The 136,649-nt window shown below is 42.0% G+C and overlaps 2 protein-coding genes across 2 annotated transcripts in view; both read right to left on the bottom strand.

The window, feature by feature from the left end:
- ADGB (androglobin) overlaps positions 1–29,017 on the bottom strand; it is a 219,879-nt gene extending 190,862 nt beyond the window's left edge. Inside the window, 2 exon segments of the mRNA XM_026649581.1 lie at positions 934–1,093; positions 28,941–29,017. Coding sequence (XP_026505366.1) covers positions 934–1,093; positions 28,941–29,017 — 237 coding nt within the window.
- A 32,191-nt stretch (positions 29,018–61,208) lies between these two features.
- On the bottom strand, positions 61,209–115,941 carry RAB32 (RAB32, member RAS oncogene family). Its single transcript, XM_024219886.3, has 3 exons — positions 115,565–115,941; positions 67,676–67,953; positions 61,209–63,922 (listed from the first exon to the last, which is right to left on the bottom strand). The coding sequence occupies exons 1-3, from the start codon at positions 115,791–115,793 to the stop codon at positions 63,773–63,775; spliced, it is 657 nt and encodes a 218-aa protein (XP_024075654.1). The 5' UTR covers positions 115,794–115,941; the 3' UTR covers positions 61,209–63,772.
- Positions 115,942–136,649: the final 20,708 nt, after the last annotated feature.

The raw sequence follows: 136,649 nt of genomic DNA on the forward strand, positions 1-136,649 counted from the left end.
AGAAAGGTGGGGGGGACTAGGTCCCCAAACTGGTGTCACCCCATAAGTAAACAGTATTGAAGGGGAACTTCCTCCTCCCCATCCTATTATCCACAAAAGGGGCAGTGCTGGACAGCCATAAAGCCATATTTTAAAGCTAATAATTTATGCAACAGTGTTCATAATCCCTGTAAACAAACAATATATTAGTTGACCCATTAGGTATGGGGAATGAGACCAACAAGTAATTATTAACTCAAAGTATGACCACTAACAAATATTTAAGACTATAAGATTTGTGCAATACTCAGGGAATCATGAGCCCCTAGTAAAGCCAATTTTCTGTGTTTTACACAAGCATAATTAATAAGTATTTTCTAGTATTGTTTATACTTTTACAAAGGGCCGTACAGATTGTCTGAAAATGTAAAAGCAATGTGTTTGCTCCCATAAGAAGCGGTAGTTTTAATTATGATCTGAAACATTTCTGCTTTATTTAGTTTGACAACTGTTGCACAAACGACATAGAAAAATTAATGTCTTCCTTTTTAAAATTTGAATGAAAACAGGCAAAATATATTTAGCTTAAGACAGGACTTGATCTAGTGGGAACCCACTTAAACTTAGGCAACAATTTAAAAGATGTGCTGAAGAAATAAACATGTTTATCAGCAACGAATTATTCTGAAGTTAAAGCAAAGCATACTCTATTAAATACACCTCTACCTCGATATAACGCTGTCTTCAGGAGCCAAAAAATCTTACCGCGTTATAGGTTAAACCGCGTTATATCGAACTTGCTTTGATCCACCGGAGCGCGCAGCCCTGCCCCCCCCCGGAGCACTGCTTTACCGCGTTATATCCGAATTCATGTTATATCAGGTTGGGTTATATCGGGGTAAAGGTGTATATGTAGACAAATTAAGCTGAAAAAAAGTGTCATATTCAACTTACTAAAACTGGACTCTTTCCAGCTTTATCTTTCTCTTTTCCAACTTTTCCTGCATCCCACTTTTCTGCATTGATATCTGCTTCGTTCCATTCTGGCCAAATGGGAAATTTCCCTTTCTTTGATTCACTAGCAGCACCGACACTGGGTAACACAGCAGCTGGTCTGGAAAGCAACCAACAGTTTAAATTGAGGAGAAAGAGAAGAATGAAAATCTTTCTATTGTACACATTTTCTAAGGCAATACATTTTCATATCTGATTGTTTTAATTTAACTTATTTAAAAAGTTTAGTGCTACTAATTACAATACCTTTCCTTTGTGAATTCAGAAAAAGTAATATCAAAAGGTCTTTAAAACTACTAGATACAATTTTGGGTAGTAATCCTGCAAAGCATTTAAGCACATGCCATTTTAAAGTACATTAGTAATGCCACTACTAAATGGAGTATGAAATGGAGCCTGCCAGTGGCACAAGGTGTTGAGCTACAGCACGGATGGGATCTCTAACTGTGCTGAACCCAACACAGTGACCCTGCTGTGTGGATCCCTAGTCTTACCTGATATGGAGAGATACATACACCTGGCTGCCAGGTAGCAGAAATAATTCATATGCAGGCAGCTCCACAGGAGTTTGCAGAGTAAAAGGGATGACTCTGGTGATGATGACTGGAACGGGGCATGGCACCTCCTCCCCTATGGCTATGTGATCCAGGAGTGAAGGGGTACATGTGAAAGATGACCGCCACAAATTCCTTTAAACCTACTTGTTGCAAGCATAGGAGCAGCCTATGAGACTGGGACCAGGCAGGAACCTGCTGAAACCTGGCAGCTGCACCACAAGCACCCTGGCCCCAAACATTGAGGACCATGACCCCAAACACAGACAACCTTGATGAAGAAGAGGCACGTCTGAGGTGTGGACAGCCTACCTCAGTCAGCCAGAAAGGTGACCTGAGACAGAATCCGCCTCCTTGCATTGTTCTAGAGTCATGTGCTCCTCTGTGATGAGTTCACTGCATCTCCGTGAGGGCTTGTCTCCTGCACATGGGCAGGCTTGAGATCATGTAACATGCAGGGTGCTCCGCACAGGGCTCCACGTGCTCAGCAGCGCTCTGAGATCTGCACAGCGGCAGAATCAAGATCTCAGAGAAGGGCTTTTATACTTCCAAAAGCTTTCAAATAAAGTATATCTTATTTAAATAATCTTTCTAGTTCATAGGGGTTTTTAATATATAATTTCTCAATATTTTTCTAATTCTGATGATGTGGGTTTAAAAAAAAAAAAAAAAAGACCGGGCCCCTTCCTTACAACACATTCCTTCTATTTCCTATGAGCAGCAGCAGAGGACCTAGAGCTGTATGTCTACAGACTCAGGACAACAACACTGTTTTGGTTTACACTTGGAAAGTTATCTTCATAATCATTATTGTAACTGGTTTTTGTGGGGGGGGGGGAGGGTTTATTTTATTTTACTTTTTTTTTTTTTTTTTTTTAAGATGAAAGCTGACATCCAGCAGAAACTGAAAATTGCAGGGGCCCATATTTGCAAGGGAAATCTTCCCACTTGCTATGGATGAGTGGACTTTTCAAATCCTGGAATGGTTCATATATTATATTGTGTGTGTATTTATATTGCTGTGCAAATAATTGATAATAATATATAAAACAATCAAAATTTGAATTTCAGATCTATAATTTCTTCCTGGGGTTCTGGTGACTATACAAACCACTTAAGCTTTTCCTTTTGTGATTTATTGTATCTCCAGGACCACTCAACAGATATGACATTTTAGATAATCTGATCATAGCCTCATGATTCACAGTTTTGTTTTGCATTTTTAATTCTATGGTATGACTGCCTGAATTTTCAGTATAGTGAGCATCTAATTAATTATGCCCCAACTCTAATCACATAAATACCGACTGCACAAATAGGTATTCTTGGAATATTAGTACGTGACATCCTTTACTGTTAAACTCTTTACTCTTACCTTCTTATTAGCTGCAAGAATAAAGTGGTGTTAAAACTAATGATTCTTCACTGTTTAATCAAATACTACACTGATACGCACTACTAGTAACTCTTCCTGGGAGTTGAATTATAAAAATTCAGTACAATCTGCATGTGTATTCTGCTCTGTATATTATAAGGTATAGCCCAAGCCATCTTCACAAACTGGAAGACAGATGTATTCTCTGGGGTGAATCTTCACTTTTCTCTTCTTTCTCTATCCAGTATAAAAAGCCTCAGGCATCTCCTTTAAGATATTTGATCTTTCATTAACAGAATCATTTTCCCTACCACATCTTCTTAACAGAATGTCAAAAGATATTCCATTCTATATTTAATAATACTTAGAGTGCAAGCACAGACATGCAGATACTTAGCAGAATTTTAGTGAATTACCAGAGAGCTACCCCACTTTCAGTTTCTTTACTGAGTTTGCTGTACATGCATATATGCACAACAGTGAAGAACAGAATGCCAGCTCTATTAGAGGTTTCAGTATTCATGATGTTCATTATTTTTGCTTCTTTCAAAATTGATCTACGCTAGGTCTATGCCTAAAAATGACAATGATCTAGCTATGTAGCTCAAGCCTGTGAAAGATATCAGACTCTGTGTTACATAGCTAAGTCAACCTATACCCCCTGCGTAGACATAGCTAGGTTGACAGAAGAATATTGCTGTTAACTTAGCTGCTGTCTCTGGAAGAGGTGGATTAACTACATCAGCTGATCTCAAACTGTGGGGCAGACCTCTCAAGTGAAGCACAGGAATGTGTTAAGGGAGGTGCAAGCTGTGTGCCTTTTTTATTATTAATTATTATCATTATTATTATTAAAAGAGTTCTAGCTGTCAGCCCCAGGTGGCTGGAACTCATGCAGAAGGGCCATGCACATCCAGGAGGCACGGATAAAGGGGACAGCCAGAGCCCCACCACCCAGGCTCTCCTTCCCCCTGCCCCTCAATCCGTCACGGGAAGGAGCCCAGGCTCAGGCTCTCCACACACACACCCCCCACCCAATCCCTCACCTTGAGGTGGTGGGGCTCCAGCTGTCAGCCCAGGGTGGCAGCAGCAGCGCAGAAGTAAGGGTGGCAATGGGGAGCGAAGTCTACTGTGAAAAGTGATATTCATCAATATTACTTTTCACATTGCCACCCTTACTTCTGTGCTGCTGCTGGCACGGCACTGCCTTCAGAGATAGCATGTGGCCAGCAGCCCCTGCTCTCTGCTCTGCCTTCAGAGCTGGGTGGTGGTATATGTACGGGGGGTGGGGTGGGGAGGGGGAGGGAGAGGGAGGGTAATAAATGACTACACACACACACAAAGAAGGGGTGCCTAGTCAAATAAGTTTGAGAACCGCTACATCAATTGAAAAACCCATTTCTGTCAGCGTAGGAAGCATCTATGCTACAGAGGCAAAGCTGCAGCACCACGGCTGTGCCACTACCATACAAACATACCCCTAAACAACTCCTTTGCATAGCAAAGTGTCACCACAACACATCCCCTTTTAGCTCGAGGTGGCATTTCAGCAGCTGTGCCTCAGTTTCATCCCTCTATCCTTTTGCCTACTGCAGGCATAGGACTGTCCTGGTGCTCCATCCAGACTATTTTACTGAAGTCCTAAAATTACATATACAAAAACCAAACCTTCAGCCTAGTTCAGCTCATCTGACACCCACTCCATCTCAGGCACACTTTGACCACCCCATGATCCCAGGGCTGGCCCACTCTTTCCCTTACTCAGGAGTTCAGGGAGACTCCAGCTAAGCCTCCAGCCCACCCCTGGAGAAGCTTATCTGGCCTTTCTCCTTCTCAGACTTCCTTTAGGCATCTTCCCAGAGAGAATATCTCTATTCAGCCTCCTCCCACAACTGGCCTTACCCAGCTCCTTATGGACCAACAAGCTCTGTCCTGCCGCAGCTGAGCTTTATTTCTAATTAGTCCAGGTGCAAGCAGGCAGCTTAATTGGCCTCTCAGGCCAATATTAACCTTTTCATGGCATGGGTGGGGTAAACTACTGCATCGTGCTTTCACATACACCCAAATTAGCAAATAAATACATAAATAAAAATTGCATGTTCTTATGTTTCCCTCTGGAAATATAAATTAAGTATCTGGCAGTTTAAAAAAAACTTCAAGGACAACTTGATTGTCTTACAAATTTTAATTTATTTATTTATTGGTCTAAATGTGTGTGTTTAGTTTTTTTAAGTATTTATGGACAAGAAAAAGATTAATTCAATAATAAAAAAAAAGATGTTCTGGAGTCATTCCCAAAGACAATTAAAAAATTCACATAATTCAATGTTTAAACATTAAATTATCCACCGCTATTTGGGGTGGAAAGAAAGGAATTTAATTAATATTTTCCTAACCAATTAAAACCAAAATACTAACCAATCCTGTTTTCACTCAATATTTTATATTTCAGCAAATCTTGAGTTATCGCAACCTAGCTAAAGAATTTAACAAGCTTCTCAAAAAAGGAGAATAATACAGTAGTTGAGAGTACTCTCTACACAATAGCTACGGGGGTGGGGGGGGAAGGAGGGAGGAGGCCTACTAAAAGAGCTGATCTTCCATACAGCTTTTTGTAACATAATTTAAAAAATCTATATGAAGATGTCAGATTTTCATTATTTCCTTTTCTGTTTTGCTTTGTCATTTCCAAGTAATTTTTCATCCATACTGTGGTTCCATATGCATTCCCCCACACCATAAAAGATAGGTGTAGATCTTGCACTTCACAAACAGTTTTGGTGGGAATGATGGCTGGGTTGCTTCCCTCCCTTGCAAACATTTTTATTTGGTTCATTTCCTTTCTTTGGCTTTTGCTTAGCGAGCTAAATTTGAGAAAGGCCATACAACCTTTTCCCCACTGTAAAATAAGTCTCCTTTATTTTTGGCCACTTGTAACACACAGAAAGGACAAACTGGTCTAACAGTACATTAGTGGTGCCTACACTATCTCCTTAACGCTTCACATAGGGATCTTGCTAGAGCCTTCAGTGTATACAAGAGCCTTTTCCTCATCCATACTTGGAACCAAATCTTCCCCATGAATCCCATAAATTCCAATAGATCCATTTATTCTTCATTAGTGTTTCTCAGGATTTGTCAGTTTCTGCAAATACCTTGCCACCTTTTTTACTCTTTTCCCTAAATCCCTGTCATTCTTTATGACACAGGTTGCAAAGTGTCTACTTTCTTTGCAGATCTCAACTGTTTAATTTTTTCAGCTTTTCTCTTTAATCCTTCATCACTAACCTGTTATGTAACCATTTTCTAGCAAGCTTGCTACTTTAGTTTCTAAATTTGTTAAGGCTTTCTTCATGTCATCCATTTTATGGCAAGTAAGTGGTAGAAAGGATTTCACGCTTTCCTTATGATATCATGATATTGGCCTGGGAAAAACAATTGAAATGAGCCTGACGACTGGTTGAGCAGTGCAAAGCCTGAGCTCTGGGACCAGACCCCTGCCATTTAAATAAGCCAGTCCTCTTGATTTGGGTATTCTTGTGACTAATGTCTTAGACACACAGAAACAAGAGTCTGGAATTCACTTCCTACTCCTCAGTGACATGCTACATTAGCCATTGCTTATCTTCTCAGTGGCAGTTTACCTACTTAGTGACTGTCATTGCTGACACCTGGCTCCACCCACATACATCTTTTGTGCATTTATTTAAAAGCTTTATCCATTTTACATGAAAATGTACAAAAAGATGAACCATGAACTTAACCATACAATCCCAATGGAAGGTAAGATATGGGCTATATTAGCAGCTTCTCTCATTGTCTCCTGGGCAGCATTTCCAGTTTGGGAACTGACTTGGTAACTGAAAGCCAAAACTTTGTTAACACAGAGTTAAGATTGCCTGGGGGTGTCTTGTGATCTTCCAGAATGTCAAGTTCATCTACATTCAAACCTCTGAAAACCAGAAAATGAACAGATACAAACTTCTGAAGCAAACAAACTTCTGAAAACCAGGAAATACATTAAGGTACAGGCCACACCCATAATGGAGCTTTAAATGTTTCCCTACAGCTGTCAATAGCCACTGAGAATAGTTCAGTGAGAGGGAGTGCCATAAATAAACATGAAGAATGACTAAGAGAATGTGCCATTTGTACAGATTTGATTTGCTGCATTTATCTGCATGCACTTCAGCTGTTAGGTGTAGCTGTACTGAATGGTGAAGTGATTAATTGGAGCAGGTTGGGAGTGCTGTCACTCTGGTATGAGGAAAAGTGCATGCATATGTTGGGGATCAGATATGTCTCATTTCAGTGCTAAATTCTGTAGGCTGTGTCAACAGCGGTGCATAAGGGTCTTCTTGCTATAGGGATTGTCAGCAGTCTGGTGTCATGTATGACAGTGGTCTCTGGAGCATAGTGAAGGGCAAGTGAAGGCAATGTCTCAGACGGAATCCTCAAGGCAAAGGTGACCTACATTCAAGTTTTGCGTAAGCAAACAAAAGGTGTTAGATTTTGTCCTATAGTGCTCATATGCTGTTTCCTGAATTTTCTATAGTATCTGTAAGGGTAGAGCCCACAATCCCTGACATCCCCGCTCCAGCTGAAACCAGGACTGGAGCCCTGGGGAGCCCCAAGCCCTGGCACCCTCCATGGGATAGAAGCTGGGAACTGAGCCGCGGCACTGAAACCCCGAGCCCCAGCACCCCATGTGAGGCTGAAACCAGGAGCAGAGCCGCAGGGCTGAAGCCCTGAGCCCCAGCACTCCCCCCAGATCTAAAGCCCTGAGCCCTGGTGCTCCCGAGGGTCAGAAACCCTGACCCCACCCCACCGGAAGCCCTGACCCTCCCACCCTGCTGCTGAAGCCCCAACGCCCCAGTAGCTGAAGTCCGTAATGTCTTGTTCAGCGTTATGGACAGTTCAGAGTTACGGACAACCTCTATTCCTGAGGAGCCCATAACTTTGAGGTTCTACTGTAATTATCCTGGTCATCCCCTTTAACCCTTTTTAAATATTAGCACAATATTAGCCTTCTTCTAGTTTTCTGGAACTTCCCCAAGATTAATTGAAAAGCAACATTAACTGTCCAGCAAGCAAATTGGTCAGCTCTTTCAAAACTCTTGAGTGCAAGTTTTATGGACTTGCTGATTCAAAAGTGTCCAACTTTAGTATCTGCTGTTTAACATCCTCCCAAGCTACTACTGGACAGTATTTCATGATCATTATATGATATGACTACATCATCTCTTCCCCTCCAAAACTATAGATAAAATATTTATTAAATATTTCTGCCTTTTCAGCATTATTATTCTAACATATCCATCTAGTAATTGACTAATACAGTGGTTTTCAAATAATGTAATCTGCTACATAACCCCATCTGAAATAGGGGACTCATAATATACTTATGAAACAGAAGGGAAAAAAATGGTCTGTAAGGGATACAGGATTTTTCTGGCAGACAAGAGCTCGTGTACCCCTAGAGATATGTGTACCCCAGTTTGAAAACCACTGGATTAATACCATTGTTAGGATTCTTTTTGTTCTTAATATTCTTAAAAAACATCTTTCTTATTGTACTTAATTCTGCTGGCCATATTTCTCCTTGTCCTTTTGCTTCCCTTATCAACTTTCTATGATTCCTTTTACAGGAAAGACTCACTGAGGGAAGATTCAGAATTAAGGGTACTATATCCCTGTTGGTCAAGGACAAGTCTGTTTTTGTAAGTAGTTTGGCCTGCTTGGATGTGTAATGGATTTGGGATTCTGGTACTTGGGTTCCCAGGTAACAGTTGCTTTCCGGACTAAACCAAAAATGTAATAAAGTTATATGCAGAAGTCTTTAGCCATGTTTTGTGTACTCAGTTTACTGGAGATGACTTCAGTGAGAACAAGGGAAGCAATGTAATGGCCTAGAAACAATGTGATGATCATTAACAACTCTGTTTCCTTACCTTCAAGAACGAGGAAAATAACAGTTTCTGCATCCTAACATAGCTGCACTTCACAAAGAATAAAATAACAGGGCACAATGATAATGATAGGCAATCATTCTTACTGCTCAACTTTAAAAAAAAAAAAATCTGAAGTAAAAATGCATTTTATTTGTTCAGTCGTTGACTTTGTTTTTTAGAAGTCATAGAATCTACTTTGTGTCATCAGTCTCTCACTGTCAACACTAATAATTTTCACTAAAGCTATGAAACACTTTGGGGAAAACATGCTTTTTAATATCAGTAGTCAAGTCATGTAAAACTTTTAGATCTGCTGTTTTTCCTTTCAGCAAAATTCCATTAATTAGCTTATCCACATTTATATGTATTTCTACGCTGATCATTTTCAAATGTCAGTTGAATTTAAAAGTAGTGCATACCAACAAGATTTAGGTCCAACTCTCACTCCCTACCAATATAACCAGTGAACTGAAACCAGAAGTGCATGAGTTAAGTCAGTTAAAACATTTTTTGTTAAAAGAAGAATTTGAATTGGCACTAATTCAGCAATGCAAGTACAGAAATATTACAGTTGCAAGAATATTTGACTAGTATAATAATTTAGAGACAATATAGGAAGCTACATTCAAAAAGCTATGGATGAAATTCAGCAGTAAGGAATTATTTAAATCTAAGCACTCTCACTCTGTCATAGTCTACCCTATAAATGACCTCAATGGATTGGCCCATGGGGAATAAGATTCCACACTGAATATTTTATACAGGTCACAATGGATTTAATGATAAACTTGTAAGCTCACACTGTGAATGAACCTAATCAAAGCTAAATCAAAACACATTTGACATATTTTTTGTACAAGGATGCATGTGAGTGAAAGTCTAGTCTTGGTGTTCAAACAGTGCATATGTATTGTTTTAGAGTTTGGGGCCCCTGTTTTATTCCCTTCATTTTTCAGTATGCCATCACCAGCAGTAAGCTCAAAAAAGTAGAGGTAAAAGCAGGAGAAAGCACCTGCTTCCTGGAAAGAGACCATCTGGCTGTTGCTGCTTTGGACAGCAGCAATAGCCAAACATCTGCAGCACAAGGAAGAAGGGACAGGAAAGCTCAGCTGGTCACTTACAGTGAGAATAACTAACTTTACATAGAGTTCCCTACTCCTATCCCCTTCTGTTTATGAATCAAGACATGTCGTAGGAGGCAAAGGAACACACTGGATCCTTCACCTAGAAGGTAAGTTATCAGTATGCCTCACGAAAGGTGAATCAAAGCCAAGTCTAGATGTAAAACACTGCAAGGATTTTGGGTGAGCACTGACTCTCCAAGACATGAGAGTATCTAGTTAATTAAGCCTAAATTCCAGAATGCATGTTATGAATTTGTTTTATATGTAGCTATTCGTTTCCAATACTTCTACTTGCGATTACTTGAATCTCTGCTTTTTAAAATAAACATTCTTGATTTCACTATAAGCATATCTAAGTGCTGTGTGTTCAGTGGAGCGATGATCTGAGTAAGTGGAACTGGTAAGCTGGAGTACACTGTTCCTTTGGAAGCAACAAATTTGTGAATATTGAGAGTGTCCGGTAGACCAGGGGCTGGACACTCCAGGGAGTTGCTTGGAGGGAGTATGGAGTTGGAGTATGACTATTGCTAACCTGTAGAGTAACAGCAGGGTCTGCATAGGCCAAGAGGATAGTGCTTGTGTTGCCCGTGGCCAGGGGAGTTGGGGAGGTGTCCCTCAGCAAGCACAGACAAGCTTCCTCAAACTAAGATCAGGTGGTAGCTTGGTGCCTCGCAGCCTTGAGTGCTCCTGGGAAGTGTCAGAGCCAGGCCCCAGAAGTAAGAGCAGGGAGCCTGTCTATCCTGGGCTCTCAATGAGTCCCCAGCTGGCACCCAGGCAAAGTAGAGGAGGAAGCCATCTGACTCAAATGCAGAAGGCACAAGAGCTGGATTGGAGGACAGGGAGGGAAAAGAGTCGATTGGGACAAGGAACCTAGTGAGATTGAGAGAAGAGGGTGAGAGGGGAGAGACAGATTAGATGAGTTGGAAGGAGGTAACTGGGACTGGCTGGGCAAGGAGACAGGAACTGGAATGAGAAGCCTGAGGAACGGAGACTGGGAAAGAAGCCAGGGGTAGGAAAAATAGAAAAATTGGTGGAGGCAATGAGCAGAAGGAGTCAAGCTTGAGGGTAACTAGTGAAAGGGTCCGTGGCTACTAAAGCACATTTCTCTCCAAAGCTTTGGATGGAACTCAAGATTCTCGAGTCTCACTATTTCTCTTTTGTCAGCAAATGTATGTGAACCCTGCTGGCAAAGTGTGTTACATCTCCCTCTAGTGGCTGGTCTACACAAAGCATGACAAACTACTACTACTAGTGGTTACACCAGGGGTCGGCAACCTTTCAGAAGTGGTGTGCCGAATCTTCATTTATTCACTCTAATTTAAGGTTTCGCATGCCAGTATTACATTTTAAAGTTTTTAGAAGGTCTCCTTCTATAAGTCTATAATATATAACTAAACTATTGTTGTATGTAAAGTAAATAAGATTTTAAAAATGTTTAAGAAGCTTCATTTAAAATTAAATTAAAATGCAGAGCCCCCTGGACCGGTGGCCAGGACCCGGGCAGTATGCGTGCCACTGTAAATCAGCTCGCGTGCCACCTTTGGCACACGTGCCATAGGTTACCTACCCCTGGGTTACACCATCAGCTCTAGTGGCAGATGTCAGCCCTTGCTTCATTCAGTGTACAGGATGAACATGCTCTTAAAATGAATCATGGCTGTGTTGTGAATTAGGCTGTTGTCTGTAAGATCACGGTCTCGTTTACTGCAGAAGTTGGAAGGTCTGTAGTAAAGGAGGTAGGGGACTGCAGAAAAAGAATAAGACTGGAAGGGACCTCAAGAGGTCTTCCAGTCCAATTTCCTGCACTCAGGGCAGGACTATTATCTAGGCCATTCCTGACAGGTGTTTGTCTAACCTACTCTTAAAAACCTCAAATGATAAAAATTCCACAACCTCCCTAGGCAATTTATTCCAGTGTTTAACTACCCTGACAGTTAGGAAATTTTTCCTAATGTCCAACCTAAACCTCCCTTGCTGCACTTTAAGCCCATTGCTTCTTGTCCTATCCTCAGAGGTTAAGAAGAACAATTCTTCTCCCTTCTCTTTGTAGTAACCTTTTATGTACTTGAATACTGTTATGTCCCCCCCTCAGTCTTCTCTTTTCCAGAGACAAACCTATTTTTTTCAATCTTCCCTCACTGGTCATGATTTCTAAACCTTTAATCTTTTTTGTTGCTCTTCTCTGGACTTTTTCCAATTTGTCCACATTTTTCCTGAAATGTGGCACCCAGAACTGGACACAATACTCCAGTTGAGACCTTATCCAAGAACTTGTTGGATAATCTATGCCCTACTGTGTTATTTTCCTAACTGATGTTTGGGTAGTTGAAGTCCCCATCACCACCAACTCCTGTGCTTTGGATGATTTTGTTAGTTGTTTAAAAAAAGCCTCATCCACCTCTTTGTCCTGGTTAGGTGGTCTGTAGCAGACCTCTACCATGACATCACCTTGTTTTTTACCCCTTTTATCCTTACCCAGAAACTTTCAACAAGTCTTTCTCCTATTTCCATCTCAACCTGTCTAAATGTATGTATCTTTGATATATAAGGCAACACCTCTTCCCTTCAGGAAAGAAAGGATGGCCTCATTGTTGAATGCTGCCCTGGAGGATTGGATTCTGTCTCTGCCTCTGCTACAGGGCAACAACATATATGGAGAAATATAAAATGCTACATGCGTGCATTAACTATTGTTAAGGCTACGATTTAGTCATGGAGGTCACGGAAGTCATGGAATCCGTGACTTCCAGTGACCGCCGTGACTTCAGCCTGCGGTGGTCGGGAGCTGAAGGGTCCTTCACCACCCGCGGAGGTAGGGAGCTATGGGGTACCCCCCCGCGTCTCTGGTGGTCCCCATAGCTTCAAGCCACCACAGGCAGCCGACTGCTGTGGGTGGCAAGGAAACCCCCGAGCTCCCGAGCACCACGGCCCCCAGAACTGCAGGTGGCAGGGGTACCCTGCAGCTCCCAGCCCCTGTTGGCAGTGGGGGAACCCCACAGCTCCCAGCCCCCATGGGCAGCGGGGGACCCCCAGAGCTGCAAGCAGCAGAGGTACCCCGGAACTCCCATCTGCTGACAGTGGCTCCTAGTCCCTGCACAGCTGCCACACTTCAGGCGGTGTGGGGACCCGCAGATCCCATTTTGTCAGGGATATTTTTAGTAAAAGTCACAGACAGGTCATGGCTTCCGTTAATTTTTCTTTTTTGCCTGTGACCTGTCTGTAATTTTTACTAAAAATATCTGTGACAAAATCTTAACCTTAACTATTGTAGAAAAAATAAGAGATTGAAAGTAAGAGATAACATAACATTTAGTAGCCAAATATTCATTATATTCAGATCAGTAAAATAATGTCTAAAATGAGAGATTGTAAATGCACATAAGCAAAATCTCTGTCTTGCATCATCAAGGGAATTCAGTCAGTTAGCACACTGATCTGGTTATAAATGGCATTCCCACCATCCGCAACATACTTTGTTTACAAGCAAGTGGCACTCTAAGACGTGTGAAATTCTTTCCTGCCTTTGAAAACATAATCCTTAAAAGCAAATCTCTACTGATCATTGCAAGCAAGGGACAAACACTTCAGCAGCAATAGGATATAAACTGTTTTGGAAGTAAGTTTTTTATCTCTAAAGAACGATACCATATTTCTTGTGTTCCTGGTATATGACAGGATAGAACTCCCCACCTCAAAGATTTTTCACCTTCAGAGAGTAGCTGTTATAGTGATGATGATAGATGCTCCTGCTGGTCTGCACATACTACAAATTCCACTACCGCCTTTTGAACCTAAGGGCTTGTCTACACTAACACTTTACAGCATTGCAACTTTCTTGCTCAGGGGTGTGAAAAAACACACACACACCCTGAGCGCAGCAAGTTTCAGCGCTGTAAAGCGCCAGTATAAACAGTGCACGGCTCTGGTAGCTACGCCCCTCGTGGAGGTCGTTTTTTTAGAGCTCTCCCTGCACTCTGCTGTGACTACACAAGCCATGTTAAAGCGCTGCCATGGCAGCGCTTTAACGTTGTCAGTGTAGACTAGCCCTAAGACTGTAACTCATTTGTGTGTATATGTTTACCTGATTTAACCTTGTAAATAACTCAATTCTTTTTCTTAGTTAATAAATCTTTAGTTAACTACAAGCGCTGTCTTTGGTGTAAGATCTAAAGTCCAATTGATCTGGGGTAAGTGACTGGTCTTTTGGGGCGAGGGGGGTAACCTGGATATTGTTGTGATTTTTGGTGCAAGGGACCATCGGTCACAAAGGCAAGCTTGCCTCGGTAGCAAGATAGATCGGAGTACTCAAGGGGACTGTCTGTGACTCAATGGTTAGAGTGGTAGAGTGCCTGAGGAGTTTACACTTGACTGTGAGTTCTATACTTAGATTTCATCAATCAGTTTGGGGTTTGTGTCCTTTTTCTTACCAGTCTGCCCTAAGGTTGGTACTCATGCTCTTGAGCCACTCAGACAACTTTACAGAGATAATGTAAAATCAAGGGGCATGGGAAGGAAAGATCCTTAAGTGGTCAACTTAAAAATATATATATAGAGAGAGAGAGAGAGAGATACCTATCTCATAGAACTGGAAGGGACCTCGAAAGGTCATTGTGTCCAGCCCCCTGCCTTCACTAGCAGGACCAAGTACTGATTTTGCCCCAGATCCCTAAGTGGCCCCCTCAAGGATTGAACTCACAACCCTGGGTTTAGCAGGCCAATGCTCAAAACCACTGAGCTATCCCTCCCCAGTTTACAAACTGGTGGTCCTTTTCAGATGGTCCTGTTGCTCCACCTGTTCTGTACCTCCTTCCCTCAGGCATAGCAACATATAGCTCCAGTTTTTTAACAAGTGGCAGATCATAATTGGCTAACCAACACCAATTAAGTGTTTGGCAACCTTAACTAAAGGCATCACTATATACTTCTCCAATAATGTCTGCTGTACAGGCAGCATCTATAGCCTTATATGGGCTCAGATATGTTGTGCTGAATCAGACTGGAAAGCTTAGTGAAAGACAAAAAAAATCCTCTTAGGCAATCCAGCAAGAAAAATTAGGGTGATCAAATTATATTTTATGGCTACCTGTATGCATTACCTTTATAGAACCTAAAATAGCCTGGTCATGTATAGAATGTAAATATAAAAGATAGCTCCAGTATTTGTAGAATTAATTCACAATTTTCAGGGCTTCTTTCTCTAAATAACTTTAAAGTCTATTAATCATTGTTCCTTTTTATACTATCAGTACTCCTATGATAAGTCAAAAAAATTCAGGTATGTATTAGATAGCAACAAATACCACTTAACAGTAGGAAAACAATGTAAAACAAAATTTTACTGCAGCAACAGATGCTCATTAGAAAAGTGAGATAATCAGAAATAACCTGCCTTGCAATTACTACAGACTACTAAACTTACAGGATGATATTTTCTCACCCATCTTGTAATCATCCATGTCCTTCTCTGTCATAGGGACATCAGTGCGACCATGCCATCTGGGTTTTGTAGACTAGAGTTACACATCACTTGCATATTGATTGAAACATGGCCAAAATTGTCTTGCAAACATATTGAACAAGAGGGGTAACAGAAGCCCACATGATAAACAAATGTCCAACACTGGCCTCCGAGATCTGAGAGGAAAGAACAGATCAACCTTAACCAGGGGTTCAACAGAGAGATCAACAATACCCAGTGGTCAAAGACAGCAGACAGATCTAAAACAATCACTACGGACACTTGACCTTTGTTTGTCATTAGGAGGAAATCATCATCATCAACATCATCATCAACAAAATAGTGCTATCTTCATGCCACACAGGATGTATGCCAGATTGAAAACAGTCAAGAAAGTCAGAGGACTCTACCTGGTAAAATGACTTTGCTACAAGATTCAATAAGTTTACCCAAAAAGAAAAAGTTAATAATACTGTGATAGCTGACAAAATTTTAAATGTCAAGGGTTGTGGGCTTAATGACTACTACTTTTTGACTAGCTGGCATGGCACAGGGAGGCATTAATAAATTCATCCAACAGCAGACCACTCATAATCCACGCCTAGCCCTGTTGGATTTTACTGGGCATGAGAGGCACAGGTCCAACTTGCAAAATGCAAGTCTTAGCTTCCAGAGAAGAAATGGCATTTGTCTCTTCTTGACATATTTCTGCAAATAAGGACAATCTTTTCTGTAATATCAATAAAAAAAATACACTTTGCATCAAGAAATAGACTATTTCCACCACCCAGATTTCCACTGGTCAAGATTTCACTGGTAGGGAGGAAGAAAAAGTGTTCTTTATTTCTACGACAGAGATAGCGCAGATTTTCAAAAAACATATATTTGGCAAATCAGAGTTAGCAACCCTAACCTCCTCCCTGTGGGCCTGATCTAAAGTCTGTTGAAATCACTGGAAAGATTCTCACTGACTTCAGTAGGCTGTCATTCAGAATCTGAATGTGTAACCTATTGCAGACACTCCTGCACACTAAAATAAATAAACCTGTGTGCGACATCATGGCTGATACACTGAGATGTTTGATTAAAAGCACCTGTTGAAAGGACTAAGATCATTGGAACATTTTGGATATTTAGGGGAGGAATTTAGGGCCCAATTATGTAGTGTGCCAAGTGCTATCAACACCCACTCCAATGGGAGTTAACGCCAATCAGCATCTCACAGAAGGCATTCATCACCTCAGAAGTGAAGTACTGGTCCCACTGAAATCAATGGTAAAACTCCCATTGACTTCAATGGGACCAAGATTTCACTCCAGTTGAAGTCCCAAGGTGTGCTCAACACAATGACGATCCTGTTGAGAGGGTCTACTAGCTCTGGTAATTGGCCTAGAAAGAACGCCATGATTATGGTTTATTTATATTGCTTATGAAAAATGGCATTAACCTATACATGATTTCATAGTCTAGTAAATGCCAAATTCAGTTTTCCATTTTAGTTTTCTAATTCAGTCTTTATCAATTCTGGCAAAGAACAAAGAATTACTCAATCTAAAATAGAATACTGAAAGGAAAATCTGAAAGCATTTGATTTAATAGCTATTTTGTCAATGCAGTATTAACAATAAAAACATATTAAATATTATATTAATAAATTATCTATTTTCTAAACAAATAAAAATTCTCCTAAAAAGTAAACTGAAGTGGCTATTTTTAAAACTAATAAGATAATATATCCTGTGTTCTGTTAAAACTTTCAAAATTATTATAAAGTCCTGCTTCTAGCATTTCTGTTGCAGAAACCAACTACATTCTCCTGTGATTATACATGCATAACTCATTAATAGTAATCAGCATCACATGTGCAGAGGCAGAAACACAGGCCACAAAAGGAGTAGCAAGAAACTGCACTCTGTTTTCTCATGAGAAAAACAAGTTTCCTTGTAAAATGTTTGCTTCAAGATAAAAATATCACTTCTTAATAGATTAGAACAAGCTGTCACCTCTTTCTCTTGATTTAAATTCACTATCTATGGTTCAACAGAACTTCCTCACAGCTTAGACCAGAAAGCTTAACTGATGGTTTGTTGAACTAGAAGAGATATACCGGTATGTTGTCCTGACCTGATGCTTTTTCAACTTACGCTTTAAAAACAGTCTTCATACATCCAAAAGATCTTAATCGTATTAAGAGGCTGACAAAAAGGTAATTAGAGATAGGGTAGTCTGCAAAACAATTCAAGAATTACTGCAACTTCAGGTTGTTTGTCAAATGGATTTTTAGTGTTGCCAGCTTTTATGGCCATCACCGTACACTAGGGTGACCAGACACCAAATGTGAAAAATCGGGATGGGGTGGGGGGTAATAGGAGCCTATATAAGAAAAAGACCCAAAAATCAGGACTGTTCCTATAAAATCGGGACATCTGGTCACCCTACCGTACATTGTCAGTAACAAAAAAAGAGAGCTTGATCCTGCCCTATGCTACAATTTGTGCTGTGAATTAAGTTAAAAAAACAAACAAACAAAAAACACACAGTCTGCTAGTGCATGCCAGAGCAGCAGCCAATTTAAGAAGCTACAATATGTGCACATAAATCACATCATTTAGGCTTTTACCTCTGACCCTAGAGACAATGGGCCTGATTCTCATTTATATTAAGGTCACTCTACATCATGTTGGCAGAAGAGGCTGAAAGTGTGAACAAATGTCTTTCTAAACGACATGCTATAGCTCAAACTGAGGTTCTGGCTTGATGCAGAAATTTCTGGGTGAAGTTCTATGGCATGTGTTATGAAAGAGGTCAGTTTAGATTATCATAATAGTAGGTTTGGGCATTTGACCAGTCCAAAAATAATTGGTCAACTGACCAGTCAAATATTGTCAAATAATGTCAAAAATGGTCAGATATTTTAAAGCACTAATTTAGCAGAACAGTAACAAAAAAAGAGTAAGACGTCATGGTCTCCAATAGGCTTAGATTTAGATAGTTTTTGTAACTAAGCATATGTATTAAGTTATTTAACTGAGTGATTTTTAACTCAGAAGAATGCAAAACACAATGAAATGAAATTTTAAAAACTGAAATAATTATTACTATCTTTTTTAGCAATGTTAGGTTAAAAGTGAATTCAAGACTGAAGTATTACAAAAGAGAAAAATGAAATTAAACAGAAATAAAAACAAACACATAGCAACTATAAAGAGAAAAAGTCATTTTTAAATGCACTTAAGCTAGGTAGGCAACAGGCCAACTCCTCCAGCAGCTTAATGGCTGTGCATCTTTTCTCTTTGTGCTGGGGGAGTTCATTTCTGAGTTATTTTTTGTATATTTGTCTAGTCAGTTTAGATTGTAAACTCTTTGAGGCAAGGACTGCGTCTTTTAACTTGTTTAATGTGCGTTGTAAACTGCCACATACATAGATGGCCTGGTGTACAATAAAGACATACATACATATGTTTATTCTAGAAGATTCCAACCAATCAAGATGCTCAACTTTGAATTAGTTCACCTTTTTCACAAAAGGTGGCCTTAGTATGTGGTACAGTTAGTGATCAAGACATTTAAGTAGACTTGCTAACAGATGGCACCATGATGTAACCAAAAAGACAGGCTGCTGTCTACATCAGGGCATTCTTGCTGAAATATTTTACTGTTGTTAAATAATAGACGGTCAAGTGACATTATTTGACCGGTCAATTTACTGGTATTCCAAGCCTACATATCAATGCCTTCTGGCTTTAAAGTCTATAAATCTACTAATAAAATGAACATGCATTTTAAGACATCTTTACACTATCAAAGTGGTATACGGTGGATGTAAATGAGAATCAGGTCCTGGGGATCTGCTTCTTATCTCAATAACACTGGATTTACATTGGCTTAATCTTTCCATTAGTGCAGTTACACTTAGTTTACAGGTTCCAGTGGTAGCCGTGTTAGTCTGTATCAGCAAAAAAAAAAAAAAAAAAAACGAGGAGTCCTTGTGTCACAAGGACTCCTCATTTTTTTTTTATTTAGTTTACAGTAGCGTGAGAGCTGAGGCATGTCCTATGCCTTCCATTTCTAATTTTAGATCTCAATATAATTAATGTAAACATTTTCTCTCACTCTTTATACATTTTCTCAGCAAAAATACAACACACAGAATCTGTAACTAATTACATATTTGCTAGTCTCAGGTGACACTAGGAATTCATTCTGTATCCTACCCACAGTGGTCTCATCTGATAATGCTTGATGTGAGATCTCAAAGGAAAAATGCTATTCTAGCTAAACACAGTGATAATTCTTTTCACTTGAATTATTTTTTTTAATTGTGTGATAGCAGCTCTTGTGAATTAGTGATTTTACTATGTAAGTTAAGTATTTTCAGTTTCCAAAGAAAAGGCGTAGTTTCTTCAGAGGACCAAGGAGTAACCAAGAAGCATATTGTAAGGCTACCTCTTTAGAGACAACATGACTTGAAATACTGCCTTTGTGGATTTCACTTGAAGTAAATCTGCAGATGATAGCCCACCCTTAAAGAACTTGTACACGGGAAATCAAGGTAATATCTCTTTCCCTTACTGAGGCAACTAAGACTGCACTGGAAAATAAAAAGTTGTTGTCACAGGATGGATGTTGAAAAATTATATTTGATATACTAATTATACATATCAAGAAACATGGAATTACTGAACATATAATAGGGTGATAAGTAATAGCCAACATGGATTTGTCAACAAATCATGCCAAACCAACCTAATTTCCTTTTTGACAGGATAACTGGACTAGTGGATGGGGGAAAGCTGTAGACAGGATATATCTTGATTTTATTTAAGCTTGTGACACAGTTTCACATGATATTCTCATAACCAAACTAGGGAAAGGTGAGCTAGATGAAATTACTATAAAGAGGGTGCCCAACCGGTTGAAAGATCATATTAAAAGAGTAGCTATCAATCTTCTCTATCAAATTAGGACATATCTAGTGAGGTCCTGCAGGGGTCCAGTACTAGTCAATATTTTTTATTAATGACTTAGATAATGGAGTGGAGAATATACTTATAACATTTGTAGATGACTAAGCTGGGAGCGCTTGCCAGCAATTTGGAGGACATGATTAAAATTCCAAATGACCTTGATGAATTGGAGAAGTGGTCCAAAATTTACAAGATGACATTCAACAAAGACAAGCGCAAAGTACTACACTTCAGAGCAACTGGCAGGGTGATGGTACACCTGAAAATGAGTTGGGGATTACAGTGAATCACAAATGAATGAGAGTCAAGAATGTAATACAATTCCAAAAAAGAATAATATTCTGGGGTGTATTAATGGAAATGTTGTATGTAAGACATGAGACGTAACTGTCCCACTCTACTTGGCACTGGTGAGGACTCAGCTGAATTTCTTTGTCCACATCTGGGTGCCACACTTTAAGAAAAATGTGGACAAATTGTAGCGAACCCAAAGGAGAGTTACAAAAATGATAAAAGGTTTAGAAAACCTGACCTTATGAGGAAAGGTGAACAAATCTGGCTGTTTAGTCTTGAGAAAAGATGACAGTGGGGGATCTGATAACATTCTTCAAATATATTAAGGGCTGTTATAAAAAGGATGGTGATCAATTGTTCTCCTTGTCCTATGAAGGCTGGACAAGAAGTAAGGGGCTTAATCTGCAGCAAGGGAGTGTGACGCTGCACTCCATAATGTTCTATGGAAATATGCTTATGAGTGTAAATATAATGTAACTGGAATATGCTTTATGCAAAGGGTCTCTTGTAAGGTATCATTACAAAGATTATAACCTACTGAATATATTCCTTCTATTTGTATGCATGTATCATTCTTGTATCTGAAGCTAGAAATATAAAGTATAACTCTGTGCTCCTATTGAAATTATGCAAAGTGTGAGCCATTAATGGTGGTTTACAATCTTGATGGCTCCCATGACTAGGACAATTGGTTGTAGATGGTTTATTTACCTGTAAGCCTTCTTGTGGACCCGTGGGCCAGCCTGTGGGTAATGAAGAATGAGGTCTTACAGTGACATGTGACCATGTCACCTGATACTGGAATCCATCTTAAACCTGGTGCTTTTCCATTTAGAAGGAGGGGTGGGGACCCAGAGAGACAAAAGATTCCCGCCTTGTGCCAAAGCTATAAAAGGGGGTGGAACAGAACAAACGGGGCTACCAGTCATGAGAAAACCACTAGTTACCACCTGAGCTGGAACTAACAAGGACTATACCAGGGGAAAGGATTGGGCCCAGTCTAGAAAGGAGTCTAGTCTGTGAAAGAAGCTTATTGAAACATCTATGAGGGTGAAATTTTACCTATAATCAGTTTCTTAATGTACTAGGCTTAGACTTGCGTGTTTTTGCTTTATTTTGCTTGGTGACTTACTTTGTTCTGTCTGTTATTACTTGAAACCACTTAAATCCTACTTTTTATATGTAATAAAATCACTTCTGTTTATTAATTAACCGAGAATAAGTGATTAATACCTGGGGGAGCAAACAGCTGTGCATCTCTCTCTATCAGTGTTATAGAAGGCAGACAATTTATGAGTTTACCTTGTAAAAGCTTTATACAGAGTAAAATGGATTTATTTGGGGTTTGGAACCCATTGGGAACTGGTTGTCTGGGCGCTGGAGATAGGTGACCTGCTGAGCAGTTTTTGGTTAAAGTCTGCAGCTTTGGGGGCGTGGATGAGACATGAGTCTCTGTTGCAGCAGGCTAGCACGTCTGGCTCAATAAGGCAGGATTCTGGAGTCCCAAGCTGGCAGGGAAAACAGGCTCAGAGGTAATCTAAGCATGTCAGGTGACAGTCCCAAGGGGTTCTCTGTGACCGAACCTGTCACAGGGAGATTTAGGTTAGATACCGGGAAAACCTTTCTAACTATAAGGTTAGTTAAGCTCTGGAATAGTCTTCCAAGAGAGGTTGTGGAAACCCTGTAATTAGGGATTTTTAAGAACAGGTTAGACAATTACCTGACAGCAACGGTCTATTTATACTTGGCCCGGCCGCAGCGCAGGGTGCTGGACTAGCCGACCTCTTGAGGTCCCTTCCAGCCCTACATTTCTATGATTCTGTGATGTGAGAACTGTAAGTCTATGGCTAAAATAAAAATTATTGATCATCTAACATAACATTAAGTAAGGGAACCCAGAGAAACAAAGGAGGGGAGAGTGACACAGGTGGCAATCCGATGGCAAAGGATCCCTCGTTCTTTGCAAACTCTCATCTCAGATCTGACAAGCTCACTGCACAAAACACATCTTATAGGATATTTTATCCACAGAGTAACACATAAGGTATCTACACAGAAAGCTTGTAACTTATGAAGATTCATAATCACTGCAAGATGTATGTATGGGTAATATTTAAGGAATTTATATTTATATTGAAAGTATGCTTTATGGACTTCAGAGTAGAAAGTAGCCACCAGGAAGTAATGTGTCTCAAGGATGACCCATTTTGGCAAGAGGGAGCTGTCATCCCTCCCTAGTCAGCTGGTGAGGTAACACAAGGTTTCATTTCTACCCTTTCCACATCCCAAAACAGTCAACAGAAAACCATCAAAGAATTACAAATGATCAAAACCACTTGGAGGTAAAAAGGAATATTTTAGCAGGCAAGAGATCACCCTGGCTATGAATAAGGCAAAAGACCGTTTCAATATATCAGAATGTTTGGATCCTGGTTCTTGTGAAACCAGCCAGTTCTGCAACAGCCTCAACCTGGGGGGTGGGGTGGGGGGGAGAGAGGCTACTTTATTGCATAAGACAGTTAACTATTGATAAGTGTAGACCCAGATTCACATTTTAAAAATTTTGTTTTGTTCTGTAACCACTTGTTTCCACCATTTTCTCTCACTTCTAGTTAAATCTTTACTCTTTCTTAAAGAAATCTACTTTTATTTTATAAATGCTCATGAGTGCTGTGTCACAGGGTGCTTCTTCAACTCCCCAGAGAGCAGCAGTTTTGCCTGGCCTATTTTTGTGTTCTCTCAGTCACAAACCCACACAGTGTGTTTCTTTTCCACTATGGCACCTTTAATCCTCTATTTTCAAACAGCACAGGACATAGCACAGATATACAGCAGGAGGAGCCTTTCACATAGCTGCTCTCCTCCATCCAGCTCACCCTCTAGGCTCTCCCCTGCTTTCTGTTCCTCCCAATTATATATCCTCCAAGTTACTGAGCCAATTGTCTCACTAGCCCAGCAATTACCACCCAGTGTCAGTAATCCCCACCAGTAACAGGTTGATTGATTCCAGTTAAGCCTGAAGTCTTCTCTGTGCTACTGCAACCTCAGTGAGCAGGGTGCTACAACTAGCACTCTGTCACAGGTGCTTTAAGGCAGTGGTTCTCAAACTAGGGCCGTCGCTTGTTCAGGGAAAGCCCCTGGCGGGCCGGGCCGGTTTGTTTACCTGCCGCGTCCACAGGTTCAGCCGATCGCGGCTCACCATTCCAGGCCAATGGGGGCTGCAGGAAGCCGCGGCTAGCACATCCCTCAGCCCACGCCGCTTCCTGCAGCCCCCATTGGCCTGGAGTAGCGAATCGCGGCCAGTGGAAGCCATGATCGGCCGAACCTGCGGACGCAGCAGGTAAACAAACCGGCCCAGCCCGCCAGGGGCTTTCCCTGAACAAGCGGCGGCCCTAGTTTGAGAACAACTGCTTTAAGGTAAAACTAGTTAATTAGGATACACTACATTAGTTAATTAGGATACTTTTGAGTGCAGATAATCTAGAATTTCTGTGAGTAGCCAATATTAGGGGCTCAATGTCACAGGAGAATGATTCAAAGGGACTTGGCTATTAGGGTGCATCTACTACTATTAATCAGCAAGGAAAAGTTAGGGCTGGCATAGCCCACAGCAGACTACTTGAGTAGCTAAAAGGCTGGAGCACCTAGGTGGTGTTAGGGAGCTGACACCCTACTACCACAAGAAAGACTCCCTCTCACTGGAAGCAGGCGTTAATAAGGTGACTCCCAGTCCTGGATACCCCAAGAATCATCACACAGAGATAGGTTAAAGATACCAATTTAGGATGGGAAAAAGAGTTATCTAAATATTAATTGGCCAGCTCCAACTGATAAAAAACCATTGTGTGATGAATGCCAGTAATTGCATATGCAATAGATTCAAAGGAGAATTTCAAGAGCACCTTCCAGTAGTGCACTACTGGATGTGACTAACATCTAATGCATATAGTTTATTCTTTTTCTCGTCCTCTCTCCAGGAGCAAAATTGGGCATGCAGTGTAATTTTTGAGGGGCAGGGGGAAGGATTAAATGTACACACAATGTATTTATATTAGAGAAGGCACGGTCAAAGTGTGTCTTGCCCTTAGAGTGGACAGTGGTGAGGTGTATAATTATCCTTCTTTCCTCCATTATGCCCAAGGAGTGGATTTGTAAACATTCTGTATTACTTGAAGCTATCATCAGCTCTTAGGAAACTCCATGTCCAGGTATTCTGCATCACTGTAGTCCCGACAGAAGATGCTGATATGTATAACTGAGGCCAGATCATCGTCCACCAGGATGAGAGTCTCTTAACCAACTGGAGATAGTATAAAGCATTACTTGTGGATGCTACTATATATGAGAGCTTAGCATTTGTGAGGAATGCAGGAGTACTCCTTGTGAGTGTGAGTATTCAAACAAATGAAACTGCAACATGGATGCAAACTCTTCAAAGTGCTTTCCTCTGACTACCAGCATCACCTCTGTCTTGCTTGGGTTCAGCTTCAACCAACTGTTCTTTATCCATGAGTTGATTTCATCCAAGCAATGAGCCATCTTAGTGCTAGTGGTATGACTATATGTGATGTAGGATAAGTAGAACTTTGTGTCATCTGCATATTGCTGGCACTTGAGTCCATGTTGTCTCACTATTTCAGCTAATATCTGCATGTAGATGTTGAACAGGACCAGAGAGAGAATGGTCCTTGTGGGACTCCACAAGTGAGAGTTCTAGTGGTGGAGGTACTGTGACCCAGGGACCCATTACTGCCAACAGGCGGGGGGGGGGGGAACATGGGATTAATAGGGTTTTATAAGGATTTCCTGGGTTGGATATACATAATAGTTCACTGAAGGGAGCCATGAGACCCAGTAGTAGCCCACTGGCTGACATAATCATTGGAAAATGTATTTATGAATAATATTTAAATAATTATGAACCTATATTGAACATTATGTTCTTAAGATCTTGGAGTTAAGGCAGGTCACCAGGAGGTGACATACCTTAGAAATATTCCCTTCAGGCAGGAGGGAACAGATGTGAAATAAGAGATTGTGAAATCTACAAGAAAGAAAATCTACTAGATGAAACAGAGCAGGGAGTGTCCTGTTCATGACTAAAGATAAAAGATTGTTCTGGTATATCTTGGAGCGTAAGGAAACACACTGAATCCTTCACCTGGGACAAGCTGACAGCATACTTGTCTCATGAAAGGAGAATCACAGCCAAGCCTGGCTGTAAAGCACTGCAAGGATTTTGGGTGAGCAATACTCTACAAGAATGTAACTGCCATAATGAGTCAGCCCATGGTCCATCTTGCCCAGTATCATGTCTCTGACAGTAGCCAGTACCAGAGCTTCAGGGACAAAGTACAGAACAAGGCAACAGAACAAAGATCTGCCCCTCTCTTCCATTCCCTGCTTCTGGAAGTCAGAGGTTTAGGGTTGCCCCAAGTATGCCCCTGACCATATTAGCTCATAGCCATTGAAGGACATAATTCAATGTGCAGCACCCTTTGGTTTCAAGTAGTATTAAAAACCCAAATACATGTTTCTACCTTCAGCACCCCCACTATAAAAATTGTTCCAGTACCACTGTGCAAGTGTCCAGTGGGCCTGGGGCTGGACACTCCATGGAGACCCTCAGAGGGCTTACAGCTTAGAGTGCACCAATTGCTAACCTGTAGAGAGACCATGAGGCCTGCAAGGCCTAGAGGGCAGTGCTTTTGTTGCCTGGGGCTGGTGGAATTGGGGAGCTGAACCACAGCAGGCACAGACAAGGCTTCCTCACACTAAGTGCAGGTGGCAGCTATGTGCCTCATGGTCCTGGGTACTCCCAGGAAGTGTCACAGGAACAGTTTCCCATTACTACGTATTGGGTGCATCCCTCTAGGAAGGTCTTCAACCCATTTTTTAGTCCTCTCTCATATGAGAGAACAGTATCTCATGGTCAACAGTTTTGAACAGTGCAGAGAGGTCCAGGAAAATGAGAATGGGAGTTAGCCATCATCCATGCACAGCAAGAGTTCATCCATCAGTTCCTCTAAAGCTGTTTTTGTCCCATTCCCTGGCCTGAATCCTGATAGTGCCAGGACTAAAGACTAGGCATTCCATTCTTAGATAATTAAAAAACAATCTATTTATTTATCTTTGCAGAAATAAACACTTTCACACAGCAAGGTTATTCCCTACAGTATGTGTGGTGGTGCTTTAGGCCTGTCTAGTCTAGTTTTAAATGTCTCAAGAGATGAGGCTTAGTGTTTCTATTCAGTGCATAAATATTTCTAATGTTGTTTATACTTAACTACCAAAGTGCCTTATAACATGCAGCAAATATCTAGCCATTATGCATTGTCTTCCTTTGTGTAAAAATAATACACGTAAGTTTTCAATGCCAGATGGCTCTTGAAACTGATCTCCTTTATAACATCTCCCACTATGGATGGCATCCACAGTCAAATTCTTAAATCAATCCACAGCATTGGGGTCCTTTTAGGTCCAAAAACTATGGCAGCAAACCCCGTTTCTGTTTGCAACTGGCCAGAAGACTGCGTTCTGTACTATTAGAAAAAGAACGGCCCATAACAATCCACACATTTGGAACATATTGACAGTTATATCTAGGAATCAAGCCACAAATCTTAAAAAATCTCCAATTGAAGCAGCCTGTCAAGGTTTAGCAACACAGGGCACCACAAACTTATCATTCCAGTGCTCTGCCTTCTGGTTTGAATACTGTTCAAAGTATCTGTTCTGATATTCAAAGCTCTCCATGTGGCTGATCATAGCTAATGGAGAGATCCTGTTTTCCTCTGTAATCATGACTTCCCTCAACAGCTACAATCCACTGGAACAATTAAACCGTCAACCAGTGTAGGATGCTCCTGATGAAAGAAGCAAAACTTTCATAGGAGCTGGATCTAAACTATGGAACTCAATCCTGCAAGAGAAAAGAATGGGCTTTGGAACAAACCACTTTCTGAACTAAATTCAATATTCATTTAGTCAATTAACACAAAAGCAAACAAAGACCCCCTACAAACAAATCAACCTATTTCTCTGAAATGTTGGGAAAAAAGAAAGAGAGGGAAAGAGAGGTTTTCATTTATATTTTTAAATATTTGAGTGGTACCCAGATACTATGGTGATGGGAGCCATATGTGTCTAGATAGAGAGTTAAGAGGGGCCGAAGTTTCCAGATGACATCATCATAGTTAGAACAAAATTTTTGAACCAGGCTGTTTTGAAAAACAGATTTTTGTTTGAAAAAAAAATATTTCAATTTGTGTCTATTTTGGACAGTCTACAATAGAAACTTTAAATGAAAAATATTCCCTGCTGGTTGTGCAATATTTGTTTTCATTTTCATTGGGTTTTGGTTTTCAATATTTTTATTACCATTTTAATTGGTCGGCTTAGTGACAGAGTGACGTCTTTTCATTTTCAAAATGTGTCGATTTTGAAAACTAACAAAAATTCCAAAGAAAACTCAGAAAATGACAAAAAAACAAACAATTGCAGAAAATAAACTGAACAAAACCACTTCCAAATATTGTTTACATTTCTGAGCTTTCTTTTTTCAAACCCATTCTAACAGCTACAAAGAGAACAAATGATGCCCTAGTGCCAAGCACCCTGCAGCCACAAAGGTCCACATGAACAGCCAAAGGCCACGGGGGTTTGTGAGAGAGAAGGAACCTTCTGATTCCGACTGGTACCCCAGTACCCCTTATTGCCTCTGTCACAGGGGAGAGGGAAGGGCAGAGAAGCTAGAACTAGGCTGGTGACACTCAGGCATTAGGACAAGGAGCCTCATGCAACTTTGAGCCAACCGCAATACAAACCGCACTCATTGGAAGTTGGTCGATTTCTGTACAAAGTAATTAAGCCTCGGGGGAAAAGGGGGGGAAAGCAACAGGTGTATAAAGAGAGAGAAAGAGAGAGATCGATCTCCCGGGTAGGGGGAGGCGCGTCCACCGGCTCAGTGCAGACACTGTTTGTACCGGGGGAGGGGACAAAACAACTTCCCCAACCAGAGCCAGCAGGAGCTGGTCCATTTCCTAATGTTGCCAAACAAGTGACCCACCCCACCGCAAGGACTCGGCTAGGGCGCCCTGCGCTGGGAGGCGGCTGCTGCGCCCCTGGCTCTAGGGAGGAGGCTGGGGCGCTGTCTGGGGCATCCCCGAGGGGCAGGAGATATCCGCGGGCGAGGGGCCCGTGGCGGCGGCGGCGGGTCTCTTACTCTTTGGCGGGGGCGCTGAGGTGCGCGGAGTTGTTGCGAGTGAGCAGCTCCTTCTTCTTGCTTTGCTTGGAGGCCATGGCGCCGCCGCCCCCGGCCCGGTGCTGCAGCCCGGCCGCGCTTCAGCCGCCGGGGGCCGCGTCCGCTCAGCGTTGCTAAGAGACGCGGAACCGCGACGCCGCGGAGCATGCCCGGGAGAGCGGGGCTGGGCACAGGCCCGGGGGCGGGGGCGGGGGTAACAGGGGAAGTAGGAGAGACAGAGGGTAAATCACTAGTAGAGGGGGGTAAAATCGGGGGGACACAGAGGGAGCAAACCTGGGAGGGGGCAGGGGGCAGAGGGGTAAAATCCAGGGAGCAGGAGGAGACAGGGGGGTTGGGGGGGGGGGTTCATGAAGGAGCCACAGCAGGGTTTCCCCTTTGTCCTGGAGGAAAGGTGTAGAATTGTCACAAAGGCAAGGAGTAAGGAGAGAGGGCGGGCAGGCAGGGGAGAGACACCATGTAGTTTGTTAGCTGGAATCATCGCTGCTCAGCTTGAAACATAATTAAGGAAGAAGAGAAGTGAGCAAAAAAGGAGGGCAAAGGGATGTAGGGTGAAAGCAAGGCTAATCTAAGCTCTGCCGGGGGCTGAACTAGACATCTCAGCACCAGGCAGCTGCAAAGGTGGCATAAAGCTCCCTCACCCAGCACTCAGCACAGCTGGGCAAGTCCAAAACTCTGTCTAATGTGTTTAGGCATGAGCCATCTGTGGTTCATTCTGTGCTGTTTGAAACAATAATGATCTCCCATCACTCTCTGAGAGGAATTGCACATGATGCTTGCAAAATCCAAATCAGTTCAGTCGGAGAAGTTGAACGCAGATGCTACCTGGAGAGTTGATCTGCAAGTGTCTTTCCCAACCCTAAAGGGTTAAACACTTTCAGCTGTGGTTTTGGTGTTTAAAATACTATTCTGCCGGTGTAATTATTTTCAAAGAAGAAGAAAAGAAAAAAAAGAGTTGTCTGCTTACTATTTAACCAACAAAAAACTGAAGAGGGAGCTGCTAACTCAAAGTACAGGAGTCCTATGGCAAGCATCCCTCATCTTCATTAGAAAGTTAGGTCATGTTGGAACACAACTTTGACAAGTCATTTTAGCTAGCATGATGCTGAACATGACTTAACTTCTCCTGTCTGCCGTGACTGTAATGTTTAATGTGGCGTCAAAACTGAATACTTTGCTAAGATCAGTCAAAACAATTCTTCAAGAGAAACAATATGTATCCTTTGGAAGGATTTGGCCCAAACTGTTTTTGCTAATCTCAACTGAATACTCTCTGCTGAGGAAGCTAGCCACATATACAGGTGGAATCAGTAAATCTAATATTTTTGGAAGATTGGTGATTCAAAAAAAGTTTGCTTACTTTTAATGTGTCTTTTTTAAAAATTATGTAACTTCATAATGGAGAAACAAGGTGGGTGAGATAATATCTTTTATTGGACCAACTTCTGTTGGTGAGAGAGACAAGCTTGTCTCTCCCACCAACAGAAATTGATCCAATAAAAGATATCACCTCACCCACCTTGTCTCTCTAATATCCTGGGACCGCACGGCTATGACTACACTGCATATAACTTCATAATAGCTTTCAAGAAAATTAGGTTTTCTTTGTGAGAAAAGGCATGTCAAATTTCATTTAAAATAAAAGGAATACATTTTAGAGTCTATTGTTAGCACTTTACGCTTCCCATCAGCATTCATTTCTTTGTAACCCTTCTGCCAGGTGGAGTTGGGAGCAACAAGGGCCGGGTTCAGTATCTAGGGTTTCCATTTGACAATGCAACACAGAATCAGCTCAAATTCCAAAATTACACCTTCCCTCCCCTTCCCTCGTGTGCCTCTAAGAGGCAATACTTCCCCTCTCGCAAGCACTGAGTCTGTGTATATCCTGTGAAATAAAACTTTCTTTAAAAGGGGAAGGGAACCAGGCATTAAATTGAAAAAACACCACAAGCATGATTCAAAAACATATGACCATGAGCAAAACACCCATCCCAAAGTACATTGGGTAATGTCCTTTTGCTCAGTCTCTCACCTCGTGGTGTGAAAGTTTGAGAAACAAATGTCCCTTTAACCTACAACTCCCCTCTCCCTCCACCGCACGCACCCCACTCACATTTGTTGTCCTTCGTCAGCAATGACCCACAGTTCAGAGGTGCATTTGCATGAGTTCACTTCCCACCCTGGGAGGGGCGGGGACGCGGGAGGAATCCAGCAATGTTTCAGCTGCTGCTGCCATGCTCTTCATTCTGCCCGCTGCTGATCTGCTGGAAGCTCCAATGTCACTCACTCCTCCACTGGCTGCTCCACCAGCAGCTTTGCTGTCGCTCATTCTGCTGCTGGCTGCTCTGCCATCATTCACTCTGCCACTGCCCTCTCTACTGCAGCTTCTTGGATGGTTTGAGGTCCTACTACCAGGGGCGGCTCTATATATTTTGCCGCCCCAAGCACGGCAGTCAGGAGGCTTTCGGCGGCACGCCTGTGGGAGGTCCGCCGGTCCCGCGGCTTTGGCGTACCCGCCGCCGAATTGCCGCCAAAGCTGCAGGACCAGCAGACCTCCCGCAGGCATGCCGCTGACGGCTCCCTGACTGCTGCCCCCCGCAGCTTGCCGCCCCAGGCACGCGCTTGGTGCGCTGGTGCCTAGAGCTGCCCCTGCTTACTACTTAACATGGCTCTCAGTGATTTCAGTTATTAGGTGGGGAGCCTCACTACTAATGCAGTTTCTTTCACCACAGCAACTGTCCCATAGCAGGTCTAGTGATTAGAGCTCATTATTAGTTATTTCAGTTCTAGTGATCTACAACAAAAGACTCTCAATTTAGTCTTAATTAGCTCTCTTGTTACACAGGAGAGAGAGAGGGAAAATCAAATAATGTCTATGACCCTTAGATAGAACCACTGTTATAAGAGACACGTATCCCCACTAGCCTTTGGCATCCCTACCCACTGTTTAATGAGAACAGTTCAGTTGAGGGTGAACCCCATAATCAGGGCATGCCAAGCACAGTTCTCCCCTTGATTCACACAAGGATAACCCTTTATTACCCCGAACCCAATAATAAAGTGCCTTGCAATCTAACACCAGCCAAAAATGATCATTTGGGCAAAGCAACTCCTTCATATTGTGCAACAAGGCAGAATGGGTGTGTCTATGCAAACCAGATCAGTTCCTGAAGTCTTCTCCCCACAGCTCATCACTAGATATCAGGGGAGAGCTCATTCAGACCCTGCTTACACATTATTAGAAATAATAGTGTTATGGGTATGAGTTGAGCTTTGTAAAACACATATGTTTGGCCAAATCCTGCTTGCCTTCACTCTGTTCCTCACAGCTGCCATAGTTAGTTTAGTCAAGCCAGTGATTCAGTGCACCCAGGATTTTTATAGTTGACCTACAAAGGGGAAAAAATGGATTTCCACTCCTTACTTTTTTATGATGAATAATGAAATACCTGTCAGGTCTTCTCTTACTTTATTTAATGGCTTTCTCTTCTCTCCCCCCTCAACCCCACCCCCATAGAAATTCCAGTCTCATACAATCTATTTTTCCCCAAAAAGACTTCTTGGACAATTGGAAGACTAGTAGATTTAGGATATCCAAGATAATTAGCAAAAGAAATCTGATTGCCATAGGAATTTATGTTGACTGCCTCGCTCCTCCCATGTAAGACCTCAATCCAGCAAAGGTATACATGCTTAGTTTTGCACACTGTCAGTCAGGGCCGGCTCCAGGCACCAGCAAACCAAGCAGGTGCTTGGGGCAGCACATTTTCAGGGGCGGCATTCCAGCCAGCCTCTTTTTTTTTTTTTTTTTTTTTGGCGCTTGGGTGGCAAAAGCCTAGAGCCGGCCCTGGCAGCAGCAGTGCGTCCTGCACCGGGGGCACCCTGGGGCTGCTGCGGTTCATGTCGGGGAGCAGCGCCCGCACCTTATGGCCGAGTGGGCTCCGAGCATGGGACACTCGGGCTGGGGGCCGCCCCATGGAGCCGCCTGCAGGTGCCGCAGGGCAGCCGCCCCCCAGCGCCACAGCCAGGGCTGGCGAAGTGGCCAGAGCTGCCCAGGGACTGCGGCAGGGCGGCCAGGAGCAGCAGCAGGAGCGGGGCCATAGAGGGCGGGGCGCTGCCGTGCGGGGCCTGCATCCCACTCTCCAGGGCTCCGCTCCCTCTGGGGCTGCCCTGCCCCGGCTCCTCAGCCCCCTGCTGGGGCGGTCCCCTGGCTCTGTCCTCCCCAGTCCTGACTGGTCCTGGAGGCGGGAGCCCTGGCTGGAGGGACCCTGGGCTGAGGCATGACCCGGGAGCCCCGCTGCTTACCCCGACCCTGCCAGAGCTGGACCGGCTGGAGGAGAGGGGGGAAGCGGGTGGAATCAGCGTTGGTGGGGGGAAGCCGAGTGCTGGGGCGGCAGGCGGTGCGGGTGGGGTGGGGGGGAGATCCCAGAGTTGGGGCGGCAGGGGGTGTGGGTGGGGTGGGGGGGAAAGCCCAGGGCTGGGGTAGGGGGCAGCCAAAATATTTTTGGTTGGAGCAGCAAAAAACCTAGAGCCGGCCCTGCTGTCATGTCCCATTGACATGAAAAGATAGGCCTTTGTGGAATTGGGACCTAAGTGCTTTTCTTAGAGGTAATCATTTGATTGGGGAGGAAAAGCTCCTATTATACATGTGAGTCATTCAACCAGATGTGTAGTGCATGCAAGAGCGGGGGGTGGAAGGAGTTATGCAAATCAAGAACTGCGTAATCTGTAGATTCTTTGGACAGGGCCCATGGTTGCTTTCATCCTTGCAATGTTTGAAACCTTGGGACGTATAGCCCTTATGGCATCATTCAGAGTCCTGAAATCTATGGAAGCAGACCTAAGACATCCTCCAGAAGGCTAGGGTTGGGAACGTATGGTTAGAGATTGATATAAGGGAATGGGTATGTATGCTATTCTGTGGAAGGGAGCAAGTGTGATGTGTGTGGAAGTTGTGGATGGATGTAGTGGATATGGGGGAAAGTGTTGATGTGATGTGTGAGTGCACATCATGTGGGGGAGTAGGCATAGATGTGGTGAATTTGATGTGAGAGTGTTGTAAAAGATCAAGTCTGGATGTACACACCATACACAAGGGGTTAGCCACACAACCTACAAACATGCCACACATTATGTTGAGCAAGGGATAGGGTAGCAGGGCGGGGGGAGGGCGGTGAGAGAGAGCAAAACTGAAGTTCCTAAGATTCTAGTGTGTGTTAAGAAGGGTATATGTGTGCTCACTCTTGCAGGACAATTAAAAGTTACAGGCAGCAAAATATCTAGTGATCTTTAGGGAATAATCCTGTAATGACAGGTACTGACCTGTCTTTTCTATTATTCGTTTACATTGTCTGCTTCTTGGTTTGCTACATTACCTGATATTTGTCTTTAACTACGGTCTTTTGATTTTACCTACAGGGAAGAGGATAAAATCCTAAAACTTGGAGAGCAGTATGTTTTTTAAACACTGCTACACAATGAACAAAATTGTCCATTCACAGGTATCTGATATCACATCTCTTAATTACAAGTTTTGCCCATGAGCGAATAGAAATAAAATATGCAATATGAAACTGTGGAATACAAGTTTCCCAAGCACTTCTAATGCAGCATTACATTTTACCTTTTTTGTTTTTATTTATAATGTTTTTCTAGTAGCAATTTATATTGTGCTAATCACTAGTTTTCCTGATGCAGTTCGGATTTTTGGTTTTGTTTTAAAAGACAATCATTAGGTGGCCAGGAGATTGGTCAACAAAAACAAAATGTCCAGCTCAAGACAAAATACTACTTATTTGCAGTGATGGATGTTTTACAATTTTTAAATAGTGGATTTAGTATTTGTGAAAGGTCTTGCACTGATAGCACTTGAAACTAAAGCTCTTTATGTAATAGTATTTACTGGAGTCAATACATGTGACATCCCCCAGGATACAATCTGGACTGTTGAACCGCTGCGTCCCTTTAATTCTCTAGCCCAGGGTGCCTTTTACACTGCTATGCTAGTGACAAACAGCCTCTCCAGGCTCTGCTTATACACCGCCCTTAGCAGATAAAGTCACTCCTAGCAATGTTACGTGAATGCCCACCCAGCCACTTATGAACTACAAACAGGGCAACACCCTTAAATTTCCCAGCCCCAGCCTTGCATCCCAGGAATGTGCGTCTTGCACTGCTCAAGACACCCCTCTCCCCGAACAGTGTAAGCTCATTAAAAGTCCATCATTCCATCAAAGGGAATGTTTACACACCAGCCTTTGTTAACCCGAGTACAGATTCCCCAAACACTTCAACCAAAACACACTAGTTTATATAAAAGAATAAAACAAGTTTATTAATAGAGAACGCTAGATTTTACATGATTATAAGTGGTAAAGGCATAAAAGTCAGACTTGGTTATAAAAGATAAACATGCAAGCTATTTCCTAAACTTTACCAAGCTAAATAAGAAATGAAAGCAAAAGGATTTCTCTCACCCAAAACTTTCAGTAGTCCATACTAACTGGAAAGTCTTTCAGTTAGGACCACTCCCCACAATTCAATAATGGTTCTTTGTCTTTCAAACAATCTTACTGCCATGAGTAAAGATGGGGGATGAGAGTTGGTCACTGTCTCTTATTTTATACCCTCCTCTCTTTGAAGACCGCTCCCCCCCACCGGGGTCCAGACAAAGCTGTCCCCTGTGTACATGACATTCGAAGCATCTTTCAGGTGAATTGTAAATTTCTTGTTCATGTCTTCTGAGTACGTTAAGTTTGAGACATTTTTGGGGATGACATGAAAATCTTTTGTCCCCTCTGATGGCGAATGGTGCTTCAGTAGCTAATAGCTTTCTAACATCTATGGTCAGTCCTTTGTGGGCACTGACGAGCTAGTCTGTGAGCTTTTTCCAGAACGACAATATATTTCAGTAACAATTGAACATAAGAATCTTATAACTCCATGCAGTGTTGCTACACATATTTCAGCAGAACAATAATGTTCAGTAGATTATGTGTTTTCAAATGATACCCCACAAGGAATACTTTGTACAAAATATAACCATATAGAAGTGGTGAACATGGGGTACAGGGTGTCATATGGGATACAGGGTGTCACAGTACATACAGACCCCTTCCATATGAGAGGGGTATAATCTTCTGTACTCTTAACCCATGTCATTTAACAGAGGCCAGGAAATAAAGAACTCTTTTTTCTGCCACCACACTCATCCTGCGCTCTTGAACAGAAGTAGAAGTGAAATTTTCCAAGCTTCTTCATACTGCCCTGCCCATGTACCTGAACAATAACATAGCAATAGTTCAGTTTAGTTACTTGTTTCATCCTTGTTCTCTCCATTAAGATGACCAGTTAAAATGACATTGTCTATTCAAATCTGTGTCAGAATTTACGTTAAAAATTTTTTTTTACAAAATTTAAGACAAAAATGAAGGTTTCTGTGGAAGTTCAATAGTTTCCATTGGATTTTTTTTATTTTTCAACTAGTAAACATTCACTAAGTAGTCTATAACTCATACACTACATCATTGAGACTGTGACAGCGCAATTTACTATAAACAAAAGTGAAACTGACTTCAGGGCTTGAAAGAAAAAATAGATCAACAAGATGTATAAATAATGACCAAATATTTTTAAAATCAAATGTAAATCACTTTTAATCTAAGATGCTATTAGTAACATCAAAAAAGAAATGTGTTTACAACATAGGATTTTTCAGTTGACTGTGTCTCTTTAAATAAGAATTACCTGTATGTATCAGAAATGTGTTTATTATATAGCATTTATGTTAATGGCTGACATTTTTATATTATTACAAATGCTTCAGTACACGAAATAGCTTTTTGCAACTATGGCTTAAGGTTTTAAAAAAGAGGGAAGATAAAATGATGAGAAGCTAAGTATTGAAAACACATCTAAAGACGATCTCCCAAAATTACTTAAGGCCCCGGTCCTGCAATGAACTGCACTTGGAGGGACCTCTTTGGCGCTCCTCCTGAGCTCTGAGTATGCACAAAAAGTTACCTATGTGGAGCTCATTGCTGAATCAGGGCCTAACTTTAAAATCCTGCCCTTATTGAAGTCCATGGTCGTTTTACCACTGACTTCAGTGGGGCCAGGATTTTACCCTAAATCCCTATTAATCTCCTAACTTTGGGAGAGGAGATTATTCCAAAAATTAGTCTATCATATTTTAAAACTTCAGCATTTCGTTATGCAACATTATTGCACTATTTTTTCCACTTTCATTCAGGAAAATACCTTAAAAGGATATAAGATTGGACTTACTGTATTAAGTCAGTATGAAATCAGTCTACAAGTCTAGTAGAATGTCTATTGTCTTTTGTTCAAGAATAGGCTGAGATTTCTAATATTAAAGATGATGAACAACATTATTTTCTGAACTTATTTCACCAAATTTAAAGTTCTTTGTAAAGTGCCAATTTTCACATAGCCAGAGAACATATGGAAAAAATAGTCAATAGTTAGTTTGTATGAATGTAAGAGAGACAGTTCCTCTCAGACCTAAAAGGTCACATGGCCAAATTCTCCACTATCTTTCACATTGTGTATCTATTTGCATCTGTATAAAGTGAGCATAAAATGCTACCAAATCAAAATAGTAGTATTTTATATCAACTTTGCACTGGTGCAAATGATTATAAGGCATAACTCAGTCTCATGGTTTTGAAAGAACTGTGAAATTTTATATTTGGAATTTCTAAATAGTTGTCTTTTCTCATTGGAAAATGGTGGGATAAATTAATTCCTGATATAACTCCAGTGAAGTCAATACTCATTGAAGTGACACCAAGATTAGGAAAATGTAAAGTGTATCAGCAAAGATTAAGTACTTTTGATTTCAGTGGTTATGAAAAATACTTATATAAATATTTGACATTGATTGATATAATCATTTTTCAGATGTGTGCTAGAGAGACTGGATTTCCATCATGTCCTGTTTTCTGAATTACTTAGGCTATGTGCTGTTCCCAAATTTTCAGTACTGAATGCAAGAGCCCTGATGAAATAAACATACATATTCACTCAATTTTAGATCATTATCTCATTCAAGCTATATCTTTTGGAAACATGGAAATCAGTGGAAATTGTTTTGTCACGTCTTAAAAGACATGAGTAGATTATCAGATGAAGGAAGAGTATTCATTCCTACTCAGAAGCTGCGACATCTGGAGGCTTTATTTTAGACAGATATCAGATCTTGGTCTATATCAAGATGACAGAAGGCCAGGGAAATATTGCAAGAGTTCAAAGTGGAAAATTCTTCAGCATCTTGGCATTTTCTTCAGATGCTGTGTCTGATGTCATCTTGTTGAAATAATGTGCCTTGGGACAGGGCTCATTTAAGAACTCCGCAAACATTTTTTTTTTAACTGAGCAGCTGGTCTCTTCCAGGCAATTATGCCATCAAATATTTGCAATACAAAACAAGCAGGGATGATAAAATTTAAAAATGCTGCAGCACTGAATATAAAAATAAAGTACTAATTCATAGGTACTAATTTTTTAGTTCCAGAAAATTGATTTTTTACTGTTACAGGCTTTAAAAAGGCAATGGAAAACTTTAAAGTTGTGTTAAATAATTTTTATGAACAGGTAAACAATTAGCATTGCTTTAATGCAGTTTGTTTTGTTTTAGGTGGAACTGTAGCAACTACTTTATTTTGGTTACCCTGGTATTGCATTAAAATATTATTTTAAAACTAAAAAAGTCCTAATCTTACAGACATTGTATCTTATTAGAAAGAAAATATAAGACAAAATGCTCTACATTTAACAGAGGTTCTTAAAGGTGGCAGAAGCATTGTAGGACTGTGCTGAGAAGATTAATGGGAAAGGTGCAGCTGCAACACCAGTGATTTGGTGTTTTACTAGCCCTGTAGTGGTGCAATGCCATCCAATGCATGATGCAGTAAAAGTGAGCGTACTCAAAGCAAATGCAAACCAACAGTGCTGATGACACACATGTGCCATGATAAGCACTTGTGTGCGAACATGAAGTATGTTACAAACCTGGCTGTTACTTGCACTACCACATTTCTGCCTTGTTTACCTATAGAAAGACTTACAAGAATCCAAATGTGAAGTCAGTTGGAATTCAAGCTTGGCAGGAGAGATTGTTTTAGTTTATGAATATGAGGGATGACAGGGATGGGTCAGCTTCTGGGAAATGTGCAGGAGCATCATCTGCTCTGAAGCTGGTTTTGTGGACAGGGGGAGAGGGCAAGAAACAGAGAAAAATATTATAGTGGCCCAGAGCCACAAAGATATTTAGGCTCCTAATTTCCATCAATTTCAATGTAAGTGCGGAACCTAAATACCCTTGTGGATCTAGGCCAGTCCCCCTTGCCCTCTGTCTTGTAAAATGGCAGTTGTGTGTTGAGTTCTAGTTGGTTTTTTTAAATATATAATTACAACCCGGGTGGAAAAAAGCCAATGACTTTTTTTTTAATCATTTTTTTATTTAAATACATTTTATTAAATACATTTTCTTTACTTATTTAAAATTAAATTATGACAACCTGTATTAAGGCCAAAACTTATTATAATATATTAATCATTGCAAGTAAATAAAAATATTAAGTTGTACATGTCTGCTGCCAAAGTTTTGGAGAAAGTCAAACCACTGAACTGGTGGAAGTCACTGGCTAAGCACTTGGAATCACCATTTGTAGAAGAGCTAAACAAGCTTTTGACAGCAGTAGCTTCTGCAAGTGCAGAGAGAATGTCTTTTCATTTCAGTTCATTCAACTAGTCCAGTGGTTTGATTTTCACCAAAAGTTTGAAAGTAACTACAAAATATTAAGCAGTACATGACTGATGCCAAAGTTAAGAAACCAATCTGGAGTTGAAAAAGCAGGAAAGTTTGTCTTCCTCTACCAGTCTCAGACTATGTCTATACTGTGCACCTTAGAGTGGCACAACTGTGCCCCTATAGCCATGCTGTTATAAGGCATGCAGCATAGCCGCTCTTTGTCAGCAGGAGAGAGCTCTCCTACCGACAAAATAAAACCACCCCCAACAAGGGGAGGTAGCTTTGTTGGCAGGGGAGCGTCTCCCACCAACAAAGCACTGTCCACACTGGTGCTTTTCATCAGTAAAACTTTTGTCAGTCAGGGGAGTGTTTTTTTCACACTCCTGACTGACAAAAGTTTTACTGATGAAAATGCAGTGTAGACATAGCCTAAGAATAAAAATTAGGTGTGAGAGGATGAGAGCTATTAGTTCTAGAAATCTTGAAGGACATGGTGACCAGACACAATCAGTTCAATTCACTAACTGCAGATACTTCCTTTGTTTAATCAGTTTTAAATGTAAAATATGTTTTGGTTAAAAAAAATTCTTATGCATCCAACATATTTCAGATAATTTCATTAGTAAAACTTTTTGAAATGCTGTTTTTGTACATTTTAACTGCATTCCAATTTCCATCCAAACAGACCATGACACAAATCACAAGTAAAACAATCCAGTAAATAAGCTCATCACTAACTCTTGTCCAACATCAAAAATGTAAAAATAAAGAATCTGAATAAATGTACGTTAAGCAATTATGTAGCTTAAGTAAATATATAGATATATAGTGCATCATCCTGCTTAGCTAAATGTACCAAATTTAGTGCAAAGGCTATATTTAGTTGCAAATCAACATGTTATAATCATTAAAAATTAATGAGAAATAACCTTTAAGAAAATAAAGTACAAATGCAACATGAGAATAAAATTGAAGATTGAAATCAAGGTTTCCTGCTCTCCAATTTCAATCATGATTGAAATCAGCAATTTAAAATCGCTTTGATTTAAATCAATCTACCCTGATTACAATGGTAATTAGAAAAATAAAAACCATGACTTTTTAGTAAAAGTGAAGATTTTACAATATAGATCTTGATAAAGGTTGTTGTTGTTGGAGGCAGCTATCTTAATGCTGTGTGCTCTGTAAGAAAAAAAAGACTTCAGAAGTTTTGCTAGTTTGCAGGTGCTTTCTCATTTTATTTATGTGAGAACATATTTAAAGTTCCAAAACCTAACAGCAATTACAAGGGCACTTTATTTGGAAACTGCTAAGACCCAGTTTCCAAGTTGCAGAAGAGTCTGGAGAGTGAAAACAATATATTCGCAGGACTGTGTATCTCAAAAGCCTCTCAAACCATAAAGTGTGTCAGAGAGACACTCCCTGGAGTGAAAAGTTCCCAAGAGAAAGGGGTATGAGTGTGGCATCTTTATTTAAAGATGGGAAGAGAGAAGGGGATTTACAAGAGAAAGTAAAACAGAATGTAAGAAAATCCCTTTGGGATCTATCTGAACAGATCCTGGGACAAGAAAGGAGCTTATTAGCAGTAGGTGAGTGCCTCTGGAACATCACAGATGGTCCTGGTTTAATTGTTTTTCAAATCATCATATTGGCAGCTCTAGCAGCACCTCTGTGTAATAACAAACCAAGTACTGTAGCAAACTGACACCTGAAGATGCCAAGCAAGGCAGGGAGTGAGGAGAAGGAAAAGTGATTTTTTTTTGTATTTTTTGTATTAATGGATAATGACAACATTCAATGGCCAGAAAAAGCAGCAATGGCATTCACTGCTCCCTTTCATGTATTGCTGATTTAACATGGTAGGTGAAGGGTGAGAATAAGGGAGATGTATGGTAACCGAAATTGTAGATGGGGGAAGACAGGGGTGGGTAGCACAACAGGAGCAGCACTGTTTGTGAGGAGGAGCAGCATTTGTGCAGGAAACACGGGGAGCAGGGCCATGAACAGTGTTTGGACTGGGAGGGGGTCATGGAGAACCTGTCTGTTTGAGGTGGTTGGAGAGAAATGAAGCTGTGTAGTGGGTGGGGGAGTTGGGGAGAAGCAGAGCATTTCTAGGGGTAATAGGGTAGGGAAGAGCCAGTTTTCTGCTTGAGGGGGGCCATAGGCTGGGGGAGCCAAGCTCTAGCAGAGCTTCATTCTGACAAACCACCTAAACCTGAGGTTAGTCAGAAGCAGTAGCCGTCTGTCAAACCATAGGATCTTCATTGGAAGGAAACTTCTCTTCAGTTCACTTCTCAAATCATTGGGATTCTGGGGAGCCAGGAGGGGAAATGGATTATGTGGGAGAGGATATGGAAGGGTGACGGTGAGTAGGTTTGTGCTGGGGGGCAGGAATTGTAGAAGAAATAAGCAGTCGGTAAGGGGGCTGCACTCTTACAAACCATCTATATATTTTGACAGAGAGGAGCTTCACACTCCCTTACTCCACACACACAGAGAATGGTCCACCACCACTTCACCTTACTACAACCCTGCTCTTCACATGCCTTTTTCCATACTGTCTTGTGCCTCAGCCTCCCCTGACTTGGAGCAGGGCCAAAGAGAATCTTTTATGGGTCATCAGAGTGAAGCTACATTTTGACAACCATAGCTGCCCTCTGCAAATGTCCTTGTCTCATCATGCAGCCCTTGCCAGAACCACTTTTGAGCCCATCCCATTACATAGCCCCACTTCCCATCCCAAAAATCCATGGGGATAGAGCCCTGATTCAGCAAAATTACCAGTAGTGTAATTAAGCACAGGACTAGTCCCACTAACTTCAATGAATTTACCTGTGTGATTAAAGTTAGGCATAAAATACCTTGCTGACTTGGAGCCTGTGGGCTTGATCCTGCTCCCCATATAGACAGTGGCTTCAATGGGAGCATGAGCAGGCACTATGTGAGGAATGGAGCTGAGGACTCTGAACTGGGCAGGGCAGTGGTGGAGACCAGCAGTAGATGTTAGATCTGTGCAGGTCCGTTGTCTTCTCTGTGTGGATCTAAATTCTATGATGATTAATAAAGGGAATAACTTTTTGTGTAAAATGTGAAAAATTACCCATTTCTGAGATGGGTGTGTGTGTGTGTGTGTGTGTGTGTGTGTGTGTGTGTGTGTGTGTGTGAGAGAGAGAGAGAGAGAGAGAGAGAGAGAGAAGTTTGGCATGACTGTGATTTTATAGTTGAGTCCTTTAAAGAAAAAAAAAGTGATACTCAGTGGAAACATCAGAAACGTAACATCATCTCTGAGAAGGTTTCTAAATTTGACCAAAAAATATTATGGAAAAATCAATTACTGTTTTAAATTTGGAGACCACATTCAATCATTAAAGTGTGAAATATAGGGAATTTATATTCTAAGTGCAAATCTCAAAGCCACGTTAACTATAGAACTGCTAGTGCATCTCTAGAATAGATTTGTTTCACTTGCGATGGAAATGCAGGCATGTTGCAGGAGGTTTAAAGGGCTATAGTCTTGTTTGTTTTTTGAGTCAAGACCTGCACTGGAAATCAGAACAAATCCATTTTAATTGTGATTAACTGCACTATGGTATTAACATGCCCTCCAGTGTAGATGGTATAGTGTAGAGAAAGGCTAACAGCAGCAAAAACCAAAACACCTAAAAAAACCAAACACCCTAACACTCAATCCTCCTATATTGGGTGATAGTTTTCCATCATTTTTTAAATGTTTATTAATAAACACGGCTCAAGGCAGAACTTGGAAAAATAACTTCAGTAACAATATATATGCTGAATGAAAGTAGAAATCATTAAATAAAGACAGTACGGGGGAACACAAACAAATACAGCTACAAAAGGTGATTTTTAACTACTGATATCTACAGGAGTGAAAAACAATTATGTTCTCTAGTTAATATGGATTATTAATGCAATAAGGTTTAAGTGTTCTAGAATTTGAAACTGATGTGAAAAATTAGAAGTAGTTATGGTGCTTGAAAAATTATACCATAGGATCAGCTGTAAAGGTTTATGACTGGAGCTTTCAAAACATCATTTCATTGTCTTGTGTTTTGTCTATTAAAAAAGCTTGGTTATTAAACAAATAAGAGCTGTATAACCATTAAAGAGCTTCAGAAAGAGCCAAAACAGCATGGTCATCATTCACTACTCATCTACCATTTATTTAAATAATAAACACATACACATCCAAACTAATCTTAGGGTCCATTTTGTAATTTGCTCACTCTGTGATTTAAACAAATTCCTGCTCCTGAAAAGCAGAACAGCATGTTGTGTCCCACTAAGTCCCAGGCCTACAACAGATAGAGCACCTTTGCCAGTTCAGCCCTACTTAGACCCTAAATTATTTCCCAAGGCATTTCTTTTCTGGCTCATTTGATTCTTCATGGGCGAGGCATCAGCTGTCTCCAGTAAAAGTCTGTATAGTGCTTCAGAAAACACATTCATTTCTACATATACTAAAAATGTGGGTATCCCCCCATATTTACCATTGTAGTATCTCATTTTTCCATGGAAAGAAAGATTGTCAAACTAAAAGGCTGGTACAGAACTTGGATCCAGATCCTCAGAAGGTCTTTAGGCATTGAAGTCCACCATTTAGGTATTGCTGACATTCTCAAAATTGCTATTCAGCTGCAGCTTATCCCCATAGGCATGTAAGTTTCTGCTGGTGAGCATTCATGAAGTCATCTAAGCCCTGACACTGCCCCACAACTAATGAGCTGCCCAGAATACCAGCTCAAACCAAAGCTCCAGAGGCCCTGAAGCAGGATCTCATATGAGACTGGAGAACACATATCTTGCCAGTACAGCAAGGTGTATACAAAAGATAGCTGAGGCATGCAGGTCAGGAATTTTCAATGAGGGGTCTGTGTCTGTATTGCTAGACAGGACATCCTCCCACCTTTGTCCTCGCCCAGAGGATGCGGAGTCCCAGGATGCAGAGTCAAATCTCTGTTCTGCCCAATTTGGAACAGGGACATGAAATAACATTCCAGCTGAGTACCCTAACCATCAATCCTGAGTGGAGGGAGACACCTATCTCTGGCCTGCGAGTCATGCTCCTAAGGCCCAGATCAATGGGAATTATGTGCATAAATATCTTTGAAGATCTGGCCCTAAGCTCACTCCGCCTCCACTTTCTTCTGAATCTCGCTTCTGGTTAACTTACCCAGCTCCCTGCTCATCTTGCTGGTTTTTGAAGATCCTTTCCTTATGTGCCTAGCACCCCCCCATTCATTGCATGGACAGCCTGGGCACCTAACTCAATCTGAGGATTCCACTAGGTAGCAGGGCACCTAGGGGTTAGACATAGCGACACCTAAGTACCTTTGTGGATCTGGTCCTAGGAGAGTGCAATCAAGGGTCTTGTGTTAGCATTCTAGGCAAAGAGCATCGCATCTGCAGTTCACCCATTCATCATCTCCCTCTGGCAGAGCAACAACCAAGTCCAAATCCAGTTGTGAACCTATGGACTCAGTTTTGGACTCCTGGAATCAGGAGTAATTCTACTTAAGTCACTGTTGTTAAAACCATTGTATGAGAGATCATAATCAGGCCCCTACAATATTTCTAATTTAGCATTGTACCACATAAATGCCACTAGGCTGATTACACAATATATTTCTTCAAGGGCAGAAGTTAAGTAATATATACTTCTTAAAAGAGCAAAAATAATGACGTGTGCAATAATTGCTTAGAGAACTTTTTGAAGTATTCTTCATATAACTCAGGCAATACAAGGACACAATTATTATCCCAGAACACCAGATGATCAGCATATCCCTCAAATTCATCTAGTTTAAACTCAGACACTTTTTCTGTTTGAAGAATCTGTATTAGGAGGAGGAAAACACATTGAACCCAAATAATTCCATTCTCTTACTGACCATTGATTTTTAAGTGCCACTACTGTGATTGACTAGACAGTAAAGTAGCATTCAAAGTAACAAAAAACCCTTGGTTATACATTAGTGTCTGTGTGGCAGTACTAAGTGATACAATATAATGTGATGGATGCCTAACAGCATTAACTGATACAACACTCTGGTGAGATTCTACTGTTATGTAAAATAAGCTGCTACTTTATTGTGCATTAACTGTTTGACATGTTCAATGTTCCATGTATATCAAATAAGCCCTGGAGATATAGAAAATGAGGCATGATACAAAATTGCATTTTCCCTCAAAGTCTGTTTCATGAGTCATGACACTTCATCAAGACATTTGTGGTATTTCCAAGATGCCCTATATTCTGCAATATAGTATGGATAAGTATGGATTTTTCTTAGGGTGTTTTAGTATCTCTGAAAGTGAGAAATGTATAGAACTACTTAGGAGGCAAGCAAGTTTCTCCACGTACTATGATAATATATGTTACTTGGCATATGGTTTTCATGGTACAGCCATGAAAGTAGCTTAATCTACTCTCTAATTACCATACTTTCCCAAGTTATCATATAAACACCATGCTACTAAAGGTTACATAGTAGTAAAAATCTTAACTAGTGTCATCACTGTAACTTTGCCAATGCACCTCTAATGGACATCAAAACTCCAACTATTCTTGCACAGCTACTTGGTCAATCCTTACAAGTTGAGTGGTGGTTTTGTAATGTGGATAATCATTCAAAGACAATTTAAAGTAAATTAGAACCACCCTGATGAAACTTTGCCAATAAAATTTCATTTCAGGAGATTCCAGCACCTATTAGAAGCCTGCTGAAACATTCAGATTGTTAAGTGCATGTTTTCTTCAGATAGTTTTGCACACAAGGTACTTCTATTTCTCCATTCTCCAACTCTCTCCATTCCCATGAGCAACACATACACTGCCTTCCAGAAGACAAAATGTAGCTTCCCTTCCAAACCATCTGGCAGTAGTCTCCAGTAGTAGTAGATCAGATAAATATGTGTGTGTGCACACACATGCACACACAACACACACAGTAAGGGACATTGAAAATAAAGTGTTAATCATTAATGACCTGACACATCTATGAAAATATTTTTCAAGCTAGTCCAGAGGTGGGCAAACTTTTTGGCCTGAGGGCGACATTGGGTTTCGGAAATTGTATGGAGGGCTGGTTAGGGGAGGCTGTGCCTCCCCAAACAGCCAGGCATGGCCTGGGCCCTGCCCCCCTCCCCCCCCCCCCCCCGCTTCTCGCCCACTGCCGCCCCCCCCCGGGACTCCTGCCCCATCCAACCCCCTTGTTCCCTGATGGCCCACCGGGACCCCTGCTCCATCCACCCCCCCGCTCCCTGTCCCCTGACCGCCCTGACCCCTATCCACACCCCCGCCCCCTGACCACCACCCTGAACTCCCCTGCCCTCTATCCAGCCCCCCTGCTCCCTGTCCCCTGACCACCCCCAGAACCTCTGCCCCTGACTGCCCCCCGCCACTCCATCCAACCCCCCCTCCTTCCTGACTTCCCCCCAGAACCCCTGACCCCATTCAACCCCCTGTTCCCTGCCCTCTGACTGCCCTGACCCCTATCCATACCCCGAACTCCTCTGCCCTCTATCCAACCCCCCCGCTCCCTTACCACGCTGCCTGGAGCACCAGTGGCTGGCGGCACTACAGCCGCGCCACCCGGCTGGAGCCATCCACACCACAGCGCAGCACAGAGCACAGGGTCAGGCCGGGCTCTGCAGCTGCGCTGCCCAGCCGCCAAGAGCATTGTGCCAGCGGCGCAGTGCGCTGAGGCTGCGGGGGAACAGTGGGGGAGAGGTTGGGGGCTAGCTTCCCAGGCCAGGAGCTCAGGGGCCGGGCAGGAGGATCCCACAGGCCGGATGTGGCCCACGGGCTGTAGTTTGCCCACCTCTGACCTAGTCTATAAATTTACAGACAGAAACCAAGATCCGAGAAGTTAATTGGTTTTCCTAAACTTAATCTTTGCTCCCAGAACTGTCCCTATCCTTTAACCCCATCATAGCATGTGACATTTGCCTGGGAGAAAGTGTCTGCTTGCAGAGGGATTCTCTCAGTTATAACTCAAATCTCCTTTGATCAAAGGCGACAATAGTGAAATATCTGCTATGTCTTTGAGGCTGTAGCCAGAACCCAAACAGAAGGAGACTGGAAAAGGTTTCAGGCAGAAATGTTACAGAAAGGCAGAGACAGACAGTTTTAGACATCACATTTTTCCTTATTCTAGAGATGTTCCTTGTTCAGTGTTAGATGAAAGTGACTATGAGATTATCATTGTCACATGACAACAATGGCAAGAGATTCCTTAATGGTGTGTCAAGCATTCTCTCATTTTTAGACACATGAAGACAGCCACGCATCTCCTCTAGAGACAAGCAGGCAGGGATGTCACAGATGTTTGGTAGGATGGATGCAACCCATCCTGTAGAGGTTTAGGGGAAGAGAACCATATCTTCAGTTATGGAAGGCAAGAAGAAAGGAGCTGGCCAGTTATGCCCCATTTTTTCTCCTTGCCCTGCAGTACCTCAAAGCCTTCCCAAGGCTTCCTCAGCAAAAGAGAGACAGAAAGAAGACCCTGTCTCAATGGAAATGAGTAAGGGACATCAAAATCCAGGCACCTGGTCCACAGCTAGTGAAACTTGCTGCAGCTGTCCCAACCTCCCTTCTACCATTTTCATCCCCCTGCCAACTGAGGTGTTTTACCTACACTTCAGACACTTCTGCTCTGCCTCTCTCTGAAGGGGCTATAGGTGTCTCTTCCCTCAGCCGAGCACCTCAGGAAGGGTTTGCTGGTGCCTGTCCTGAATCCCCAGTTGATGGCAGGACTTTGAGGATGTGGTACTTTATTTCCTCCCTTCTCCTGGCTATAAGTACTTAACTCTTCAGCTGCCTACTCCATGCAAGGGTGCCTTAGGGATAGTAAGAAATATGACATTACTGTTAGGAGAAAGAAGTTCCTAGAGGCTCCTGAATTCCCCCCAAAGTTTTTATTTTTTATTCAAGCCCCCTTTTTTTGTAATTAAACATGAATCTTACTTTTTTAATAAGTAAGGGTAAGGGGGGAAAGTGAGAGTAACCAGCATGTAAAAAACAGTAACCTACCTTTTGTAAGGCCTGGTCCACACTAACCCCCCACTTCGAACTAAGATACCTTAGTTCGAACTTACCGCGGGTCCAGACGCGGCAGGCAGGCTCCCCCATCGACTCTGCGTACTCCTCTTGCGAAGCAGGACCGGCGTCGACGGCGAGCACTTCCGGGATCGATCTGGGATCGATTTATCGTGTCTAGACAAGACGCGATAAATCGATCCCAGAAGATCTATTGCTTACCGCCGGACCCGGAGGTAAGTATAGACGTACCCTAACTGTTGTTCTTCAAGATGTGTTGCTCATGTCCATTCCATTCTAGGTGTGTGCACGCCCACGTGCACAGTCGTTGGAGACTTCTGTCTTAGCGGTATCCGTAGGGTCGGCTGCGGTGCCCCTTTGAGTCGCTGCGCTCATGCATTGGTAGATCAGGCGCCTCTGACCCTACACCCTCTCAGTTCCTTCTTGCAGGCAACTCTGACAGAGGACCAGGAGAGCGGGTAATGGAATGGACATGAGCAACACATCTTGAAGAACAACCATTACAAAAGGTAGGTAACTGTTTTTTCTCCTTCGAGTGTTTGTTCATGTCGATTCTATTCTAGGTGACTCCTAAGCAATATCCTCGGAGGTAGGCTCAGAGTTCACAGTCTAGCGGCTTGCAGTATTGCTCTACTGAAGCCAGCATTGTCCCAGGCCTTCTGGGTAAGCGCGTAATGGGACGTGAACATGTGGACAGATGACCAGGTGGCGCCTTACAGATGTCCTGGATAGGCACTTGGGCTAGGAAAGCTGCCAGAGGTTTGCGCCCTGGTTGAATGGGTGGTGACAATCGCCGGAAGTGGCACCTTCGCCTGTCATAGCAGTAGTGAATGCAGGCAGTGATCCAAGAAGAAATTCTTTGAGCAGACACAGGACGAACTTTCATTTTGTTAGCTACTGCGACGAACAGCTGTGTAGATTTGCGGAATGACTTGGTACATTCAATGTAGAAGGCTAGCGCCCATCTAACATCTAGGGAATGCAGCTGAAGCTCCTCCTCCGACTTACGGGGCTTTGAAAAATGTCCTGGCCCATATGAAACTGGGAGACCACCTTGGGCAGGAAGGTCGGGTGTGGACGCAGTTGGGCCTTGTCCTTGTAAAAGACCAGTTCCGAGGTAAGTGCCCTAATCTCAGAGACCCTGCGGGCTGAATTTATGGCAACCAAGAACGCTACCTTCCAAGAAAGGAGGAGGAGAGAACAGGAAGCCAGAGGCTCGAAGCGGGGCGCCATGAGCCGGGATAACATGAGATTTAGGTCCCACGGAGGAACTGGGTCCCTGATGTGTCGGTAGAGGTGCTCAAGGCCCTTGGGGAACCTGGCAATCATGCCATGGGCGAAAATCAAACTGCCCTCTAGCGGCGGATGGAAAGTCGAAATAGCAGCCCGATTGACCTTGATGGATGACAGGGATAGGCCTTGGAGCTTGAGGTGCAAAAGGTAGTCCAAGATTAACTGCAGTGAAGCCCGCTCAGGCTGAATGCCTTTATTTGAGGACCAACACATAAACCGCCTCCACTTGGCTGTGTAGGTCGCTCTAGTGGAGAGCTTTCTGCTGTCCAGCAAGATTTGCTGGACTCCAGCCAAGCACTCCTGCTCCTCCACATTTATCCATGCAGCAGTCAAGCCATCAGGTGCAATACTGTCAGGTTTGGGTGCAGGAGGGTGCTGTGATTTTGTGACAGCAAATCCAGCTGGAGCTGTAGCGTAGCAGCCACTGAGAGGTCTAGCAGTGTGCCGAACCTGTGTTGGCGTGGCCAAGGCGGCACTATGAGGATCATCTTTGCCCTGTCCTGCTTGATGTTCATGAGGACTCTACAGATCAACAGGACTGGGGGGAAAGGCATGCATTAGAGCTTCCGACCATGGGAGCAGGAAAGCGTCCAATAGAAAGCCTCTATTGACCCCCCGAGAGTAGGAGAAGACGTGGCATTTCCTGTTGTGTCTGGATGCAAACAGATCCACCCGGGGATTATCCCACCTGTGGAAGATGATGCTGACTGTGACATTGCACTCTATATGCTTTATGAAAATATGGAATGTGAATATAATGTAACTGGAATATGCTATATGCAAAAGGTCTCTTGTAAGGTATCATTACAAAGCTTATAATCTACTGAGTGTGTTCATCCTATTTGTATGTATGTATCATTCTTGTATCTAAAACTAGAAATATTAAGTTAACTCTGAGGTCCTATTGTAATCATGCAAAGTGTGGGCCATTGATGGTGGTTTAGAATCTTGATGGCACCCATTGACTAGGACAATTGGCTGTAAATGGCTCTGTTTACCTGCAAGCCTTCCTGTGTACCTGAGTGGGTAATGAAGAATGAGGTCTCACAGGACATGTGACCAGGTCACTTGATACTGGAATCCATCTTAAACCTGGTGCTTTTCCATTTAGAAGGATGGGTGGGAACCCAGAGAGAAACAAAGGGGGTGGAACAGAACAAAGGGGGTTGCCAGTCAAGAGAAATCCCCTCGTTACCACCTGAGCTGGAACTAACAAGGATTGTACCAGGGGAAAGGATTGGGCCCAGACTAGAAAGGAGTCTAGTCTGTGAAAGAATCTTATTGGAACATCTCTGAGGGTGAGATTTACCTGTTTTCAGTTTCTTAAATGTATTAGACTTAGACTTGCGCGTTTTATTTTATTTTGCTTGGTAACTTACTTTGTTCTGTCTGTTATTACTCGAAACCACTTAAATCCTACTTTTTATATTTAATAAAATCACTTTTGTTTATTAATTAACCCAGAATAAGTGATTAATACTTGGAGGAGCAAACAGCTGTGCATATCTCTCTATCAGTGTTATAGAGGACAGACAATTTATGAGTTTACCCTATATAAGCTTTATACAGAATAAAACAGATTTATTTGGGGTTTGGATCCCATTGGGAGCTGGGTGTCTGTGTGCTGGAGATAGGTGACTTGCTGAGCAGTTTTTGGTTATAATCTGCAGATTTGGGGGTGTGGACCAGACCTGGGTCTGTGTTGCAGCAGGTTAGCATGTCTGGCTCAACAAGGCAGGGTTCTGAAAGTCCCAAGCTGGCAGTGGAAAACAGGCTCAGAGGTAATTCCAGCACGTCACATGACAGTCCCAAGGGGGTCTCTGTGACTGAACCCGTCACACTGACCACCTCCGGATGGAGAGACCACTCATGGCGAGATGAAAATATTCCACTGAGGTGATCCGCCAAACCGTTCCTGGCCCCGGGGAGGTGCGTGGCTACGAGATGGATGTCGTGTTGCACACAGAAGTCCCATAGCCTGAAGGCTTCCTGGCAAAGAGCAGATGACCTGGCTCCGTCTTGCTTGTTGATATAGAACATAGCCATTGTATTGTCCATCAGGACCTGGACCACCCTGTTCTCCAGGTGAGGTAGGAAGGCATGGCAGGCCAAGCGGACCGCTCTGAGCTCCCTGACATTGATTTGTACTGAACAATCACCCTTGAATGCTGAGATCGCCTAGGTGGGCTCCTCACCCCAGGTCTGAAGCATCAGAGACAAGGGTCACTGTTGGCAGGGGGGGCGAACAGGACTTCCTCCAGCACCGATGCAGGGTTTTGCCATCAAGCTATTGATGACCGAACGTGATCTGGGATGTTGACTACATGGTCCATGCTGTGTCTGTTGGGGATGTAGACTGATGACAACCATGTCTGCAGCGGCCTGAGGTGGAGTTGTGCATGCCAAACCATGTAAGTACAGGCTGCATGTGAGAGGGTGAACTTGTATACCTGAGATCAGGTCCGCCATGGCCTGGAACCGGGCCTTGGGGAGGAAAGCCCTGGCCTGAGTAGAGTCGAAGACAGCTGCAATGAACTCCATGTGCTGCATCAGAGCTAAGGTTGACTTTGTTTTGTTTATCAAGAACCCCAGGTCGCAACAGGTGGAGCAAACCAGGTCGAGATGATGCCGCACCCAGGATCGGCCTTTTATTAACCGGTCATTGAGGTATCGGTAAATCTGCACACCTTTGCACCTTAGGTAGGCAGCCACTGGCGCTATACGCTTCATAAACACTCTTGGTGCCGACGAGAGGCCGAAGGGTGGTGCCGTCAATTGAAAATGGCGGTGGCCCAAGAAAAAATGGAGGAAACCTCTAGTTTGTCGCAGAAGATTTTCATTAAAAAACAACAACACTCAGTCGTTTCTTTTGCAATGTAAGAAACAGGCCTATAAATCCTAGGCCAAACACCTCTATAATATCTCAATTTATTAAAATGATAACAAAATATATACAAAAATCACAGAACTAGCAAGTCACATTTAATTTCGCCAATCAAAACATTACTTTTCATTATTTCTTTTCACCTTCTACCCCCACGTCTTTGGGTCAGGGGTCTCGTCTTAATGTCTTCTGAGTAAGTGCCAAGGATAGTGGTGGCACTATGAATAAGAACCATTAAAACCACTATGAATTACACTAACTGTAATCAACTGGACTTCGCACAAAGTTGTTAAAAAACCAACCACTGGCAGCAGGACAGGCAATCAGACTTCAAGTTATTTTCAACAATGGTTTTCAGAGTGCGTCTTAAAATACTGAATGTGGGAAGCTGATGGTTTTCAGTACACAGAGGCAAAGAATTTTTGAATGAAGCAATCCTAATTGTTAAGTTTCAAGCAAAGCTGTCTGCTTATAAAAATAACTTAAAAAGCATTAGGCCTTAAGTGGCCTGATACTAGATGAAGGACAAAGGTTGGGAGTAATCATCCCGTGTAGTGTGATTCATTCAGACATGCTCACGCACATAAGGAATCTCCCCGATTTTAAAAGGTTGAGGGTATTGACCTAGTGTGAACGCAGACTGTTTAAGGCATGTTAGCATTGTAATTTAGAACTAAGAATGAATATTATACTATGGTCCATATGTTTGTGATGTGGTCCTGTACTTAAGCAAGCTATTTGCCAGTGGTATTCTAAAATGGCATGACACAGCAATAATATTTTTAACACAACCTATTTGTACAGTTCATGGAACAGTGGTCCCGGCGCTCCAGAGAACAAGCTCCTATTCCTTGCTACATTGGTAAGGAATTGCCAAGCTGTCTCATATACTTTCTGCCCAGCATTTAATAATTCTAAGTCATTCATACCTAAGGGTATATGAACAAGTTGACAGGCCCTGATGAAATGCACTCTACTTAAGGAACCAGCTGAAACAATCCCAGGAGTGTTAGCAATTTTCTTTGAGAACTTATGGAGGACAGATGAGCTTTTGAAGACCGTAGAAGGGCAAATATTGTACCTATCTTTAAAATGAGAAACACAAGAGGACCCGGAGAATTATAGACCAGTCAGACTAACTTCCATCCCTGGAAAGATACTGGAACAAATGATTAAGCAATTAATTTGTAAGCACAGAGATGATAATAGGACAATAAGTAACAGCCAACATGGATTTGTTAAGAACAAATCATGCCAAACCCACCTAATTTCCCTTCTTTGACAAGGTTACTGGCCTAATGGATATGAGGGAAGCTGTAGACATATCTTGATTTTAGTAAAGCATTTGATACAGTCCCACATATTCTCATAAGCAAACTAGGGAAATGTGGTCTAGATGGAGTTACTATAAATTGGGTGCACCACTGGTTGAAAGACCATACTCAGAAAGTAGTTATCAATGGTTCTCTGTCAAATTGGAGGGTGTATTTAATGGGGTCCCACAAGGATCTGTCTGGGGTCTGGTTTGATTCGGTATGACTTGGATAATGGAGTGGAGAGTACACTTATAACACCAAGCTGGGAGGTGTTGCTAGCATTTTGGAGGACAGGATTAGAATTCCAAATGATTCTGATAAATTGGGGAATTAGTTTGAAATCAACCAGGTGAATTCAATAAAGACAAATACAACGTACTACACTTAGGAAGGGAAAAAAATCAAGTGCACAACTACAAAGTGGGAAATAACTGGGTAGGCAGTAGTATTGCTGAAGAGGATCTGGGGGTTATAGTGATCACAACTGAATATGAGTCAACAATATGGTATAGTTGTAAAAAAGGCTACTATTCTGGGGAATATTAACAGGAATGTTGTGTGTAAGATACGGGAGGTAACTGTCCCACTTTACTCAGGACTGATAAGGCCTCATCTGGAGTACTGTGTCCAGTTCTGGGCACCACTCTTTAGGAAAGATGTGGATAAATTGGAGAGAGTCCAGAGGAGAGCAACAAAAATGATAAAAGTTTTAGAAAACGTGACCTATGAGGAAAGGTTAAAAAAAAAAAGATCTGGGTATGTTTTTGTGATGGATGTGCTGGGGTCCCACTGAGCCCACCTGTCCCACCCTTACTCTGTGCTGTGTGACAGGCTCTCAAGCCCCTTTTCAGCACATACACACACACACACAGGTAGGGACACATCCAGCTGTAGAATCACACAGAGTCTGCAATTAGCTCTCTGTGGGAGGGCTCATCTAGGGGAATGCCTTGCGCTCCTGTGCACACACCCACTGGAATGTAAACCCAAAATTATATTGTCTTGCACTGTATAGAGATCTATATAGCGTAAGCTCATAAAAATTGCCCCTCGGGAGACAGAGCAGGCCACTACTCAAGATCATAGAACTGGCCTGAACCTTATGTGACTGGATTAGCTGGAGTAGTAAACTAGTTCTTACAGACCCCCACCAAAATTGTTTCCCATTATGCTAGGCATCATACTAACACCCTGGAGTCAGCCCCTGCCCAGAAGAGCCAACAATCTAAAACACAAAGGATGTGGACAGTAAACAGCCAAACGAAGTGACTCATCCAGGTTACACAGCAGCTCACTGACAGAGCTGGAATTAGGATGCGGGTGGAATTCTGTTCTTTGATTATAGTAGCTTGTAAAGAATTCTCTTTGAATAAAACCCTTGCTGAATATAGCTGGTTTCCTCAGAGCCAAGGAACCAGTATGGTGCATTTCCTGTGGCAATCATTTGATATTTATGAGGGCCCAGCCAAAATGAGGGCATCCTTGTACTAGGAATGGTCTAAAAAGTCCACCAGTTCCCGCTCTCAGAATGGAAGGAGTCTGGTGAAATATTTTTCAGTTGCTGGGTTCTGACCTATCAATTTATGGGGTGATTCTAGATATAGTTTAATTGTATTTTTAAATATGTCAAGGAAGGCCTAAAGCAAGAGGAGGGGTGCTTTTTTTTTTTTTTTTTTTTTAATATAATTTGAGCAGGTATATACATTGAAATTAGTAAATAGTTTAGTATTTAGTTATATAGTGTGATGGTTTCCTGAACAGCTGGGTGGTGTCTCCCCCTATACTATATATAGGCTGTCAAGTGATTTAAAAAAAATGAATCACGATTAAAAAAAATTGTGATTAATCACACTGTTAAACAATAGAATGCCATTTATTTAAATATTTTGGACATTATACGTTTTCAGATATATTGATTTCAATTACAAAACAAAATATACAGTGTTAAATATTTGTAATGAAAAATAAAGTGAGCACTTATTTTTTTATTGCACTAAAAAAACCAAAAGAAATGTATTACGTAAATTGAAAAATACTAAGTACTGTAGTGCAATGTCTTTATCATGAAAGTTGAACTTACAAATGTAGAATTATGTACAAAAACCCTGCATTCAAAAATAAAATGTAAAAATTTAGAGCCTGCAAGTCCACTAAGTCCTACTTCTTGTTTAGCCAATCGCTCAGACAAACAAGTTTGTTTACATTTGCAGAAGATAATGCTGCCTGCTTCTTGTTTATAATGTCACCTGAAAGTAAGAACAGGTATTTGCATGGCACTGTTGTAGCTAGTGTCTTAAGATATTTAGATGCCAGATGCACTGAAGATTCATATGTCCCTTCATGCTTCAACCACTATGCTGCGTCTCCTTGATGACCATCCAAAGCAGTGTAGACCTATGCATGTTCATTTTCATCATCATGAGTCAGCTGCCACCAGTAGAAGGTTGATTTTCTTTTTCTGGTTGTTTGGATTCTATAATTTCCACATCAGAGTGTTGCTCTTTTAAGACTTCTGAAAGCATGCTCTAACACCTCATCCCCTCAGATATTGGAAGGCACTTCAGATTCTTAAATCTTGGGTCAAGTGCTGTAGTTATCTTTAGAAATTTCACATTGGTATCTTCTTTGCATATTGTCAAATTTGCAGTGAAAGTTTTCTTAAAATGAAGATGTGCTGGGTCATCTGACACTGCTATAACATGAAATATGGCAGAATGCTAGTAAAACAGAGCAGGAGACATACAATTCTCCCCCAATGAGTTCAGTCACAAATTTAATTACCGCATTATTTTTTTAATGAGCATCATCAGCATGGAAGCATGTCCACTCAAACCATGGCTGAAGCATGAAGAGGCATATGAATCTTTAGCACATCTGGCAGATAAATATCTTGCAAGATCAGCTACAACAGTGCCATGCGAATGCCTGTTCTCACTTTCAGATGACATTGTAATTAAGTGGGCATTATCTCCCGTAAATGTAAACAAACTTATTTATCTTAGCGATTGGCTGAACAAAAAATAGGACTGAGTGGACTTGCAGGCTCTAAAGTTTTACATTGTTTTGTTTTGGAGTGCAGTTATATAACAAAAAAACCCTACATTTCTAAGTTGCACTTTCACAATAAAGAGATTGCACTACAGTACTTGTATGAGGTGAATTGAAAAATACTATTTCTTTTATCATTTTGACAGTGCAAATATTTGTAATGAAAAATATAAAGTGAGCACTTAACACTTTGTATTTTGTTTTGTAATTGAAATAGATACATTTGAAAATGTAGAAAAACATCCAAAATATTTAAATTTCAGTTGGCATTCTATTGTTTAACAGTGCAATTAATCACAATTAATTTTTTAAATTGATTAATTCTTTTGAGTTAATCGCATGAGTTAACTGCGATTAATTGACAGCCCTAATATTATATATTAACCATAGATTTGGTTTGGGATATGGCAATAATTTACCATACCTTTGACTAATCATTTATCGTTCAAGAAATTGGTTAATTAGGGTTGCTTTTGCTAAGAGCAGCAAGGGTCAGGCTACTCAGCAAACCCTCGCAGAACAAGAATGGATTCAGCCCCCTTAGACTACAGATCTTGAGAGTTGCAAAGGTCAATATTTCTATAGCCATACTATAAGCAAGGAGTCTTGCTGACACTATTCCCTGGTGGCCAGTACTCTCAAACACCAATCTCAGGAAGTTGGTGTGCTCCACTGGGTGCTGGGGAGAGCAAGTGAGACTGGGAGACAGGCTCGGTATCCTTCCTTCATAGAGTAGAAGGAAAAGGTTGCCTACCCCTGCACTAACACTATGGCATGCATGCCGAAGGCAGCACATGAGCTGATTTTCAGTGGCACTCACTCTGCCCGGGTCCTGGCGGGCTCTGCATTTTAATTTAATTTTAAATGAAGCTTCTTAAACATTTTAAAAACCTTATTTACTTTACATACAATAGTTGTGTTTATATATTATAGACTTATAGAAAGAGACCTTCTAAAAATGTTAAAATGTATTAGTGGCACGCAAAACCTTAAATTCGAGTGAATAAATGAAGACTCGGCACACCACTTCTGAAAGGTTGCCCACCCCTGTGTTAGTGGCCACCTCTAGCCATCCTTCCTCCCACACATGCAGTGGCTGAAGATTAGAGGTGTAAAAGCTGCTTCTCCGCCCATACATACCCCCTTCCATTCAATGAAGGGCCCCTGCCCAGATAAGGCAGAGGCAGCAGCTTACGTAACTCACTCCAGGAAACATTTTGTATGCACATTTATTTGAGACAGTGAAACAGAACTTGAAGTGTATTCACACTAATACATAAACAGCATAAACATGGATTTTAAGCAAGTCTTTGTACTGAAGGAACAGTATTATTTCAGAGGATGGTAAAAAAAATCCAAGGTAGTGTGTGTTAAAAACCACACATACTTAGGTACCCTTATTTCTTGGTAATGCATTTTTGAATACAAACCAAAATTGATAGAGGTTACCAAAAACCCCCACATCCACTCTCCATTTTCATACAGATCTTTATAAAAAGACATTGATTACACGGGCACAGCTTCTTTAAACTGTCTTAATTATGCCAGATGAAAATCTGGCATGTTTCATATTTTCAGTGTACCAGTCTGTCTACAGCACATGACTTTCATACTCTGTCAGATAATGAAACTACATTGAAATACATCATTTCCCTCAGACATTTTGCTATACTGCGTTCCATACCTATAAGAAATGCAGGCCCAAAATGTTTTAGCTTCTGTCATTCCTTATAGGAAGGACCTTGAATCTTAAACACATTTAGAGTAACTCATGCAGCTATGGACTTAAGCTGTTCTTTTAAAGGAGAGAAAGTTAGGGTGAAAATTTGTATTTTAGGGTCAAGCTCAATATTGGAGAACAGGAGAAAGGTGAGAGGGCAAACAAATTTTGCTTTTAAAAATTTAGCATCACTGGGTTTTTTTTATCATGGTCTCCCCTGTTATCACTGTTTATTATATAGGTGCTCAAGGGCTGACTTTCTGCCATTGACTCAAGTCATTGAAGAAAACTAAGGATTTTTATGATTTAGGATGGAGGTGGTAGGTCCAAAAACAGTTTTGCTTACACTCAGTTCATTTAGTCTTCAATAATATGTCTAGAAGTTCAGATTTTCCTACTTCATTCTCCTCCACAGTTAAAGGGCTTCTCAAATTCCCATACTGAAAGTTCAGTCATTACTTTAACGACTCCTACATAGAGAGCGGTCATGGTGGCTGGGCAAATTAAGGTTTTAAAAATAGGATGCCACATCTGCGTTAGACATAACACCTAGTGACTAAGAACCAGGAAGACTTTCTATCTCTACCCCCAAATAAATGCAGCATCTTAGAGAGTATATCAAGAGAGTGACATGACTGAGGCCTGGATACAATTTTAACTTCAGGTAAGGATAAAGAAAGTAGAAGTTTCACCAAGATTGTTCCCAATATCTGGAGACTAGATGTCAGATATCTATCCACCCAAGATTGGACATAGTAAGTAGGCCAGTCTGATCATTCCATTAACCGGTCAAAAATAGAACTGGTTTCTTGTCTGCTTGATTACCGTGATAACATTTATTTTATAGTCCATTCATTAGATAAGGGGAGGCAACCTATGGAACGTGTGCCGAAGGCGGCATGCGAGCTGATTTTCAGTGGCACTCACACTGCCCGGGTCCTGGCCACCGGTCCGCGGGGGCTCTGCATTTTAATTTAATTTTAAATGAAGCTTCTTAAACATTTTAAAAACCTTATTTACTTTACATACAATAGTTTAGTTATATATTATACTTATAGAAAGACTTTCTAAAAACATTAAAATGTATTAGTGGCACGCGAAACCTTAAATTAGAGTGAATAAATGAAGACTCCGCACACCTCTGAAAGGTTGCTGACCTCTGCACTAGATCCTAGGCAATGGAAACAATGTTTTCTGAATCAGAAAAGATTCCTGAATACTATTTAAATACTATAATGCTATGTTTCTACAGAATAAAGTGTCACTTTTTTGGAGTAGATTCCTAAATTCTTTATCTGGCAATATCCAGTAAGTTAATTGTTGCACCTTGTAATATATCCATCCCAAGGTATGTTCTGTGGAGAAACTTAGACAATTGACCAGAGGGGTGGAAGTCATAGCTGCCTCAAAATTTCTGTATTTCAAGTTACTAAAACCAAAAGTTAGATTTCCCCCACCCTCCCAGCTTCCTTTGTATATAAAGTGCTGTCAATAGTACTATCATTTTTACAGCTCCTTTTTATAGCTGTTAGCAAATAAGTCCCTGATCTTGTAAAAACATATGCTTAATTTTACCAATGCACAAAGACTATGCATTCGAATACAGTTAAGCAAACTGTGTCCACAGGACCCACCAATTAGACCTTTTGAAGCCATTGAAGAGAGAGGTGTGTGTGTGTGTGTGTGTGTGTGTACTTTGATAATTTAAGAATGTCTTTTAAACAGTGCTCCATCAGAAAATGGATTTAAGTTCAAGCCAACAGTGACTAAGGATCACTGTAGAGGAATGCATGTTGCATTCATCTAAGGTTTATGGTAAGTTTCCTAGTTTTGGCAGTGAAATTTAACAGTGACCTGCAATTCAACTGTTTCAACAGCAACTAAATTCATTGGACTGCTTATGAGAAATCTTGGCATGAGAACTTTAAGAATTGTGTTGCTGTGTCTACACTTCACTTAACCAATATTGCACTTTAATTTTGCTGTAACATTTCAGAGAATAAATACCTTAACAGTTTGGTCAATCTACTATTTGAGAATTACTTTACTTTAAAACTGACCAGTTTGACACATGAAAAAAGTGGAAAACATTAATTTTTACTTTTCCATGGACTGTTTCTTCACTTAAAGTTTTGAAGACTGAAGCGATTAGTTGAGGGTTTTTTTTACATTAAACTAAACTGACCTTTTAAACAGGTAATAGTGCCAGTTATATGAATAGATTTGTCAATCTGACAGGTTCAATCCATTAATGAACCAAGTTAGTGTAATATTGCATATATCCAGTGATCTTGATAATACACAAGGCCACATAAGCAGGAGATTGTGCATCTTTGCTTAACTGATCTTCAGATATTGCACATATTAGCCTACTGAAGCAGTATCAAAAAATGGGGCAGTGTACATGTCTGATGACTAGTTAAAGCACTTTGGTTCCAATTATAGCTGTACAAAAGCCAGAGATCTTGCATGCTCCGATAACTGCCATGATAAATGGCATGCCTCCACCCAATATTCTGTTTAATGGCTAAAACTTGACAGGTTTTATAGGCACATTTGTAATTTACAGAACATGCCAGTGTTCTAAAAAAGAGGATAAAAGACCCCACATACTAACTTTAATCCATTTGGGAAAATAGCATTGCCCCTGAGTTGACTATGGCAGGAGGGGAATGGAGAAAGTATTCTTTCAAAACCACTTTCCCTTCAGAAAGACAGTCTACAAAGAGGTGGCCATGTTTTGAATTTTAAGAAACTAAGTATAAGCTATTTCAGCCGACTTTTCAAGTTTGGTTAATATTAAATATGGTAATTTTAAGTATTTATCTTAAGATAAAACAGGACATCAAGAGGCAGTTTAATATGGCAATGAATGGAGCAGACTGAAAGGGGAAAAGAGTCTGCAGGCTTCAGTGAGAATGTATTCCCGTTTTTCTCAAAAGAACATTAAATACAAAAACACACATAAGAGTCTTTCACACAGGAATAATTACAGTGTGCCTGAATGGTTTTATTTATTGCTTAAAAATAAAGACTTTATCTGTATGCATCTCATTAAAAAGTAGCTTGTACTTATGACAACGCTTTCCTGTCACTTTAATAGGCAAGTACGAAAGACAGTGCATCTAACTTTGACACATGGACAGGGCTTATGACCTAAACTTTAACAACGTCAGACCAAGCAAAAACAGTGTGGCAAAAACCAGCATCCAGAGCCTGTGAGAAAGCAGGAGTTCCATTTAATGTAGGATTACCACAATCACTAGAGAAATTAATCCTTTTCACCAGCCAGCCTGCCCCCCCAAATTCTGACCATATTCATGAGTTGCAGAAGTCAAGACTTCACATAACCAGCCTCTTAACACGAGGCAAAGCAAGCTAGGTGAGTTTCCTCACTTGAACTTTTAGCATTCCAAAATATTTAGTTATAAAAATTGGTAACGCATTTTCCATTTACATTTACACTTTGTATTGGTGAATTACGTGCATTTGTTTTTATAATTAGTGAAGGCCTTTGTAACAGAATAATAACTATCTGAGTGATTTAAAAAACCCTTAAATTTATCTTAAGATGCATCTGAGGCATCCCTCTTTTCCATGCGCTACTAATCAAAGGTATCCCAAGACCAAGGTCTGAGTAATTCAAAATTACTCATCTAGTCATACTGTATGCTAGTTTCACAAAACAGTTTAAGACAGGTAACCAAAACTAGAACATTTTTATTTGTTGGCAGTCCTCTCCTGGATGAAGTTAAAGCTAGCATCTCAAAGCGTTAGTGTATGAATTATTTCTGGCCATTAGTTTTAATATGTGCAGATGGGTGATGCTTCCTTAGGTTTATTTTAACTGGGTGCATTACACTAAGGAAAGCCTGCTATTTGTGCTGGAATGTGTTTTACAGGTTCAAACTGGTTAAGAGTATTTGAAGTAAAATATTCTCAGCTAATAACTGGAGATGCACTTGCTAGCATCTGTATCACTGCAGTAGCCATGTCACATAGGACACTTGTTTCCCTTCCTGTTCTTACTTGCCAAGTGGTATGCTTACCTTGTATTGGGGCTTAGTGACAAAGTAAGGATGGGACCTCCTGCCATTGCTCAGCTATCCCTGTCCAGTTCAGGAAAACAGACCCACTTGCTCCAGGAGAGCTGTAGTTACAGGTCCTCACATTAGGGGGTAATCAACAGGGACGAAGTAGTATGTGTGGGAGAGGCGGCAGGCAGGCAGGAGTGGGAAGTCATGGGTATAAGGACACTCGTGGCAAAGAGGCAAGTGCTTATTTCAGCTACAACTTCTGTCAAGAATACTGTTCTGGAATACACCACAATATTCATCCTCTGAACTAACGCCTAGCCTGGATACGCGTCATACTGAATGTTGTCTGTATTCCTTTGAGAACAGAGTGTAAACACCACCCTCTGTTTTCATGTCAGAAGAAGGTAACCAACTGCTAGACAGCTGCTCTTTTAGTGGAGGATGAATGATAAACACCACATTTTCAATTTTATACAAAAAGAACAAAAATGTGTAAACACCCAAAAATAATCACCAATTCAAAGATAACCAAACCCAACACTTGGATTGTCCTTAATGCAGCACCATAGCAGCAGTCTGGTCTGAGGAACAAGAGTCTTGCTGCTCATTCTGTTGTATTTACATGCAAGAGTAAAGGTAACATTAGCAACACTGTGATTTACTGTCTGCTCTCAAGGGGTCTGGGTCCAGTTTTAGTTTGTTCACATCATTCTCTTCATTAGGAAAGCTTTTGTAGTTGGCAAGGATGTTTTCCACCAGAAATCGAGCAGCTTCATCTATGTTGATGTTGTCCTGAAAAAGTTGTGAAAGTTTAAAAAAAGTCAGTGATCTTTTCACCAACAGGTTATAGACACATCTGCCTATTAAAAAGATTGGCAAATACGATCTCTTTTGTGGAAATTGTAACTTGACTTAAGTGGCTTGGGTAGAATTGAACACATTGCTTAATATTTCTGCCTAAGGTGAAGGCTGCAAGTCCTTTAAAGCATGGGAAAGGTTATCTAGTTTCACTGTACATTCCTTATGTAGAGAAAGGATAGGTTCACCTAATTTGATGAAGGGGACACACTGGCCCATTTTCGTGTACAGTGTAGCTGGGTAAGTGCTTTACTTGGAGGGTCTGGTTCTAAAACATGGGTATTGTAGAAAAGTCTATAGGAATCTACAGAAATTCCCTAATCTGTAGAAGGAAGGTGGATAAGAACAGGACTTACTGCCTCAGTGAAATGATGAGAGGGGATGCAGTGACTTGGACATTGCCTATTTCAGTTTAAGGGAGCTGTCCCAGCAGACCCATCCAATTGTCCAAGCAGACATAAGAGCTACAATTAGAACCAATATCCAAATAAAAGCATGCCAAGTTTTCTTATCCAGTTCCTTGCCTCTCCTGCTTTGAAGAGAAAAAAGTAAGAAGGGCTTTGAAATGCAATGTGAACAACTGAGTCAGATTCTGACAAGGGAATCACTTTCAACCATAATGGGAAGTTGGGATAGGGCAATGGTTAATTATCTGACAGATAGGAGGATAGTCTGTCTTGGTACTTTGTGGGCCACAATAAAAATCCACGGAGCAAAGCATGTATACTTTGACTTGTTTGTTTAGAACTTGAAGATATGCGAGATACAGGGCATAGTCAAGCTTGAGCGAGGAATCTTCGCTGACTTCCCTCACTTCATTTAAAATGAAACAAGAAACTGAGTTTGAATTGATGGATTATTGAGGGATACAAATTAGTATCCTGACACTTGGCTATAATAGATTTTTTTGGGGGGGGGGGGAGAAAGGGGAGAAGAGGGAAATGTGGAAATAAAGGACTTGAAGTGAGAAAGTGACTAAAACGGAAGCTTCCTAAAATGAAGCATTAGAATGTTACCTTGCCAGAGATTTTACTGATGGCTCTCTCCATTTAAGTGAGATTTGGAAACCAATAGAACTTTAAAATACGTGGTCTAGGCATTTGGCAGCCTAACACCCCCTGGCATACCAGCGTGCACGCTGCCAGGTATTTACTTGAGTGGATTTTTTTGGCCATTTATTTTATCTTGCAAATATTGCAAGATAAGCTATAAATGGGTAGATGGCAAGGCTATCCATATTGTTTTTAAACCTTGCCTAGTAGCCTCAATGTTTTATAGACCATCAGTAATGGCATTAAAAAGACAAAATATTCAGTCTTGCATGCTCAGAGGCCTTAAATGCTGGGTTTTATAAAAGCTCAGAAGTAAATTATATTTTATATTAAGGGATGGCTTTGTTACTGTTAACCAAGAAAACTGAAGACCTCAGTCCTGTATTATGAAGGCTTCTGCAGGTGAAGCCCAGGCTGCTGGACTCCCAGGGCAAGGAAGCCTGCCTAAAGGGGCTACAATGGTGCAAGGTAACCGTAAAACTTTCCCCCTGCTGATTGAGTCTGCACTGGCCACCTGGGCCAAAGTAAACCACACTAGCTGATCGATGAAGGAGCTTGGTCAAGGCATTCAAAAGACTAGACAGTGCAATGTGTGATCTGTACAATCAGCATGTTCCATGGAGAACCCTGACAACATTTAGAGTCATCCTATCCTGGCACAGTTCCCCTGAAGGCAAGTTGCAGCTGCTCCCACAGCAACATGAGGATGTAATTTGCTAGTCAGTGCACCAACATGAGCCCATACACTTGCACAGGATGCATTTGGTTGTTACTGGTCACAGCAAACTATGTTCTGGGGCTGTGGGATTAACATTGTACAAGGATAAATAGGCACTGCCTGGGGATAGGGACAAATATGGAATTCCCCTTTTACTAGATTGACCTAGATATCCACATGTACATCTTGAGGGTATCAAAAAATATCCCCACTTCTGAAGGATTTTTATTATTTGCCATTATTTTTTTCATTTTGAGTGCACAAAGGAACTATGATTGAAGAGAGCCAAAGACAACTCAAAATGCTTTCTAAAATAGTTTTAACTGTAGCCCATCTCAGAACCTTAAATACAAACGTATTTGGGAACAAGTCAGTTCTCAACTTGCTTTCTGAGATGGGAATTTTTTATTCTGTTTCTCTGACAAGAAAATCTAGTGTGCTGTACTTACAGCATCAAAAGAAGTGCAGCTGCTGCACTGCTGTAAGAGACACTGAACCTTCAACTCAGTTTGGGTAGCAACTGCAATTTATGGATTAAAAAAGGTACAATATCCAGACAGATCTAAAAAAGTTAGAGAGAACAAAGTTACCCATAATGGAATTTCCAGCTACAAAGCTTCTGTTTAATCTAAGACAAGAAGCAGGGCATTCATCATTACACCAGCAATGCAAGTTTCCTGTAGCAACAAACTGACAAGCAGCGTTCTTGCATTATCAAAGTCTGTTAACGTTGTACAAGGCATGCTATCTTGCCTAAACTATTGTAACCTCTTTCCTGGCCTCTTCCCACCTCCTTCCACTGGGTTTGCTTAATGCAATCATCTCCTCTTAAGTGTCAAAGCTCTCCCTCTCTGCTCTTACTTAAGGTGTACCCTTCCTCCTCTACCCAGTCTCTTCTCAGAGGCCTTCTCTTCCCCCATTTTTCACTTCTCTTTTCACATGCTGGCTGCCTGGAACAGCTATCTCACATTTATGTCTATTTTCCTATGCTGACTCATCTCCGAGACAGTTGAAGGGGAAGTGGGCAACTAAATGGAGGGGAGCAAAGGGGCCTTGTGGTTTAGTGCACTATAATCAAAGGATCAAGTAGGACAATAGTCTTCAGAATTCAGACTCAATGAGTTAATTCCTAATATGAAAAACTGATTAAGGGAGATTCTATGAATTCCCTTAGGGAATTCACTACTGCAAAACTGTGGAAAGCACTCAAGTACTATGGTGATGGGCTGTTATGCAAAGAAAACAAAAACCACCACACAAAAAAAACAAAAACAAAACACCTCTATGCTAGACAGATTACATGAAAAGATGGCTAGAATTCATTAGTAGAATAAAACATTAACCATTTAAAGACTTGGCAAGAACCCTTTGCTTACCTTGGGAACGGACTGAAAAGTTTTTTCTTCCAACTCTTCAGATTCAGTTTTGCCATTTTGTGCAGTTAGTTTACCAGTTTAATCACATCCCATATGTAGCTACACAGATCAGGAATAATAATTTGTTGCTACAAATAGCTATTCGAATCAGATAAGTCAAGGAACAAACAGAATAAAATCTACTGTACCAGTTGTACATGATTCTTTAACAAGAGACGCATGACTACCAGTAGTTTAACTAAAGCAGTGACTCAGAAGACCTGGTTTTAAAAAGTTTCCCTTCCCCAGGATTTTAATTTTGGGTTCTTACACACCCTACCTTCCACAATGAACAGGAACATGAGCAGCTCAAAGTATGGCACAAACTCACATTGGGAAGAGAAACTGGGCAAAAAAGGACAAGGTAATTAGTCCCACAAAAAGGAACTATCAGCTGAGATATTGGTAAGTAGAGCCTGCCTCCAGGATCACTGATTAGCCAGTGCAAATTACTAGCTTAACAACTTTTACAAGACCATCCTTATTTTTCAGGAATACTCACCTTGGCAGATGTTTCAAACCACCCAATAAAACCACCTTCTCTGCAGAACTGGTCCATTTGAGAGGGATTCTGGCTGCCATCTTTTTTCTGGTCACACTTGTTTGCAAGGAGAACTGCAGGGATGGGGCTGCCATTTGGAAGTAGCACTTTACTGTCCAAGTCGTGTTTCCACTTGGAAACCGCTTCAAAAGTGGAGCCTCTTGTGACATCAAAGACCACAAGAGCACCAACTGCCTCCTTATAGTACACTCTTGTCATGTTACCAAAACGTTCCTGGCCTGAAAGAAACAGAGCAACAACTTTACATTTGTTTTTAAATCAGCAAAAGCTATGGATATAAACTGAAGTTATCCTAGGTAGATAAAACAATTTTTAAAACCAAGTTTGTCAGATTGATACATCTGACTCTAGGATTAAGTACAAAATTATAGTTCCTTATTCAGGTAAACTGGAAAAAGGAAGTCCCCTTGTTGTGTTCAATCAGCATACAAAGACCATTGCATAGATATGCAATGCATACCAGAGTATGGTACAACTGTTATAAGTTGATGAATGCTTCATATCAACCATTTGTCAATAGTCAGTGGTAGTGGTTTTTCTTAACTCCTCTTTGGAGAATAGCACATTGATAGTGTTTCCTAGGACAAAAGCAATGACCTCTGAAGGGTCACTGGCTTGCTAGACCTACACCAAGACGTTTCAAATAATTTCCTATGATTTCTTAAAAAGTGTTAGACCCTATAGTTGAACAACAGATTTCAGAGAGCCCACAGTGGATCTACAGAATGCTTAAATGTAACAGTTAGTTCAACAGTGCATACCATGACAGATGTTATGGGGACACATAGTATCTTTGAGAATACTGTATCATCTTTATGAATGCTATATAGATCTGTAAGAGCTAGAAGTTCTATTCTAGCTCCACAGAGGAGGTACAGGAATTTCCAACAGGAATTGAAGTCACTGGAGTAATGAATAAAAATCCTTAGACTGGAAACCAGTCTGGTGATGCCTCAGTCCTGGAGGAACTTACACATACCAGTTGGGTCACCTTTAACCAGGTCAAGGAACTGTAATTCACCAGCCTCACAGTGGAGAGGGACACTTGCTCAGTTGAAGACCCGACATGATGCTATGACCAAGCGTGACAGAACCTGCAGAAAGGGCCAGAAGTACTGCGAAACCTGCCAAGTTCTCCATTTCAAAGATAAATGACTGACTGCTTGACAAGTTAAGACCTCCATATAAGTGGTTTATGGCGATGTTCTCTCATGCTTTTGTTCTGGATAGATACTTTGCTTTATGAAAATTGGCTGTCACTGCCCTGGACTGCAACTGCTGAACTGAAGTCAGACTTACTCAGTTAATTGCAGCCCAAACCCCGACCTAGAAAGCTGTGGGATCCTGCTCTGAGAAAGGTCTTGGGCTATCACCTAATAGGTGTGCCCTCAAGGAGGCCATGAAAGGGTCAGAGATTCAGTTATGTTGAGAATTGACATACCATGTAGTAACAGTAGAAGTCTCCAGTTCTTCTCAGGGAATCAGACTTGGAGGATGAAGTGTATGTAACAAACATTACCCATCCCTTTCCCAGAAGGAGACAAGTACTTAAGAGACATTTGTTACTACAATGAACCCATTTTTAATTTAAGGTTAAGCCTTTTCAAACTCATCTCTGGAATGCCTTCTAACAATTAACTACTTTAGAGTTGAACAAGGAACCACACCAAATTATAAAAAAATGTAAGCCTCTTTTTGAGAGTTAGAGACAGGAGAATAGAATCTATTCAGACTTAAAATCTAGGCATATAGTGAAAGCCAGTTACGCTAGCTCAGGGGTCAGAAGTGGTGTGCCGAGGCTTCATTTATTCACTCCGATTTAAGGTTTCGTGTGCCAGTATTACATTTTAACGTTTTTAGAAGGTCTCTTTCTATAAGTCTATAATATATAACTAAACTATTGTTGTATGTAAAGTAAATAAGGTTTTTAAATGAAGCTTCTTAAACATTTTAAAATTAAGTTAAAATGCAGAGCCCCCTGGACCGGTGGCCAGGACCCGGGCAGTGTGAGTGCCACTGAAGATCAGCTCACGTGCCGCCTTTGGCGTGCTATAGGTTGCCTACCCCTGTGCTAGCTGTTGTCACTACTGCATCTCTAAAATACTGCTCTCCTTAAAATCACTAAGGAAGTTAAAAACTGTTAAAGCAGAAACATTTATTTTATGAATATACTTGTATGTGTTTAGACTGAAGCCAAGTTCATATTTTTTTACTTTCACTGCTGTGTGAAAAGCATGAAGCCTAGAAGCATGATCATAATAGTCTGGCCAAGAGCCATGTTTCAGTGTATGGTGCATTACAAAATGCTAGAATATCCATGAGAAAGTCGGGCATACATACAAGATCTGTATTACCATACTTGAATATCAAAGTGAGGTAAGGAAATTCAACTAGGAAGGGGAGGCGGGGGAAAGAGACACCTTCCACCGATATTTTATAGTGTATGTTTTATACCATGCCCATCATCATGGTAATCCTTTGGAACATACAGGATTTGCTTAATGCAAGCTCTTCTAATACAAGAGGTAGTTAAATAGCAACTACGCTATTGTCATCTCAGCTACATATTTGTAAGTGCTCAACAAGCAAATCTCTCTGCCCTATTAACTTTTTGGGTAAAGGAGATTGTTTAGCTGACTACAATATGCACTTCCCAGCAGAGGTAAACAAATATTAGCAGTACTGCACAACTCGCTAGGTAGGAAAGGAACTAAAACAGTTCAGCTCAGCAGCCAGTCCTTCTAGACCACTATCCTTATTTTAGTAATATCAGTTCTTAAATGTAATCTGAGATATCTGTTAGGAATGAACCTTTTTAGGATTAAAAAAAGGTGCCAGCCAAGCAGCTGCTAGAATCTGGAGTCAGCAATAACTGATAGAGTCATGTTCCCCCCCAGAACCATCTGATTGGAGTGTGAAGTGTTTTAAGAGGAATAAAATAAGCATCTTATTCAAGCTTGTACAGCTTAACATACTAAGTAAAACCACTTATTCATGTCTGAATATCTGTGACAGCAGAATTTTCTGAAGCTTTCATGATCTCAAACTTTGAATGCTCAGTAGCTGGCCTTTCAGTGACTTATTGCACATAACCCACCCATTTCCCTGGCTGGTCATCTCCTACTATGACCACCCTTCACCATTCCTTCCATAAACAACTCTCAAGGTTGCTTTCATCTGTCTAATGTGAGCAAAGTATGCAAGTTTGCAACTGATTTCTGACACCAGGGTCTGCTTCTCTTCAATAAATATTTCTAAAGTAGGCATTAGTCTTCCCCCATCCCCCTTCCAGGAAATACGCAAGAGCCTTTGCCAGCATTTAAAAAGTTTCAATTTACTTGTCAGCATTAACTTTCCTATATTCACATCCATCTGCCAAAAGTGTCACCAGTTGCCCCTTCATACATTTCAAGATGTCTTTTTTTTCCCCTTCCAATACTTTAAGTGAGGCCATAGCTGAGTGAGCCATCCCAGTCTTTTCAATTTCCCTGCAATGGGTCCTTGGTTGGAGATAAGTGATCCCAGATAATTTGCTGCCTCCACAGCTTGTCTGTTAATCCTGTCATCTTGCATACTGTTTATTAGCAGTTTTCAATCGCATTCAGGAACATTTCATATTCCTCACTGGTTTTTACACATGGACATTGTTGCACTGCATCACTGGGTTGTGGCAGAAAGTGTTCTCATTAACAGATCTGAGGCGAGTTGAGGTGTCCACTAGTAGAAAACCCAGCTCCTTCCACTTTGCCAAACCTTCCAAGAGTTCTCATAATACATTCTGTGCATATATATTAGAGAGGATCGGGGACAAATACATCCTTGTCTCACCCAGTGGAAAAAAAAAATAAAAAAAAAAATCACTCACTGTCAGGGTGTATTTATTGTCTGTACTGTGGTCTGTTGGTGGAGATTTGCAATGAGATGCTCTGGAATCCCCATGACCACCAATATGGTCTAAAGACAGTCATGGAGGACAGTATCAAACACTTTGATTAGTCAATGAAGCACATGATCAGTGTATGAGACTATACTCTGCATTCTGCAAGTCATGTGATGGATATTTGCAATTATGTCATGTCCCTCGGCCCACACTGAAACCAGCTTGTTGTGGTAGTGGTTCGTCTTCTCTTTCCCGCCCGCCCCTACGCAATCCTAGATTACATAGAGCAGAAGTTTGCTCATGTGCTATATCAGGGAGATGGTACAATAGTTACTGAACTGTTAGGTCTCCCTTCTTTGGTAAGGACAGAAAGATTCTCTTCTGCCAGTCTCCTAGCAACGATGTAGGACTTACTTTGGAAAACTTGCAAGGACTGCATTTGCCAATCACTGAACAATACTGCAGGCACATTTAGCCCTGGTGCTTTCCCAGGCTTCATTTTCAAACATGAAACATTTCCGCTCACAGGATTGATTGTTCCAGCTCGGTACTTTCTCGTCATCCTGTGTGATGACTGGCTGTGGTGAGACATACAGATTGTTACAGTAATTTCTTCACTTGTGTTTACTATCACCCTCAGTGAGAACTCTGCCATCACGCTGTCATTCTGTTTGATAGAGGGGAAAACCTTTTGGTAAAAGGTCTGACCACTGAACACGCATTTTATATTATTACTCTTCATAATTCTTAAGTTCCATACATTTTGCCCTTGTAATTCACTTTGCTTGTCTAATGTAACTTTGAATCTGGCTGCTCAGTTGCTTGTATTCCCCTCCTATGTTCTTCCATTTCCAAGCCACTCTTTCATTCTTCCACCAGCTCAAACACCTTCTCAGTTAACCAGGGCGTGGCCAAACACTGACTTCTTGGAATATGTGCTTTGGCATATAATAGCATAATAGTTTTTGTTCTATTCCAAAATTCATTGGGGGTTGTTTTCACCCGTACTGATCCCTCAGACCCATTCTGGACAGAAGTTATCCAGAATCAATGAAAATTATATAAATCCAAACTCAGTGGACTTGTCAAACTGAATTAAAATTTATGATGTTTGAAGCTAACAGCTTATTGTCTGACCCACTTCAGATTACATGCACTAAGGGAAATCTTTGTTCATTGGACATTCCATCTCCAGAATTGCTGTATTATTAGAGTCAATTTGGTAGCGTCATACTATCAGGTGGCCTCCATGTGTGCAGCATCTAGGATGTTGGTGAAGATGGTGTTTGTAATGAACAGGTGATTAGAGCAGCAGAATTCAGTTAAACATCTTCCTCTCACTTTGAGAGCCAATACTAGCAGTACAAAAATACAGTACAAGGGTATTCCCTTATTTGGGAGCAGTGCAAACCAATAAGAGGGGAGGACAGTTTGATACTTTTGCTATATCAAGAATCACGGCTATTGACTTACTCTTCAGATGTTGCATCAGAAATAGAAGCAGGATCTTTGAGCACGATGGAAGGAAGGAAGTGGGAGTCTCAAAATACATAGTCATCACATAATCCCAACCTCAAATAGCCTCAGGTAAGACAGTCAAGCAAGATGTAGGGCATTTCCAAGAAGAGGACTGAGTGGGGAGAGAGATGGGGAGGTTACTGGTAAACCAGGGAAGTGTTTAGCCTTCCTGTACTGAATACAGAACAAGCGTAGCAACACTAAATTTGTAATCAGTGAGGAAAGCAAAGTGAGCAAGACCCCCTCAGCAATGAGAATTTAAAAAGGAGGTATTGCTAGAACTTAACCAGTATATCCTCAAAATGAATACTAAGCTAATGACTCCTAAAACTGAATAAGCTATGTAATAAATCTCACCTTCAAAAGAATTATTTTCTAGCACACTTAAAGGTGCCATGTGCTTCAGTAAAAAAAAAGGGTACAAAAAAAAGGGTATTAAAAAAAAACAGCTTGCAATGCAGTTGTGAACTTTAGACCAGACAGTTTCATTAAAACACCAGGAAAAGGAGTGAGGAACAGATGAAGGACATGGGTTATAGATATGATTATGCAGATGGTACAATTATTTTAAATTTGAAACTAATATTTGAGATACTGCATAAGCAAAATTTAATAGTTTAAAGCCCTGATTTGAGATCAGCTGTTCTAAATAGCAATGCTTTTCTGAATGAGGTACAGGAAGAGCTGAGCTATTTTCCATGAATCAGAAAGGGCTCTGGGGGAAGGTAAGTGGCAGAAATCACAGCAAGAGTTGGTATATGTCAAGCTCCCTGCTCCACACAGACTAAGTATGGAAGATTCTTCTGCCTTTATGGTTTCCTTAGGTGCATTTCCAGCCAAGTTACATGTGACTGCATCACTAGGGACTTGTCTACACTGGCACTTTATAATGCTGCAACTCTCTCACTCAGGGATGTGAAAAGACATCCGAGTGCAGCAAGTTTCAGCACTATAAAGTGCCAGTATAGACAGCGAACCAATGCTGGGAGCCACGCTCCTCATGGAGGTGGGGGGTTTTTTTTGTTTGTTTGTTTTATTTTTTTTAAAAAGAGCACTGGGAGAGCTCTCTCCCAGCGCTCTGCTGCAACAAACAAGCCACGTTAAAGCCACTTTAATGTTGCCAGTGTAGACTAGCCATAGGAAATATTACTTTAAGTGTCAAAACCACAATGTGTGATGGAGGGCTAGTCGGCTCTGAAACCTAGATGAACACTTCCTAAACCTTTTTGTTTATCATCTAGAATAATATGATAGTGTTGGTTTTACAATGGTCCAGATGTAAACTTGAGACTCCTTAAAATACATAAATTTGAGGTAAATGTGCACTTCAGTAAAAAAGTACTGTTACCCTACAATAAGTATAGTTCAAAACATGTTATCCTGAGATTCCACATCAAGAGTGATATCTGTGTGAACAATCACCTGGGGTTCAACTTCTCATTTCTAAACTCCTATGCACATTGTGTAAATGGGATCATTATACATTTTAGCTGTCACTTATTGCAAGTTCTTAAATCAACTTATAGGCAACACTAAAGAAATGTAACACAATTGAAAGAAATATTTGCCTTGAAAATAAATTAAACCTGAGTTTGTACATAAGAGAATGGATATTCAAGCCAATGATTCTTGCACTTAATTTAACGAGTACTGCATGACTAATAGCCCAATGATTGCTGTACTACTTTTGAAACAGCACTACATTTTTACTATGTAGTGAGATAGATTTAGTAAACCTAGTGTTGCCATCAGCCACAATTCTGCTGATAAGCCCACCTTAATCGATTAGTCTCATTAGAATTGGTATGGCAACCCCCATTTTTTCATGGTGTGTGTGTGTGTGTACACAGTATTTTCTACTACATGCATCTGATGAAGTGGGCTTTAGCCCACGAAAGCTTATGCTCAAATAAATTTGTTAGTCTCTAAGGTGCCACAAGTACTCCTCATTCTTTGAGGATACAGACTAACACGGCTACCACTCTGAAACCAGTGGCTATACAGTGTACTTGGATTTTCAGAAAGCCTGTCAAAAGGCTCTTAAGCAAAGTAAGCAGTCATAGGATAAGACCAGTGGTACAAGTAGAATTCATTTCTTACTGGTATGCTGCACCAGCTAAAGGGGGAGGGGCACATGACCCCACCCCCAGCCCAGGCCCCACACTCTCCCTATGATCCATCCCATGTTACCCGGCGGGGGGTGGGGCACGGAGGGGGAGAGACTGCTGTCCTCTTCCCGCTGCGCCGGAGACTTCTCAACTGCAGGACTCTCCGGCAAAAGGAGCAGAACATGGGGCCACCTGGTGGCCCCACGCCAGCAGCTCCTCCAGTGCGGCTGTACTGCCCCTAGCCCCACCCTCTGGTGGAGTGGCTGTACAGACCCTGGACAGGAGACGCAGGCACACAACTGAGCAGAAGGGCTGGGGGCGGTACAGCTGTGCTGGAGGAGCTGGTGGCCTCACGTTCTGCTCCTCCTGTGTCTTTCCATTATGCCATACCAGCTATAAACCAGCTGGACCGCCCTACTTGCAACACTCGATAAGACTGAAGGTTTTCGAGGGTAGGAATAAAGAGTCAGTTTTCACAATGGAAAGGGGTAAACAGCCGGGCCCCTCAGGGTCTGTTCCAGGAAGTGAGCTGTTCAGAATTCATTAATGATCTGGAAAAAAGGGGTGAACAAGAAGTGGCAAAGTTTGCAGATCATACAAGATCAGCAAGATACTTAAATTGAAAGCAGACTGAGAAGTTACAGGGGGGGGAAAAAAAATCTCACTAAACTGAGACTGGGCAACAGAATAGCAGATGAAATTCAAAGTTGATAGGTGCAAAGTTATGCACATTGAATGGATGTTTTCAGAGAACTATTCATGGTCATGCCAAGATCTTTCTTTAGTGCTAACAACTAATTTTAAAATTAGCTGTTAGCACTAAACATTGTATTGTGTAGTTTGGGTTATGTTTTTCAATGTGCAACGGCGGTCAAACAGAGTATTAGGGACTATTATGGAGGGATAGATAGGACAGAAAAATATACCACCACTATATGTTGACACATCAACTGTATGGAACAGCTTCTGTATAAGGAGACTAAAAAGATGAGGGCTGTTTAGAGAAGAGATGACTGCTAAGAGGAGATAATAGAGGTCTATAAAGTCAAAATGTGACAAGTGTTATTTGCCCTTTCACATGGTTCAAAAACTAGGGGTTACCCAATTAAATTAATAGGCAGGTGGTTTAATTTAATCAAGAGGAAGTACTCTTTCCACAATGCACAATTAACGTGTGGAACTCATTGCCATGGGATGTTGTGATGGCCAAAAGTATAGCTGCATTCAAAAAACAAAAAAATGAATGAGAGAAGTTCCTGGAGGATAGGTCCATCAATGGCTATTAGCCAAGATGGTCAGGGATGCAACCCCATGCTCAGGGTGACCCTAAACATCTGACTGCCAGAAGCCTTGAGTGGAAGATGGGTGGATCACTCCAAAATTGCCCTGTTCTGAATACCCCCCAAAGCTCTGTTACTGGCCACTACTGGACAACATACTGGGCTAGATGGACCATTGATCTGACTCGGTATGGCAGTTATGTTCCAAGAATGGAATGCCTTTTCTGAGCTTGGTGTAATGCTAACCTGTCCTCAGTTACACAGGTGACTCTAGGAGAGATGTGACTAATGTGATGTAGTTGTAGGATGATTGGGGGTTGCCTATAGTCACTGTGTAAATTAAAATTTATTAGAAAGGATGTGGCCCAACCCTTCCCAGTCACCCTGTTTGTTTTTTGCTTCCTCCCCCACTGGAATCTCTTCAGAGCCCTGACATATTTGGTAAGTGTTTAGTAAGTTGTGGATGTTACTTCCAGTAGCACAGCAATTCTGCTGAGCAGACCTCCCATAATTTTGCACTGTAGATTCTGGCAACACAGGCTGAAAGAGGGACATGTCAAAGTCTGGAGACCTTTCAATGTGATCCAGCAGAGCTCTAAGTTTGAAAGTCTAAAGGAAAAGCTACCTTTAAAAACAAGTTTTATATTTTCAGGTTCACCTTTTCTTTGGAAGCTTGTAATGTAGGGACAAAGCTGACATAGGGATGGCCAAACCATCTCAATATAACATACAGTACTGGACAAGCAATAAGATCTACAATTTCATTGAATACATATTCAACATATGAATGACCTTTCATGTATATGGAAAGGCTGCATTATAAAAATAAATAACAGAATTGCTCATTGTAACAAGTTTTGCAGTGAAAAGGTCTGAACCCTTTTTATTCAAAGGGGAGCAAGGCTTTGTGAAACATGACTGCTAATAGCTTGTTTCCATATGAAACAGCACTGCACTTCTCATCTTTAAAGAAGGTTTCACGTCTTAATGTAATTTATAGCAGTGGCTCTCAACCTTTCCAGACTACTGTACCCCTTTCAGGAGTCTGATTTGTGTTGCATACCTTCAAGTTTCACCTTACAGTAACTTCTCACTTAAAGTCATCCCGGTTAACGTTGTTACGTTGCTGAGCAATTAGGGAACATGCTCATTTAAAGTTGTGCAATGCTCCACTATTACGTTGTTTGGCTGCCTGCTTTCTCCACAGCTGGCAGCCTCCCTATGCACCCCCTCCCCCCAAGCGCCTCCCACCAGACCTGTGGATCAGTGCCTTCCCCCTCCTCCCCCCGCCTCCTGCCCATAGCAATCAGCTGGCTTGTGGCATTCAGGAGGCAGGAGGGAGTGGGGAGGAGCAAGGACTCAGTGTGCAAGCTCCCCCCTCCCTATGGCAATCAGCCGGCTTGCAGCATTCAGAAGGGAGGGGGAGGAGTGATGACAGAGTGCAAAGTAAAGGGGGAGGAGGTGGGGGGGGAGAAGAGGCGGGGTCAAGGGTGGGGGCTTGGGGGAAGGGGTGGAGTGAATGAGCCAAGGGTTGAGCCCCCTGCCAAGTCAGTGCCTGTGCTTGCAAGAACAGAAGAGGAGCAGCCAGACAATCCATCCTCTTCCACTCTGACTCCACCACCTCAACCAAGCTTTATACGCAGCAGTGCTAATTGTAGTATTAAATTTTCTTTACAATTGTAAACCAAAAAACAAAAACACCACACCACACCACACCACACCACACAACACACACACACACACACACACACCCCCCAACCACTTATACCTGTATTAAATTGCTTGTTTAAAAATGTATATAATGCCTTTTGTCTGGCCAAAAAAAAATTTCCCTGGAACCTAACCCCCCTATTTACATTAATTCTTATGGGGAAATTGGATTCGCTTAACATCATTTCACTTAAAGTCACATTTTTCAGGAACATAACTACAATGTTAAGTGAGGAGTTACTGTACTTAAACTACTTGCATACAAAAAAAAAATCAGACAAATACAATGTACTGTGACACTTACTGCTCATTCTTACCATATAATTATTAAATAAATCAATTAGAATATAAATATTATACTTCAGTGTATAATTTATACTGCTTTATATACACAAGTCATTGTCTATATGACATTTTTGTTTGTACCAACCTCATGTCGTCTCTTAAAACTAGACAAATACCTAGATGAATTGATGTACCCCTGGAAGACTTTTGCATACCCTCCGGGGTACACATACCCCTGCTTGGGAACCACTGATTTCTTCAGTTCAGTTTTGGCTAACCCAGCTATGGCTGGCTTGAGCATACATTTCCTGCATATACTGTTTGGAGCAGAGGACTATCTAGAAGACGACAACTCATTAAGCCTCCATTCTAGTTGGTTCTTTATCATCTTCTGTTACTTGGCTTGATGAACAATATTTTGCAAATTGCTATTGCCAGAAAACTTATTTTAAGAGACTGCCATTTTGTTCATATCAGTATCTGTTGCATCTGTTAACCAAGAGTTCTTTACTAGCACTAGTAGGCTACCATAGGATGTACTAAAGCTGAATTCTAAGCAGTTCTGCACTCCTGAACTTTGTTTGCAAATCTGATAAATCAGCCTTACAGGTGCTGGAACTAAGTCAAATTGTTGCTTCATTATCAGATGTTAGGGTGAGTATGCAACACTCCTAGGAAAGAGTGAATATAATACATTTCTGTAGGTTCATATTTCAGTTCTGCATTAAAATACCTTTGCCTAGGAAGATTTAGCCTCCTTAAATTGTTCTCTTTTTTACAAGTCCCAAGTGACTTGTTTCAGCAAGATTTGACATTGCCAGAGTATTGTAACCTGACAATGCTAGATAAGTGCTACATTTCTTTACATATTACAGTGTCTGGGAATACTGGGTTAGGGCCATCTCACCACTTTAGATGACCAACTTGAAACAGAAAATGCATTGAGAATCTTATTGTGATAATAGGTTAAGTAGAAGCAAGGTTACTCCACTAGCTTACACTATTCTACATAACACCCAAAAAATTTTTTTAACAAATTAATGCAAGCCTTTGTTATAGGCAATGTCTGGCTGTATAAGCCTAAGATATGTACTTGCTAAGCTTTGTTTTGCTAACACATTAAAATGTGAGGCATTTGAAATAAGACTTCGAAGTGATATACAGAAAATAGCCAATATCTGTAAAGAGAAGTTTTCCATATAGAATGGAAAAAAATTGTTTAAACTAGTATTTTGACTGTCAACTGTCACCTTAACTGCAATATACAAGGTACCAACATGTTTTGCTAAGGGTAAGTTAGTAGATGCTGACTTTAGTAGCCCATAAATCTCATTCTGGTATCTAACTATTGGGTTAAAAAAAACCATGGCATCTGTAGTAGGTGGTCATTAGCTTTTAAGCAGCAAACAACTAGAAAGAATCACTATGCAGTAATGTATAGTTGGTCCAGAAATATTTCACACAGACATGAAATATCTTGGTCTGCCAACAGACCAAGTTGAACTCCAACAACTTGTAGTCAGAGCAAGCTTGATAAATCCTAGATAAGCTGCTTTGCTGTTACAGTTCACAGTACTACATTCTATGGGAATACAGAACAAGTTTGACTAACGTAGTATATCTATGTATCTCTTGATATAGACTGTTGGGTAGAGCTTTAATGCTGTAGGTGCTGTGAAGCAGGAGACTAAAAGACTATTCCTTGAATTTCATAAGTTTGTGAAATTCAAGACACCATCCCCCATTGAAAATAAGTGCACAAAGTCCCTCTGGTGAAAAAGGCTAAACATGTGTGTGTTTGTTATGAAAAAGAGTAATGAAAACTTATTTATATTTAAATCATTAGAACAACCAAAGATCAGAATTTAATAATGAATTCTTCACAGTTTGTGATTGTGGGTTAAAGTGTTAGCTAAAAAGTTTATGCCAGAGTGATAGGATTTAAATAGAAGCCAGCAGGAATTTGATTTATTTCACTTATCCGTATTTTTTAAAGAAATAATGTGATCTTAAATCTAATTATGCATAAAGCTCACCTATGTAAACACACATTAGAGGGAGAATCGGGGAAGTGCACTATTGCTGCTCCCTATTGTCTCAACCCATCTATGGCATCTTGGAAGGGATGTACTGCTATAAACACAGAATTTTAGTTACAGCAGTACAACCCTCCTGTTGATGCACTGGTGTAAACAATCTTACACAGTATAGCTTATTCTCATAGAGGAAGGGGAATAAACTATACTGTGAGAACATTTATATCACAACTGCATCAAAATTAAGGGTTATGCCAAGTACAACTCAACTATAAAGATACAGCTTCAATTGAAGTTCTGATACCAAAAAACCCATTTAGATCAGGCTTTACCTTAGATTATAACCAATTGGATAGGGGCTGCACTTTACTATGTTTGCATAGTGCCTAGAACAAAGGAGCCCCAACCCTGACAGGAAAAATCCAGGTATGCAAATAGATACCATGCATCACCTTATTCTTTAGGTTTCAGTTAGCTCCTCATTGAGATAAGTGAAGCTGTTCAGACATCTCAGGTCTATTGCAGGCTGTTCGCATACTGAAAACTTCATAGAAAGTGACAGTGCCATGAATTATCTTCATAACCAAGAGGCCATGGAGGGTTTTTTGTTTTGTTTTAAATCAAAAATACAAATTTTTACCACCATGCCACAAGGATCCTTTATTCCTTGATTATGACACTAATTACATGATCCCACTATAATTTCTGCAGGGCACTTCATTTGTTGCACGAACTGGATGGTGCATATTGAAGAAGGAAAAAAAAAAAAAAAAAAAAAAGGGTCCTAACAGCCTGAGCCAGAACCTCTACACTGCAATTAAACAGCCCTGCAGCCAGAGCCAGCTGACAGGGGACAGCTGTAGGTATCTAATTGCAATGTAACATACCCTAAGAGCCTTGGAAACGTGAAGCAAGTTAACTGTTGCAATGACATCTGTCTAGTTGCAGAACTTGAAACAATAGCTTTGAGAGGTGTCATGCACTGCATGTTAAGCATTGTCTCCATGAGTGCTAACTCAGATGCTCAACATTGTTACTGCTCAATGCAGGTAAGAAAGGAGGATCATATTTTGAAGATCAGTACAGTACAATGTGAGCAACAACTAATCTAAGCATCACTAGGGAGTGGACTTGGCAGAGTACTGCCACTTCCACAGCAAGAAGGAATCAAGACCAAAGAGCCTAACAAAGCATCTTCCCAAGGGGAAGCCAATTCAAGAAGCCCATTGGGCCATGTAAAGCCTCTAAGGATGTATCCACACTGAAAAAAAACACAGCGGCAGAGAGTCTCAGGCTCGCACAGTGGGGGTAAGAATAGCAATGTAGGTGTTCCTAGGCTTTGAGACCCTCCCTCACCACCAGGCTCCAGCACGATCGGTAATGCCTACACTGCTAGTTTTAGTCCCACAGCATGTGCCCAAGAAAACTTGACCCAGGCTCAGACTTGCTGCTGTGTTGGGTTTTTCTGCACAGGATAGACATGTCCAGGAGAAAGCCAAGGACAACGAGCAAAGTACAGCCCATGGATCAAGTCACATGCTTCCCTACAAGGATGCTGAGCACAGAGAACATGCACCACATTTCAAACATCTGCACAATCTATTGTGAGCAGAGTTTAGAAATACACCACCCCCTTCCCCCCCCAATCAAATCTGATGCCTGTTGAAGGTTAGTGATATTTAAAAAAAATAAAATAAAATAAAAGTGTTCTGAGTTTTATGAGGTTTATTTACGAGTTCTGCTGTTAGACATCTGCATCTGACAGGAAGTGCAGAGATTATAGGACACTTTGTGGGAACGAGAATTTTTTGGTTTGATTGTATCAGGCCTCATTTATTCTTTATGGAGCATTGCTCAGCACAGCTGCAAGAATGATTTCTTCTCTTTTAACTACAGCAGCAGGTGCTTCAAGAACACATTAAGCAGAGGTTCTGAAGTGAAGCAGAGAAAGTATCTTGAGGGATAATAGTGTTTCCTTTACTCTAATTAAGTTCTTCTTTCCTGGCTGGTAGAAGTCAAAAGAGCTTTCTTCCACAATTATGCAACAGCCCCCCTCAGGTCACTGGCTACATCTACATGGCACGTAGAACGTGTGATTGTAGCATGGTTAGGCATATCTATGCTAGTTTTAATCTAGCTAGCATTGGTGACAATAGTAGCAGACATGTGGTAACAATCTAGCTGCATCAGTACAAGCCTGCCAGGGAAGCTGGAGACATACTGACGTGGCTAGCCAGTATTGCCGTATCTATCTCTATTACCTGCACTAGCCAGATTAAAACTAGCCTGAGTATGCCTATCTCCCTACAATCACACCTTCATTTGCACTGTAGATGTACCCTTTGGTAACTGACAGACAGCAAGAAAGGAAGCCTTATTAAATTACATTCTGGGCAATCAGGCTAAGCACAGGCAGAGCATGCCTGTGACAAATTGAAGTGCCTTAAAACTGTTCCTCCAGAGGCTAAATTTAACAGCTAGAGAGGCTGGTTTACAGGAAAAAAGGCAAAGGACACACTTAAGAATGTTAAGCCCAGCAGCTGGGTGTAGGCGAGCTGGTTATAAATAAGAGTAGGGGGCAGAAGAGGGAAAAAAGCCTGTTACTTCTAATTCACCTGTGCACCAAACCAGGGTTACTGGGATTAAGTTGAGAGTAGTGTTAGGCTCCAGGTTAAGGTTGCCTTAAAGTCCTATTCTCAGAATCATTTCCCATAGTTTCCCCATGAATTAGCAACAATTCAAGTTGCAAGACTGGATTTGTAAAATTACTTAAACAAAAAGTTTCTGGAAAGTATTTATGCAACAGTAAAGAGATTAGAGACATATGATCAGATTGACAGAATCTCCTTTAGTTACCAGTATTCATTATAGCCACTACAATACAGTACTGTACATATGACAGCCAGAATTACATGTTAGTTTATATGGATAGAGTTTTAAAGCTGACAAACTAAAGAGCCACCATTTGATTCTTGTTGCACTATAAGTATTTTCTATCTCCTATTCAGTTTGAAGTGATGTTTTATTTGAAAACTGACACTGATTTGCTGACAAGGTATTGTTCTTAAAACATGCAAATTATAACACTGAAATCAGAAAATATGCACCAATTTTGAAGCCAGTGCTGAGATGTACCACTTTCTTGATGCACTAGTTTAGTGCCAACATAGTTTGACACAATTTTACCTCCTTTCCCCCTTCCCCGCCCAAATGTGTTTTATGGAAGGCACCAGTCCCATAGCTACCTTCCCTCTATAAACCTGATCTTCAATATTGTAATAATCTCCCCCAAATGTTTAACATATTATGGTTGCTCATGCTGAGATTGCTCAAATCCAAGTGCCCCTAACAGTTCTTTAGTATGTAGGAAGAGCCAGCTAAGTTCCTCCCCAGCTCCACATCACTTCTCACCTTAGACTCACCTAGACCTGTCTACTCACTAACCTCCAATGTACAACCTTAACTGACCATGAGTCACCCACCATCTGCAGACAGTTTTCCATAAACTATTTTGTTTACCCAGTTATTCATGTTGTGAAATTCCAGAGACAAGACCATACTGCATTACTCCCCCTCTGGCACAATCCAAGAATGGTCATTAACTTCAGTTGTTTTCTGCCATAAGCTACTCTTGCCTCTCAACACAATCACCCCTTCCATCAACCCATCAGCATGCATGTGGGCACAATATGATCAGTTAAGGCTCAGCATCTTCTGGAGAATGATGCAAGTTTGCATGTTGTAACATGTGAGTGTAGGCCAGTTTGAAACTTTTGTACTGGAGAGAAAAAAAAAGTGTTCAAAACTGGGTTGTGGTAGGGGATTAGGATACATGGTGAAGCAGAGCAGAGATCCACATTGAAGTACTTCCTGTGGTTTTCCCAAAAGAGGTTCAGAATAGAGCTGCTTTTCAGGCTGTTTCTCCCTTCCTGATGCCATGGGAAAGAAAAGGGATTGGTGAGAAAACATGTGGTATAAACTCATTTCAAGAAATGCCCCACCACAGAATGGAGTCCCCACTGTGCAGCTGTTTAGTGCACTATGGAGCCAAGACAACAATGCGGTTTCAGTAATGAGGGGTGATCAGATTACAATCAGTTTAATAAACTGCAGATCAGTAATAATAATCCACCACACCACCCCTACATGACTAGAGGGTTGTGAAAGGTAACCCAGGTAGATTATTCAGCTCAAGTGAACTTTTAGACAGTCTTCACAAAGAAATTGCATAAATACAAGTGAGGAGCTATACTATTGGGCAGAGAGACATTAACCCAATTTCTTACATTTTCACTACCATCCCAATGGCTGTGAAAAGTCTTTTGGAGATAGCCAAATACCAAAGGATTTTTGATGTGCTTCTCTTGTAGTTTTGTACAAACGAGGCAGCCCTAGGTGAGGAACTGACAGTGGGGTCCAGTTCTGTTCCAGTGTATACTGATTAAAACAAACCTTCTGCATTACCCTTTCAGTTAGTTCAAAAAATAAATAAAAAATAAAAATTAAAAAACCCACCACACACCTTCAAGGTAAACTAAATCCAATTTCCACCCTATGCTCTCTCTAGTGGTAGAGCATTCCAAGTGGCTGTACAGTAAGATTGACAGTTCAAAACTATGGCATCTCGTTTTACTAGTCAGAGTTCTATAGTGGTGGGTTAGATGGCAACTTATTTGAAGGTTTGTTTATTCAGCTGTATATTTAAATCCTGAATTGAGTTTGAGAGATTGGAAGCTTGTTAGGCAGCGTGTCATTAATATTAGATATTGATAGTTATATCTAAAGTTGAATTTCAGATCATTATGAGGCCTATTTGTCCATGGGAATCCAATTCTCGGAACTAGTCTCCTTGAGAACAAGTCTGTTCCAGATTCACTCGTGTTTTAATTGCCCTGCTTAGTTTACTCTAGTTGTATTCCTGAAGACTAGGTGCTGTTAGGCTGCTTTTATCCATAGGCTTACTCAGGTAACCCACTCATAGGTTTATCATGAGTTATATGCGAGTTTGTTTAGATATAACTCAGGATCTGGCAAACTATGTGGGTATGTCTGGGATGACTTATGCTAGAGACTTTTTGAAAGTGTTTTTGAACAAAAATTCTAGCTTGTTTTAAAGCTTTAAAAATGAAGCTATAAATAGTGTTTGCAAGGTTGAAGCAAAGTGCCATGCTTCTATGGGTTTGACATTTTTAGTCTTGACACTTTCATGGATCTAAGTTGAGCAGAAAGACAGACCAGTACATTGCTTCAGAACCTGGCACATCAAAAGACTGTCAGTCAAACAGTTAATACTAATCAAATTTTGGAACAGGAAATTCATGTTTGCGAATAGCTTGTGGTCTAAATTATCTGATTCACAAAGAACAAAAAAACAAGTTTACCGTATCTGTCTAAACTTCTCTGAATATCATATTAGAATACATGATGTTCAGAGAAGTTTAGGCCAGACAGGTACATAGCTTTAGAAAAAGCTAACGCTGTGTGCATTAGCACTTCAGTTAGTTTTTTAAAAAAATAATTCAAGGTAAACAAAATTCAATTTCCACCCTATGCTCTCTAGAGCAGTGGTTCCCAAACTTTAACAACCTGTGAACCCCTTTCACTAAAATGTCAAGTCTCACGAACCCCCTCCTAAAAATGAATATTTCCAGGGATTTTTCTCCTTTACCCAAGTATAAACTATAAAAGCAGTGATCTTGGAAATATAAAATTTGTTTATGACACGCTTATTACACATTAATTTTTATCATTACAGTATTATTATGAAAACAGAAACCTTCTTCCAAGATCTCACTTTTGTAGCTTGTATCACTTTGAATAAGCCTGTTATAAGACAAGGCTCCTATGTTTCATCAAGGAGTATCAGATGTGAAACAGCATGAAGGTATTTAAGAAGCCAACTCAAAGAGTTTCTCCTACACAAGTATTCAGGTCTTGAGCAGTCCAGGAAAACACACATTACAAAGCTTAAACTTGTTCATAATAATTTTAAAAATACTAGCTGCCTATTTAATTTTAAAAATAGCAAAAACTATCCACCACCCTTTCCATTTCTTATAATGAGCCTTGAAGTTTAAATCTCAGTGTGATAGATATGCTTCCTTTGATCTGCTTAGCTCTTGGAAGTCCAGAGGCACTGTGTTGCTGGCCCTGTGCTGCCCAGGATCCCTAGGGATATCTGTCTGCCATTAGGAAATTTTTTCCCTGGGAACCCCCTGTAACATTTCACAAATCCCCAGGGGTTCATGAACCCCAGTTTTGGAGCCACTGCTCTAAAAAAAAAAAGCTATGTACCTGTCTGGCCTCTATCACATTAGAATATATGATGTTCAGAGAAGTTTAGACAGATATGGTAAACTTGTTTTTTTGTTCTGTTTGTTAAATCAATGGCATCAGATAATTTAGACCACAAGCTACTTGCAAACATGAGTTTACTAATCAAATTTTGGAACAGGATTCTACTGTTCATGACTGACAGTCTTTTGATGTGGCAACTTCTGAAGCTTTTTTTTTTTAATTAATAAACAGTTAACTTCCTATTTGCAAACTATCCAAGAGACCAATAGATTCAAGTAGTCTAATAGACTTTGCATTGTTCACTTGAGCCCTCCAATGAATAGGTATGTTAAAAGATGTGCAACTCTGTTGCTGTCTGCTTCAGGCCAAGTAGAAACATTAAACCTTGAGCAATATCTTCTTTTGGTCAGACATACATGATCACATGGACCATATTCACAGCAAGCGCTCTGTGCAAGATAGTTATTCACTTATCTAGTTCTACTCCAAGCTCTTAAGAATTATGGGGTACACATTTCCCCCATTCTCTTTTCCTTCCATGTACCATTCAGGTGCATCATTTCTGGCTTGCCCCATTAGTCACAACACAACAGATATGGCCAGAAAACAGTACAGTAGAGTATATTGCGGCAATTCAGGCCTTGGGTACACTTGCGAGTTACAGCACAATAAAGGAGCCTGGGCGCACTAGCTCACTACCCGTCCACACTGGCAAGGCACGTAGAGCGCTCCGACTCCGCGGCTAGAGCGCTCCTGGTACTCCACCTCGGCGAGTGGAACAATGTTTGCTGCGCCCCCGCTGGAGCGCCACAGTGGCAGTGTGGACGCCCTGGTCTGCTAATGCACTCTGATCGGCCTCCAGAAGTGTCCCACAATCTCTGTTCTAGCCACTCTGGCCATCACTTTGAACTCTACTGCCCTGCCCTCAGGTGACCAACCTTCAGACCTGCTCTTTAAATTCTCTGGGAATTTTGAAAAATCTCTTCCTGTTTGCTCAGCCAGGCATGGAGTGCTATCAGCGAATCTTTCCAGGTGAGTATGCCTCCACACACCAGGTGAGCCTCAGTATGGAGCAATGGCGAGGTGCTGGACCTCAGCGTTTGCAGGGGAGCGCTCCAGCTGTAGGAATTACGATACCTTCGGGCAGATATCAAGGGACATGATGGAAAGTGGCCATGACCAGGATGCACTGCAGTGCAGGATTAAAGTGAAGGAGCTGCGGAACACCTACCACAAAGCCCGCGAGGCAAACCGCCGCTCCGGTGCTGCCCCCATGACCTGCCGTTTCTACCAAGAGCTGGACGCGATACTTGGGGGGGGGGGTGACTCCACCTCCATGGACACTTCCAAGCCCAGTGCAACAAGGCAGGAGGAGGAGCAGCAAAGCAGGAGCGAGGGTGCAGAGGCAGAGGAAGACACCCTGGAATTCCTAGATGCATGCAGCCAGGAGCTGTTCTCAAGCCAGGAGGAAGGTAGCCAGTTGCGGCGGCCGGTGCTTGGCGAAGGACAAACACCAGAGGAGGTTCCCAGTAAGCGGCTTTTATTTTGGGAAGGAAGTTATTCAGTGCAGGCTCTTGGGGTGAGGAGGGTTAGGGCTGCACGCATGCATGCCTAGATGCAGAATAGGGCACTGATGTGCTCTCTCATCACGGTAATCGGCCTCCATGATCTCTTCGAAGGTCTCATCCAGAACTTGGGCAATGCGCTTGCGCAGGTTTCTCAGGAGAGCCACTGTGGTCCTTGTCCCAGTCAGGCTAACTTGCCCCTCACGGCACAGTGATGTGGATAGGGGACCACTGCCGCACACAAACAAGCTGTACATGGGCCAGGCAGAAGCTGCATTACAGTAGAAGACCCTCCCTTGCTTCCCAGGTTACCCTCAGCACCGAGATCTTCCAGGACAAACTCCTGTGGAAAATGTGGGGACAGTGTTCAGTAGAGGGGTCCCCTGCCGCTGCTGGCTCTCCCCAAGGCACAGAAACCTAGAGGACAGGACAGCCGTGAAACAATCAGTCATGCTTGACGTGGTGCTTACTCACCATTTTGGGGCTCCCGTGAGTTGTGCGTGCTCGCTTTGGGACGGGCAAATTATGCTGTTGTGTAGACTGCTTGCCCTTAAGTACAGGGGAATCATTGCACTGCCTAGTGTGAACAATGCTACCTCTGTTAAGGGTTGCATTTTGCCTTTACAGATGCAACCTTGAGATCTCAGCCATCTGTGTTATCAACGGCCGAAAGACTCCAAAGAATCAGAAAGAGACCACATTAGAAGCAAGGAAGACATGTTGCATGAAGTAACGCAGCATTCAAGTAATGAAAAATCGACAAGTGCAGGAGTGGCGGGAGAGTGAAAGGAGGGTTTGCCAGCAGAATGAGGATCGCCGGCACCAAAGTACGGAGCAGCTGCTAAGCATCATGGAGCGCCAAGTGGACTCGATATAGGCGCTCGTAGCAATGCAGGTGGAGCACTACCACACCAGGCCCCCGCAGCCCTTGTCCCAAAACTCTTTTCCTTGTGCCCCCATGTCACCTCCAACCCACTTTCCCCAACATTCAGGTTCTTACCACCACCAGCTGCTTCCAACACCTGTAGCTTCACCACCCAGCCCTGAAAACTATGACTCTTACCCACTGCACTCAACCCCCATCACCATGCAGTTTAGCCATCCTGAAGTGCAGAACTCATTGCACAACACTCCAGATAGGACATACGCAAATCTGTGATTGTACCATTCCCCACCCCAGTCCCTTCCCCTTTGTTTCCCAAGCAGTTGTCTCTTTTCAATAAATGGACTTTTTGGCTTTGAAAACATTCTTTATTATTGCATAAGGTAAAAGAGATCTTAGCCCAGGAAAGAAACAGGCACTGCAAGTCAGTGTAGCAAACACAGATTCCTACTAACATTGGAACCACTGCACTTCACTCCCGTGCAGGGCACCAGACATTACTGGTGGCTTTCAGCCTCAAATTGGTCCCTCAAGGCATCCCTAATCCTTTCAGCCCCGCGCTGGGCCCCTCTAATAGCCCTGCTCTCTGGCTGTTCAAATTCAGCCTCCAAGTGTTGAACTTCCAAGTTCCATGCCTGAGTGAATCTTTCACCCTTCCCTTCACAAATGTTATGGAGGGTACAGCACGCAGATATAACCGCGGGGATGTTATCATTGGCTAGTTCCAGCTTCTCATACAGAGAGCGCCAGCGGCCCTTTAAATGGCCAAAAGCACACTCCACAGTCATTCTGCACTGGCTCAGCCTGTTGAACTGCTCCTTGCTGCTGTCAAGGCTCCCTGCGTAGGGTTTCATTAGCTGCGGCATTAAAGGGTAAGCGGGGTCTCCAAGGATCACAATGGGCATTTTGACTTCCCCTACGGTGATCTTCTGGTCTGGGAAAAAAGTCCCAGCTTGCAGCTTCCTGAACAGGCCAGTGTTCCGAAAGATGCATGTGTCACGCACCTTTCCGGGCCAGCCTGCGTTAATGTCAATGAAACGCCCACAGTGATCCACAAGCGCCTGGAGAACCATTGAGAAATACCCCTTCCGATTAATGTACTCTGAAGCTAGGTGGGCTGGTGCTAGAATTGGAATATGCATGCCATCTATCGCCCCTCCGCAGTTAGGGAAACCCATTTGTGCAAAGCCAGCCACAATGTCATGCACGTTATCCAGAGTCACGGTTCTTCTAAACAGGATGCAATTAATGGCCCTGCAAACTTGCATCAAGATGATTCCAATGGTCAACTTTCCCACTCCAAACTGGTTAGCGACCACTGCTTCTCCGCCGTCAGGACAGCTCTCAATCTCGTGTCCTTAAGCCGCAGGGTGGGGGCAAGCTCCTCACACAGTCCTATGAAAGTGGCTTTTCTCATCCGAAAGTTCTGCAGCCACTGCTTGTCATCCCATACTTACATGACGATGTGATCCCACCACTCAGTGCTTGTTTCCTGAGCCCAAAAGCAGTGTTCCATGGTGGTGAGCATGTCCATGAATGCCACAAGCAAACTCGTGTCATATGCATTACTCAAGTCAATATCATCGTTGGAGCTCTCACTGTCACTTTGGATCATAAGGAATAACTCGACTGCCAAACGGGACGTGTTGGCGAGACTCAGCATACTCTTCAGCAGTTTGGGCTCCATTCCCGCAGACCGAAAGGGAAGACAGAGCATGCAGTACAAAAAAACGTTGAAAAGTGGCGCCAAATGTGGACAGAAGCAAAGGGAATGCTGGGATGCGAACTGATGCATCACGGGGCATTGGGACAGGACCCAGAATGCCCCACATCCCCCACCCCCTTCCCACAAGCCACAGCACCAGAATGGGAACAGGTGCTCAGTGGGATAGCTGCCCATAATGCACCACTCCCAATGCCGCTGCAAGTGCTGCAAATGTGACCACACCAGTGCGCTTGCAGCTGTCAGTGTAGATAGACTGCAGCACTTTCCCTACTGTTGTCTCAGAAGGCAGGTTTAACTCACAGCGCTCTAGATCTGCAAACGTAGCCATGCCCTCAGTTAATAATCATAGTTGCCTTGTGCTCCTTATGCATATGTGAAATTGCTTAAGTCTGTGGTGCAGTTTTGCCAGATTCTTGCTGACTGATTTAATGGTCCATTGCAGAGTGTTAGAGTCCCCTGATCCTGAGGCTTTGTCTTCACTGCCAAAAAAAGCCACCTGAAGGTAAAATCCTAATCAAGACAAGGCATTGCATAGTTAATTTGACCAGTTAACTTGTGTAGACTCCCCGTAGGCTTGAACTTGACCTAACTCACATGAAAACGATGAACTGCCTTATCCTACTTTGAGTTAGCTAACTTGAGATAAAAATCCTAGTGAAGAACACTGGATAATCCTCAGTTTGTGAAGACAAAGCCTGATATTGCTGAACTGGCAGTTTGTCAGACCACAAGAAGATCAAATGTCTGTTACAATAGGGCACGAGGCATCTTTCAACCAACTGAGGAGCAGTATCGGCAAATCTGAGGCCTAGCCTAATTTTCTTGCATAGTCTATCTTAACGGTCGCTCAGGGGTGTGAAAAATCCATGCCCCTGAATGGTGCAGTTAAGCCTGCTTACGTGCACATGTAGACCATGCAAGTCAAAAGGAGAATTCTTCCCTCAACCGAATACCGCCTCTCAAACCCTTCCAGTCAGCAGAGGTACTGCCTACACTGAAGTACTGCTGAAGTGCCATTGCAAAATTTTGAGTGCAGACAAGCCTTGAGGAGAGCTAGCCATACCCTCCACTACGTCTTGTGGACTGAGAAAGGAAAATCCCAGCAGATGCCTTCCTTCTTTACCAACCCCATCCCCGAAAGGGCAGACCTGAAAGAACCCTCCCTGTGCCCTCTGCATATTAGATACAAATTGATCAACAACTTTGGTTATAAAGTGGTATGGACTGTTTTAAGTTGTGCAGAATACCCCTGGTTATTAGTTCTGTATTATGAAGGCCGCCCAGTCTACCACAACTTCCTGCAGAATTTCTGAATTTCAGCTCTGGCTAGTTGACATGCCAACAAAGGACTGCAAAGAGCAGTCTTCTTTACTAACTGTTGCCACTGTTGGCTTCCAATGCCAGGGCTGAAGACAATGTTGGCAGTTGCTACTTAAATGTAAACAAACATCCAGGAGTAGTTGGAATCTAGGTGCTACTGTCCCCCCAAAAGCCACATATACTGAAGATAAGTTATGGCTGACCTGACTCTAAGAGGCACAAATAAATGCCATTCAAATTGCTAATTACTGGAAAGCATCTGTTCCATCTTGCTTCTAGAAAAAAAATCTACACTGTAAAGTCACACTGTATATGCTAATGCCATATGGCATTGTAAATTAAACAACAAGCTTTTCACCCTCCGACACCTCAAGGAAAAATAAATGCAAAAAAGTTTAGCTCCAGTTAAGCGGTTTTATTATGCAGTGTTTGTGTAATTTCATGCTCATGTCAGAAGCAGAGATACTTCTCCTCCCCTTTTCCTCTAGTATATGCAGCACAGCTTACTGAAAAAGGAAGCTTGTACAAGATCAACCAAGAGCTGAAAAACACAGGGTGAAAGTGCTGGCCTTACCCAGAACTAGGAAATATGGTAAGTTAGTTGTGCAGTAATGCCAAAGTTAGATTTCTTTAGCAGTCCTGCATTTAATTTGTCCTGGACAGGTGGGGGGGCTGCACAATGCTTTTATTTTAAAAGTTCTTGCCTCTGGTCACTAGAAACTTTTCCAATGCCCCTGCAACTATTTCTGACCTTAACTCCTGCCAACATGGTGCATTGGGGGGAGGGGGGAGGGGGGAAGAAGGAGGGAAGAGGGAGATGGAAGAATACAAAGCAGCTGCCAGATAGGGGGACCAGATGTCCTGATTTTATAGGGACAGTCCTGATATATGGGGCTTTTTCTTATATAGGATCCTATTACCCTCCACATCCTGTCCTGATTTTTCACTCTTGCTGTCTGGTCAGCCTACTGCCAGAGGAGGAAGCAGACCTACTGGCCACCTGCAATTACATTCGATTGAGTCTACCAGTCTGCTAGGACTTCCTATGCATCCAGTTACCAGTGGACAATTAGGTCCTACTTAGGAATAGTTGTGAGTGGTAGTCAGGTTCTTGTGATACTGTAAAACATGGAGACTATTTTGGTACTTATCTAGACTCCATATTCTTGGAGATCTCTCACCTCTGTGTTAATGGAATTCTGCAACTCTGTTCCTTTACTACATGATGCAGTGTCACAGTGTTATTGAGGTAGGGAATAGGCCTAGGGTGGATTTTGACCTTCTAGTAGAGCAAGTTCTAGAAGGAACTAATTTTGTCCACTCTAAGCCTGCTGAATTAACTGGGTCTTCGTGTGTCAGGACAGAGTTATATTGGAAATTTCTTTGCGATTAACTAGAGTCTATATGAGTCACCACAATGGATAAGGAAATACTATTTGTTGTCTCATGGAGATAATGAATGGTGCTTCATTTTCTAGCATTCAGTAAATACGTATTCATTTTTGGAACCATCTAAGTGTCATTCAGAATTCAAAGCTACTGCATATGTTCCAGAAGGCTTATAAAAGAAGCTGATAACTAACAGCTGGAAGTCTCCAAAGTAGGCATAATGTTGTAAGGAGGAAATGAAGGAACATGTCAATGCACTGCAGTAGATCATTTTGGGAAGAAGAGTCACATTAAGATTTATAGTGAACAACAACAAGAAGTAAGGAGAAAGTTCCAGAAAGATTGAATTCAGGCTTTCAACATAATGAAGAAATAAGGGATATGAGAGATCTGAAAACTGAACTAAAGCAAGCAAAGCTTAGAGGTACAGAGATAGCGAAAAGAGGAATAATGCTATATGTCTTTGCTTGGGCAGTAGTATTTAGAGACCTGAATTTTAGTGTTGCTAAGATGTCAGAGAGGTGAGTGACAGGATCAAGAATTGAGTGATACATACATTGCCAAGTCAGTCATGGCACGTGGTTCAAACAGATTGGCACCATGCTTTTTCCAGTTCCTTCAGTCTTACTGCTGAAGTTGAGAAGCTACACAACTGAGTGCAGTAGCTTTAGCTGCATCAATAGTAAACTTTCCTATCTCATGCAGACAGATTCTCATATGAAATTTGAAAGATGCGGCCAGTTGCTCTTGTTCACAAACACCTAGGCACTTGATGGTGGTGACTAACCAAGGGTGCACTGGGAGGGCAAAGAAGATTTGCTAAGGTACTCAGTTTTACTCACTAATAATTAAAGGCATTTAGCATTTACCAAGAACAGGTTAAAGCAGCTGAATTATGAACTACTACAGCCCACAAAAGGGCACGAGGGGAACCGAATGCTCCAAGATGCCTTGGAAGATAGAAGGGGCTCAGTTTAATTATGCTCATGTGCAGCTCAGACTCAGTTATGGTGCAAGTGAAGACAAGGCAGAACGTGGCATATCCATCGCCTAGCCTTCCACTAAGTCTTTTTTTATGGGAAATAAAGTGGAACATAGTTAAAACTTAACTATACCAGATTTATGAACGTATTAATGGGTTAAAAGAATTTCAGACAAAAATTATGACTGCAAGTTAGCAAAATGAGTAGATCAGTGACTCATTTTGAACCTGTCCAGCTGCTCAGTTTAACACCCAGAGGTATCTTTTATTGTATTAGAATGAAGCCATTGAACAAGAATTGGGTTAGTCAGAGCCATCATCAATATTTAAAGGACATGCTTGAGAACCAATTGTAGTCTTTAAATTCCCTCTGAATTTAAAGTAGTTGCTAGTGAGGAAAAAAGTTAGTAGTCTCTTACTACTGGGTGTTTCATGAAAAATGTCTTTCCATCCTTATTCTTAAGGATGTTTTAATCATTTCTGGAAAGTCCACGTATGAGCATTAACATTCTTTGTGCTGAACTGCCTGATAGCTTAGTAGTTTGTCTGCCTTCAAGAATACTAAAAGCCTTCCAAGACAGGAGAGTGATGTTTATTCTTGGAAAGTCATCTAGCCTGTTGAGTAGCTTGAAGTTTCCTCTTACTCGCTGCCATTGCTCAAAGCATGTTTAGGATGTGGCATTCTTAGGGTTGAGAAAGCAGCCCAGACAGACAAGTTGAGGGGTTAAACACACAGGAAGAATATCAGAGACTATCAGGGTTGGAAGAAAGACCTCAGGAGGTCATCTAGTCCAACCTCCTGCTCAAAGCAGGACCAACCCCAACTAAATCCCAGCCAGTGCTTTGTCAAGCCTGGCCTTAAAAATGTCTAAGAATGGAGATTCCACCACCTCCCTAGGTAACCCATTCCAGTGCTTCACCACCCTCCTAGTGAAAAAGTTTTTCCTAATATCCAAGCTAGTCATCCTCCACTGCAACCTGAGACCATTGCTCCTTGTTCTGTCATCTGCCACCACTGAGAACAGCCTAGTTCCATCCTCTTTGGAACCTGCCTTCAGGTAGTTGAAGGCTGCTATCAAATCCTCTCTCCCTCTTCTCTTCTGCAGACTAAACAAGCCCAGTTCCCTCAGCCTCGCTTCATAAGTCATGTGCCGCAAACTCCCAATAATTTTTGTTGCCCCCCTCCCACTGGACTCTTTCCAATTTGCCCACATCCTTTCTGTAGTGGGTGGCCCAAAACTGGGCACAATGCTTCAGATGTGGCCTCACCAGTTCCGAATAGAGGGGAATAATCACTTCCCTCAATCTGCTGGCAATGCTCCTACTAATGCAGCCCAATATGCTGTTAGCCTTCTTAGCAAGAAGGGCACTCATATCCAGCTTCTCGTCCACTAATTCCCAGGTCCTTTTCTGCAGAACTGCTGCTTAGTCAGTCAGTCCCCAGCCTGTAGCAGTACATGGGATACTTCTGTCTTAAGTGCGGGACTCTGCACTTGTCCTTGTTGAACCTCAGATTTCTTTTGGCCCAACCCTCCAATTTGTTAGGTCACGCTGGACCCTATCCCTACCCTCCAGCTTAGTGTCATCTGTGAACTTGCTGATGGTGATATCCCATTATCCAGATCATTAATGAAGATGCTGAACAAAACCGGCCCCAGGACCGACCCCTGAGGCATTCCGCTGGATACCGGCTGTCAGCTAGAAATTGAGCCCTTGATCACTACCTGTTGAGCCCAACAATCTAGCCAGCTTTCTATCCACCTTATAGTCCATTCATCCAATCCATACTACTTTAACTTGCTGGCAAGAATACTGTGGGAGACTGTATCAAAAGCTTTGCTAAAGTCAAGGTATATCACGTCCACCGCTTTTCCCATATCCACAGAGCCAGTTATCAGAGAAGGCAATCAGGTTGGTCAGGCATGACTTGCCCATGGTAAAGCCATGTTGACTGTTCCTGATCACCTTCCTCTCCAAGTGCTTCAAAATGGATTCCTGGATGACCTGCTCCACAATTTTTCCAGGGACTGATGTGAGGCTGACCGTTTGTAGTTCCCTGGGTTCTCCTTCTTCCCTTTAAGAGATGAGCACTGTATTTGTCTTTTTCCAATCGTCTGGGACCTCCCTTGATTGCCACAAGTTTTCAAAGATAATGGCTGATGTGACTGCAGAGCCACTGGCCATCACATCAGCCAATTCCCTCAGCACTGTCAGATGCATTGCCTCCGGCCCCATGGACTTGTGCATGTCCAGCTTTTCTAAAAAAGTCCTTAATCTGTTCTTTCACCACTGAGGGCTCCTCACCTCTTCCCTATACTGTGCTGCCCACTGCAGCAGTCTGGGAACTGACCTTGTCTGAAGACTGAGGCAAAAAAAGCATTGAGTACTTCAGCTTTTTCTACACTTGTCATAGGTTACTGCCCCCATTCAGTAAGGGTCCCACATTTTTCCTGACCACCTTCTTGTTGCTAACATACCTGTAGAAACCCTTCTTGTTACCCTTCACATCCCTTGCTAGCTGCTACTTCAATTGTCCTTTGGTCTTCCTGATTACACCCCTGCATGCTCAAGCAATATTTTTATATTCCTCCCTAGTCATCTGTCCAAGTTTCTACTTCTTGTAAGCTTCCTTTTTGCATTTAAGCTCACTGAAGATTTCTCTGTTAAGCCAAGCTGGTTGCCTGCCATATTTGCTATTCTTTCTGCACATCGGGATGGTATGTTCCAGTGTCCTCAATAAGGCTTCTTTAAAAATACAGCCAGCTTTCCTGGACTCGTTTCCCCCTCATTCGCCTCCCAGGAGATCTTGCCCATCAGTTCCCTGAGGGAGTCAAAGTATGCAGTCTCTCTGCAGTCAAGAAGTGCTAGAAACAACTTTAAATTAAAAGCTCAGGGATTGCAGAAGTTGATAAACTTCCTCTGACCAAACCCCCACTTCTAGGGAAGAAGCTTCCCATTGACAGATGTTGAATAAAATCTGTCAAGTCCTGCCATGACATGGATTTGTAAGGAAGGAACAAGAACATATAGTGGTCATTAAGTGTTCTCTATATACCAGAGTTTGCTGAACTTTTGAAAGCAGAGTCCCCTTCAATGAAGTGAAGCCAACTGCACACTCCCCTCCATTCCCTTCAAACCTACTGTGTTCTGTAAACTGAGATGGACAACCCTTTAATATTGCCTGTGCTCCCCACCCGGGGGCACTCCACACTTCGCAAAATACTGCTGTGCACAAGTGATTAGTCTCTCCAATAGCCCCCTGTGGTCAGTGATGTGTCAGGGGCCTCGCTCACACTTCAGCATTCAAAAAGCGCCACCCCTGGTCTAGCACTAGTGCTGCTTGGTCAACACTAACAGTAGGAAGAAGGAGGAATACTTGGGGCACCTTAGAAACTAACATTTATTTGGGCATAAGCTTTTGTGGGCTAAAACCCACTTCATCGGATGCATGCAGTAGATACACACATCCACCCACCCCCCCCCATGAAAAAAAAAAATGGGTGTTGCCATACCAACTATAATGAGACTAATCAATTAAAGTGGGCTATTATCAGCAGGAGAAAAAAATCTTTTGTAGTGATAATCAGGATGGCCCATTTCCAACAGTTACAAGAAGCTGTGAGTAACAGTAGGAGAAAAATTAGCATGGGGAAATAGTTTTTACTTTGTGTAATGACCCATCCACTCCCAGTCTTTATTCAAGCCTAATTTAATGGTGTCCAGTTTGCAAATTAATTCCAATTCTGCAGTTTCTCATTGGAGTCTGTTTTTGAAGTTTTTTGCAACTTTTCATTTTCGTTTAAGAAGAAATATTACTTCATCTGATCAGCAACTCTATTATGCAGCATAGTGGTTTAGGGTTAGCTAGTCAGAAGTTCCTCAAAATGTTTTGAAAGCTGCAGGTCACCTTTTTATCCACTCTGTTCTCAGAATTTGAAATGTGACCCAAAACAAAGGATGGAGGTTATCCCATTTTACTGATGGGAACGTATAGCACCAGATACAGGTTAAATGACTTTTCTAAGGCTGCACAGAAGAGTTGTGGCAGGACAAGGAATTGAACCCTTGTCTCGTGTCCCAGTTCAGCGTTTTAGACAGAAGGACCACATTTACCTTCCAAAGTCGTTCCATCCCACCACAGTGGTGCTCTCAAGGCCAGACAACTTTATCCCCCAAGCCTACCTGCCTTCCCCTCATTTAGAGAGATTATGAGAACTCCTGATCTGACATGTTGATGGAGATTGTATTCCACCTGCCCCCCCAGCAACCTCTACCTCAAACTCCGATGTCAGGCAGTGTACCCATTCCAACACAGTGAGGAGGCGGCTTACAGGGGGACATTGGGCTGGAAAGGGTATTTGCTTAAGAGATTCATGCACAAAACCCTTTCCCCAATACTAGAGTCTCTTCAGAGGTCCCTAAGAGACAGTCTACATTCATTTTGCTGCCGCCGCCCCCCCCCCCCAGGCCCCATCAGCTCAGAGAGACATCTTCTTCCATAAGACAGTTATATGCTACTTGATTAAAAGATGCATACACACATCACTTAGCATTGGCACCAGAAGACAGGCATTTTGGTTATAGAATTGCTGCTGGAGTCATGAGCATGACTAAAGGATTCTTTTATAATAGAATTCTGCCAGTAGGCAGACTTTGCTAGTGTTGAAATGCTAACAGTTTGCTTTAAATTGTATTTAAGCAAAAAACTTTAGACAAGAATTACATACCTCTGGATCATTTTTGCCATGTTTGTCCTGAATCTGAAACACTGAACTAGACCTTGCGTGATAAGTGTATGGTCCAATCCCCAAAATATAGCTGTGTTATACTACTGTGCAATGCTGCTGCAATAAAGAACATGACTAATAGTTACATAGCTGTTGGAATCATGTGACCTGAAGATAGCAAAACAAGTGAATTTGACAATCTGTGACAAGGAAGTCCGCAATTCCTTGCCCTGGGGAAAAAAAAAGTTACAAGTTAAGCCTTGACCTTGACAAGTTAACTATGGCTTCCAAGCACACAACTCAAACTAGTGCAGGTCAAATACTTAAGTCAGCATAGCCTCCACTGACAAAGAATCTGCTAGAACTGGAACTAACAAAGACCTGAAAGCCACAGCATGAGGGATTTGTTTCTTCTTTAGCTAGAATACCCCGCCCCCCGCCTGTTTCCCCTCCCTCCATAGTTTGTTGAAAAGCAGTTAACAGTGCAATGTGTACCTAAGAGTGACACACCTCTGCACAAAGAATTCTGTATCATGGGTTTGAAGGGGGGGGGCGGGAAGTTTGTTCTCTGAAATGGTAAAACATGTCACAGTGCAAATTATTTTTTGCCTAATGAACTGGAATTCTACTCAGTACCTTAAAAGAAGACATGTCCATTATTATGTAGAAAACTAGAGTAGTTAGATGTTCTAAAACAGTGTTCTCACCCGAACAATTCACTGAGTCTCTAGAAGGTATTTGTTTTTAAAGGCACCATAAAAACTAGAATCAATTTTTAAGAAGTCTGGTAAAATTCCAGGGGGGGGGGGGGGAAGAGGGGGAAAGAAGAGAAGAGACGACCTAGAAAAGGCCAAATACCACAACTAATTTAGTGCCCATCTCTCCTCTGTATCCAGGAGAGAAATACCCTTTTCCACACAAATATTGTTTCTAAGGGTACGTCTATACTTACTGCAGGACCCGGTGGTAAGCAATCAATCTTCTGGGATCGATTTATCGTGTCTTGTCTAGACGTGATAAATCGATCCCAGAAGTGCTCGCCGTCGACGCCGGTACCCCTGCTCCACGAGAGGAGTACGCGGAGTCGACGGGGGAGCCTGCCTGCTGCGTGTGGACCCGCGGTAAGTTCAAACTAAGATAGTTCGATTTCATCTACATGAATAACGTAGCTGAAGTTGCGTATCTTAGTTCGAAGTGGGGGGTTAGTGTGGACCAGCCCTAAGCCCTGGTCTACACAAAAGAGCTAGGTTGATGTAAGGCAGCTTACATAGACCTAACTCTAAATGTCTACACTAAAATGTAGCCTGCACTGCTGTAACTCACCCTCTAGACTGACTTAACTCCACCTCCGCAAGAGGAATAGCACTTAAGTCAATGCACTTAGGTCAATGCACTGTCACTGTGGACACTGCGCTGCTTGCATTGACTGCTGCTGTCTTTCAGAAGCCATCCCACAATGCCCCTCACTGACAGTTAAATCGGTGCAAGCCCTCCAGGTAAGGGCATGTACAACTGACACAGAGTGTAGTGTGAACATGCAAAAGCAGTTTAATTACTGCTGGGGCTGTAAGTCAATGTAAATTAGGGCGACTTAATTTTCTAGTGTAGACATATCAAGAGCTTGCTTAGGGTAGCTTGAAATCCACAACCACTTAAAGCCTAATCTTGCAGTCCTCGCTTACTGAACGGTGAGAAATCTGGTTGAGTTTTGACTCAGATTGCAGAATTGGACCACAGACCTCAAGAGCAATGGGACAGACTGTGGGGGAAACAGGGCATGGGGAAGAAAAAGAGCAAGGGGTCCATCATACACTGCAGTTAAGGTCAGAGATGCACTCAGAAGGGTGACATTCCTTTTTGCTTGAGAATGCCAATGCACCTTCAGTTTGATTGCTTAAGAGTTTCTCTCTCCTCAAGTGTATCCAGGCAACCCTACCCTTTGAGTAGGTATAGTTCAAGTTACTCTTTGATAAAGGGAAAGTTGTATGCCAAGAGCATAATTCCTTACTATTTGTGTTTAAGTCCTGCAAGAAGATTATTTCACCATACCAATAAGTCACAGGCTGTAGAGATGCTACTACATTAGTATAGTGTATATATATTAGTGGCTGGATTGCCTTGACGCAACAGTAAACAGTAAGTGATCAGACTGAAGTAATACAAGTTGAACCGCTCTAGTCTGGCACCCTCGGGACCTGACTGGTGCCAAACCAGAGAATTTGCTGAACCACAGGAGGTCAGCATGTAGTGAGTGTCTCTATTTTTATTCTCACCAAGGCAAATAAACGGAACAACACTTGCAATGCCACCTAGCCAAGGGTTACCCACTCTCTTCATAACGAAGTATTAGTGTTGTTATACTATTTTACTGTATTGGCACAAGGAAATAAGTAGATAAAGCATAAAAACATGAAAAAACCAAGCCAGACCATGGATGTTGCTGGACCAGAGAGTTCCAGACTAGAGAGATTCAATCTGTACTTATTGTTTGGCAAGGATGAGGAATTACAGTTTGGCCAATGAGGGAATCATAGGACTGGAAGGGCCTTTGAGAGGTCATCTAGTCTAGTCCCCTGCACTCATGGCAGGATTAAGTATTATCTAGACCCAGGGCCGGCACTTCCACTAGGTGACCCTAGGCGGTCGCCTAGGGCAGCAGGATTTGGGAGGCGGCATTTTGCCACCCTTGGCAGAAATTCGGTGGCGGGTCCTTCACTCGCTCCAGGACCCGCCATCGCAGTGCCCTGAAGACGCAGAGCGGAAGGATCCCTGGCGCCGAAGACCCAAGGCCCCCGGAATGCTCAGAGGAGGAGCGCTGCCGCCTAGGGTGGCAAAAACCCTGGCACCACTCCTGTCTAGCCCATCCCTGACAAGTGTTTGTCTAACCTGCTCTTAAAAATCTCCAGCGAGACTCCCCATGTATTACAAGATCAGTTTCAAGTCTTGGGGCCTCTTAGGTTCATCTCTGCTAGTGTATTCATAAATTGCAGTTGCGGCTGGAAAGGTCTTCCCTCCTTCGGCTTACCAAGTAGTTGCATCCTTTCCTCCAGGCAGACTTTAGCCATAAAACAACAAGCATGAATGACTAGCAAAGTACTGCAACATATTTTTCCTTGACGGCCAACCCCAAAGCCATAGTAAGGAATGCTGTTTCCTGCCTTTTCAGCAGCACAGGGCAAACCAGCAAAGCTTGCAACACCTGTACAGTATTTTTTATTTGCATGGTGTTTTATAGAACAGTAAGAATGATCTTGCTCCAAAGGACATTCCATTTAAAGCACTAAAACAGTTCCAATTCATTTCTAGAGTTAATCCAGATCCCATTAACTCTGACTGCAGTTTGAGTCCCTATCTATATAGCAAAGTGGCTCTCAACCTTTCCAGCCTACTGTATCCACCTTTCAGGAGTCTGATTTGTCTTGCGTACCCCCAAGTTTCACCTGACTTAAACTACTTGCTTACAAAACTCAGACAAATACAAAAATGTCACAGCACACTTACTGTCTCATTATTTACCATATATTTTTTATATTATATAGTATTTTATATTTACCATACAATTATAAAATAAACCAATTGGAATATAAATCTTGTACTTGCATGTCAGTGTATAGTATATAGAGCAGTATAAACAAGTCATTGTCTGTATGAAATTTTAGTTTATACTGACTTTGCTAGTCCTTTTTATGTAGCCCAGGGGTCGGCAATGTTTGGCATGCGGCTCGTTTGGTGCTTACCCTGGCGGGTCAGGCCAGTTTGTTTACCTGCTGATGCAGCAGGTTTGGCTGATTGCAGCCCCCACTGGCTGCGGTTCGCCGTCCTGGGCCAATGGGGGTGGTGAGAAGCGGCGCGAGATGTGCTGGCCATGGCTTCCCACAGCCCCCATTGGCCCGGGACGGCGAACCGCGGCCAGTGGGGGCCACGATCGGCCGAACCTGCCGCATCAGCAGGTAAATAAACTGGCCCGGCCCGCTAGGGTGCTTACCCTGGCGAGCCGTGTGTCAAACATTGCCGACCCCTGATGTAGCCTGTTGTAAAACTAGACAAATATCTAGAGGAGTTGCTGTACCCTCTGGAGGACCTGTGTATCCCCAAGGGTACAGACACCTTATCAACTGCCTGTACCTCTCCCCCTCCACAATATTTATCCTCACAGAAAAAAGTTCAGGGTTGTGATATTTGAGATTGTATGTGCTCCTGAATTTTTATATATAACCCATAGGATGCACCCAGATACCCTGTTGACAGATGCATAATCAAATGAATCCGTTATTAAAGGCATGCAACACCACCTTGAAGATGTGTAGCAAGGTTACAATATTTGCATCATTTGTTGTGTAATTGTATTGTGCAGTATCTGCAGCGAAATCAATGACAGCATCTTGAACTTATACCAAGTTACATGGCAGTAACCTCTTATTCAGATGGTCTGGAAATGTGTGCTGATTACAGATTAAATTGCAACTAATATTCCTTTGGATTAAAGGACTTTGACATGGATATTATTAAAATTTGGTGTAAAAAGGACTGGTTTAGGAATAAAGAGCAAATGATGAGTGGATATAAATTTTTGCCAACTATGGGTGCTTGAAAAGTGCTACTTCTGGAACATGCTGTATTAGAGGCTATGACTTATCTTCTATGGTTTTAAGCATTAACACTTCATTTACTTGCTGAGGACCTTATTTGTACCACTCAACGCCAAGATTAAATGGATATGAAAGAGAGCCTCAAGCTAGAATGCATAGTATTCTCCCCAAAAAGAGAATTAACGCCCGCGGGCCAATTCTTGCATACTCCCTGGATTGGGATCCAGAAAAACAAATCTTGATTGAATAAACCAAGGGACAGCTTGATATATGTGTGGTGGGATGAAATGTTCACAAGTGTTTCTCAAGCCCCATCTTTTTGCTAAATCACTATAATCTTTGAAGTTGACACTAGTCTTATTGTAAAAATCCCACAATAAAAAAAAAATGGTGTGATGCAAGTCTGACTATTATTTTGCAGTGGATATTTACTTTTACAGCAATCACCTCACCTGACAAGTTGGGAGGTAGTTAACCTGCATGCTCAGGTCACAACTAGAGATCTGCACAGGTCACTGAAAGTCAGTTAAAAACATTGCACAATACATATTACAGAAAGTGGCTCCATATGAACTAGCATGAAAGCCCTTCTTCTGGGCCAATGACAGTGGTCCAGTTCAACAATCTTCTCCAGAAACAGCTTCTGGTTACAGGATTATGAAGAATTGAACTCTGCCACTTTTATCCAGTGATCAGACAACCCATCCAACTTGATTATTCAAATCTAGACTGACAGCATATTGCTATATTTCTACTGAAAGAAACAGATTTTAATATACTGTAGTATACAGAGTTGACAAGGAGTTGCCCACCCAACTTCCATTGGGTAGGAGAGGAAGAAATGGATCATCTATTGATAAAGTTGGGAGTTTTGTTTAACATGTTTTCCACTATATTCTGCACATCTATAACAATGCCAGGCAAGAAGCTTTCAATTTTACTCATATGTAGGGCCCTACCAAATTCATGGAAATGAAAAACATCACGGACTGTGAAATCTGTATAACATAGGGTAGAAGCACAAAAAAAGACCAGATTTCACAAGGGAGACCAATGTTTATCAAATTGGGGGTCCTGACCCAAAAGGGAGTTGCGGAGGGTGGGGGGGGGAGGGGGGAAAAGGATGTTGCAGTATTGCCACCCTTACTTCTGTGCTGCCTTCAGAGCTGAGTGGCCAGAGAGCGATGGCTGTTGGACAGGTGCCCAGCTCTGAAGGCAGTGCCCAACCAGCAGCAGCACAGAAGTAAGGGTGGTAATACCACAACCCCCTACCTACAGTAACCTTGCAAGCCCCTGCACAACTGTCTTTTGGGTCAGAACCCCCTACAATTACAACACTGAAATTTCAGATTTAAATAGCTGAAATCATGAAATTTATGATTTTTGAAATCCCATGACTTTGAAATTGACCAAAATGGACCACAAATTTGGTAGGGCTCTATTCATATGCTGCAGAGATTGGAAGCACAACTTTGCTCTGCCTAGGGTGACCAGATAGCAACTGTGAAAAATGGGACAGGGGTGGGGGTGAGGGGGGGGGGGTAATAGGCACCTATATAAGAAAGTCCCAAAAAACAGGACTGTCCCTTTAAAAAGAGGACATCTAGTCACCCCAGCTCTGCCTAACTGGCATAACAAAGTTCACACCCTATATCAATATTATTCAACAACTCCAAAATAAAGGAAAACTTGTTTATAAAAAGTTATACTGGATTACAGAGCAGTGAAATACAAACAGGGACATTGGAAATATTTACAAATATTCACAAAAAAGCAAGAGACTCTCACCCAAAATTGGCTGCCTAAATATACTAAACGTTCAAGGCTTTCTGCAATGCCCTGCATCACATTTCTGGTGTGGGTACTTTTCCTTAAAGCCCTGCTGTCATCTTCTCTATTCACTTTAGAGATAGATACATAAAGTGAGCCTTCCAAATCCACATGCAAACTCCCCACTCCCATGAGACAACACTTGAAAAATAAACAGATTACTACATGATATGGAATTTATGCTGGTGCAACCTTAGTTCAGCTGCTGTCTCTGAAGACAGAAACTTTAATTAGTTAAAACAAGAATTGTTACTTCATGCAATAAATGTTGCACTTGCTAGCTACTGCACAGAGTTGTGAGCAGCCAGAGCTTCATGGAATTTAGGGGATTCATGCCTGTGCTTTTATGACTAAGAGCAAGAGATTCAGAATACCTCAGCTGTAAGCCACTTCCTTTTTACATCGCCATGGCACATGCAGACACAAGATTAATACATTTCTTTGTAAAAGGTTAGTATAAAGACATCTGAAAAAAAAAGAAGCCATTCACTCCAAGAGATCAGCTACAATTCAAAGGGGTGGATTTTAAGAGCTCTGTAAGAGCAGGGTTTTTACTACAGCTATTTTATATAGCTTCTTTCATGCATGCTACCTCCCAAAGGAAAGTACTTATATGATTTTAGACGAGTCCACTAAGTATGTGTCTCCAACATGGGATCAGTCTTCACTCTCTAATTCCTTATCACTTACTCACTGGGTTGGCAAAACACAGTACATTCAACCCTTGGAAGTGCCATGCGATAGAGGAGTATTGGTGACAAACAACATTCATTCTTTCTCTACCTGAACAGCACTTGGGTCATTCATGAAGGGGTGGGATGGGGGTGAAAGAGAGAAAAGACAAGGTGGACATGAACAGAAGAAAAACAGACATTTGTGGTCTGGAAATTGTAGTTTCTAGAGGCCAAACCAACATATACCATGAAGATGCCCTTTCTAGGGAGATGCAGGGAAAGAAACTGAGCAGTTTAAAGAGAATAAAATCATTGTACACAACTTGACCTAATTGAACTGTATCCATGTAAAGTTACATCTATTCATACCCTAATAGACCACTAAAGGTCTATTTCATCAAATCTGAGATTAAGTCTTCACCAAGCTTTGCAGATGACAAATAGTTAATATTTATTCTAGAATTCCCCTAATACTTTTCATATAGAAGGGTTTTGATCCACAAGTACCAACAGGACAGAACTTAAAATGTCATTAGCTGCAAATTCATTGGCAGGTCTGTACATCAGTAGTATGCTTTAAGCCCTTACTTTGTTATCTTTGGGGGGTAATAAGTAATACTTCCATCACAAGCTGACATTTTGGCAGCCAGTAAATCAGCCCCAACTTAATGTCCCTTTAAGCCAGTTTTATCTAGGAGTTTAAATTAAGCTTTTAGAGGAGAAGGTTGAGCTTTATAAACTTAATATAAACAAAAGCAATTCTTGTCCAGTTGGCTTCAGTATAATTGTACCGGATGCCAACTAGTAAAACTGGGGGGGGGGGGGGAAACGGATGGACTACACGGCCTGTTCTCTGCAAAGCACTATTTAAGTTTAATTGTATTGTAATTAAATTCTTCCCTCTTATAGTGTAACTTTAATATGCTTGGCTTTTGCACTTAGTATTGCAAATGGATGTCTCACTAATTGAAAAAACTATTGTGGAATCCTTGTTGCAGCCTTATTTTAGGAATCGTTTCAAGCATCCAGAGCAACACTGATTGGACAGTTTTGTTACGTACACACAGTACACGTACACCTTGCAACTTCAGAATGTGTTCTGGGCCTCTAGAATCACCTATCCCACAGTGCCTAAAAGCCCCTGCATTGAATAACGACTGTTTCCAAACATGAAGCAATGCATTGTGAAACAAAATTAAGAGGATCTGCAGGGTGTACTAGTGCAGCTGCACTGTTTGTGGCTTCCTAATCATATTATGAAATTCCCATTCTAGAATGCACTGGTTTCACTGGACATTAGTTGAAGATCTCATCCTAGATGTATTGTGCCATGGCAACAAGATTCTGCAAATGGTTCTTGAAGGCTAACTAGGAAAACTGCTTTTGGTGAACAATATTGCAATGCACAAAAGAGCTCAAATCATTCCAACTTATGTTTTTCTGCAGTGCTTGTTTACCTAGGCTAGTTGTTAATTGAAATGAAGAAAACTGAACAGTCCTATATTGCATAATCAGTGTGACTAATACACAGGATACCTGATTATTTTTAAGTCGGTCTCTCTATATAGATATGAATTTGTTCTATGGGATGGGGGGGAGGGAGATTTCTCCTTCACACCAAATTACTTAAATTTAAAGTGAGAACAGGGTTGTGTTTTGGTTTAAGTTTTATATCCTTGAATTTTGTAGGATCACAATGCTTGATTTGTTTAGAGCACATGGTATTACAAGCAGGGTAGTTCAAATATAGTAAGGAATTGTAAAGAATTGTGGCATCTTACAATTCTTCATTAAAACTACAGAACTCTACTATGGCAAGATATTTAAGTTCCTTTGTTTACCGATTGTTTATAATTTGACTTACTTTGCATGCTAGTAATTGTTCACAGAAGAGATTACTTAGTATTTTCAGAGTTGTAAGTTACCTCCAGTTATGAGGGCTTTTTAGAACTGTGCGCTAAATTTAGATTTGAGATTATGAAAAATTACCAAAATGCAGCATGTCTCATCCTATTAGTTCTCAGAACATTAATGCATGCTTTCCAGAACATGAACTGAAGCAAGCTATTTTTCTTTGCATCTCAAAGACATTCCCAGTGGAAAAATAGGAAAACATATGTACACAGTTGAGTTACTGCACCACACATCTCCAAAGGCAATGATTCACAACACAGGTGAACTACAGATTTTCAAGTCAACCATGATCATTTTCTGAAGTGATGAAATTCTTAGTGCACGAAATGCAGAGTTTGAGGCTTGCTTTGGAATGCAGACATCTCTAAGAAGGTACACTGCACAAGATATCATAATAACTGAAGAAAAGCAGTGTGTAATAAGCTAAATGCTGCATGCTTGGGAGTTTTAATTATGAGGGTATTACAAATAAGAATCAAACCAGTTACCAAACTGAAATAAAAACAATGACTTTTTTTTTAAAGCCACAAATGAAAGGCTTAGTGTGACTAAGGCTCGTCTACACATGCAGCTGCATCACTGCAGCGAGTCTGGTGAAGATGCTCTATGCCGCGGTCGGCATAGTTTGGCACGCGGCTCGCCAGGGTAAGCACCCTTGCAGGCCGGGCCAGTTTTATTTACCTGCTGACGGGGCAGGTTCAGCCGATCGTGGCCCCCACTGGCCGCGGTTCACCGTCCTGGGCCAATGGGGGCTGCGAGAAGCCACGGCCAGCACATCGCTCGCCCGCGCCGCTTCTTGCCGCCCCCATTGGCCCGGGACAGCGAACCGCGGCCAGTGGGGGCCGCAATCGGCCGAACCTGCCGCGTCATCAGGTAAATAAAACTGGCCCGGCCCGCCAGGGTGCTTACCCTGGCGAGCCGAACGTTGCCAACCCCTGCTCTATGCCAACAGGAGAGAGCTCTCCGGTCAGCATAATAAAACCACCTCCGTGAGAGGCGGTGATAGCTACATGGGTCGGAGAAGCTTTCATACAGACATAGCACTGTCCACTACGGCACTTATGTATGTGTAACTTAGGTTACTCAGGGGGGCGACCCCTGAGCAATGTAACTTATGCTGACGTATGCTATAGTGTAGAAATAGCCTAAATTGTATATATTCTTTACATACAGCTTAGAGACAATAAGCCTCTTATGTAGGAACCGGTGTTTAATTCATTATCAAGAGCTTTTATGCTCTACTGCAATAAAACCCAACAGCCTAAAGATACAGCAAGCCAAACCAGTTGCTGAGAGTGAGTGAGCTCATTAACTCTCAAGCAATCTACTGCACCAGATGAGAGGGATCTGTTCTCAACAACAAAACTGAGAAGGGAGTATCAAATATAAAGTTTGTGCTCTCCCTTAGAGACTGCCCCCAGCCACCCCCCCCCCCCAAAAAAATTGGGACTTTCATTCTATCTTCCAACACATAGGAAGATATGAAGCCACCCCCCAACTCAACTTATTGTAGTATTTCCTCCCTCACCCCATATTCCACTGTGAATCTGTGTCAGGGATTTCCCTCCTGCACCTCCTTCCCTGCCTCCCATGGGACCAGGGAATTTAATGGGAGTTAGGCACCTAACTCACTTGTGACCTTTTGTAAACCCCAGTAGGTGTCAATCTGCATCTTCAAGTGCCTCTGACTCATGGATTTTGAGCAAGTTACTTCACCTTTGTCAGTTTCCTGCACTTTTTAAATTGGGATATAACTCTAACTCATAGCTAAGTGCTTTGAGATCTCCAGATGAAAAGCTATAACAGTTCAGAGTTCTTACTGCGTGCAAGTCTTGGAGTTAGTGGGGTTATGAGCAAAAACTGAGCATGTTAGAACTCAAGTAGTGTGCAAGAATATAGAATCTTTTTACATCATGCATTTCCAGGTATTTTACTTGTTGTTTGCATGAAACAATTAATTTTAGATAAGCATCCTAGTGATCTAAAAAATTTAGAGCTATTCTTCCTTACCACGATGAAAGCCTTAAAAAGGGGGGGGGTAGATTTTCTGCCAAAAATGCTAAAGTAATTTAATTGTTGAAGCTTTAATAGCACTCTTACTTCAATCTGGCACTGACATTAATGACTCTGGAATAGAGCAAAATCAATTGCTCTCCGAGCCCATTCCACTTCTTTCACCCTAGAGCTCTGATGTGAATACAAACATACAGACTAACAATACCAGCACGATTAGGTCATTTGCATTAACTGTTATAAAGAAAGGAATAACTAGATTTATTTTGTGCCATTTTATAGAACTGCAGACCTCCATCACCATGGTGATATCTAGGCAGAGAGCAAGATAGGGTGTTTGTTTATTTTTAAGTCTTTAGATATCTCATTAAAGTTTGTTCCTTCAGGGATTTTTAAACAAATAGAGAAATTGATTTCTAGATAGAGCCACATTTGCAGCACACCGTTCTAGCTCTTGGTTCAAATAGTATATAAGGTATGTTACCCAAGAAGGGATCCCTCACTTTGTATTGAAATTCAGACTTGAAAAAAATCCTTAACTATAATTAAGCAGCCTTTTCTTCTGCAGCGTGAAAGCACACCAGAATGAGTCATCACTTCTATATTTTTACCTACTGTTTCCTCCCCCATTTCACAGGAGTTCAACTAAACTGGTTCCAATACCTTTTCTGGAAGTTATATCAGGTACCAAAGTGAGGCAAAGGCATTATAGCATTCTACTAATACATGATGGCTAAAGTTTAGTCTTATTTTATGACTTTTGTTTCCTGTACCAGCATGCAACTAATTACTGCTCAGCTCCTCCTTAAAGTTACAGTGATAGGACTATCTGATTTCCCTCCCCTGCCATGACTAAGACTACTGCTCCTCAAAAAAAGACTGCAGCCTAGCCTATTTTAAATTCAGTACACAGGCATGTATACAAGCACCAGAATCTCTTTAGTATGATATCACCCAATTACCATTCCCCTAAACTAGCTTATGTTACCTTTACCCCTACAACAAGAAGTCCCAACACTCCTACAATCTCTATACTAGGGAATTTCGGGGGGGGGGGGGGAAATCCCACCACGACATATGAACTGGTGCCAAATCACTTCAGCAACTCACTGCATTGAAAGAAAAGGTGCCATTTTTAATAAGGTCTAGCCTCTCTCAGGACCATGACTAAATTCTGTGGACATTCCACTACCTCACCAGTCATTATCCAGTGACAATGCAATCAGAACCCATAATGGACTAGCACAGTTAAAGAAGTGCCCCCATAATGGTAATAGTAATGCATTATATGAATACCAAATTAAGAGGGGAACCCTCACTTTAATCTTTCCTTCACTTAACTCCGGGAGGAAGGCCTCTTTCTTCCATGAGGTATGCTAGAGAGTCTAGCTAGACTACTTCACAGCACTTTTTCTGTTAGGCCCCAAAGCTCAATAGGATTAAGGATAAGCTTATGTTCAGAAGAGTTTAACACATTTGTATTAGTTTAGAGTTTCCAGTTACTTAAATGTTTGTGTAACCTTAGTTTTGTTTTTGGTTGTTTAAAAAAAGGTTACATTTGACTCTTGAAACGGTATTCACCACTGAGCTTTTTAACCCATGTCTAAAGTTTTTAGCCTGCATCCACATACAGCCCCAATTATTTACATCCAGCTGTGCAGGGTTTGAAGATAGCTAATAGGTGGTGCTAGAGGGAATGAGGATCACATGTTCACAGATAGTCAGTGTCACACCCTTTAGTAAAGTGACAGGCTTTATTAAGAGAACCCAAGTTATTTATAAGTAAGGTTTGTTACTAAAATTATTCCAACTTCTCACATTCTCTATTTTCCATTTGAACCTGCTAATGGCCCCAGTTACGTGATCAGGCCAAACAGATTTATTGCTAAATATTGGATGTTTGTAGAACAAATTTACGCTGGAATTTGTTAACACAGTGTTAACTGTCATTCTAAAACCACATAGCCAGCTACTAGCAATAAACTTGCAGATAGTAGCTGAAAGGATTTTTGAATGTTACTGCAGTGTTTAAATGAGGTGTGGGGAGGCCTATGGGAGTCAATTTGTGCAGCTTTTCTGGCCAGCTGGAAGTCCTTGAGTAAACTGGTTTCAGCAGAATGGAGTCCAGGAACAAGCACAAGCTTAATTTATACCTTCCACAAAAGAGCTGGCACCTCTGGTGATGGGGCAACACAAGACATAGGTTAAAAGTCACTAAAACATGGGACCCATCTGATACTGAAAGACACCAATTACATATTCATCTTCATCACAAAAAAAATGAGGCTGAATTGTGGCAACTGGTGAGAGAAAATGGCTGTGACATACTCACAATAGATTATTATTCCCCTCCCCCTTTAAAAAATATAGTACAGGAATTCATTTTATGAATGATAGCAACATTTTATTCTTTAATCCATTGGCAACAACAGTACAAGCTCTCTCACCATTTTTCCAGTTTACCTTAGCCCACCCTTGGAATACACATTGCTAAAGATGGAAGGCCACTGCCCAATCACCTGCAAAAGTTAATAGCAAGACAGCCACCTGATCATAATGAAAGTTCCCTGATCAATTCTCCAAAGTCCAAAACACAAGGGCATCAAGTTCTTTGCCAATATATTCACTCTCCATGGCCATTCAGCCTTTGGCCTCTACCAACATAATATTAAATTGTTACACTGACATCAGTCCAATATGATTGGCACCACCAATTTATTTCACAGCTAAGTGGGCAACTTTTAGTCACTATTGACCTAAGCTGGATAAAACCTGACATAGCATGAGGAGGCTCCATATTTATTATTAAGCTAATAAGACTGAGTGGCACAAGAGGTTAAGATCCAAGAAATGGATTTTAAGACAACAAAGACATTTAAGGGTAACATTTTCAAGATTGCTCACATGATTTAGAAGCCTACAGGCCACTGAAAGGCAGGTAGGGACTTTTGAAAGTTTTACCCTAGGTGATTTATTGTAAGTGAACAAGAGCTGATACTTGACACTCTGGAATAGTTTCCTTCACCATCCCAATTCTCATATACTACATGTATGTATATTTGTTACAATTCATCTTTTTAAAATTCTGCTTAATCACTTATGTTTAGTATTCACTTTTATAGTTAGACTACAAAATCCTTAAATGTTCCAAGAGTCCATACAGCAACTTCAATACAGTTTCTTCTCCATAAATATTTGATACAAGTCAGAACAATTCTACTGAATCCAAAATGAGTCCTAGTTCAGGGTTCTCATAGCAGTGTGAACTCAGCTGCAGAAGTCAGGTGCAGTGTTAAAAAATCCTGCACAAGGAAAGCTGGAGGGGGTAAAGTCTTTATAACTTTCATTTCTATTTTTGTGCATGAAGAATGTCACATTTCCATCAAGAGTTAGTGGCAGAAAGGCAATAAACTGTATCACAACTTCAGCCCTTTTGAGTTTGATACATTTTCTACAAAAATACCTTAAACGTCTCTATGGTGTAACTACTCTCCAAAAACACCATTTAGGATCATTCATACTACTCTATATGGTAATAGCTTCAAAGAGGTATATGAAAACACTTTCTACATATTGCATTAACATCTAGGATTTTGTGGTTTGGAGAATCCACATTCTGTTTTTAAGGTCAATCTAGGTACCATAAACTGTACTGAAATTGTGACGGGTAGTGATGTTGTTTGCTACATAGCTAGAGTACCATGCACTATATTGTTTGTGCTTTGCTGACTTATGCTGGAATAAGACTGCAGATACTGTTCTCTTGGACCCACAAAGTTCAGTGGGAAAGTCATGAGGCCGTCCCAATAAGCAGGATGTTAAAAGCCATCCTTCATATGGAAAGCACATAATACAGAGCATTGACATTTGAATTAAAGTCTAATTTCTTACATCTAGAAAGACAGACACTTGAAACAAAGTGATGAGAAAGGGCAAAGAAAACAGCTGTGTGGCTGGACACTAAGGGCTAGATATAAACTAACTGAAAAAAGGAAATGTCAGGTTAGAGATGTGTCTGCATCTTTAATCCATCTCATAGTGTGAACACAGCAGAGGAAAGTGTGATTTTAGACACTGTGGGCTGTTTAATGCCTCAGCATAAGGTGAGTTGACAGAGTGACAGACTTTGGGTTAATTCTCTAACCCAGATGTGCCCCAAGTGCAGCATGAGGTTTGACTCATACAACATTCCTTTCCTCTGTATGTAATTGCAGGCTGTGAACACGGTTTGTCAGCAGCAGGCTTTTATTGCTGGAGAACTCAAGAAAAAAAAATCCTAGGCATTTTTCCAAATATACAAGTATTATAATCAGACATTTTGTTTTTGCACTGTCCAAGAAGTTGCAAGAAGACTGACCTTAGCCCTTCAGTTAACAAAGCAGACCTGAATACTGCAGTCTAGAGATGCTTCCTCCAAACTTGAGCTTCACTACATGCTTGAGTTACTTTAAGTCAAACAGGGGTTCCAGCACTAACTTGGAATAGGCTACATTTATTTTAAAGCTATTTTAGAATGATGGACATGAGTATGGCAAGACTGAATGAGCTTCACAGTTCCCATGCTACTGAAATTCTGGAATAAATCAGAACAGTTTATGTTCCCCTAAATCAGGTGGTCAGCAAGACTACCACTGTCTTTTGAAGTCAGCTGTTAAGCCCCCAAGTGATTGTGGCCAAACCAAAAGCATGGAGACACATTAGATGTGTCCCAATTACAATGAATGAATGGAACAGTAGCCTGGCAGGATGCAATGCCCTCTTTCTCACGTCTTCAAAAAAGAAGTTAAAAGCTTTGTTAGTGTTCTGGGCCCAGAGGAAAAATGGAAGTCCAGCATGGCCAGGGCAAGAGGGCAGAATGAAGATGTAGAAGAATATAAAGCCAGAATAGGACAAGTAAGTTTTTCTCTATTAAGGTTGAGACAAGCATGATCTCACCACAGATGTGCCCGGAGAAGACAGGCTTAGCTGCCTATTTTCCTCTCTAGTTTATTACTGTCTTGTGCAACCCAGAAAGCAACAGCGCCTGAAGGGGCCCAGGAGAGCTCGGGGAGAGACTAAACGTGCTCACTCTTCAAGTCCGTGCAACTTCCCTCGTGCTCTTACCTGCGATGTCCCAGAGCTGCAGCCTCACCAGGGTCTTGCTGTCCCAGTGGATGACTTTGAGGGCAAAGTCCACCCCGATGGTGGCCCGGTAGTGCTGTGAGAAGAGCTGGTGCACGTACCGCTTGATGATGCTGGTTTTGCCCACGCCCAGCTCCCCGATCACTAGCACCTTGAAGAGATGCTCCCGGCACTCAGGCACCCTGGCGCCCCCGCCTTCTCCACCAGCCATTCTCACCGCCTCCCCCGTGCCCAGCAGAACCCGCCGCAAACTGCTGCTCCCAGGGGAGCTGCCAGCCGCAGCCCTCGGCAACGCGGAGCCCTGGGGAAGGGAGCCGGGACGCTCGGCCCTGCTTACACGCGCGGGCAGCTTGTTGCAAACTTTCTTCTTGCCCAACTACTTTCTACCGCTTGCAACTCTCTGCCCCGCCCCGGCTCGGGACAGGAATGCAACCACCTGACTGGAGTCACAGGACGCGGAAGCCCGGCGCGTTATAAAACCCCAGGGGGAGGGAGGAGAGTCGTGAGTGGCAGGGGGAGGAGCCCAGGCCCGGCCCGGCCCCTCCCCTCCCCACCCACTCCCCGGCCGGTGTCAGGCGCGGCAAGCGTGTCTGGCTCTGCCCCTGGGCGCTGCGCCGCGTGGTGCCCCATGAGCCTGGGCGAGCTCTGCCCTGTGCTCCCTGCACGCAGGGGGAGCCGGGCTGCCCCCGGCGCTGCCCGAGTCGGTGGGGGGCTGTGAGGAAGGGGCTGCTGGAGGAGAAGGGGGGCTGGGCTGCAGGAGGAGGCGGAGCAGGGACTGGGGCAGAGCCGGGTGCCAACGTGGTGGGGGGACTGGGGTCTATTCTTGGACCAGCGGGTGTGTTCGAGGAGCCAGTCCATGTGCGCACCGGGGTACCGGAGGGCTGGGTGATGGGACGATAAAGCCGGGGACGTTGCAGGAACAGGCCGGTGGGGAGTGTTGATGCGTGGTGGTGCTGCCTTGTGTTGTGTGAAAAGGGGGGCAGCGTTTGGAGTGAAATGGCTGCACCAGGCCCACTAGCACCCTTTTGTAGAGGGGTGTGCGGAACCGTTAAAAAAACATTCCTGAGGCTCCAGTCTGTTCATCAGCACCAGATACATGCCAGTGCCTCTTGGATAGCTCATCAGGGGCCAAGCTAGCCTTTCTTCCCCTCGGCCCCCTTCCAGTCCTGGATCGGATGTAGCTGTGGAGCAGCAAAGATTTACAAGGGCAAGATGTCAAAGCAAAGACTCTAGCGTTTTCCCCTCCTGCCTGTTGACATGCTCTGTGGCCTTGCCCCAGACAGTTCATCTCCTCCATTATCCTCCTCCCTTTGGCAAACAGGCACCCTCGCTTCCCTTTCTCTACCAGCAGTCAAGTTTTCTTCCATTTGGTTTTTCTGGAGAATATTATGGCAAAGGGGTGTTTTGTATAATCAAGTATGAGAGGGGTAGCCGTGTTAGTCTGGATCTGTAAAAAGCGACAAAGAGTCTTGTGGCACCTTATAGACTAACAGACGTATTGGAACATAAGCTTTCGTGGGTGAATACCTACTTCATCAGACGCATGTACAGTCAAGAGGCATTTCTTGCTAGATACCTTTAGATACAAAGGAAATTGGATTTAGTATTAAGCATTTCATAGGGACATCAGCTCATGGGAATAACATAATTTACATCTATTAATAAGCATGGAAGATATAATCCTCTAAAGGGGCTCACACAATAGAGGAATAAATGACATTCCCATTTGTTGATTTCTCATTAAAATGCTTAATTGTAAATCCAGTTCCCCGTGTAACTAAATTTATCCAGAAAAACACACTTCTTGTCATTATAAAACAGCTCTTTGCCATTGCAGAAGCCAGCATTAATTGCATTTGGTTTACCATGGTTCACCTATTTTTAAAAATGTATCTGCTGCTGAACATAATTGAGCAGACACTTGTTAGTGTCTGACATAAAAGTATGACAGGATCCCTGCCCTAAGGACTTTATTATCAATGTGTATAGATAGAACGATGATGCATTCAGTATAGATGGAGGTGGGTGAGAAGAATACTTGGGTGTCAAAACACAAGGATAGAATTGATGTTGGGAGACTGGTTTTATTTTATGCTTTCATGTTAGGTTTTCAGTCATTTGTCATGCTACATTAACTTCCAGAGTTTTCTTTTTTAAAAACGGTATTATAGAATTGTCAGACTGGAGTGGTAATAGGAAGCATCTGAATTCAGATTAGGGGCAGAATGCTAGCCAAAAGGAGGAAACCAAAGCTGGTAGGCACACATGGACAGCAAGGCTGTTCTGGGTGGTGTGGCAGAAGGTGCAGATTCTCCTGTGGGAGGGACAAAAACAGGCATGGGAGTGAGTGGAGTTGGTAGCATCAGACATGCACTGGAATGTATTAATAAGAAGAGCTACACTTACACTGTACTTATCTTGCAGATTGTAGGATTGTTTTCTAAACAAATAAAAAATTAAGACTTACTAAAACCTGTAACAAGATCATCACGCCTTCTTTTCTCAAATTCATGTAATCAAATTCAAATCAGCAGTTTAATATAAAATTTATATAGGGATCAATAAGATTTAACAAGTCTATCAGGCCTGATTCCGCTCTCATGCTGGTTTTACACCTATGTAATTTTATTGACTTCAGTGGTGTTATTTCTGGCTTACAATGATGTAAGTGAGAAGAGAATCAGGCCCACATCAGGACTACTACCAGCAGCCAATGGAGATTTTCCTTTAGCTCCATGGTGGAGCTTCAAAGTACTTCAAGTACTTTGAACTTTAAGTGTCCTGGTTCAAGTTTCACCTGGCATTAAGGTGAAGAGACAAAAAATGAAAGTGGTCCTTCGTTTGACATGCGTAGGTGGTGATACTCAACACAGGTAGAGAATCCCTGAAACTCTGTTGCTGACAACGACAATAACACACTTACCACAATGAAAGGGACAAAGTTACATGAAACCTTTGCAAACACCTCTGTGCACATACATGTGATTAATTACTGGGGTTAATGGTGGGCAAATGATGTGAACAGTGGATTCAATCCACTCACCTGGCTGACATATAAAAGAGTGTGTTGTGGGACAGAAGAATACAAAGAATCCATGGCACCACCCAGAAACTCCTGGCACACAGACAAATAAACCAGGCAGTGAGTTGGCAGCAACTTTTGTGAAGAAGAGTGCAGATATACACATACATGCAGTTACATGGTGTGAATGCAACAACCAAAAACTGAAAGTAAAGCCTGAGAGATAGCCAATAAAGCTTATCTTTCTCCTTCAGTCATTAGGGAATCTGACTAGTTTTAAATATGGGTTTCACATACAGTCAAATATAATGCTCTTTCTTGTGTAGAAAAGGATAGGAACATTTTTAACTTTCCTAGCATTTCCTTATCACCCTTCTGGTCTTCCTCCCTGAAGTCCTCCATACCTTCTCTTTAGAGACACATCACCCTCAGGACTTTCTTCATTCTTTCCTCCTATTTATAAAGGTGGTTATCCTATTAGGGAAGAGAAATCATATCATGTAATTAAGTGAGCAATCACACAACTCAAATAATAAATGGGGCTGTCGATTAATCACAGTTAACTCATGCGATTAACTCAAAAAAATTAATTGTGATTAATCTCAGTTTTAATCGCACTGTTAAGCAACAGAATACCAATTGCAATTTATTAAATATTTTTGATGTTTTCCTACATTTTCAAATATATTGATTTCAATTACAACACAGAATACAAAGTGTACAGTGCTCACTTTCTATTATTATTTTTGATTACAAATATTTGCACTGTAAAAATGATAAGCAAAAGAAAGTATGTTTCAGTTCACCTCATACAAGTCCTGTAGTGCAGTCTATCGTGAAAGTGCAATTTATAAATGTAGATTTTATTTGTTACATCACTGCACTTCAAAACAAAACAATGTAAAATTTTAGAGCCTAGAAGTCCACTCAGTCCTACTTCTTGTTCAGCCAATTGCTAATTCAAACAAGCTTGTTTACATTTGTGGGAGATAATGCTGCCCACTTCTTATTTACAATGTCACATGAAAGTGAGAACAGGCATTCGCATGGCACTTTTGTATCCGGCATAGCAAGGTATTCATGTGCAAGATATGCTAAACATTCATATGCCTCTTCATGCTTTGGCCACCATTCCAGAGGACGCATTTCCATGCTGATGAAGCCTGTTAAAAAAATAATACGTTAATTAAATTTGTGACTGAACTCCTTGGGGGAGAATTTTATGTCTCCTGCTCTGTTTTACCCGCATTCTGCCATATATTTTATGTTATAGCAGTCTTGGATGATGACCCAGCATACGTTGTTCGATTTAACAACACTTTCATTGCAGATCTGACAAAACACAAAGAAGATACCAATGTGAGATTTCTAAAGATAGCTACAGCACTCGACTCAAGGTTTAAGAATCTGAAGTGCCTTCCAAAATCTGGGCGGGATGAGATGTGGAGCATGCTTTCAGAAGTCTTAAAAGAGCAACACTCAGATGCGAAAACAACAGAACCTGAACCACCAAAAAAGAAAATCAACCTTCTTCAGGTTGATTCAGGTAATGAAAATGAAACATGCGTCGGTCCGCACTGCTTTGGATCATTATCGAGCAGAACCCGTCATCAGCATGGACGCATGTCCCCTGGAATGGTGGTTAAAGCATGAAGGGACATATGAATCTTTAGTGCATCTGGCACGTAAATATCTTGTGATGCCGGCTACAACAGTGCCACATGAACACCTGTTCTCACTTTCAGGTGACATTGTAAACAAGAAGTGGGCAGCATTATCTCCTGCAAATGTAAACAAACTTGTTTATCTGAGCGATTAGCTGAAAAAGAAGTAGGACTGAGTGGACTTGGCTCTAAAGCAGGGGTTCTCAAACTTCATTGCACCACAACCCCCCTTCTGACAATAAAGTTACTACATGACCCCTGGGTGGGGGATGGGGGGGTTGGAGCCAGAGCCCTGCTGCTCCGGGTGTGGGGAAAGGGGGCCACAGGCCAAGCCCTGCCACTCTGGGTTGGGGTGAGAGGGGGCTGCATCCCGAGCCCCATTGCCCTGGGTGGGGGTGAAGCTTGGGCTTCAGCTTCAGCCCTGGGTCCCAGCAAGTCTAATGCTGGCCCTTAACGACCCCATTAAAACCCCCACTTTGGGGTCCCGACCCACAGTTTGAGAACCGCTGCTTTAAAGTTTTACATTGTTTTATTTTTGAATGCAGTTATATTTTGTACATAATTCTACATTTGTAAGTTCAATTTTCATGGATAAAGAGATTGCACTATAATACTTGTATAAGGTGACTTGAAAAATACTATTTCTTTTGTTTTTTGCAGTGCAAATATTTGTCATCATAAATAAATATAAAGTGAGCACTGTACACTTTGTATTCTGTGTTGTTATTGAAATCAATATATCTGAAAATGTAGAAAACATCAAAAATATTTAAATAAATGGTATTCTATTATTGTTTAACAGCATGATTAATTGCGTGATTAATCACAATTAATTTTCTTAATCGTGCAATTAATCATGATTAATTTTTTAATCACTTGACAGCCCTAATAATAAATTCTGAAAACAAATGCTCCAGAGTACTCGATAAGAACAGGTTTAAATATTTTTGAGCAATTACAAGTAACAAAAAAGTCTATAAAAGCCGGGATGTGTTCACAGACAATTCACAAACAGAAAAAGGCCAAATGTGACTAATAAATTGTTCACAATTAATAGTTTGATCAGCTCTAATTACATTACAACATGCCAGACAAATAGCAATGGATCTTGCTGAACAAATAATTTGCCTTAATTTCATTATTATTCATTTCATCTAAGTTGGCTGTAATCAGTGTAGAACAGCTTGGCAAAATTTGGATAGCGAAATTCAATCAGTTTATGCAGTCCTGTTACCCTTCTGTCTCTGCATAGTGCAGTATAATCAACCCTGCATGAGATTACAGAATAAAGTATATAATCGCTATCCACCTAGTGCATGGCAGATAATGTTTGTATTGTGAACTATATTTTGGTGGCACACGGTCTTTTGCATGGAATTGTATTTTTCAACTGGGTCCTCTGTGCCAGTGAAAATCCCTCAGTGAATAAAGAACATTGGCATTACTGTAGAGTAATTAGCATTATACATTGTTTCCTTCAATTGCCTGCACTGAGGGACTTGGATAGGGTTGTCATGATGCCATTTTTTAACTGGCTCAGCTGATTCTTCTCATTTAAAATCAGGTGCCAGTATCATATTTCAACTAGCAATTGTAAACGCCTTTTGTTTTTCTTTTCATACACTGGACATTTCAAGAATTACTCCATGAATGAGAAGAGGAAATGAAAGCTTGACAAAGTGGTGCTGTTGTAATCCCTCTCACTTAGCCTGAAGGCTGAAGAATAGGATTTTTTTTAAAACTTGATTTTCTACCACAGCCCCTGGTTGATCTTGGCCTGCCCATCCCATAGGGGCACTGTGCTGAGTCACATACTTGTCAAGTTTCAGAGTAAAGGTGATAGATGGTGCCAAAGGAGGTCAAGTTTGAGTAGGGGATCTTGCTCTTTCCCTGGCCAGATGCCGGGGACATTAAAATATTTTTCCAACTGTAAGTAACCTAAAGACCATTCAATCATGGATACAAAAAGTTGAATAAAACAAAATTTCTATAAAATGTAGTGGTATTGCTTCTCCATGTTTTCTTGTGTATCTCTTTCTTCAAAACTGTCTTTTCCAATCTCTCCTCCACCAATTTGTCTTCTCTCCCCTCCACCATTTTGTCTTATCTCTCTTCTGTCTTCCCCATCCTGATTATATTCATTCTTCACTTTACCAAATCTTTTGTCTTCTCCTCTCTGTCCCCCCTTTGTTTTCCATTTATATTCTTTTTTCTTTTGGCTACTCTCCTTCTCTCTACCACTACTTAGGCCTTCCGTTCTTCTCCCCTGAATCCTCCCTTTCCCATCCCATCCCTCTATTCTTTCCTCTATGTTCCTCATCCCCTAATCACTCACTTCCTCTACCCAGATTACAGTGAGAAGGGACAGAAGGGCCAGCCAGCCAGGAGAGGAAAACTGCAGTAAGCAACCTCTCTTCTTCCACAACACTTCCTCTCTCCCCTGTAGTTGCACTGGCTGTGAAATCTACAGCCAGCCTGGCCTGAGTAGCTTGGATAACTATTGGGCAGATGTACTACTAGAGTTAAAGGGAATTGTTTACTTCCAAGCCACAGAGCTCAGGACCACTGTGTGGAAGCTAGTTCAATCCAATGACTGAATTCATTTCCATGGACCTTTACATAGCCTCCCCACCCGCTCCAATCGGTAGCTCCTCTGTGCTGTCAGTCTGTGGACACAAAAGCTGTGTGGAGTAAAATGGAATCAATGGAGTAGCCAAGACTGCTCAGTGCTGCCAGCAGCAGGCCTGGTGACAGGAAGTCAAATTTAGGTTGCATAGGCCTCAATAAGGCCTAGTCCTGTGAATAAATAAGTATATGCTTAACTTTGTGCACAGTCTGCATTCCCAGTCACTTCAATGAGATTACTCATGTGCATAAAGCTAAGATTGTGCATACGTATTAGCAAGGTTGAGACCTTATTTTCTACAGTGCAACAAAAAATACAAAGCAAGAACATTCTATGACCACCAATATAACTAATAGCACAGATTTAAAGACATAATATATACTTATTTCCTGCCTAAATATGTGCCATTTTTTAATTTACACTTCATAGGTGCTGCTGAAAATATGGATGCCATCTGTACTCCAATTGTACCAAACATAGTTCAGATGCCTGGAGACATTAAGCAGAGTAATGAAAACGGTACATTGGTGAGTCTAAAAAAATAAAACAAAACATAAAGATTCTCCTTGCTAGAACATATAAAATAAATACTCTTTGATCATCAAAATAGTTGAACACAGTAAATGTGGCAGAACCAGGCATATATCCAGGCGTGACAGATGAAGGGGTCTGCTTCAAAGAAGAACAGAAACAAGCTTGGAGGAAGTCACATTGCCTTCAATCACTATGTGAGTCCAGCACGAGTGTGGAAAGAGACCTGCTGATTGAATTTTGCCTAGAGGATGGAATGTTTCCCCACAGACTGATTTATGACCAATCTTTGAAGAGAAATGGCTTTTGTAGCAAAGCTTTGGCTGCCTTTTTTATGTGGTGATTGAGCTTACTTGCTCCCTGATCTACATGGCTCTTATTAATCACAGGCATTCTGTGCTGGGCCGATTTCATCATGATGTCTGTTCTTCTTTTGAAAGTCCTCTCTGCAATCTTTGCCATAATCATGTTTGGTGGGTGAATTTATTGTTGGCTGAGGGTGGGAGAGTGTGAAGCATAAAATACTCCCGCCATGTTCTCTGACTGCTTGAATCTCTGTTCCCTGGCTCAGAGCTGAGGCAGTTAAATGAAGTAAGAGAGTAAACAAGGAAAGGGGCAACAACATCATCTTAACCCTTTATCTACAATTCCATAAACTCTGGCTAGGAGAGCAACTGTATTCAACCCACTCACTCCACTGTAGCAGTAGGGGCAGATCAGGAAAAGAGGAACAGCTTTATAGTCACCTGGAATTTTTTATATCTATTTCATACTGTAGCTGAAACTGAAAAACCCCAAACCCATCCCCTTTCTTCATCATCATCATCATGCTGGAGAAGATAAAGATTAAAACATTGAATGTCAGGAAGATGCTGGAGATTTCCAATACTACATTCATGTTGGTGAGCCAATCAAAAGATTGATAATATTCTTTTATAGTTGTTAGACAATCTCAGACAATAGATGTACTAACTCTGTACCATACCACATTATATCTATAGCTACAGAAATATGACTGAAGTCAGATATGAAATATTCAATTACAAAATGACACTATTTCTCTCATGAAGAGGCTAGATTACGAAATATTCAGAATTACAAAATATCTCATAAAAAGTGTGATTTCTAAAAAAAACCAAGCATCAACTGTATGGTTTACAGATATCTATTAATGGTCCAAATCTGCTACCCTTGCTTAATGTGAGTATGCGTGACAGACTCGCCCCCCACATAAACTAATTCACACAAGCTCAATATATCAAAAATTACTATATTAAGTTTTAATCAGAGAAAAATTATTACATTGGAAAAAACTGAAAATGGTATCATTTATTCTAATTACTTCACAGAGTCAGAAAAAGTGTCCATTTCTCTCCTCAACCAGAAACAAATAAATCCCCAGTCTACAGGGCCGGCTCCAGGCACCAGCTGAGCAAGCTGGTGCTTGGGGCTGCAGACTGTTCGAGGCGGCATTCTGCCCAATCCTAGGGCGGCACGGCCACTTTTTTGTGTGTGTTCTTGTTCCTCTCTGGCCGCCCTGTAGGGGGCGGCGGCGCGGAGAACCAGAGCGCCCTGCAGGGCAGTCCTCTTCCTTCCCTCCCCGCCGACCGGAGCGGAGCCCTCGCGGCAGGCGGCAGGAGGCGGCGCAGTGGGAGGGGCCGCGTGGCAGCGCTCCTGCTGTAGCCCTGGCCACCCCCTTCTCTCTCTCTCCCGCCCGCTCCCTCCCTCTCCCCCCCCCCCGGCCGGCCCCCCGGCACCCGCGCCCTGCCCTTGTTTTTTTTTTTTTTTTTTGCTTGGGGCAACCAAAAAGCCAGAGCCGTCCCTGCCAGTCTAGCAACCAGTTAAGCATGTGTTTAACTGAATGCACCGTGAGTAGTCCAAACCACTTCCATGAGATTACTCATGTGCATAATGCTAATCACATGCCACCAGGGCTTTCCTTTCTGCAGTGCAACACAAAATACAAAGCAATAACACGTCATGACCACAAATATAACTAATAACATCTATTTAAACAGATAGTACATACTTACTTCCTGCCTAGATATGCACTGTTTTTATTTACTCGTCATAGCTGCACATGAAAATATGGATGCTGTCTCTACTCCAACTGCACCAAACATAGTTTAGATACCTGGTGACATTAAGGCCATGTCTATATGTACAGCACTGCAGTGGCGCAGCTGTACCAATAGAGCTGTGCTGCTGCAGCGTGTGTGGTGAAGATGCTCTATGCCAACGGGAGAGAGCTCTCCTGTCGGCATGAAAAAACACCTCTGCGAGAGGCAGAAGCTATGTCGGCAGGAAAGCGCTTATGCCATCGTACTTATGTCACTCAGGGGAATGGTTTATTCATAGGCAGTAATGTAGACATAGCCTAAGTCACTAAGAATGGTGATAGCAATATATTGGTGAGTAGAAAATAAAACCTCACGATTCTCCTCACTAGAAAATATAACAGTCACTGTTCGAGCATCAAAATAATTAACATAGTATATGTTACATGCCCTTAACTATGAACATATTTAAAATATTCATAATCAAAATAACACTGTACCCCTACAAAAAATGTTCTGCAATACATTCTTCATTGTATAGTCCTGCTCTCTCTAGCACCCCAAGAATACTAGTAACTTAGACAGGCACACATTATTGATTAATTAGTATTGTTATTATTTATTATTTATTTATGTTACCATAGTGCCTAGAAATCCCAGTCAAGGACCAGGACCCCACTGTGCTAGGCGCTGTACAAACACAGAACAAAAAGACAGTCCCTGCGCCAAAGAGCTTACAATCTAAGTATTAGATAAGAGACAACAGATGGATACAGACAGACCAACAGAGGAGTACTAGGAAACAAAGAGACAATATAGTAGGCTGTGGTCTCAGCACACCAGCTCCCATGTGCAAGTGGCACAAACAGGTAACCAGTGCTTGTTAGCTTTCAGTCCTTGTTAGCTACAGTCCAGATGTAGCAGCATAAAGTGTCTCATGAAAGGGAGCAATAATATCAGTATAATCTTTCAGAAGAATTAAAGATGGGAACAAGCTGTGAAATTCTGATCCCGAAGGGGAGTGGAATTAAAAGCTTTGTTCTGGATTCTCTTCTGTACCCAGTGTCCAATGGGCTGCTCTAAAGTCCCCTAGGAGCTATCCATCAGTTCTTCTCTGGCCAGACTCCATCTCACCCCTGACACACACTCTACACTGGAAGCTCCAGGGGGTGGTACAGGAGCTGGCTTTGCTGACTCTGACAGTTATGGGTATATCTATGCTGCAAAGAAAAAACCCTGCTGCAGTGAGTCTCGGAACACAGGTTTATTGACTCAAGCTTGTGCTATGGGGCTAAAAATAGCAGTGTAGATGTTCCCGCTTGGGCGGGAGCCCAGGTTCTGAGACCAGCATCTGCACTGCCTATTCATAGTCCCGTAGTGCAAGCCCTGCAAGCCCAAGTCAATCTCAGAGCCCAGGCTCCAGTCCGAGTGGGAATGTCTGCACTGCTATTTGTAGTCCTGTAAAGTGAACCCAAGTCAGTTGACTTAGGTGCTGAGACTTGCTGCCACAGGTTTTTTTTTTCACAGTGTATACATACCTATGACTCCCCCAAGCTGGAAGAAATCCCCAGATGAGGAGATCTGGTGGCTTTCTGGACCCTTTGTGCTGCCAAAGCATCGCCAAAGGGTTGGAGTAAAGGAGAGAATTTAATCCATCATGTTTAAAATGTAGTGAGAAAAAATAGCAGCTAATTATGAATACCTGTGATCTCAGTCTGACAGCCCCATTATCATCCCTCCTTTCCTCTCCCTCTGCCCAAACCCCTCAGCTACTCAGCCATACAAGCCAGCTAGAAGTCATGTAGTCAAAGTATAGGTCCAAAACTTTTTGGAACAGGATGAGTTTTTCTTCCACTTGGAAAAGATAACTCTATTCAGCCAACTTCTCTGCCTGTAGCAAAGTCATTTCTCTCATCATCTCCTTTATTAATTTTTATTTTATTCATTTTTTTGTGGACTCGTAACATTATACACTAAAATATTATGTTAAATTACAGTTGTAAAGTCAAGTCAAGAGCTCAAGAGTTAGGAAATGATAGAATTAAGATTGCCCTGTGCAACCTTAATTCAGCCTCCCTTGTTCATATGAATGATAATCTTTAATTACATGTACACACACAATTTTTTCCAGAGGACCCTTTCCTCTTTCAGTGTAGAGAATGGATAGTGCTCACAGTCTCCCTGTTCTCTATTCCTATGCCTTGTGCCACAGCAGACCTTGGATGCCAGATGCAACAATTGAGGGGAAGCCCTGATCAGCTCCTGGAGTCCAGGGATGGGCCATACCCACTACAGATGGACTCTTGGGGAAATTTAGCTGCCATACTCTGACAAGTGTGACAGGCTGTGGCCCTCCACTCCTATCTTCTCATATAAATGGCTCTGAATCCTCCAGTTCGTGACCACCATTGTGTACTTTATTTGTGTTTTATCAACCATTACCCTCTTCAGTCCTGTGCAGCAATTCTATTTACAGTGTCATACAATCATAAGAGAGGGAAGAGATCTCTCCACACAGAGCTGTCCCCTTACCATGGCTGGCTGGTCAGCTGACCGGCCTGCCTTTCTTTCTCTCCTTCCCTCTCCTCTCTTCTCCTCTCCTGGCACTTCCTTCCTGTGCTCGTTTTCTACTCTTGCAGGCTAATTAGCTCTTTAGTTCTCCTCAGCCCAAACTGATCTAGAAATTAGCCACTCGTTCCCTCACTCAAGCCCTCTCTGGGGGAACTATTTGGATTTACAATGACCAGAGTGCTGATTGAGCTGCTGGTTCTCAGCACTCTGCCACACAAGACTTTATGGAACGTATGAACTGAGATGTCTTGAAGGCTTATAATTTTCCCAAATTTGGGCAGTTTTTCATGAGGCTAGTAAAAGGCACATCCATAATACCAAGAGAATCCTCCTGCCAATGTTCAATTCCTGCTCAATGAAATGTCTGTTATAAAAATTAACATGAGCCATTGTCCCCTAACTTCATTCTGACAAATGGCTCAACTGTTTTTGCTGAAGTGTTCTGGAAATATTTGGCCTAACACAGATACCTGGCATGAAAAATCATTGCTAGTAAAGTTCGCAGATGACACAAAGATTGGTGGTGTAGTACACAGAGAACAAGTTACTCGTACAGAGTGATCTATATCACCTGGCTAAATGGTAACAATCCAACAAAGTTCATTTTATTGCCACCAAATACAAGGTAATACATTCAGGGGAAAACAATGCAGGTAATAACTGTAGGATGGGAGACTCTATCTTGGAATGCAGTTCTCAGAGAAGGCCTGGGGGTAATCATAAATCACCTCAGTATTAGCTGTCAGAGCAGTGCTGTGGCATAAAGGGCTAATGTGATCCTTGGATGTATAAAAAGTGGAATACCATGTAGAAGTAAGGAAGTGATCTTGCCTCTGTTCATGCATTGGCAAGACCAGTACTAGAATCCTGTATCCCATTTTGGTGCCCATCAAGGATGTGGAATTCCTGAAGAGAGTTCAAAGGAGGGCCACAAAAAAGATTCAGTGGCTGGAAAATAAGCTTACGACGTGAGGCTTAAGGAGTTCAACTTATTCAGTGTATCGAAGAGAAGGTTGAGAGGTGAGTTGATCGCTGCGTATAGGTATTTACATATGGAAAAGAGATCTGACAGTGGGGTGCTCATCAATCTTGCTGGCAAAGGCATTACAAGATCTAATGGCTAGAAGTTGAACTTTAGACCAATTCAGTATTGCAATAAGATGCAATTTCCTAGCAGTGAGGGTAATTAAACATTGGAACAGCTCACCAGGGGAAGTGGCAGACTTGCCATCACTTGGAGTTTTTAAGACAAGATTGGATGTTTCCTTAAAAGATATGCTATATTCTGGGAGAAGTTCTGTGGCCTGTGTGCACAGTAGATTGGGCTGCATGGTCGTAGTGGTCCCTTCTGGCTTTGGAATTTGTGAATCTATGAGTCCCCCTGTTCATCCCCTTCCTTCATAGGCCACAGGGGGAAACGGAATGCCTGAATTGCCCTCCACATGCTCATAACACTCTCAGCTCCACATTAATCAAATAATCATATCAAATCTCATGCTTCAGGGCTTCAGTCAGTCTCCTTCAGGCATTAGGAAAGATATAATTGTCAGATGTATTCTGGTTTTGTTTCATTGGTTTGGGGTTGGTTGTTTTTTTCCCCACCTTCCTCTGAAGAATCAGAAGTTGGCCACAGCTGGAGGTGGGACACTAGATGTGGTGAAACAGTGCTCTGAGGTGGTATAGAGAATACTCTTTCGTAGGTGCCAGGCTGTGTGCCCACATGCAAAGGATCAAATTGATTGCCAGATTAGGGGTCAGGAAGGAATTTTCTCCCAGGTCACACTGGCAGGAGGCAGTGGGTGGGCATTGCCTATCTCTGCAGCATGTGGTGTAGAGTGCCTTCTGGGATCACCTGGGCATATCTTACCTGATCAATCCCTGCCATCACAGGTGCCTTGTGCATTGGTGGCACCTCAATCTCTCCTGTTCTCTGCTAGTGGAACACTACAGTTTTGTCTCCGGAGGACTGAAATGCTTTAGTCTAACTTAAGTCATTGGGTTCAGTGAAGGGGTAGCTGGGTGAGATTTAATGAGCTATGTTATACAGGAGGTCAGATTTGATGATCTATGGTCTCTTCTGGCCTCGAACTCTCTGAAATCTATAAACCTATGATCCTTTCCATTAAATGTCTTTAGGGAATGTGGGTATGGTGTGGGATCCCTTCTCTGTTAGTTAGTTCCAACCTCCCACCCCTTGCCTTGGGGTGAAGGACCCTTCTGCAGCCTTGGGGAGGCAGGGATTTAGCCTGAAATCATGCCACTTTTATGAGCCAACAAACAGTTCCAGTGCCACACCAGCATTAGTCCCTCAATTACCAGTCAGTGCACCTCCTTCCCTTTCGGCTCTGGCCAATTATGACCCGTGAAGCAAGCTCATGGTGGCAGTGGTGCTGGAACCAATTTAAATGGGGGTGCTGAGAACCACTGAACCAAACTGTAAACCCTGTATATAATGGAATTCACTTCAAGCCAGGAGGTGCAGCAGCACTCCCAACACCCCTAATTCCAGCACCTATGCATCGTGGCCATACAGATAGGCTCTTCCCTTAGCACGTTCCCCTGCTCTGAGCTCAGACTCCCAGTCTGTGGTGTCCCTGCACAGCATGTGCCCTCTCTAGCAGCCTGTGCAGTCCTTTCTTGAATCTTAATCCCATCCTCCAATCTAGCCAAGAAGAATTGGCAGCAGCAAGTAGGGATGGGGGTCTCCTGCCAGCTCTCTAGCCAGCCAAGGCTCTCAAGCAGTGGAGTGGCCAGCTTCTCTTGTCTGCCCTTCCCCTAGCCAATCAGGGCTCAGAGGACAGGGCCAGACTCCAGAACACTGCTGCTGATCTGTGGAGTGGGACTGCAGAGTGGGTATTTATCCTTTCTCCCTACTTTTTATTTATGTATTTATCATTAATTATTATTACTATTATTATTTTATATATACATATCAGCGGAAGCATGGCCTTCTAGCTTCTGCGTTACTTAGCAATAAGGCAGTTAAACAGATACAAGCTATATTCAATCTGGCTGAAGTGCACATTTATTCTCTGAACCACTCTATAATCTAGGGAGAACTCACTGCCTACACATTTTTAAACATTCTGAACATAATAGAGAATGAAGGGCTGGTTCTAGGCAGCAGTTCTGACAACATAAAAGCTTGTTTAATATTCAGGGCGCACATTCCTAAAACGTTGATGTACCTTTTAAAACATCTCACTGCACATCCACGCCTCACTGCAGATTTTATTTTTAAGGTTCTGACTTGTCTCCTGTTCCTTTGATTCATCAGGCTTCAAAAATGGTAAATGTTGGCGAGGAAACTACTTAACAGAAAACAAATAAACAAACTAAAAAGACCAAAACCAAAAACCAAACAACTACAGAGAAATTTCCCGTTTCACATAGAGCTTCCCATTTTGCTAAGGTTTACTGTATTTCTTATTTTACTAACTTTGTCCTGGCCCCTTCAAGGTCCATATCTTTGACCTTTTCTGCAACTGGAATAACAATCATCAAGGCCAAATGCTTGGAATGGGGAATATTGCTGTTCGGGTTATTTTTCAGTAGTCCTCTTGGTCAAGTTACTTTACTAAGACCCTGATCCTGCAAAGACTTAGACATGTGCTCAGGTTTATGCACTGTGATTTCAATGGGGCTACTCATAGGGCATAAATTAAGCATATGCATTAATCTTTGCTGGACTGAGGGTACCGAATGCCCTCAACATCCATGGAGCAGAGCTGATTTTGACTGATTAGTACTTATTAGTATTCAAAACTCTTCCATACAAACACACAAGGCTTCTGTTGGATTACATACCTTAGCCTTAGGGCCCTTCTTCCTGATGAATAATTTGCAATGCCTTATAATCTTTTTGCTGGCATTCTGTCTCACCATAGTAACATTGGTTATGTAAGAATCCCTTCACTTGTGACTCTTTTGTATTTTGTGAGCATGGTCTATTTATTTCAGAGCTCCTGTTCTTCACAGTTGATCATTATATATAATTCAAACGCAATTAATTCAGTGTAGACAGCTCACAGGACAGTCAAGACAGTACCTTAGCAACCTCTCTCTGTGATTTTGATTTTTTTTAAGATTGCAAACAGATATTGTCTTGGAGTTTAGTAGAGGTGGCTTATTAATCATAATGAGGAGGCAGCAATTACCTTTTTAGTCTAGGAATTTGGAAGATGCTAAATGATTTCCTAGAGTTCATTGGATGAACTTTCATCCAAGGCTGTTTCAGCACACCATAATTGATTTTCCTAGTGTAGTTCGGAGATGCCAGTGAAACTTGACAGAATGATGAGTTCCTAAAATTGCACCAAGTAACATCACAAACACAAACTCAATTATGGCAAATTTTAAAGAAATGAAAAAAAGATCTGATACAATGTACATATTTGTGCCTCATCTCAGAAATTTTAGTATTGTAAAAATAAAAAGGCCTATACTAAAGAGAAGCTATCCTGAACAAGACTGGGAAGTAAATTCTAATGAGAACACTTCAAATAAAACTAGCTAGAATCACAAGAATCACTCCAAAAACAGTGCCAGATCACAACAAAGATAGGGAGACAATGAGAAGCTATCACTGAGCCAGATTCCTCAAAGGAAGTGTTTATACAAGTGTGATGGGGCACCTGCCCCACACTGGGCTCTAAGGGGTTAATAGAGACCTAGAGAGGCTGAGCAGGAGGCAGTCAATCAGAGAAGGGCTGAAGGGAGCAGCCAATCAGGGCCAAGAAGGCCCATATAAAAAGGGAGCTGCAGCACAGAGGAGGACTGTTCTCTGCTGGGAGCCCAGGGAGGAAGGCCTGTGTCTCTGGAGGGCTGAGAGAACTGACAGCACCCTGGACAGAGCAGTGCTGCTAGCAGGGACCAGGGGCGTGAGAGACAGCTCCTGGCTGGCTGCTGGAGTTTGCAGGCTGAGGCAAGGGCAAAGAGGATGTTGGGGCCACAAGGAAGTGGCCAGACAATTTGCTGCATAGCCACTAAGGAAAGTGGCTGAACAGCAGATTGCAGGCCCTCCAGAAAGGGGCAGCACAGTGTGTGGTATGGCTGGAGGGCTGTGTTGCTCAAGAGGATGTTGCGGTCCTTGGAGAGATGTGGGTCCTAGAGCAGGAGTGACAGTGGTGAAGCACCATCTGAAGAGGGCATACTAACATGCAGAGCTAATTCCCATGACAGCTGGCAGGAGGAGCCAGAGTGGTGAGTGAACCCTGTTACAACAATCTTTCTCTCTCCATCACTCCCAAACCATTGTAGTTTAGGAGAGGCAGCATAGTCTAATGGACAGGCCATTAGACTTCCATTCAGGAATTCTCTTTTGTGTTCTACCCCTAGATCTGCCCCTGACATGTGAGCTTGGGCAAGTCATCTCATTTCTCTGTATCTCAGTTTCATCATCTATATATTGAGATAATGATACTTACTTTCCTTTGAAAGTGATTTGAGATCTATGGATTAAGAATGCTCTATAATCACTAGTATGTGTAGTGACCTGATATTCCAGAATCCCTTGTGCCCCCAAATCCAAATTTTCTTACAGCATTCTAGTGAAAGAAATGACAAATGCTGTGATCTATTATAATTATTTTTATTAATTTTCTGTTCTCTTTAATCTTCCTTCGCTTAACTTTTCCTCTTGTATCTGGAGCCTACCAAGGAACTAATTGAAGATATTTAAATATGGACCTCTGTAAATCTGTTTTAGATATTCTGTTTACTTTAACATTTCAAATCATAAACCAACATATCTCTCCTTTACTACTGAATCAATCAGTACCAATTAGTCTATAATTTCTTACATAAGTAGGCCAGACCTTACATTTCCAGAATCCTGCAATCAGGGCCTAACTAGTTGTTGTTTTTTTTTTTTTAAACCCTCTAATTGCTGGTGCTAATCTCATCATTCACTTTTAAAAGGTGTCAAGCTTGGCTTGTTTAGTCTAGGAAAACAAAGGCTGAGAGGAGATATAATTGTTCTCTATAAATATATTAGGTGAGTAAATACCAGGGAGGGTGAAGAGCTATTTAAACTAAAGGACAATGTTGGCCCAAGAACAAATTCAAGCTGAGAATTAAAAGGTTTCTAGCCATCAGTGGGGTGAGCCACCCAGTAGAAGTTGTGGGAACAAATAACTTAATTAGTTTTAAGATAGCTGGACTTGAACAAATTTGAGTGCACTTGTATGATGGGTTTCTTGTGAGGGAAGGGGGCAGGACTTAGCAGCCTTGGGGCTCAATTCCAGATAATGTCTTATGTGCCTAAAACTCATGCTTCAGAGTTGCAGAGGATTCCTTCCACCCTTCCCCTCCCCAAGTATTTTGAAGACTCAGATGACCGTGGCTGGAGGTGGGACATTGAATGGGGGTGGGCTAGGGCTCTGAGTTGGCACCAAGCATCCTCTCTCTCTCTCAGGTGCTTGGCTGGCTGGTTGTTGCTCACATGCACATAGTCTAACTGGATCTAGACTGTTCTCAGTGGTAGCAGATGACCGAACAAGGAGTAATGGTCTCAAGTTGCACTGGGGGAGGTTTAGGTTGGATATTAGGAAAAACTTTTTCACTGGGAGGGTGGTGAAGCACTGGAATGGGTTACCAAGGGAGGTGGTGGAATCTCCTTCCTCAGAGGTTTTTAAGGTCAGGCTGGGATGATTTAGTTGGGGATTGGCCCTGCTTTGAGCAGGGGGTTGGACTAGATGACCTCCTGAGATCCCTTCCAACCCTGATAATCTATGATCACCATATGTCGGGCTGAGAGAGAATTTTTTCCTGGGTCAGACTGGCAGTAACCTTGGGAGTTTAGTTGTATTCCTTTGCAACATGGGTGCAGGTCACTTACCAGAATTATCTGGGTATATTTCCCTGCCACTGCAGGGACCTCGGGCATTGGTTCATCTTGGTCCTGCCTATTCTTTGCATGTGGCACATAATCATCTTATCTCCTGTAGGCTGTAATATTTTTGTCTAATTTTGGTTGTTGGGTTTAGTGCGCAGGTGTTGGTGGCCTGTGATATACAGGAGGCCAGACTAGATACTTTGTAGATCCCTTCTTGCCTTAAACTCTGTGACACTATGACTTTTAGTTGCAGAGCTTCCCCTCAATGGTTACCCCATCACTAGGGTAACACTGCAAACTTTTCCTGAGACTAGGCTTTTGGCCTATAGAGAGGTTTCCACAATACTGTTTGGTGGGCAATGTGTAGCTTTGACAGAGCCACCTGGGCTTCCACCAAAGCACCAAGATCTCATCTAGCTTCTTCCCAGCCACTAGGTGGCTGCCTGCAGATAACAAGAAGTGAGGTTTTTACCCACGAAGGTTTTTACCCAAGTGAGGTTTTTACCCAAATAAATCCCTTAGTCTTTAAGGTGCCACCAGACTCCTTGTTGTTTTTGTAGATACAGACTAACGTGGCTACCCCCTGATACTTGCAGCTAAGATGGCTCCTCCTCTGAACTGCTAATGTAGTTTCTTGCCTCTAGGTAGGCAGCTAATTGGAGAAGCCAGCTCAGATCTCACTATTGGCTGCAGTAGCTTCCCTTAGGGATGAAGAGTGAGCCCCCCTCTGAGACGAATATATTTTCTATATAGTCACTGGGAGCTGATGGTGTGAACTGATAACGTCCCCTAGTTACAATCTTATCATTTTCCTGTTGCTGGAACTTAGCAAACAGTTTCCTCCCTAAAAGTGGTTCAAGATCAGAGGGGCTTTTCTTCAAGCCATTGTTTCACAGATGTGTGGTGGTGTCTAAGAGCAATAAATGCTCTTTCAGAACAGCAGCTTGTCACAAGAAGTGTCAGACTTTTTTTTCCCCCCTCTCTCCCTCCCCATGAAAAGATTTCCTTGTGCAGCCCACTATAAACTACTTTAAGGATTCTTCAAGTCTTTTATTTAAAGAAATCTGAACTAATATTCTGTTTCTTCCTGCAAGCCAAGCTGTCTGAAATCTGAAACCCAATGGTAATTCTGATTTTGGAAAAAATAATCTATTTCCAAATGCTGGCATTAATCCCAGTGATCCTTTCTTTTATTTCTGTCAGGGCACAGTTAAATGTAAATAAAATTTTCTTTTTAAAACATGTCTTTAAATAGAATCTAGTGGCTTGTGAAGGACAGTAGATTGAAAGTCTATGGCTCTGATCCAACAAAGTACTTAAGGACATGTGCAAACTCAAGCATGTGAGTAGTCCCACTGGAGGCAAGAGTATACTCATATGCTTAAAGTTAAACATGTGCTTCAATGTTTTGCTCAATCAGAGCCATACATACCAAAGTCCTCTCCACATACATACCTCATACATCAGCAAATTGAGCTTTCCTCATGGTTCCAACCTGCTGAACTGAAAGGACCACTGGCATAGTTCCAGGCTTATCTGCAACTCTAATCCCTTTCTTGGCCTCCTTAAGGGCATTTACTCAGGTCTCAGGCGTCTTAGCTGTCTCCTCTCTTGGGGCATATCCTGCTTCCTCCAGACTGGGTATTTGGGCTTGCAGCCTCCCTGCCAGGGCCGGCTCCAGGTACCAGCTGAGCAAGCTGGTGCTTGGGGCGGCAGATTGTTCGAGGCGGCATTCTGCCCAATCCTAGGGCAGCACGGCCG

Source organism: Terrapene carolina, unplaced genomic scaffold (genome assembly GCF_002925995.2).
Source record: "Terrapene carolina triunguis isolate 2854851 unplaced genomic scaffold, T_m_triunguis-2.0 Scaffold85, whole genome shotgun sequence".
Classification (NCBI taxonomy): Eukaryota; Metazoa; Chordata; order Testudines; family Emydidae; genus Terrapene; species Terrapene triunguis.

Excerpts from the sequence above, each read along its gene's own strand:
- RAB32 (XM_024219886.3), bottom strand. The coding sequence starts at position 115,793 with ATGGCTGGTGGAGAAGGCGGGGGCGCCAGGGTGCCTGAGTGCCGGGAG. Across the intron at positions 67,954-115,564 it reads GCAGCTCTGGGACATCGCAG|GCCAGGAACGTTTTGGTAAC; the intron begins GTAAGAGCACGA and ends TGTTTCTTTCAG. Across the intron at positions 63,923-67,675 it reads GGTTTGAAACATCTGCCAAG|GACAACATCAACATAGATGA; the intron begins GTGAGTATTCCT and ends CAACTTTTTCAG.